The following is a 128,487-nucleotide window of genomic DNA, read 5'->3' on the forward strand; positions in this document are numbered from 1 at the left end:
AAACCGGTCAGTGTACGATACTGGTGCGACATAGACGGTGTCAGCTCGGACAACGTCGAGGCTATGGACGGAGTCAGGGTTTGTGACCGAAAGAGAAGTTCCGTCTTCTCCATTCTAGCCTTGCGACCTTTTGGTGTCATTAGGGCACATTTGGTGCAAGTAATGACATCATGCTCATGCCCTAAGCACATTACACAGATCGTGTGAGGGTCTGTAATGGACATTGTGCGAGCGCAGTTGGGGCACCGACGGAACCCCAACGCCATGGCCTCTCAAAAATTTAGCTGCAGTGCGGTAGACGGCCAGTAGGCCGCGAGGGCAGAACTCGACGGGAATCAACCGGAACCGGGTAAAAAACTTACCGGATGACCGTGGACGTGAAAAATCAACAGGGGGACCCCTGTGGGGTATTAATTTACGAAGAATAGTGAAGAAGTTCCGTGAGGAAAATTCCTGTCAGGAATCTCTTTAGAGCTCCTTAACCCGCGTCGCTACTGTTGCGTGGAAAAAAGAAGACTGAAGGGGGACCCCTGCTGGTTGCAGGGTTAGTACCATCCTTGGCATGCCCAGTAGGTGCCAGTCAAAGTTCTAGAAACTTTGACAAAAGTGTTTCATGATTGGGCTCCAATTTATTGCTCACCGTTATGATGGTTTTACCGAGATGACGGTATAAAAATAAACAAACCTCAAACCCATCCTGTGATGTCACCTATATGTGAGGACTGCCCATCCTGCTTGTCCTGTGAGAATGCGGGTTCCCACACGTAGAGGATAATTCACTGATTCACACACGCTGCCTCACACACACACACACACACACACACACTAAATCTCACACAAACACATGCTGACACACAAAAGCTCACTCTCACACAAACATGTAAGAGAGCCTCTTTAACATACGCTTTTGAACTCCCATTTCACCTCCCCTTCCCCCTTTCACTCACTTCCTTTCTTTCTCCTCATTCATACTGCCTTTCCTTCCCTTACATATCTATCCCCAGAGCTGGAGTATGACCACGGCCATAGGCGCCACTAACAAAAAGGTGCCATAGCACCGCCGCCATGAGGGGCCTCAGTAAGTGGAAAAGCAGCACGGCCCGCCAGCCATGCTGATGATTCTGGTGGAGCCACGCTGCTTTTCGAGTCATAGGCATCAGAATCGGGGTGCAGCCAAAAACAGAAGAAGCCTCATTGGTAGCATTGGGACAATGCATGATTTCCTGAATGCTGCTCGCCCCCGCGGGGTGCTATTGTGATCCCCTCAGTCACCTCCTTGCGAATGGAAGGATCGTGGCCTTGCAGCGCGGGCTGCTTCCTCCACCTGATGACGTCATTCAGGCACCGGCAGACGGGAGGGAGGAAGCAGCCCGCGCTGCAAGGCCACGATCCTTCCATTCTTCAGGAGCAGGGAGGTGAATGAAGGGATCGCGGTAGTACCCCGTGGGGGTGAGCAGCATTCAGGAAATCATGCACCTGCCACCTTCAGTGAGTGAGGGGTGGGAGGGGAAAGGAGGCTGGGGAGCAAGACTGCTGGGAAGTGGAGGTCTGGGATGGGAAGGCTTGTGAGCAAGACTGCTGGGGAGAGGGGTTTCTGGGATGAGAGACGCATCTGGAAAGCACAACTGAGGAGGAATGGAGGGGCTGGGTGGGGAGAGGGGGCTGGGGATTATGATTCCTGGGGAGTGGGATGTCTTGTGGAGGAGAGGGGGCCAAGAATGCTGGGGAGTGGGGGGAAGGGGAGCAAAATTGTGTGGGAGCATGTGTGTGGGAGAGAGAGAGAGAGAGAGCGAGCATGTGTGTGGGAGATTGACCCCACTTCCTCTCTGCCTGCTAATCCATGACAATTTTAGGGTTTCTGGAAATCAAACGTTCCCAGATATGGATAACTGGTGATTTTTTAAAAATCCTTATTACTTCTTATTGTTGGGTGTTATTCGATGTGTTATTTAAAATATTTTATTGATGTTTGGAAAATGTTTATGTGAGTTTTTAATTATTGAATGCTATTCTATACATTAGTTTTGAATTATTCTTTTTATTTGTATGGTTTTACTAATTTTCTTTTATGAGAAATGGTAATGCTTCTGTTTTTTCATTGTTGCAGTTCATATAGAATTTGGCTTGTTGCAGTTTCCAGTTCAGATTTTGGCTGTACATTTCTATTTTATTGTCTTTTTATTCTATATTTGAGGGTCTATCTGTGTTTTGTATTTGTGACTGAGTAAAGTATTCCTACTTTGTATGTAGAGATCTATAGCAGCTTGGCTTGTTCTGTTTTCATAATAGGGGGTTTATTGGTGTATTAGGCCTGGTGTAATATTTGCAGTGTTAACTTTCATAGATAGAGTTGTTTCTCTTTGAGTGCTGATAGTTAGTGTTGTTTTGATACAGAAAGTTTATTGTATTGTAATTCTGGGGGTTTTTTTTGTGGCTCTCTGAGGGTCATACTCATGCCCAAGATGCATTACAGTAGGCCTAATATCATATGAATTCCAAGTACTACAATTCAGAATCCCCACCTACAACACAAGTATCTCCACACACTCAATAGCCATTCATGGCTCTTGCAATCAATCTCACAACCATGTATCCTCCACAAAGGCACTCACATTTCTGCATGCTCGTCCAGCATTCAGACACACACCATGTTAAGCCTACCAAAAATCACGAAGGATAACAAGTAAAAACAAAATACATCTTTTACTGCATGGCAACTATCCAAAAACATTTTTAAAACTGTAAACTGGATAGGACCTATACATCATAACCAATCTAATATAAGTAATATGATGATCTCATTTTTACAAACTTATCAATAGAGGTCCATTTTAAATGATGATCAACTGGCGAGAGAATTTCCCAGCATATGTTGCCCTGTTAAAGGAAACTGTTAAGGTAATTAGTCCCTATCTGCCGACATCTTATTTGTTGCTAAGTAATAGTTTCATAATTCATGCCTTGATCTTGAGAAGACACTGCGCCATATATTCAGCTTCTACATTGTTAGCAACCAGCAACTTTAACCTCTGAACAGTATGCCACTGTTTCTAGTCCAGGATGGCTATATTTAACTGGCTTAATGTGCATAAGCAGAACCATAATGGAACTCAAGCTACATCAATCCTTTATCATACCAAAACATGTTAGGGTAGTCACTCTAATCGTTTTTCTTATCACAAACAGAAAAAAGAAAGTAATACCAAATTAAAAAAAAAATACAAAATTAAATTTAAAATGTAAGCAGTTGTTCTAATTAGTTCTCTTTCCTATTTGCCTGAGGGCAGCTTCAATTTCTTCCATGACTGGAAGAGTCCCTGTGTATTCGTTGGTTTCTATAGCTTCTAACTGCTTTTGGTACTCAGTTGGCAAGCAGTTTTGTTTTGCTCCCATACAGATGACCTGCAACAGAAACAAGGATGCATGACAATGTACATTCACTATTAATTTGGCCTCAATTTTTAATAGGCAATTTCAAAGCTAAGACAGTTCCAGTGCTTGCCAACCGAAGAGGCATGAAGGTTACTCTTGTGTTGGGAAGCAGTTGGTCTGGAGGGATTTAGGAGTCCTGTAGTCCCAGGGAAGAAGGCGCACTCTGATCGCTCTATCTTTTTTCTATTATATTTTAAAAGACCTACTTTTTTTTAATGTGTTTGTGATAGTTTGACAGACTATATAATGCTTTATTTTACCTTAACAGCTTAGCAAAACTGTATTGTGTCTAACCAGAATATCCCTCAGTTTGTGTTCCTCTTGCATTAATTTCACTGACAGGACAATTATATAATAACCATTACTGATAATACACTTCTGTGATCATTTGGAGTGGGAGTCCTCCTAATTACCTTACTAGCAGAATTACACATTCTATACACATGCCCATATCTCTGCAAAAAAAATTACATAGTATTATACAGAAAAGTTCCTTTTCTGCAATTCAATGAGAAGAAAAACAGGGGCCTTGAGCTGCTGGCTGGCAGTACAATTGCTTGTTTACTTGGACAAAAACTGATTGGTTGGCAAGACTATTGCTCTCTTCTCCAGCACCTCCTGCTCAAGGCCTAACAGGAAGGGGCAGAACAGCAAACACAGCGAGGACCCTCCCAAAGCTTTCTAGTGTATCCCTAACAATTTATACACATTCCCAGAGTCTCCGTATGAAATCTGGAAAGTTCCCAAGTATGGTCATTAGTATCTTTAGGGATTGCAGTACCTTAAGGATCACAAGGGAGGCGTCAGGTCACGTGCCAGCAGCCATTTTTTATGGTGATGGAGGTTTTTGTTTGCACCTTATGACACTATGTGTCTGCTCCAGCCTCAGCTCTTCCTCTCCTGTCCCAACAAGAGGGGAGGAAGTGAGGTTGGAGCAAGCACAATGTGGAGAGAAACAGAAGGGGAGAGGCTGGAGAAAGGGGCAGAGCAACTGTCTGCTCCAGCTTCATCTCCTCCCTTCCTGTGTGAATAGGCAGCAGGTGGGAAGAAATAGGAGGGAAAGAGCTGGAGCAAACACAGCTAAACACCCAGGGTGGCCACAACTCAAAAGTTCCTAGATATGCTAATGCCAGAGAATCACGATGTAACTAAAGAGAAATTAAAATTGAGGTGGCTTCCCTTACAGCGCAATTCTATTTATGCCAAAAGAGTGGATGAACTGGACTTCTTTTTAGAAGATACTGTAACACCTGCTGTAGGACAAAGTCAAAAGCAATGCTGAACTAAAAAAAAAGACACCTTGAAGATGAAAATAGGTCTTGGAGAAAGTCTAAAAACTTTAGGGATTCTAGAGTGAATGATAATTCAATAACATTTAAGACATTTCTGTCAGAGCAACTAGAAATAGTTTATGAAGGCTTTTGAGATTAACACAAGTGTCCTTCCATATCACCAGCAACAAAAACTACTTACAGCCAATGGCGATTCCTATCTTAAATACTCTCAAGTTATTGGATACAGGGACTTGCATCATGGAATGGAAAGAAAATTAGAGAGATTTTTGCAAAAAGTCATAGTACAGAGAAGGAAGAGGATTTGGCAATGCTGCAACAGTTACTCCTGGGGGAATTCTGTGCAAAAAAATTTAAAATTCTGTACACAAAGTCTTAAAATTCTACAAACTTCTGCATATTTTACATTGGTCTAAGTTATACAATTTACATGACAATCTTTAAGTAATTAAATTTTAAATTAATACAGAAAAAAGTTATTACTTAAAGATGCAAAATTGTAAATATTTTGAGCAGAATTTCCCTAGAAATTCACTGTAACTGTCCCTTCCATTCGTTCTCCCTACTTCCCTGGCCACTTTACCATCTCAGGCCCCAACTCCTCCACTAGCCAGCATCTCTTCCCTCCACCTCTATGCTCAACCCCTTCCACTCTATCGCCACTCCCAGAGTTTGACCCCGTTCTCAGCACTACCTCTCACACAGGCTCCCTCTGTCCCTCCTCTCTCACACATGCTCCCTGACTCTAATACACACACACACACACTCTCATATAGGCTCCCTCATTCTCTCGCACACACACACATCCCCTCATACAGGGTCACTCTCTCTCTCTTGCATACACACCCACACTAGCTCCCTTTCTCTCTCACGCATACACCCTCAACAGGCTATCTATGGGGCCGATGCAATAATTTTCGCGGAAAGCGGGCGCTGACTTTTCAGTGCCCGCTTTCCTAATGCACACATGGTGCCCGCAATATGTAAATTAGGGGGTCCAGCTAGGAAGGAGGCGCTAGGTTCGCTTGTGCGACCTTAGCGCCTCCTTGCTAACGCACCTCGCCATGGCTGCCGGTTATGAAGTCCAACGCCAGTAAACTCGGCCTCGGTTTTCATAACCTGCCTGTCTCCAGACGAGTTTACCGGCGGTCTGCTGAGTTATTTTTTATTTTATTTTAAAAAAGAAGTACAGAAAAGCAGTTTTTTTTCTGCTTTTCTGTACTTCTTTTACCTGCGCTCAGCTATTACCGCCTGCTCTGAGACGCACATTTATCTTTTTGCATGCGGCGTGAATGAGTAATAGGCTCATTCACATGCATTTGCAAGTGATGAGCGCTATTCATTCACTCCACATCCAACGCGGGTTAAATAGGCGCTAATCCCCCTATTGCATTAGGGAGTGGATTAGCGCCTACTTAACCCGCGTCGGAGTGTAGGTTATACAGTGTGCTCAGCTGAGCGCACCGTATTGCATCGGCCCCTATGTCTCTCTCTCATGCACCCCTTCCCACAGGCTCTCTCTCACACATACATAATCCCTTCACACAGGCTAGCACCCCTACATACTCAAGATCCCTTTTTCATATTCACCAGCTCCTAATCTCACACACATACACTCTCCTTCACAATCTCCTCATATAGGCTCCCTCTCCCTGACACCCACACTCAAGCACCCCCCCCCTGCTCTCTCAACCTCTACTCTCTCTCACACCCTGCCCCTGCTTACCCTCCCTGGTCTCTCTACACCCCCTGCTCTCCCATACCCTTCTGCTCACCCTACTGCTCTCTCTCTCACCACCTCCGCTCTCTCTCTCTCTCACCCCACTGCTCTTGCTCACACCCCTCCTCCGCTCTCCCCCTCCCACACACACCCTTCCCCTCCTTCCCGACCACCTCTCCTCCCCCTCCCACACACCCCTTCCACTCTCTCCCACACACCTCTCTACACACATTCACTCTCACTGGGGCTTTCATCTTTGCTGCGAACAGTGCGCGCTCCGTTCGCAGCATGCCAGGGTCTCCTCTACAATTTAGTGCGCAGAATTTGGCAATTCTGTGCTGGGGGCGAATTCTGCACAAATTCTGTGCTCCGCAGTAGTGCAGAATTCCCCCAGGACTAAACAGTGCGTTTGGTTAAGATGTATTACAATGCATAAGGTTCCGGGTATAATAGTTACATGCCAAAGAAAATGGAAATCATGCTACCATGAACAAAAGTGGAAGTAGTGGAGCAGCTGTCTAGTGGTTGGAGCAGCAGGCTGGGAACTAGGGAACCTGATGACATTCCTTGTGACCTTGGGCAAGTCACTTCACCTTCCAGGGTCTCAGGTACAAAAACTCAGATTGCAAGCTCTCTGGGGACAGGGAAATACCTACAATACTTTAATGTAATCTGCTCTGAGGTGGCTAACTGATCTTGAAAGGTAGAATAAATTATAAAAAAAAAAAATAGTAATGCTGATAATTGCTACAAAGTGCTGACGTTAGCAAAACAGCAAACAGAAATCTGAGAACAATTACAGTTCTGCTTGTGTACAGACACAAGGCTATTTTTCTATTCTAGAGAAATTACAATGAAGGCACATAACAGTTCCATGGGAAAATTTGTAGAAACTGTGTGCAGCATGCCGGTATGTGACCTGTAACAGAGATGCAAGCTGCTGAAGTGGGTAATCGGCATTATTGTCATCCTGCAAGGCAAAGCCTGGGCTCCGACTGATCTGAGAGAACTACAGGAAGCTGCTTAGCCAGCTGCCAGCTCCTGGAGAATAAGTCCTATTATATTATTTGCAAGATAATGAGCATAGTTACTTTCTGTGTACATTCCTCCAAGATCCCAAGTGAATTTCAGTATAAATATATATTATAAACCGATTGGAATTGTGATTGCAGTGATTATAATAAAACAGTCTATTTGGGTGACTTTCTGGTCTCCAATAATTATTTGGATTTATTACCAATTATTTCCTATTCTCCTAATAATGCAAAAGTAATTAAGAAATCTGAAAGTAAGTTGTGGGATTGGTCTATCCAATGAGGATGAAAGTCTCTATAAATAATAAGCTCAACACATTTGACGATTAGTTTCTTACTGAATCCCACTGTGTAATAAAAATGGCTGGGCTAAATACTGGAATGTAAACACAGAGGACTAGGCAAATTATAATGCCAAATAACAATTGTATAATAAACTTTATTCAAAAATACATAACATATTTTATAAGGACCTCTATGTGCTGAAAACACCACAATTAAAACCATAAATGACGCATCACTCTCAACATCACAATCATACCATTCAATCCATATATATCCCCAATTACCCCTAAAAATCAGTATACTGCAATACTTATAACTTACCCAAACCACCCAATATTAACATGTCCAGCATGTGACATACAATGCATCACTATAATAAGACTCTGTAATATATTCCATCAGGTAAAAACCTATAATGATTTAACCACACACATAATTTTATACATATCACATATAAATCTATACCACCCCTAATGGGTGGCATAAACATCTATATCACCCCTTCTACCCGTTCTAGACCTCTCATGATTTTAAACACCTCTATCATATCCCCCCTCAGTCGTCTCTTCTCCAAGCTGAAAAGTCCTAACCTCTTTAGTCTTTCCTCATAGGGGAGTTGTTCCATTCCCCTTATCATTTTGGTAGCTCTTCTCTGTACCTTCTCCATCGCAATTATATCTTTTTTGAGATGCGGCGACCAGAATTGTACACAGTATTCAAGGTGCGGTCTCACCATGGAGCGATACAGAGGCATTATGACATTTTCCGTTTTATTCACCATTCCTTTTCTAATAATTCCCAACATTCTGTTTGCTTTTTTGACTGCCGCAGCACACTGTACCGATGATTTCAATGTGTTATCCACTATGACACCTAGATCTCTTTCTTGGGTTGTAGCACCTAATATAGAACCCAACATTGTGTAATTATAGCATGGGTTATTTTTCCCTATATGCATCACCTTGCACTTATCCACATTAAATTTCATCTGCCATTTGGATGCCCAATTTTCCAGTCTCACAAGGTCTTCCTGCAATTTATCACAATCCGCTTGTGATTTAACTACGCTGAACAATTTTGTGTCATCTGCAAATTTGATTATCTCACTCGTCGTATTTCTTTCCAGATCATTTATAAATATATTGAACAGTAAGGGTCCCAATACAGATCCCTGAGGCACTCCACTGTCCACTCCCTTCCACTGAGAAAATTGCCCATTTAATCCTACTCTCTGTTTCCTGTCTTTTAGCCAGTTTGCAATCCACGAAAGGACTTCGCCACCTATCCCATGACTTTTTACTTTTCCTAGAAGCCTCTCATGAGGAACTTTGTCAAACGCCTTCTGAAAATCCAAGTATACTATATCTACCCGGTTCACCTTTATCCACATGTTTATTAACTCCTTCAAAAAAGTGAAGCAGATTTGTGAGGCAAGACTTGCCCTGGGTAAAGCCATGCTGACTTTGTTCCATTAAACCATGTCTTTCTATATGTTCTGTGATTTTGATGTTTAGAACACTTTCCACTATTTTTCCTGGCACTGAAGTCAGGCTAACCGGTCTGTAGTTTCCCGGATCGCCCCTGGAGCCCTTTTTAAATATTGGGGTTACATTTGCTATCCTCCAGTCTACAGGTACAATGGATGATTTTAATGATAAGTTACAAATTTTTACTAATAGGTCTGAAATTTCATTTTTTAGTTCCTTCAGAACTCTGGGGTGTATACCATCCGGTCCGGGTGATTTACTACTCTTCAGTTTGTCAATCAGGCCCACCACATCCTCTAGGTTCACCGTGATTTGATTCAGTCCATCTGAATCATTACCCATGAAAACCTTCTCCATTACGGGTACCTCCCCAACATCCTACAATATCAAGGCTTATTTGTTAAGGGTAATAACCGCCATACCATCAAGTTACTGCATGCACTCTTTTCTTCATTTCCATCCTTTAGCCTTTAGGGTTCCACATTATTTATCCCATGCCCTTTTGAATTCCTTCACTGTTTTGGTTTTTACCACCTCCTCTGGAAAGGCATTTCAGGCATCCACCACCCTCTCTATGAAGAAATATTTTCTGACGTTGGTTCTGAGGCGTCCTCCTTGGAGTTTCATTTCATGACCCTTAGTTCTACTGATTTCTTTCCAATGGAAAAGGTTTGATGTTTGCACATCATTAAAACCTTTTAGGTATCTGAAGGTCTGTATCATATGACCCCTGCGCCTCCTCTCTTCCAGGGTATACATATTCATATCCTTCAGTCTGTCCTCATAGGTTTTCTGATACTGGCCCCCACACCATTTTGGTAGCCCTTCACTGGACTGCCTCCATCCTGTCTTCTTTCCCTTTTGAAATAAGGGCTCCAGAACTGAACAGTGTGACCCACCTGAGGCCTCACCAAGGACCTGTACAAGGGCATCACCACCACCTTTTTCTTACTGGTTGTTCCTCTCTCTATGCAGCCCAGCATTCTTCTAGCTTTAGCTATCGCCTTGTCACATTGCATTGCCATTTTCAGATCACAAGAAACTATCACCCCAAGATCCTGCTCTTGGTCCATGCACATCCGCCTCGCCCCCATCTCATACCGCTCTTTTGGATTACCATGTCCCAAATGCATGACTGCACTTCTTGGCATTGAATCCCAGCTGCCAAATCTTAGACCACTCTTCAAGCCTTTGTAAATCTCTTTTCATTCTCTACTCCTTCTAGCATGTCCACTTTACCTTCGATCCCTTTCACAATGTTGCTCACAAAGATATTGAACAGAACTGGCCCCAATACTGATCTCTGTGGCACTCCACTTAATATGGCTCTCTCTTCAGAGTAGGTTCCAGTTATCATTACACGCTGTCTCCTATCAGTCAACCAGTTTGTGATCCACTCCACCACCTTGGCGCTCACTCCGAAGCTTCTCATTTTGTTCACAAGCCTCCTATGTGGGACGGTATCAAAAGCTTTGCTGAAATCCAAATAGATGACATTGAGCGCTCTCTTGATCCAATTCCCTGGTCACCCAATCAAAACAATCAATTAGATTTGTCTGACAGGACCTTCCTCTGGTGAATCCATGCTACCTCAGGTCCAGCAACTTATCGGATTGTAAATAGTTCAGTATCCTTTCAGCAATGTCTCCATTAATTTTCCCACCACCGAAGTGAGGCTAAACAGCTTGTAGTTTCCGGCCTTCTCTTTGCTACCACTCTTATGAAGTGGGACCACCACCGCTCTTCTCCAATCTTGTGGCACCACTCCCGTTTCCAGGAGTTGCCAAATCATGGGCCATTACTCATCAAAAGACAAAAGGACGCTTGTTGGTTATTGCAATACCTATCTAATTGGCTAATGAAATGATGGGAGTAAAATATGTGCTATATTTGTGCACATTTCTTAATGTGCTTGCTAAAAAAGCAAATAGTATGCAAATGTATCTGAAAGTAAAAAAGCACAAAAAATAAATAGCACGTGTAAATCATGATCAATGTGCACAAAATAAGTTAGGAGCATAACCATGATTTCTGCTCCTAAATGCTGCAGGCAGAAAACATGCATAAATCAAGCTTTTTTTTTTTTTTTTTACACATTTGAAGCCTGAAGTACAGGACACTGGCACCACAAACTCCAGGTTCAGTCCCATAGATTAACACTAGTCTTATAAACTGTTGCGTCCGTCGGCTGAGACGGCTTCAACCCTTGTGCCTTACCTTTTTCTCAGCTCCCTCTGCTAGCCTTGGGAAGATGGCTACCGCCGCGTCTGCAAGCCGCGCTCTCCAGCGTCCCTGGAACGGCTATGGCGTTGCCTCCCGCCATGTTTCTCCCAAGGGTCTCCCAGGGTGCGCGCGCTACCCACGTCTTTATTCCAGCTATGGCGCGAACCTCGGGGGCGCCCCCCTCAAGTGACGTCACGCCATCCGGGTATATAGCCTGTACTTGTTTGCTAGCTCATTGAGTTAGCAAGGATTGGATTCGTCCGGTCTAAGCTACTATGCCACTTCCGAACTGCCGCTGGAAGCTCTCTCTCTCTGCCCTTCGGGGTATTCTCTAACCTGGGTACCCGCTCGGGGGTCCTCTGCTTTATTTCAGGTGCCTTACTGGGATCAAGTACTCACTTCTTGAGGGACTGCTTTCCCTGCCTCGGTGCCAGTACCATCTACTTCTGCCTGGTGGAATCGCCAACCTACAACTACCATCTAGTGAGTAATCTAACTCTCAGTCTGTCTCATCTACAGCATTGCCTTGCTGGGAAACCTACACCGGAATTCCCCTATACCAATGGGTGAGACGGGTCCCCTCTGCCGAGGGTCCCGAAACTGCTTCCTCTGGGTCACTTCACTACTGCCACCACTGGTGGTACACATCAAGCTGTATAATAAAATATCTAATTCTGTGTTTGTGCATCCTGAGTCTAGCCTAGTACTGTGGTTCCCCATGGGGCCCCTCCCCGTGGGCGTGGTCATCTGCCACAGTACCCAAGAATCCACCCAAACACTGCTAAACCATAACATAAACTTAACATTATCTCTGACCAGAAGTTAAATTTCCAGCATTAAGAAAATATGAATTAAGCCTACACACTTCTCTGCATTGGAGAGTAGTAGCTAATGCCTTGAGTAACATGGAATTTGCATGGAAGAGCACTAAGCTGTGCACATTTTCACTCAGGTCTATGTGCACATTTTTTGTGCACAAAATTCCTTGTTACATCAGGAGTAAAGTTTTATACATAAAAATGTGCACAGAACCCGGGACTGATGTGTGCACAGACTAGCACCCCTTATTATATTGGGGCCTAAAAATAGTTTATTAGACCCAAAATTGGCCTTCTAGGTTCTGTGATAGCATTTATTCATCTTGTTGGTCATGGCCACAGTTAATGCCACCCTTTGTTTAAGGAAATACATGTTCTCCCCACCCACCTCAGGATCCAGTAGGCACACTAATAATAGCAAAGAAAAAGAAAGCCCATGTTACAATATCTGGGATAGCAGTAGATAATCAGAACTACTAACAACGTCAAAATAAAGGAAACAGTGCTGATCAGCAATGAGTATTACAAAGAATACTAATACAGGAATATAAACATAAAGGGAAAAGCCAACATCCCACTAAAATACATTAGCTGCAAACAGCCACCCCCCTAAAACATTGTTCAATCACGGGTTCGCATCCAGCCAATGAAAGAACCCCACGTGGCCTAAAAAGGTTTAAGACGATTATGTCATACTGCTGTAAGACGAGCTAGATGGTAATAACCATGTAGGCAATTAATCATCCAGGACAATGGTGGGTTAAGAGCTTGCTTCCAAAAGGTCGCTAGCTCACGATGAATCGCAAGAAACACTTGCTGGGAAAAGTGCGGAAAAAGGTTTGTTCAGATTGGACAGAGGAAGATTAAGGAGAGCATGACCCGGCTCCACATTAACAGGAACTTGTATAACCTGTATCAACCATTCAATAACATGTGCCCATAAAGAGGCCACCTTCTTGCACGGCCACTATGTGTGGAAAAAAGTCCCAGTACTCCCACACTTTCCCCAACATGTGTTTGACACAGTGCGGAATGAGCGGTGTATACGAACAGGTGTCAAGTACTAACGATAGAGCAGTTTAAAGCAATCTTCTTGCAAAGAGGCTGATATAGAGCATTTACCTGCTGATAAAAAGACCAAAATCCCACTCCTCAAAAGTCAGAGGATGACCCAAATCTTTGTCCCAGTCCTTCAGCTGTTTAAAATGTTCAATAAGACAACCATTGAAAAGGGTATAAATCTTAGGAATTAGGTCCCGTAAGGTATCAGCATGTAGGCAATAGTTTTTGAATAAAATCTGGTCAGACGGGGAATATTAACTCATAGAGAGAAAAACAAAATGCTTCATTTGTGCATATGCTAAAAAATCCACATTTCCCAACCCATATAAATCTCATAAAGCAGTTAGAGACAAAAAGTTCCCCTGACTAAATAAATGCTCAATGCTGGGAATACCCATAGTCTGCCATGAGGCAAAGGTCTTAGCCAAAAATCCACATGGAATAGCTGTATTATGAAAAAGCTGAGTTAATGGTGAATAGGAGCCCTTACCAACCAGAACAAATTGCCATTGATACCATACTCTGAATGTTTCTTGCAGTGTAGATGGGAGACAGAAAGGAGTTCTCCAAGAAGATTTAGGTTGCCATGTCATAGCGGATAACGGCATAATGCCGACTATGGCCTGCTCTAACAAAACCCATTGTTTTTCATTTTTTGTCTTATGGAGGTCAAATACAGCCTGCAACTGAGAGGCACAAAAGTACCAAGGTAAGTTAGAGACTCCAAGTCTTCCCCTCTGCTTGGTCTGATAAAGAGTCAGCCGAGCAACCAGAGGTGGGTATCTTCACCAAATAAAATCAAAAATCTTTTTTTGCCATGAGCATAATATTGGGGAAGAAAGAAAAATGGGAAGAATAGAGAAAAATAGAGAAAGTGTGGTAAAGTATTAATTCTGATTATGCGTCCCAACAAGAAAAAGTATCCCGAGACCATCTTTCCAAATGTATATAATTTGGAATATAATTATATAAGGTATATAATTCAGGGCAATACGTTGTAAAAGTGCTAGTCGTTATATGGTTGGGGATCGCTGCTTACATTCAATCCTTCACAATACGGTGCCCGTTGATCAGCAGGATGGGCGGCATTAACGTGTTTGCATTTCAGACAAGATAAGTCTCACAGAGATTTTGATTTATGATTCATTGGATCAATGTTTGAACTTTTAATGGTGAAGGTATATTCAGCAAGTAAAATAAAAAAAAAACAAAAAGTTGACAATTAAAATTGACCTATGATTAAAAATAAGGCAGAGCAATGAAGTGAATCTTTATTGTACAATGAAGCCTATTATGATGGTCAATTGAGAAAAGCGTCTTAAAGAATTAGTAATTGGGGGAGTTAGTTGGTATTGTGAAGGATATAATTCAGGGCATACAGGTCTGATACCCGAGGGCCAATGTAACTCCCCAGATACTTGAGAGTTTTCCTAGCCCATTTAAATGGAAAAAGCCATTTAAGGGGTTTTTTTTTTTTTTAATTATTTATTTCTCATATTCAATAATACAAACATATAAATCAAGTTTGCATTGGAAATACATGGATTGGTATTCAACTATAAATTATAGAAAAAACAAATTTTTATCCTAAACCAATAAACAAGGATCTGCAGCTAGAAACCAATACCATTAGTACTAAACAAAATTGAGAGCTGTTGCACGATGATAAGAAAACTAAAGGGAGAATATCTCATAAATTCTACGTAGTAGGGGCATTACACATAGATCCTGCTATTTCTTTTCTTATTGACTAGACAAAGGGGATGATGTTGAGAGTCTCCTCTGATCTAAAAAGTCTTTTAACTGTTCGGGTACAAAGAAGATAAATATATCATTTTGTTTTTTAATCAAAAACTTACAAGGAAACCGCAATGTATATGAAAAACCCAAGGCAATTACCTCTTGGCGTAAAGCCAAGAAGGCTTTCTCCTTAATTGTGTAGAATACGCCAAATCTGGGAATATCTTAATTGGTTTGCCCATATAATTGACTGGATATTTTTGAAAGTAATTCTTCATTATTTGGTTAATATCTTTAATAGAGGAAAAAACTACCAATAAGGTTCCCCAATCAATAATCTGAGCACTTCACTCAAGAAAATTGGTGAGGTCCCCTTGAAACATCAAATCAGATCTATCATTTACATTCCTAGACTTAGGTAGAAAATAACAATTCGATACCATTGAGAATTCACCAGAAACAATGCCAAGTATATCAGATAGAAATTTTTTCAGAGTGACTGAAGGTAACTCCCCAATCACTCTAGGGAAATTCAGAAATCTTAGGTTATAACGTTTGGCACTGTTCTCAAGTGATTCCAGTCTCCTAGTAATTATTTCCCTATCTTTAGCTACCACTGCATGAAATTCCTGATTCTTCTTTTGAGACTCTTCTTTTATCCTGTCAACTGAATCCTTAATTTGTTTCTGAATATGCAATTGCTCTTGTTGATTCCCAGCGGTTAACGCATCTACTTTCCCTTCTAACCCCTTAATATTAGACATCATTCCCGCCATCATATCCCACAAAATATCTAGTGTAACCACTGCTGGACGGGTGGGTATTCCTGGATTTATACCATGTGTTAGATCAGTGGTTCTCAACCTTTTTTCTGTCGGGACACACCTGACAGATGGTTCTCACATGCGTGACACACTGACCCATGATCGTCACAGGGCTAGATGTAAATGTACAGTTTGCATCCACGGGAACCCCCCTGATCCACAATAATGGATGTAAAGCAGAATTATGACATTCCCCATTCAACTCACTCTACAAAAAAGATATTCTGGTTCTGGTGTCATCTCAGTAACAGCAACTCAAACTCCTTCTACTTTCAGGCTCAATAGCCCTACTTATGAAAAGACAGCAGTTTACCACCAATGCGTGTCCTCTTGAGAAAACGCAACAAATAAGACTGTTAAAACACTTACATGCTAGTAAAATATCTCTGTAACAGACACAGAACCGACCTAACATACTCCCAGGATCTGTAGTAATGCACATAAACTAATCCACACACAGTTACACCTGTATTATGGAATACACTCAAACAGGAGCAACCCTATCTATGAAAAGGCAACACTACAAATATTAAATCAGGCCCTAAAAACCAATACACCTCTTATTAGGAAAACAGAACTAGCAAGCAGCTATAGATCCCCACACAGAAATAATTGTAAAACTATACTAATAAGCAGAATAAATGTTTCACAACAACTATGAACAGAATAACATCCAACAATTAAAAACTCATAAAAACTATTAAAAATTCTCCAAACACCAATAAAATATTTCAAAAAAAGCAGACACATCACATAATATTAAATAATTAAAATAGCAGTCAATCAAGAAAAATAAACTTAAAAAGCCACCTTTACTTACCCCCTCCAGCAGCTCTCCTACTCCTCTTCCATGCAGGCTGTAGCACACACCAGAAGCAGCAGTAGTGGCTAAGCTCTATACTCATGGTCCTCTTCCTTAGGGCCCATGTCTCTCTCTCTCACACACACACACACACACCAGTCATGCCCCCATGACCAGTTTCTGTCTCTCACACACCAATCATCTCCCAGTCTTTGACAAACACACCAGTCACCTTCCTGAACAGTTTCTCTCATGCCATACACACACACACAGGCTTCCCACTCCCGTGTTCCACTTACATATATGGGCTTCTCACTCTCATAATCACTTTCTCTTTCTCACATACACTCACCAGTCTCTCACTCCCATGCTTGTTCTCTCCACATGCACAGGCTTCTCATTCCCATAATCACTTTCTTTCTCTCCCACATACACACACACCAGTCACCTGATCTCTCTCATGCATACACACACACAGGCTTCCCACTCCCATGTTCTCTTTCAGATATACAGGCTTCTCACTCCCATGCTGTATCTCACACACTCCCAGCTTTCTCACTCCCATGCTCACTCTTCACATGCACAGGCTTCTTATTCCCATAATCACTTTCTTTCTCTCTCTCACATACACACAAACACACACCAGTCACCTGATCTCTCTCATGCATATACACACACACATAGGCTTCCCACTCTCATGTTCTCTTTCAGATATACAGGCTTCTCACTCCCATGCCCACTCTTCACCTGCACAGGCTTCTCATTCCCATAATCACTTTCTCTGTTACACACACACACACCCAGTCTCTCTCTCATTTCCATGCTCGCTCTCCACGTGCACAGGCTTCTCATTCCCTGAATCACATTCTCTCTCTCACATTCACATACACACCAGTCACACCGTCACCTTACCAACCAGTCTCTCTCATATACATGCACACACACAGGCTTCCCACTCCCATGCTCTCTCTCACATAATCAGGCTTCTCACTCCCATGCTTTCTTTCACATACACCCCCACAACACCAGGCTTCTTACTCCCATGCTTTCTCACATACCCAGATTTCTCACTTCCATGCTTTTTCTCTCTCTCTCTCTCTCTCACACACACATCCCTGACTGTCTCACACTCTCACATACACATCAGTCATCTCCTTGAGCAGTCACTTTCATTGCCTCTCACATATACACATACATCAGCTCTCTGACCAGTTTCTCTCAATCACACACATACTCTCGTTCAAATACATTCTCTCACTTACACACAGGCTGGCTGGCTGTTTCTCTCTCTTTCTGTCACTCACTTCCTCCCCCCCACCCCCTGAGCACAAACGGTAGCTGCTCCTCCTCCTCCAGCCCCCGCAGGCCAAGAAGGAAGAATTCCATCGATCGCGGGAGGCTCATGCTGCTCTCTCCTTTCCCTTCCGCTTTCTCCCCCCCAGAGCAGGAAGATCAGCTGCCTCTCCTGCTGCCACCGGACTCCTGCTATCTTCGGGCGTCGGGCCGTATGGTCCGCCGAACTTCCTGTCGGGGGGGGGGGTAGCGGAAGCGCAGCGCACAACGTCCGCTTCCTCCCTCCCCCCCCCCCAAAGCAGGAAGATCGGCGGACCATACAGCCCGACGCCCGAAGATAGCAGGAGGCCGGTGGCAGCAGGAGAGGCAGCTGATCTTCCTGCTCTGGGGGAGAAAGCAGAAGCTGCGCGCGGCGCTTCCGCTCCCCCCCCCGAATAGGAAGACCGGTTGGCCATACGGCCGCAGCAGCGCTTCCCCATGTGTGCCGTGATGGCGCGCGAGGCGTGGGTTCTCTTGCGGCACGGCCTTTCTTCTTCCCACGCACCACTTCCTGTTCCGGGTCCGGAGGGGAATGCAGGCGCGGGAAGAAGAAAAGGGCAGCCGCGGATGCCACAGCTTTTTTTTTTTTTGCACCGCTGCCGTTCCTGCTGGGCTTGAACGTGCTGATAGCCCGGCGGCAACGGCAGCAGGGAAGAACGAGCAGCGGGAGGGACCGGGAGCCACGCGACACACCTGCCGGTGCTTGGCGACACACTAGTGTGTCGCGACGCACCGGTTGAGAACCGCTGTGTTAGATGATCAATGTTCCCAACATTTTTATTTATTTATTTATTTTTTTTATACCGATCTTCCTACATTAGATGCAAATCAAACCGGTTTACAAAGAACAAAAACTTGCCTGACGGCATTACATGGAACAATGAAACATTTAATCAACTTTAAGTAACAGTCAAAGAGAGGAAAAACTAAGTATACAATTTAATTACATAGTAATCATGTGGGCTTAATAACTCCAGATCCCCTTCACCTTTCTCTGGAGTTGCCCCCATGGAATTAGGTGCTCTTTCTTCAACTAGATCATTATTGCGGGATATTACATCTCCCGCTTTTGGCCTAGTTGCGATGGTCTCAAATGAAGCTCCCTCAGGACTTATCTCACCCAGTCTTTGAGCAGGTGGTATTCCGGTGTTCGGGCTTAGTGAAGCCTTGTCTGCCGGCTCAATCAGTCCTCCCTGACTGATTGGCACATCAGATTCCTTAGTCTCCACTTCTTTTAAAGCAGGGAAGAGCATAAACCTACTGATTTCCTGTTGTATCGGTGATGGTAGTGGATGTGAGGGAAATACCCTCACCTTCCCTTTCTGTTTAGAAGGCATTACCCACTCTGGAAACACTATGCAGGATAATCTGCCGTTTTTGCCCAGTCTATGCTGCCAACAAAATCCGCGTGCAACAGATGATCAGGCAGAGAGAAATGTAAATAAATCTCAAAGTTAAAAGAACACAGTACCTTAATGAACCAGGGTCCATCAAACAAAGGAAACTGCAGACAAATCCAGACGAATCCGGGCGAAGCCGGGCTAAGCCGGTACTCTATGTGAGAGATTTCTCCATTCCCCTCAGCTGATCCCTTCTCATTCCGCAGTGATTGCTCACTCAGACCCCTCTTACCTCTCCAAAATGATACCCTTTGGGCTGTCTGCTCTATGCTCACTCCCCTTTCCTTCCTATTCCCTGCATGCTGACTGGGAAGGGAGGGGCTGGGTCAGGAAGCAGAGAGCTGTTCTCTGCCAAATTAGATGCAGCACAGCTGGAAGGCAGTAAATCTTCAGCCAGCCTGCTGCCACCCCAGAATTTTGCCACTCTAGGTACAGGCCTAGATAAATCCTGGCCTGCCACTACTGGGAATGTTAATACATTTCTTGATTAGTTTTTGGGAGCTAAGTTAGTTTAATAATAAAAAAAAAAAGGTTATCACCTTACATACATTTGTTTGACATTTATTTCTGCACATTCAAATGCACAAATAGAGCAAAATACTGCTTACATCACCACTAGAATACAATTAGGAAATGCTAGTTTCATTCATCAAATATGAAGTAAAACTGAAAAGAGAAGCTCACCCGTTTATACTGTGGTGATGGCAGCCCACAAACAGTATCCTTCATTTCATAAGACCGGCAGGCCAGTTCTTGTCCTTTTTGAGTGCGAACAATAATCTCTATAGGAACATACAAGCCACACTCAACACCTTCTTGTCTAGAAAGGAATGATATAAAGTCCTTTCAGTAACTTAAGGCTACTTAGAAGAAGAGATGAAGAGCATTTATGATATACAATGTGACCTACTGTACTAGAATATCAATATATACCAAAACTGGTTCTCCTGAGGAAATTGCAAGGAATAAGAACAAATGGTCATAATAAAAGCAAGATGGATTACTTGTAACACGTGTTTTCCGAAGATGGCAGGTTAATCAACCAGATAAGTGGGTGATGGTATTTGATGGCACTACCATTCGATGGTGTCGGGGAGTTCTAGAAAAACTTTTTCCAGACTTTTCTGCACATGTGTGGGACTTCCCATGTACTCACCACCTCATGAGGACCCTTCCTCATTCCTATAATATAGCTTAGACAATTCTGTAATAATGAGGCAGGGAGAGGGAGGAATGTTGTGTAGTCAGTTATCCTGATGTTCTCAAAGAACAGCTATTATAAATAATCAACACAGGGCTACCATCGCCTAAAAGGTCCCTGTGGCCCAACATGGCACCCCCTAGAATGACTCAAAAAATCACCGGGGGGGGGGGGTGGATTATTAGAAACCCCCCCCCCCCCCGTTCATCCCAGGGCTGCAAATCTATACAGCCCCACCAAAAAAAAAAATTAATTAAGTTATCATGCAATAATGCCACCCCTCCTCCCCAGGTCACCAAGCTCCTTGGTTATCCAAAACTCCCTGCAAATAGTTACCCCTCCCTTTCTTCGTTGTCATCACGCCGCAACTTATTATTATTATTTGGCAGGACTGCCTCACTTGCAAGCCCCAGGGTGGGGTGGAGGGTCTAATAAGATCCCCCCTGTTGATTTTTGAGTAAATCTAGGGGATGCCATGGTGGGCCACAGGGCCCTTTAAATCTACTGTGGGAGCATCGAGACCTGCATTAGGGTGTCTGTGCTCCTGTGGTAGATTAATGATTTCTAAAAAGGTGTAGATAAAAATAACGTGGCTCACAAATTTCAAATTTACATAGAATTAGGTATGCATGAGCTGCTTTGCACGGATTTGCAAAATTCATGCATGCAAATGCCATGCAACGCAGCTCACTGTAATAGGGGTGAGTTTCTGGCCCAAAAATTGCAAAATATATACAGTGTTTATCACGCGATACACGCTGTTTAACGTGCATCATAGCCCTATCATGGCTTGGTAAATCTTTTCCTAAGTTTGTACCTGAGGCAATGGAAAGTGAAGTGACTTGCCCAAGGTCAGAAGGTGTGGCAGTGGGATTTAAACCCTGGCTTTCCTGATTTGTAGCCCACATCCCTTTCAGAGACTTTGGAGAGAAGACTGTGCCTGGCATCCTGGGTATGATCACAATACACAAAAAAACAGCAGATCACCTCTATGAATATAAACAATATTAAAGAAAGAAGTGTACACTAAATCTTTGTTACAAAATATACTAATGTATGAATCTGGCATCAGAGTAGTTTAAATGTGAAACAATCTCCTTGTCTCTTGCCCACAATGGGCTTCAAGCAGTTCAGAGATATTGCATAGTTGAAATCATGTACCAGACACACTTTTTATAATTTTATAATGTGCAATAAATGTAATGGTGCAAAACTAAATTAAAGAACTAATAAACTTAGCTCATTAAGATACAAAGTTATCAAACACCATGCCACTCTTTTTATGTTGTCACAAGCCGTTAAGCCCGTTAAAACGGGCTACATTACATTTTGTTTTCAGTCCATTTTCTAACACAGCACCCTTCTACACTTTTTCTCCCTCTCTCCCCCTTCCCCTCGTTCACTCCTCCCCTTTCCTCCACTCAGTCTTACTCACCCTCTGTCTCCCACTGCCTTCTTCCCCTCACTCTCACCTCCCTCCCCTTCCCTCAGTCACTCCCACCTCTCTCCCCTTCCCTCAGTCACTCCCCACCCTCTCTCAATCCCATCCCCTCCCCCTCAGCCCTCCTCCACTCCCTTTTTCTCTGCTCCACAACTTCTTACCCTTCCACTTACTCACATCCCTGTCTCTCACCTCTCCCTCATTCTCCCTCTCCCCCTTCCACTTACTCACATCCCTGTCTCTCACCTCTCCCTCATTCTCCCTCTCCCTCTCCCCCTTCCACTTACTCACATCCCTGTCTCTCACCTCTCCCTCATTCTCCCTCTCCCCTCACTCTTCCCCACCCCCTACCTCCCTCCCACACACTCACCCACCTCCTCCCTCCCTCTCACTCAGTCCCTCCCTCCCTCTCTCACTCAGTCCCTCCCTCCCAGTCCCTCCCCCCCTCTCTCTCACTCAGTCCCTCCCTCCCAGTCCCTCCCCCTCACTCAGTCCCTCCCTCCCAGTCCCTCCCCCTCACTCAATCCCTCCCTCCCTCCCTCTCACTCAGTCCCTCCCTCTCACTCCCTCTCTCCGTCCCTCCCACTCCCTCCCTCCCTCTCAGTCCGTCCCTCCCTCTCTCTCTCTCCTCCCTCCCTCGCTACTGGCCGCTGCCGCCGCCCGCTGCTATCTGCTGCCGCTACCGCCGCCGCCCACCGCCGCCGCCATGTTTTTTTTTTCCTTACGCTGCCTAAGACAGACGTGCTCGCCCGCACATGCGCAGTAGAGCTGCTCTCTACTGCGCATTTGCGGCACGTCGGTCAACCTTCATTTATTAGGTTGATACTTCGATTTGCTTAGACCCGACATGTGAATTTGAAAATATACTTTAAGAGCATATTGGTTTGCAATAAACATACTGTTCGGAATAATTTGTGTAAGTGCTATTTGTAACCCACTCAAATCTGCTGACTTTTTAAGGAGTCGAATACTTTTCCAAGCCACTGTATGTATATGTATATATATATATATATATATATTTCCGTCAGAGAACCCTAAAATAGGGTAACACCACTAATGTTTTAAGTGACTTGAAAGATGATTAATGTTGTGAGTTTTATTACACAATGGCAAAGAATATAAAAACATATTTAGCATTTGCCCTAGTCAATCTTTCCTCATTCACACCGCTTCTAAACTCTCTGTATTGTTATGCATTTATAACTTGTATAGATGGCGACATAAAACATTGACAAAATATATACAAAGTGATTGTAATGGTTATTGCTGCCTCCGCAGGATCTCCTTTTGAGTATCTCCAAGGCAGAGAAGCACAAATCTTCAAAGCCATGTCCTATCTCAAAACAGTGTCCTATCAGGGGTTTGGCATCTTTTCCTTCCAAAGGCAACTGCAATGTTCAATAATTCTGGTGTTTTGCCTTCATAAAATAACTCATACACGATATCACCTCGAATATTAAAGCTTAATAATATAAAACTATCATGGACGGGAGGAGGTTGGTTAGTGATTAAAATCATAAACCCTGCTGGATGCAGTGATACAATGAAATTATACGAAACCTTCCTCTTTTCTCCTTAAAAATGATTCCTTGATTTTTCAATTAATTTTTTCATGTTTAATTTAGATAAATACATATAAAATTTGCGTAGACACATTCGTCACATGAAATTGTTTAGATGCAATAGAACAGTTAAGCTTTAATATTCGAGGTGATATCGTGTGTGAGTGATATCAATATTATATCCCTCAGAGAACATAATCAGTGCATCGTTCATTTGGTATTTCATAAAATAACTGGCAAGGCACCAAATAACTCCTATGGTGTTATATGAATATACAAATGTTTGTGTGAGGGTGTAGGAATGTGTTTTGGAGGGGAAGAGGAGGTGAATGGGGCCAGGTGGATGAAAATATGTAGAGGTACATGTGGCTTTGAAGGCAATGTTATATTTTATTGCCCAAGAAAGGGGAACACGTCATCACTGAAAGATTGTGGGCACACTGCCATATGACCAGTGGTGCAGCGCCGCTGAGTGTAACCAGGGGAGAGGGTGCACGGCGGCGAACGTGTCACTGGGGGGGGGGGGGAGGGTTCGAGCGCGGGAAGCTGAGGGATGCAGCGACTTGAATTGCTGCGTCCCTATTGGTCGGGTTTCCTCAGCCTGTCGGTGACGTGGTGATTCGAGGCAAACGGTCCCGGCAGGCTGAGGAGAAGGCTGTGTCGGCTCATCGTCCCTCCCACCCACCTTTTATAAAGGCAAGTGTGTGCGGAGGGTGGGGGCTATAGGGTAAAGTTGTCACATTGTGGGGCAGAAAACCCGAGCCCAAACTGTGTTTGTTTATAAGGCATTATTCCTTATGCCTTACCGCTGGGACGTGGCGGTTGAGGTGGATAAGGATGAAGATGTGGATCGTGGGGGGGATGTATATATATATATATATATATATATATATATATTTTTTTTTTTTTTTTTTATTTATTTATTTATTTTTTTTTAATTATTTTATTTTAAATCTTTTCTATACCGTCGTTAAGGTGGGTACCATCACAACGGTTTACAATAAGGCATATAAAAGTAATGATACTAAAATCTGTCAGTTTACATAGGTGCCATAAGGTTTGGTAACATAGTTTGTAATCAATGCTAATTGATGAATGTGATAATTCATGTCCAGGTCTCTTTCTATCAGTTTTGAGTATAACACTAGTTTTATAATTGTAACTTTTCCTTAGTGATGAGCTATCTATTAAAATCTACACATTTATTGATTACTGTAGTGTGTGTTGGGTGTTCAATTGTTCGTACCTTGCACTGCCCTGGCTTCTATTCTCCCCTTTCTTTTTGAAAAGCTTGTTTGAAGAGCCAGGTTTTTAAATGTTTTCTAAAGGCTTTGCTGTCTCTTTGTAATCTTAACTCCAAGGGCATGGAGTTCCATAGTATGGGTCCTGCAAATGATAGCGCCCTCTCTCTTACTTGTGTTAGTCTTGCTGTTTTGACTGAAGGAATAGTTAGGAGTGCTTTGTTGGCTGACCTTAGGTTTCTGTTGGGGATGTGTAGGCGAAGGGCTGTATTAAGCCAGTCTGTGTTTTCGTTATGTATTAGTTTATGTATGGTGCATAGTGTTTTGTATTGTATTTTTATTTTATTTATTTATTTATTTATTTATTTAGAGTTTTTATATACCAGCAATCATGAAAACATATCTTGCTGGTTTACATCGAACAGGAGTGCATTATAAACAAAAACTAGAACTGTGGTGTCCGAAAGTACAGTTACATTTAACAAGGGTAGCCGAACTTGGAGAAGGAAGAAGAGAGGAGAGAAAAGAGATGGTTAAACAATATACAATTTAAATATAGTATACAGAATAAATGTTATATACAAGAGGAGTGGTGTTTTAGGAGTCATTGGAATGTGTCATTGGGTTGTGTCCGGAAATGCTTGTTTGAATAACCAAGTCTTAAGTTTTTTCCTAAAAGTTGGGAGGCAGGGCTCCTGTCTGAGGTCTGTAGGAATGGAATTCCACAAAAGAGGGCCAGCTGTGGAGGTGGCGCGATCTCTTATGGTGATGTGTCTGGTCGTTTTCGCTGGGGGAACTTGGAGGGAGCCTCTATAAGCATCTCTAGTAGGTCTGGTAGAATTATGTGTTTGGAGAGGGAATTGAAGATCGAGAGTGGTAAGTTGATGTATAGTTTTGTAGGTGATGGTTATGGCTTTGTACATGATGCGGAAGTAGACTGGTAACCAGTGAAGCTCTTTCAGGACAGGGGATATGTGGTCTCTTTTCCTTGCGCCTGTCAAGATTCGGGCTGCTGAATTTTGAACCATCTGTAGGGGTTTGGAGTATGATGATGGTAGACCTAGCAATAGGGAATTGCAATAGTCTAGTTTCGAAAAAATGACTGCTTGGATGATCGTTCTGAAGTCTTGAGCGTGGAAAAGAGGTCTTATCCTTTTCAGGACCTGAAGTTTATAGAAGCAGTCTTTGGTTGTTTTGTTGATGTGTGCCTTGAAGTTTAGCCGGTTGTCTATTATTACTCCTAGGTCTCTAGCTTGTGTGGTAGGCAGATTGGTAGGAAGAGAACTGTTGGAGGTGTTGTTCTCAGGAGAGATGAGTAGGATTTCAGTCTTAGAGGAATTTAAGATGAGGTGTAGGCTGTTGAGTAGTTTGATTTTTTTGTGGCATGATTCCCAGTAGTCAAGAGTATTAGAGTATGTGTCTTTGATAGGGATGATGATTTGAATATCATCTGCGTATAGGAAAAACTTTAGATTGAGGTCGGTGAGAAGTTGGCAGAGAGGAAGAAGGTAAATATTGAATAGAGTCGGAGATAAAGACGAACCTTGTGGGACTCCTATGGCAGAGTTGAATCTTGAGGATTCCTTGTTTTGGAGTTTAACTTTGTAACCTCTATTGTTGAGAAAGGTTTTAAACCAGGAAAGGACGGTGCCGCTGATTCCTATGGATGACAACTGGTTAAGGAGGATAGCGTGGTTGACCGTGTCGAACGCTGCGGACAGGTCCAGCAAGATCCTTTGTTCTATATATATATATATATATATATATATATGTGTGTGTGTTAAATGGTTAATGTATTGTACGGGCTCGGGTTAGTTAATTAATTAATAAACTGCGGCCTTTTATAACGCCAAAAGTTGTTGTTGTCTTTGTTAGTGGTGGGGGAGAGGAGCCAAGTGCAGATCTCGACTACCTGAGTTATTGCCATGGGCAAGGTGTCCTAACTGTTTTGATGTTTCTTCTATGTATTTCACTGTTTTTGGTTCAAGCATGAATTATCTGATCTTTGATGTTGCATCCTTTTTTTGAGAGCACCACAATTTTATGTTGTGTAAATGGAAACCCAGGTAACAGCGGTTCAAAACTGACAACAAAAAGATTGGCTGTATTGGATGCTATTATAGCAACCATTGCAGTTCTCTTGCTAATAAAGCATTTTTTAACATGAAAAAATTATGTGTCATGGTGATTAAAACCACATAAAACAGGAAGTAGGAATGTTAGTGTTTTTACATCTAATCATCATCATCCAGTATAAGGAATTCAACAGGTATCAGTTTTGGAGGGCCTAAAAGAGAGTCACTTGAAGGTGTCATTTTATTGACTATAGACTGAGTTCCTATTACACAAATATTCCCTAAGATGGAGCTTTGAGGGTGATCAGAGAAGCTTTGTTATGTAGAGCCACATCTTCTAGGATCTGACCCCCAACTCTGAGGAAATCTTAAGAGCAGGAAGGTTCCCTGCTCCAGGACCTAAGCATCAATCTTAGCATCAAGACCAAGAAAAAACAGCCGGGGAGCCCATGTATCACAGTAGTCACTGCAGCTCCATGTCTTTCATCAATACCTCCAGTACCGGTGGAGTTTCACTGGACATTTGCCTGGTAGTGAAGTTGTCCTGAACTTTCAGTCTTCATAGCCTGATGGCCCTCGGTGACATCTAAGTAGATGCCATAATGAGGGACATCATGCTCTAGGCTCAAGCAATAGATACAGACATCACAATATTTTATTTTTATTCTGCTTTTCAGTACTTCAAAGTGGATTACCTTCAGGTGCTGTAGGTATTTTCCTATCCCCAGAGGGCTCACAGACTAAGGGGGTCATTTTCTAAGCCTATCGCATGCGATAGCTTGCCGGGGGCGGAGTCGGACGCGGCGGTATCTTCACTGGTGGCGATAAGGAAGTTACATTATCACTGCCAGTAGCGCACCCAATAGCGCCACCTTTCACGGTGGCGCTATTGGGTGTGAAAGCCGGCAGCGATAACACCGCAGTGGTGCGATCGCTGCCGGCTTTCACAGGCCTGCCCCCCCTTCACCTCCCCCGCCCCCCGCTACCGCTGGATTCACCATTCTCCGCAAGAATGGAAAATCCAAGCCTAAGTTTGTACCTGAGGCAATGGAGGGTAAAGTGACTTGCCCAAGGTCACAAGGAGCAGCAGTGGGATTTCGTAGTTAGTAATGGACAACTTTAAGTTTCCTCAGGGGCAACGTTTGAAGCTACTGGTCTTCTTTTCAAACATAACATGGAAAACAATTAATGCAAAACTAAAATATTTTTGGGACGATAAGGGCTGACCAAGCCACAGAGGAAAAAAAATAAAAAAAATTGGGGGCCTCGCAATTGTATTGAAAATGAATCAAAACTTAAAAGGGGTTGAAAAAAGATTAAGGAAACCACCAGAGTAAGGGAGATGAAAAACAGACTGAGGAAGCAAATCACAAAGCATTTTCCCCTCATTCTACTGCAGAATAGACTGCATCTGTTGCTGTGAATGAGAAATACTAAGGCGGCCCTATGAGCTGGTGTATAAGACTAGAAGAGCCTGGAAAGATTTTTCTAGACTTCTACAAGACAGTCTGTGTCATCACCGTCAGATCACAGTATTTGCTTGTGTGGCTGATGTGTCCTGCCTGTCCTTGGAGAAATAATGATAAATGGACAACAGTCATATTCTATACAGAGACAACAGTCTCAAAAGCCCCTGATTCTTTGTAGGTTGTGATATTATGCTGACCCAATAAAAGGTATTCTCTTTCAAGACGCCATAAGTCCCCTTCTTCAAAAGTGACTGAGAAGCTCATTTACTAAACCATGTTTACACCCTAACATGCATCAATGGTAACACAAACCACTTCACCCCTCCACCCCCAATAGTGCACATAATTTTTTTAATGAGCTATGCTGCATGCAAACACATGTGGAGCTTAATATTAAAATTCGTTAACAAATTGCATTAACACCGCTTAGAATGTTTGTTCATATAGGCTGAATGAAAAAAACTGTAAATAAATAATTTTGTTTTAGCTACAGCTCTTGAGGGGTAGTTAACATTTGGCAATGGCATCAGCAGACTAATGTACTCGCTAATGTCTCTGCCGGGTCATCCATCCCCCTCTTTCCCATGTGTTTAAGGAGCCCGCAGCAACTCCCACCCCTCTTCCTCTGGGGAATAAATGCAAGTTTGCTTACCATAAACGGTGTTTCCGTAGATAGCAGGATGAATTAGCCATGCTGTCATGGAAACTGTCAATCAGGCCCGGGAGGCGGAGCTTCCAAAGCGATGTCAGAGCTTTGCTCTGAGGCTGCGCGTGGTTTTCCACGCTCGGATCAACTCTCCTCCGTCTGTGATAAAGCAAGCGTGGTCGTACCATAACGACGGTCGACTGTGCAGGAAGGTGGGAGGGTCAGCATGGCCAATTCATCCTGCTATCTACGGAAACACCGTTTATGGTAAGCAAACTTGCTTTTTCCCGTCGATAGCAGGGCTGAATTAGCCATGCTGTCATGGGAGTCCGAAGCTCCCTGACTCGCTGCACTGAATTGTGTCAGTTCATGTAGTGGGTGCGGCATGTTGGCAATTATGTGCCAGTCGACCTCTCAGATGACTTCTTCAAGGACTGTAATAATGTTCGTCCCAACTTGGCATCATCCGCCGTCTGCAGGTCTAAGCAGTAATGGGAAGTGAATGTGTGAAGAGATGCCCACGTAGCGACTTTACAAATGTCCAGGGGTAGAACGTGTTTTAAGTGAGCCAATGAAGCTACCACCGCCCTGGTTTGATGAGCGGTGGGAAGCGAAGGTAACTTGACTGCCATTTGTCATAGCAGAAGAGTATACATTGAGTAATCCAGCTAGAGATAGTCCGCTTCACCACTAGAAGCCCAGGAGCATTTGGATTGAAAGAGACAAACAGTTGTGAAACTCTGTTAGGTGAGTGGGTTCGTTGCTTACAGTAAGCCAACACTCTCTTGCAGTCCAATGTGTGCAGGAGTTTTTCTCGTTCGTTCTGATGGGGTTTTGGACTGAACATAGGTAGTTCTATGGATTGGTTCAGATGAAATTGGGATACCACCTTTGGCAGAAAGGTGGGATGGGTTCGAAGGAGTACTTTATCATGATAGAACTGTAGATTTGGAGTATAATGTACCAAGGCTTGTAACTCGCTAACTCGGTGAGCTGACGTGACTGCAACTAAGAAAACTACTTTCCAAGTCAAGTATTTGAGATGCGCCGCTTCCATTGGTTCAAATGGGGGATAGCATCAATTATTCGAGGACCAGGTTGTGGTTCCATGGTATGGGGGGGTTTAGTGACTGGAGGGTGAAGGTAAGTGAGCCCCCGGAGGAATCGCGAAACCATAGGATGAGAGATTGGTTGTCCTTCATGGAGCCGGTGGAAGGCAGCTATGGCACTAAGGTGGACCTGGACGGAAGCCGTGACAAGGCTCGCTACGTACAATGTATGTAGATATGTCAGGAGTATGTCCGCGGTGCATGTGAACGGGTCTGCTCCCTTTGATGTGCACCATGCTGCATAGCGTTTCCATTTGAGCTGATAGTTGCGTCTCGTGGATGGTTTTCTGGAGGCCAAAATTATGTTTTGTACAGAAACAGAAAATCCCTGGTTCAGCGAGAAGGAGCCGCTCAACCTCCATGCCGTCAGATGTAAGGAGGCGTGGAGGGGTGCAGGAGGGAGCCTTCCTCTTGTGACAGGAGGTCTTCCTGATTTGGTAATCAAAAGGGTTCCACTGTCGAAAGCCGGAGGAGGTGTGTGTACCACGGTTGGCGTGGCCACGCTGGTACCACTAGTATTAATTGTGCTCCGTCTTGCATGCACTTTTGTAGCGTTTTGGTAATGAGAGGAATGGGAGGAAATGCATACATTAGGGTTTCCGTCCATGGAATTAGAAAGGCATCCTAGGTAGTCCGTTACGGACTTGGCCAGAGCGAGCAGAAACGAGTTGCCTTTTGGTTGGATTCCGTGGTGAAGAGCTCTATCGTCGGTGTTCCCCATCTCCGGAAGATCTCTTCTGCTATGACTGGGTTGAGAGACCACTCGTGGGGGTGAAATACTCTGCTCAATTTGTCTGCTCTGGTGTTGGAGATGCCCGGTAGGTAGGTAGGTAGCTTGCAACTGAAGTGAGTGTCGGCTGGCCCATAGCAGAATGGTGAGGGCTTCCCTGCAGAGGACCCATGAGCCCGAGCCGCCTTGTTTGTTGATGTAAAACATGGCTACCTGGTTGCCCATGTAGACCATTACCCGATGCCCCCGAAGGTGGGAGACAAACGTCTGTAACACGTAGCGTATCGCTCGAAGTTCTAGGAGGTTGATTTGATACGATTGTTTCTGGTGTGTCATAAGAACATAAGAAATTGCCATGCTGGGTCAGACCAAGGGTCCATCAAGCCCAGCATCCTGTTTCCAATAGAGGCCAAAACCAGCCCACAAGAACCTGGCAATTACCCAAACACTAAGAAGAACCCATGCTACTGATGCAATTAATAGCAGTGGCTATTCCCTAAGTATAATTGATTAATAGCCATTAATGGACTTCTCCTCCAAGAACTTACCAAACCTTTTTTGAACCCAGCTACATTAACTGCACTAACCACCTCCTCTGGCAACAAATTCCAGAGCTTTATTGTGCGTTGAGTGAAAAAGAATTTTCTCCGATTAGTCTTAAATGTGTTACTTGCTAACTTCAGGGAATGCCCCCCTAGTCCTTCTATTATTCGAAAGTGTAAATAACCGAGTCACATCTACTCATTCAAGACCTCTCATGATCTTAAAGACCTCTATCATATCTCCCCTCAGCCGTCTCTTCTCCAAGCTGAACAGCCCTAACCTCTTTAGCCTTTCCTCATAGGAGAGCTGTTCCATCCCCTTTATCATTTTGGTTGCCCTTCTCTGTACCTTCTCCATCGCAACTATATCTTTTTTGAGATGCGGCGACCAGAATTGTACACAGTATTCAAGGTGCGGTCTCACCATGGAGCGATACAGAGGCATTATGACATTTTCCGTTCTATTAACCATTCCCTTCCTAATAATTCCTAACATTCTATTTGCTTTTTTGACTGCTGCAGCACACTGAGCCGACAATTTTAAAGTATTATCCACTATGATGCCTAGATCTTTTTCCTGGGTGGTTCCTGGGTGGAACCTAACATCGTGTGGTTTCCCGCGCTCAGATCAACTCTCCTCAGTCTGTTTTATCCACGCGCGGGATCGCACGCGGCGCTCCAGACCTCCTCAGTTTGTCAAAAAAATAAAAGAATAAAAAGACGATGAAGGACAGGAAGGACCCTCGTCCCTCAGGCTTTAAACCTTGCGCCTGTGGTAAGGTAATGTCCCGGACGGATGGACATGACAAGTGTTATCAGTGTCTGGGCCCAGACCACCCGATAGCCACCTGCTCCCACATACCCCTCAATCCCTTCCGCCGGGAGGGTCTGGATTGGATGCCTCAACACTATTTAGCCCAGCCATTTTAAGACACATTGGGATCAATTTGAGGAAGCAGTTGAAAAGTAAGGATGTCTGATATTTAGAACTTCACCCACATGGAGTTTCATTTAGAAGAGATACCTCATTGTGCACTCCTTGCCAAAGGGTCCGTCTCCTAATTTAAGCAGAGATCGATTTTTAAGCCCGATACCCTTTCGGGGCAAATGGGCTCTCTACGGGGGACCAAAGACCTGTGAGCCTATTCCAAACCCTAGGTAGGCAAGCACCAGTGATGGATCCTGCTGCGAGCGACAGTGAAGGCAGGAGATGTATCCAGTTTAACTGTAAGAAGTATTTTTTTGGACTTGAGTAGAGTGGGGAGGTTTTTGAATCTCCCTTCCCCACTGGGATTCCAGAGCTGAGAACTAGCCTGATCCCACTGACTTTTTCCTAAGAGAAGTCCCCCAGAAATATCAATAAACTGAGGATGGAAGAACTGGATTGGGATATCCCAACTGGATCTCCACACAAACACCAAGGGAACAGGACAGGCTGGGTGTCTGAGGAAGATGACGACCAAAGGTAGGATTTTTGCAGTAAAGTTGGAGATCCCTCCACTAGGATTCCCAGATAGCCATTGGGAGAGTTAGCACATTAAATATCACCATGTGTTCTATTCAGAGGTATGATCAAAGGACACCTACTGACAGAGGAAAATCATTAATGTACCATCAGTCAGATGTGAATTCACACTTCTGGACAATGGACTTTAATTTATGATTGCCAATCAGTAAACTTTAATATCCAGAGCCCGGTCCTGTCTATGCATTACAGCCTCTCACCTCATGAGAAGCACCTACAATACACACACACACACTGGGAGCAGCATAACATTATCTGGGCCACAAGGAAGAGCTCACCCCCATAAAAAGAATCCCCACCAGGGATTAAGAGTTGAGCATGGGATGGAATTTGTTAGCCGGTGCAGCTCCTGAAGATAAATAAATCAGTTTGTGTGCCTTTGGTACTAAATACCCCGCTAAGGGTTACATTTAGCTAGAATAAGAAACCCCTTCACCATATTCCATTTTGTTCAGTCATTGAAATATATGCACATTTCTCTAGTTCTTAAGATTTAAACTTGTTCCTAGCAATGAACCCAAAGAACATTTTTTTTTAAAACTGCACTCTTATGTTATTGTCTATGTATCAGCGTACACATTGACAATTACCGTATATCATAAATGCTCTCCTTTAAACCAGAAAAAAAAAAGGCTTTGTTCCTCATAAGAAACATGGCCTTTAAATTCTTGCTGTTTTTAGATTGTTATAAGGTCCTTAACGTATGTCACCTACTTATCCAGAGTACTTAAACAGTTCTTGTTCATTTGCCAAACTACTCCCCACACTTCATCTCCAGGACTCGGAACAATGGTAGCTGAACAACCTTGCCAGCAGGAACTAGTTTGCCCTTGAGGAGAGCCAAAAGCAAGTTTAAAATCCTGCAAATTAAACCAGAAAGATATAAATAAATAAATGGCATGCACACTTAAGTAGATCTTAAGTCAATCTCAAATATCTCAAGGAGTTAAAAGTGGTAGGAGGAACGCAGTTTCAAGAAAACAGAAAAGGATGGTCACTACTATTTTTTTAGGCACAGACTGCAAAAAAAAAACCCCAAAAAACAAAAAAAAGCAACCCCAGAAGCCAAAACATCCCATGTATCGATGCTGGGAGCCACGAGTAATGCGTGAGCCCCGCTGCGCCTAGCATGCCCCCATCCCACAAACGGATTAGACCAAAATGAATTAAGTAGAATAAAAGGCCGCAGCTTTATTTATAACACCATAAAGTCATCACTTTGAAACCTGGACCAGTTAAAAGGTACAAATGACTGGGACCACCATGCCCCCCTTGCCACCCGCCACAGACCCAAGCAAGGCAGCAACTTGAACCCCAATGGCCCTCCGTGGTTCCAAGCGAAGGAGCCCTGCTTCCCGGGCACGGCACCCACCGTTCCAGTAGCGAGCCTTTTACAACAACCATCCTGGCTGACTTACTTCAGTGGAACAGCTTCAAGCAGATTTTTGAAAACTCCCCACTGGCCCGGGTACCCGCCAACACCCCAAAGCTGCGACATTCAACTTCAGCCATTACATGGATCATAAAAGTCGTCTGTCTAACTTCACCCATTAACTAAGGCATGCAGTAACTGTGTACAACATACAGATACAGCTGACTAACCAGAGCATGCTCTTCCACGTGAGACTGCAGAAGAACAGAAAAAAATGACACATGCACCTGCTTAGGACGCATGACTATCAAGACACCCTGGCGCCTCCCCCCCCCCCACCCCAATTCTAGAACTCCCCCCATGTCTATTTGTTAATGAACCAGGCCTCTTAGGGTTTGGAAACCCCAATTGCTAGGGTGGGTGGGCGGGAAACGCTTTCCATTTCAAAAAGGACTATGAGAGGGGCTTTAAGGAGAGCTTCGATGTCATCAAGGGTCAACGCCACTTACACAGCTCGTCATTTTTTTTTTTTTTTTTGTAATCAGACATAACTGAAGGATAACATCAATACAAAATACGCCATGCAAAGCAATAAAAATTTGGAATGGTATATATGGCAAAAGTATGTCTTATTAAAACGCTATTCTTAAAACTCACACCCAATTTACACAAGAACATATACTCTGTTACTTATCCACCAACGTTTCTCCTCAAAACACCAACTGCTCCTCAAATCCCTCCCACCCAACCTGACAGAGCTTAAATCATCCTTAGTCTGTAAGAACATAACAACAAAAGAACATAAGATTGCTATATTGGGTCAGACCAAAGGTCCATCAAGCCCAGTATCCTGTTTCTAACAGTGGCCAATCTGGGTCACAAGCACCTGGCAGGATCCCAAAGGGTAGATAGATTCCATGCTGCTTATCCCAGGGATTAGCAGTGGATTTCCCCATGTCCACCTTAATAATGGTTTACGGACCTGTCCTCCAGGAACTTGTCCAAGCCTTGATCAACTTTTTTAAACACAACTACACTAACAAGTTTCACCACATCCTCTGGCAACGAATTCCAGAGCTTAATTATGCCTTGAGTAAAAAATATTTCTTTTATAAATTTTAAATGTACAACTTAGGAACTTCATGCTGTGTCCCCCCAGTCTTTGTACTTTTTGAAAGAGTAAGCAACCGATTAACATTTACTCTTTCCATTCCACTCGTTTTATAGATCAATCAAGTCTGTTTTATGGACTCTAGGACAAAGCTAATCCCTGAAGTATTTAAAGCTGATTAACACTCTGAAAAGCAAAAAATGCATCCCATATTCTATGAAAGGAACCCGATTTACCCTTCATGCATGAAACAAAGTCTTCGAAGGAGAGAGTGACAGATATTATCTAAACACACAAACCCCCACTCACACCACCTGTGTATTCCAGTACACAACTCTGTAAACAACAACAAATCCAAACCAATGTACTGGTATATATTAAGCAGCACCTTATTACCAGTAAATTTTTGATAGACCTTCTAATCACGAGGAGGTATAAATCAATCCGTCTCGTTTCTCATAAGAGGTCTCATTACTTTAATTTTCAATCTCATCTCTTTTTGCTTTTTCAAATGTATCTATAAAAACAGTTTGCGGGTTGAAATTCAGCTCGCGTCCAGAAAAGGATATGCACGTATTACACCGCGTCATTTGATGATTCTTTTCGTTGAATTGGATTCTATTCTCCAGCGTTTCCCCTGAAGCAGGACTTCGGTCCGAAACATGGCCATGTCGGGACGTTTGGGACCTATTCATCGTGACAAGGATAAAATTCCTCATTGTGGATAAGTATAAATATCATTGTGATAAGTATAAATATCATTGTTTGGAATCACCAGTTGGGAGTTTCCCCATGAATTTTTGTCGGGACTGTTTTTATAGATACATTTGAAAAAGCAAAAAGAGATGAGATTGAAAATTAAAGTAATGAGACCTCTTATGAGAAACGAGACGGATTGATTTATACCTCCTCGTGATTAGAAGGTCTAACAAAAATTTACCGGTAATAAGGTGCTGCTTAATATATACCAGTACATTGGTTTGGATTTGTTGTTGTTTACAGATATTATCTAAAGCCATTTTCTTAACAAGGCTGCTCCCAACACTTTGGGTTTGGTTTCCTTCCCCACCCCCCCCCCCCAACCCAGTAGTTTCCTTCTGATCCTTTGTGCTTGCAGCTCAAACAGAACCAGGGCTGGGATCTGGGGCCATGAGCCTTCCTTCCCAAGTATCCAGGGATATCCCCCATTTTATATCCCCTTCTATCAGTGACCATGCTCAACTGGGGCCCATGCTCCTTCCCTGCAATCATGGGTCCTAAACCCAGCCATTAGATGTCACCAATGCACGACTATCTGTCTCTTCCTTCCTCCCCCCTCCAAGGGCTGTAAATGCATCCCCAACTGAATCAAGGGAGTGGAAGATCAAACCCAGGTTTTTCCACACGGTGGTGTGCATTACTGCCACTGAGCCATCACAGTAGTCCCAGTTTTTAAGAATTATCCTCTGCAGTGAATGGGGAAAATATACAATTTTATCTAAATGTTTTTTTTATTTTATTTATTTCTCTCTCCCCTTCCCCATCTAGCTTTTCTTTCTTTTCCTTCCTTCTTGTACAGTACTGTGACTCCAACACCCAGCCCCAATTTTTGGTGCTTGGATATTTTCCAGCCCTTTATAATAGTCCAGACACATTTTTTGAAGATAGCTTCTTGCACCTCACCACCATTGATGCTTGAAGCATTTTACAGAACACATAACTTACAGTTTCAGTGATGAGCCAACAGCCTAGGAATAAGCATCATACTCTATAACTTCAGAGAGGTAGGGGAGATAGAGGGGTTATATTATATTAGGTTATATTAGGTTATATTATATATATATTAGGTTATATTATATTAGGTTATATTATATTAAATGTTGTTATTGAGCGTTACATTTAGCCCAGTGTGCAAGGGTAACTTTGCAAAGAATGAACAAATGTGACTCCACAGACCCAAAAAATGAACCACTGAGCCCTTCAAGTTATTAAATGTCATTCACCTGAAGTAACAGGTTACAGAGACCTCTGGACAGATATGAAATAGGGTACACACATTCCTGGGAACTCTGACCTGGAGTTCTAAGGGTCTAGTTATAACTAGGAATTTGTTTTATTAGAAGTATGGGACAGATTTGTTATTAGGCATCTTAAATAGATACTGAAAGATGAAATGCTTAAATCTTTTTCAAATTTACAAGAGGCATTTGGCCTGCAAGAGGCAAGAATTTGAGATATTTGCATGTTAGGAGTTGCTTGCAGGGTAACAGTTCTTGAGGATATTTTTTTAGTTGATTGGACTTTGATAAATGTCCATGTGTGTGTGTGTGTATGTGGTTTAAATCTTAAAAGATTATCTCCATAAATCTAATCTTGATATGTTAAATGTAAATTGGGAGAAAGTTAAAAACTGGTTCACATGAGGAAAGCTGGAAAAATGTTTTGACTTTTCGGTATGGATGTCATGGAAAGTGATTCTAGGCTAATTACATAAATAATACTGTATAGATCATCTTATAGGAACAAGGAAGAAGGCTTTTTCACATCTGGACCCTAGCATGTGGAACTCTGCTTCAAGGGAACTGCAGGCATTAAATGATTTTCAGTCTTTTTGTAAGTTTTGTAAAGCTTGATTATCTACATCTGCTTTTCATAACCAATTTATAGTTCTTTGGGGTTTTTAGTTAGCTCACCTGTGTATAATTTATTTGATTGTTATAGATGATTTATTTTGCTTTGCTGCTGTATGTTATTGTACTTTGTTTATTTAATTTTATGCCTTGTTAATTTTATGTTATATGTACTATGTGCACCTGGAGCCATTCTAGGAAGAGGCAGTTTATTTATTTAAAAACATGTGTATGGCGCATTATCAAAAAATTCAGTGCGGCTTACAACATTCATAAAGCAAATAAAACAATTTATAAATTGAAGGTGATAAGGTGAAATTTAAACTTACTGGTTAATTTTCTTTCCTTGAGTCCAGACAGACCAGTCCAGACAAATGGGAATACACTCACTCACCTCTAGGTAGAGGCAGAGAACTTCTTCCTTCTGTTTCAAACATCAGCCTATATATTCTGGGATAGCAGGGTGCACCATCAGTAGCCTATTGCCCTAGCTCCCTTTCCCTGTATTACTGTGCTTTGTTCCTCCTTTATTCACTACCTTTATCTACGAGAGTTAAAAAAGGCAAAATCATAAGAAAAGAGAAAGAAAATAAGCTCACATACTTATCCAGTTTGCAAACAAGTTCTTCTGTTCTTCCTTTTCTAGTATCCCACTTGATTCTTTCACTGTGAATAAAGGGCAAACTTACATTACATCTACATTTTTTTTCCAATTTGCTGCTGAGAACTTCAGCGGTGAGAGGAAAACCTCTTTCCCCATTCCTTAATTCCATTTTTCTCCCTTTCCATTTTCCACAGTAAGAGAGACAGGGAAAAATACAAGAAATAGAATTCTCCCTATTAGTTATCTCATATGGGGAGGGCTCTGGAGTGGTCTGTCAGGATCATGGAAAGCAAATTAACTGGTAAGTTTAACTTTCACCTTCCTTTTCATCCTGTAGACCAGTCCAGACAAATGGGAACTGCCCAAGCAGTGCCTATCCTGTGTGGGATAAGGCCTCAATGGCCCTTAAAACCTTTCTACCAAAGGCTTCCTACTCATTTGCTTACAGGTCTAGCCTATAATACTTTACAAATGAATGTAAAGAGGACCATGTAGCTGCTCTGCAAATATCCTGTGAAGACACTAGCTTACGTTCTGCCCATGACATGGCCTGGGATCTTGTTGAATGGGCCTTTAATTTGGATGGCACTTGTCTGCCTTCCTCAATGTAGGCTACTATAATCCCTTCCTTGATCAATCTTGCAATGGATACTTTGGATGCCTCATGGCCCTTTCTTAATCATTTGTAATTTTAAGATATTACAACAGAACTCTCCTGACATCTAATAGATGCAGGCTTTTCTTCATTCCAACACACTCTGATCTCCTGAATGCCGGAAGTGATATTTCCTGTTTGATATGGAACGACACTGCCTTAGTAAGAAAGGCTGGGGCTATGCAGATTATGACCCTATCCTCATAGAATGTGAAGTAGGGATCCCTATATGATAGTGCCTGGAGTTCTGAAATCCTTCTGACTAGGCAAATTGCCACCAAAAACACTGTCTTCAATTTCAAGTCCTTTACCAATGTTTCTCTCAGGGATTCAAAAGGTGTTTTTGTTAAGGTCCTCAATACCAGGTTAAGGTCCTAAGCAGGCACTACCTGCTGAATCAGAGACGCACATATTTTACTGCCCTAAGGAAACAAGTCATATCCAAATGGGCATCTAATGAAGTCCTTTCCACTTGGCCTTTAAAGCACATTAATGCTTCTAAATGTACTGCCAATTTAATGCCAAACCCTAATCCAGGCCTTCCTGTAGGAAGTCTACTCACACCTCTAACTCAAATGAAGCAACACCTTTCTCCCTGCATCATGTCTCAAACAGCTTCCAGACCCCACCATATGCCAAGGACAAATTGCTTTCTTGCTCTTAAAAGGGTCCAGATTATTGCATCTGAGTAGCCTCTGTTTCTCCTTTCATTAGCCAAATTGTAAGATAATAAGGAACATAAGAAAATGCCATACTGGGTCAGACCAAGGGTCCATCAAGCCCAGCATTCTGTTTCCAACAGTGGCCAATCCAGGCCATAAGAACCTGGCAAAAACTAAGTCTATTCCATGTTACCATTGCTAATGGCAGTGGCTATTCTCTAAGTGAACTTAATAGCAGGTAATGGACTTCTCCTCCAAGAACTTATCCAATCCTTTTTTAAACACAGCTATACTAACTGCACTAACCACATCCTCTGGCAACAAATTCCAGAGTTTAATTGTGCGTTGAGTAAAAAAGAACTTTCTCCGATTAGTTTTAAATGTGCCCCATGCTAACTTCATGGAGTGCCCCCTAGTCTTTCTACTATCCGAAAGAGTAAATAACCGATTCACATCTACCATTCTAGACCTCTCATGATTTTAAACATCTCTATCATATCCCCCCTCAGTCGTCTCTTCTCCAAGCTGAAAAGACCTAACCTCTTTAGTCTTTCCTCATAGGGGAGTTGTTCCATTCCCCTTATCATTTTGGTAGCCCTTTTCTGTACCTTCTCCATCGCAATTATATCTTTTTTGAGATGTGGCGACCAGAATTGTACACAGTATTCAAGGTGCGGTCTCACCATGGAGCGATACAGAGGTATTATGACATTTTCAGTTTTATTCACCATTCCCTTTCTAATAATTCCCAACATTCTGTTTGCTTTTTTGACTGCCGCAGCACACTGAACCGACGATTTCAATGTGTTATCCACTATGACACCTAGATCTCTTTCTTGGGTTGTAGCACCTAATATGGAACCCAACATTGTGTAATTATAGCATGGGTTATTTTTCCCTATATGCATCACCTTGCACTTATCCACATTAAATTTCATCTGCCATTTGGATGCCCAATTTTCCAGTCTCACAAGGTCTTCCTGCAATTTATCACAATCTGCTTGTGATTTAACTACTCTGAACAATTTTGTGTCATCTGCAAATTTGATTATCTCACTTGGATCTTTCATCACTGTTGGACGCCTAGTGGAGAAGACCTCTGATGTCTGCTAGCCTGAGCGGCCTTTTCCTGCTCAGTCTCACCAGGTCTATATATCAGAGGTGTCTAAGGCAGTCTGGCTCTACCAGAATGACCCAGCTATTGTGGTCCATTATCCTGTGGAGTGTCCTTGCAATCACTGACCAAGGAAAGAACAAGTAAAGTAATTCATCCATCGGCCATGGCTATATCAGCGCAGCTATCCCTTCTGAACCTTTTTCTCAGGTTCAGCCAAAAGTTTTCTCGCCTTGGTGTTCTGATGAGTCGCCATCAGATCCTAGTGTAGCTTCCTCCAGGTCTCTACTATCCTCGCAAACACCTTCCTGTACAGTTCCCACTCTTCTGGATCCAGCTGTTCCAACTGAAGTAGTCTGTCTGCCTAATTTTCTGTTCCTGCTATATGACTTGCTATCAGCCCTTTTAGGTGGACTTCTGTCCACTCATCAGGCTTCTGTCTCCTTCTCTATCTGTGGGCTCCGAGTACACCCTTGCCAGAACACATATGCTACCACTCTGGGGAGAAAACTGTCGAGTGCCAGCCTGATCACTCTCATCTCTAATTGATTTATCATCCAGGTTTCCCTTGCCGACCACTTGCCCTGCACTACTTGCCCTTTGCAATGGGTTCCCCAGTCCAGCAGGCTGACATTGGTCATCAATGTCACCCACTTTGGCAGATCTAGGCTTATTCCTGCAAACAAACTGACTGCTCAACCACTAAGGCTCTTCCTGGTCTCTGCTTGTAGAGTCTCCCTTGTAACTTTGATGATGTGGGGACTACTAATGCCTTTTGCGAAGAACGCATGCAGGCGACCAGATCTATGCATGCAGCCATTGATCCTAGTACTTGCAGGTTGGCCCTCACCTTGGGCTTCCTGCTTGCTACAACTACACCTGCAGCTTTAAGATCTTCCTAACTTCGTATTGAATTGTGGCCTCAGATACATCATGGAGTGTGAAGGCTGTAAAACTCTTGGACTTGTTCACTACCTACCCCAATGCCTCCAAGAGCTGTCTCATTCTCAAGGTGGACTGCTCATTCTCTAGTCTTACCAGCCAGTCATCCAAACAGGAGTGGATCAGAATCCCTTCCTTCCTTATCGCTGCTGTCACTATTACCATAATTTTGGTAAAGGTGCAAGCACCATGGCCAGACCAAAATGCATGGTCTTGAATTGATAGTAGTCACCGAGGACTGTGAACCTCAGATACTTCTGGTGCGCTTCCCTGATGAGAATATGCAGATATGCTTCTACTAACTGTAGAGAAGACAGGAACTTCTTACTGCCCCTATCACTGACCTCAATATTTCCATCCTGAAATGGGGTACCCTGAGGTATCTGTTCATCCCTTTTTAGGTCTAATACCAGGTGAAACATGCCTTCTTTCATTGGAACTACAAAGCAAAGTGAATAATATCCCCTTCCTATCCTAGGCTCGGGGACGAATACCAATGCTTCCAGGTAGAGAAGATTCTCTACTGTTGACTGAATGGCTCTTTTCTTTATTTGGGATCTGCATGGGGACATTAGATAGTTGTAGGGAATAGAATCAGGGAATAGCCCTGATGAATAATCTCTAGGACCCATCCGTCCTTTGTTACTATGGGTCCACCTTGTTAGAAAGTGAAGAGTGGTCCTGGAAAACTTCATTTAGAACTTCAGAGAATTCCTGCACCTTGGAAGGCTCTCTTTCTGCTTCCTTTCTGGCTACCCCAAAAAAATCACCCTAACTTGGATCCTCCCCTCTTGTGGGTATGAACTCCTAGCTCAGGGCTTCCCAAATCTGTCCTGAGGACCCCAAAGCCATTTGGGTTTTCAGGACATCCATAATGATTATGGATGAGATACATTTTCATATACTGAGTCTCCATGATATGCAGGGGAAGCCCTGTCCTAGCTGGATTATATTGCTTTGGGTCTTTGAGGCGACGCTTAAAGGATCTTGCTACTCTTGGCCTTGGTCTTCTGGCAATCCAAGGTTTAGAATCTCCTAGGTTCTTTACCAATTTTTCTAGATTTTCCCTAAATAACAATCTTAAAAGAATCTTAGAGGGTTAATCAGCTGGCCACTATTTTAGCCACAGAAACCTTCTTGCCATAACCACTGCAGCTACTTGCTTGGATGAGGTCCTAATTAGATCATCCAAAGCATCTGTCACAAATGCTGTCTCCAACTCTACCCTGGTGTTATGGCCATGCTGGCCGATTTGGGGATACCTCCAATCAGGGGGAAGCAGGAACCAGGGGCAGGCAGGGCAGGCATGTGGTCTTCTGGAGTCTTGTCATAAATACTGCAGCTACTTGCTTGGATGAGGTCCTAATTAGGTCATAGTAAGCATCTGCTACAAATGCGGTCTCTTCAACTCTACCCTGGTTTTATGGCTATTCTGGCCAATTTGGGGATATCTCAAGCAAGGGGGAGCAGAAACCAGGGGCAGGCAGGTCAGGCTTGTGGACTTCTGAAGGGGTCAGGAGCAGACAGGACCAGCATAGATCTTTTGCCTGACCAGCCATCTTCCCTTCAGGTTGAGTCTTCTGGTGCTAGTGCCTGGCAGATCTTCTGGAGGGTGGTGCACCAGGTCAGGAACAAGGTACTCACAGGATCAAGGAGTGCACTGGCAAGACAGGGAGGACAAGGAAAGAACAAAGATAGGGCAAAACCGAAACAGTATGCAGGAAAAGGAATATATTTTTATTTATTTATTTAAAAACTTTTATATACCGGTATTAGTATGCATACATCATACCGGTTTACAATGTAACTTTAAAGGTAGAAATTACAATGAACAGGGAGGGCGAACAAGGAGGAGTATACAAAGAGCAGGAGGTGGAGGAATTAAAGCAATAAATAAAAACTGCAACGGACTATTTACAGGAATATACAAGGCGTAGGCAAGATACTTGCAGAAGTCGGTGTACTTAATCAGGGTAGGCTTGTCGGAAGAGCCATGTTTTAAGTTTTTTTCTGAACTTGGCGTAACATGGCTCTAGCCTGAGAGTGGTAGGGAGGGTGTTCCATTGTTTAGGGCCTGCAATGGATAGTGCACGGTCCCTAGTAGAGGAGAGGTGGGCTTTTTTCAAAGGGGGAATGGAGAGGGTGCCTTTGTTGACAGTGCGAGTGGGTCGTTCAGTGCGTATAGGACGAAAGGGTTCATCCAACCAATTGGAATTGTGCGAGTGGATGGACTTGTGCACTATGGTTAGAATTTTGAAGAGAATTCGGGATGCGATGGGGAGCCAGTGGAGTTCTTTGAGTATTGGGGTAATGTGATCAGCTTTCCTTGAGTTGGTGATGACCCTGGCGATGGCATTCTGGAGCATTTGTAAGGGCTTGGTGGTGGAGGAGGGTAGGCCAAGGAAGAGGGCATTACAGTAGTCCAGCTTTGAGGAAAGGGTGGCTTGGACGACGGTGCGGAAGTCATGATAGTGGAGGAGGGGTCTGAGTTTCTTCAGGATGTGAAGCTTGAAGAAACCTTCTTTGAGGATGGAGTTGATCTGTTTTTTGAGATTGAGTTGTTGATCTATGATAACCCCAAGGTCTCTTACTGTGGGTTGGGGTGTTATGACGTTGAAAGCTGGATCGTTGGAGATCGGTGGTTTGGGAGGGAGGTGAGGAGAGATAAGGAGCAGCTCTGTTTTGGAGGAGCGCTATATATATATGTATAATATATGTATATGTATAATATATGTATATGTATAATATACAGGTGCGCTAGGCTGCCAGGAGACTTAGGACACAGGAAGGATGCATGGTGGGCCACTGGGTGATCCATGAGGAACAGGAACACAGTTAGGATACACACAGATAAGGGAGGCTATATAAAGGTCTAGACAGGGCAGGTCAAGAATCAGAATATATGCAGATAATATAGGCCCAAACAAGACCAGGACAAGACAAGGAGCACAGACAAGAGACAAGATAAGGCAGGGCAGACAGGCTAGAAGGCCTATACAGGGTAGGAATTATACACAGAACAAGGGCAAAGTTAAACAGGCAAAAGCTCCAAGAACAAGGGCAAGGTTATACAGGCAAGAGCACAAGAAAAAATGGCCAAAGGCAAAGAGGAGACTCCACACTGAGGCAGAGAATATACTGTGAGGGAGGTTCTTATAGGACTGGGTTTGCTATGTCATGCAGCCTTCAAGATAGCAGCTAGAGTGGGTTCGAGCATGGCCCATTGAGGGACCCTGCTGGTAGTGGTGGGGAGGCCATCTAGCAGCCAGATTCATGAAACCTAGCAGTTTCCACATCTGTATCCATGTCTTCTCCATCTTTATCTACATGCTCTTGCTTTAGTCACTTCACTATTACTCTAGCTATGTATCCATCACATATCGCTGCCTGAAGAGATAGGCTGGTTAACTCAAAGAATCTCTTTAGGACAGACTGTCTTCCGGTCCTGTGCATCCTGAGGGCTGCAACTCCTTCTACTGGACTCATGTTTTTTCTCATCACTGCTGTGACTGAAGTATCCACTTTCAGAACTTTAAATGGTACAATTAGATCTTACCTGCTAATTAGCTTTCCTTGAGTTCTGACAGATCAGTAAACCTGTGGGATTTTCCCTCCCACCAGAAGATGGGGGGCAGAGTATGAAAGCTTCCTTTCCGATATCATCCCTACATAGGCTGGCCCAGCAGGAGGAAGTCAGTAGTCTTTTGTCAAAGCATGCCTGTAACTCTTATACCCTCTCCTTTTTTTTTGTAATCTAAGGAGACTTATCAGCTCGTCACCCAGCCTGCTCCTTAGTCTGACTCATCCTTCTCCAAGGTGTGTGCTCCCCCTGGTACCTTGGAATGCTAGTTCCATACTTCTTGCAATACAGTAAACCAGAAACGTAGAAGAAACATAAAAGAAATAAAGGAAAAAAATGAAGAAAGCAGAAAAACCACCTGCCTTCACATTATGCTGTGCTTCCTAGCTCTATGTATATATTTTTTTCTCTTTTGGGTGGGATCTAGACTGGTCTGTCAGGACTCGAAGAAAGCTAATTAGTAGGTAAGATCTAACTGTACCTTCCTCTTTGTCCTACCAGACCAGTAAATCTATGGGATGTATGTACATAAACTGTACTCATCCCGGGTGGGATCCCTAATGCTATCTCTAGATCCCCTGTATGAAATTTAATTTCCTCTCTTTCATGGAGGTGCAATCTATAATGTTTCATGAAAGTGTGTATGGATGCCCAGATGGCCGCCCTACAAATATACCTGGGCATGACTACTCTGTATTCTGCCCAAGATGTTGCTTATGCTCTTGTAGAATGCGCCCTCCGCCCTTTTGGAACTGGCTTGTTTTTCATTAAATAGGCCACTGCTCTCATCTCTCTAATCCATCTTGTGATCAAGGCCTTGGACGCTGCATCTCCATTTCTGGGGCCTGAGAACAGGACAAATAATCTGTCTGACTTTCTGAAGTCACTGGTCACTTCCAGGTATCTCAGCAGGATTCTACAGACATCCAGGAATCTCAAATCTTTGCATTTCCCTACCCACTCAGCCTTCCTAAACCCCGGTAGAGAGATAGCCTAACTGAAATGAAATTCTGATACGACTGGGGAGAAAGGTCGGTACTGGTCTGATTGTCACCTTTTCTTTTGAAAAAGATAGGTACGGATCCCTGCAAGACAGTGCTTGTAACTTAGAGATCCTGCTTCCTGAGCAGACAGCTACCAACATTGCTGTTTTTAGTGTTAGATACTTCAGGGAAGCTTCTTTAATGGGCTCAAATGGCACATTGGCTAACGCTTTTAACACCAAATTCAAGTCCCAAGGTGGCACTATGACCTTCCGAGGTGGTCCCACTTACTTTGCTCTTCTGAGAAAACACACCACATCTGGGTGAGCTGCTACAGAAATCCCTCTACATGGCCTTCTGAAGCATGAGATTGCCACCACTTGTACCCTCAATGTATTAACTTCTAGCCTCTTGTCTAGCCCTTCCTTAAAAACTACAGGATTGATGCCACCTCTGACTTCCTCGGAGACGTTTTATCTTTGCACCACATTAAAAAAATCCTCCAGATGCGACTATATGTGAAGGAAGTGGTTCTCTTCCTGGCCCTTAGTAGCCTACAGATTACCTGGCTTGAGTACCCTCTTCTGCTAAACCTCCTCCTTTCAATAGCCAGGTCAAAGAGAGAATTTTTCAGAATTCCCCATGATTATTGGGCTATGCTTGAGAAGCGCTGTTACTCTTCTGAATGTGATTGGTTCCGCCATTTTCAGTCTTACCAGGTTTGCATATCAGGGTCACCTTGGCTAGTCTGGTGCTACTAGCACCACCCATCCTGGATATTTTGAGATTCTCCTGATCATCTTGCCTATCATCGGCCAAGGAGGAAGTATGTATACCATCTGATCTGTCATCAAGGGTTGGGATAGCACATCCACCCCCCTGGATCCCTGTTCTTTCTTTCAGCTGAAGAGCCAACTGGCCTCTGTGTTGCCAACAGGTCCCATTGTGGAGTCCCCCATGACCTTATGTGTGCAAACACTTCTTCTGCCAGCTCCCATTCTCATGGGTCTAGATTCTGCCGACTGAGGATGTCTTCCTGTAGACTGTCCACTCCTGATGTGTGAACTGCAGAGATGTCCAAGAAATGTCCTTCTGCTATTTTCATAATCAAGGCTGATTATTGCTAGGGCTGCACTCTTTGTGCCCCCTTGGTTGTTTAGATAAGCCACTGCCATGGCGTTGTCCAGAGTGGACATGGATGCTTTGTTCTCCGAGACTGAAAATTGCCTAGGGCCAGCATGATTGCTGTTAACTCCAAGACATTTTTGGAGCTTAGGGTCTCTTGATGCAGCCAGGCTTTCTGAGCTACCTGACCCTGACCAGTGTGCTCCCCACCCCTGACGACTTACATCCATGGTCACCATCATCCATTATGGGGATCTAGAGGTCAGATTTCTGGAGTCTAGCCACCACTGCAGATTCTGCTTGCTTCTGGGCATTAACTGGACCTTCTTGTGGTACTGTTGGCTCTGCAGGGACTAGCTGTGTAACAGCTGCACCTGAAGGGGATGCATATGGACTCTTACCCATGGTACTATCCCAATCACTGTTGCCATGGAGCCCATGACCTGAAAATGCCTCCTCACATATAGGTGTGGGATTTGCAACAAAGTTTTTATCTGTTCCTGCAATTTCCCTATCCTTTTGTCTGTTAGGCATACTTTCCCCGTTTTCATATTGAAGAATAACCCCAGATACACAAGTGTCTGGGATGATCGGAACTGGCTCTTTGTCTTGTTATGACCCAACTTATCTTCTCTAGGACTTGAATCATTCTCACTGTTGCATGCAGTCCTTTCCTGGGGGGAGCCAGCTCTTCTCAGCCAATCGTTCAGACAGGGGTGTACCTTGACACCTTCCTTTCTTGGGAAGGCTACCACTTCTACCATCACCTTTGTAAAGGTCTTTGGCACTGTTGCCAGCCCGAAGGAGAGTGCCACTGGTAGTGCAGGCCGGCTATTTCAAAGTGCAGGTAGTGCTGAAAATCCTTCCTGATGGGCATGTGGAAATATGCCTCTGACAAACCCAAGGAGGCAAGAAACTCCCATCTCCTTACTACTGCTGCTAGCAACTCCATATAAAAGTGGGGCACCACCAGTGCTTTGTTTAGCACAAGGAAATAAATGGAATACACTCCGGTGCCCTCCTGACTGGCAGGTACTGGTATAATGGCTTGTAACTGGACTAATCTGTCCAGAGTTAACCAGACAGCCTCTCTTCTGTTTGCCTTGTACAAGGAGGAAATAAAACAATCTTTTATTGGAAATGTTAAGGCTGGGTGATACCTCTACGTATAATATCCAAGACCCATTGGTCATCTGTCACCTTGGCCCACTCCTGATAGAAGTTCTGTAATCTGCCCCCTTCTTGGGGGACCGTGGAGAGGGCCTTCTTCCCATCATAGCATGCCTTTAGCACTGAGGGGGGCTTGGGTATTCCCTTCCTTTGGAAATCGTCTATTCCCCCAAAAGGGCTGTGGATCTGCCTAACTGGACAGGAATTTTGACGTCTACCACCCCTTTGTCTGTAGTCCCTGGGCCATTGTTTCTAGGTGCCCCCCCTCCCCCCAGCAAATCCTCTAGGTCTCTTCCAGCTACCTTTGGGGCTTCGTTCCCCCCCAATCTTTGACCACCTTCTCTAGCTTCTCCCCAAAGAGTAACTTCACTTTAAAGGGTAGCTTTTCTAGCTTGGTCTTGGATGCCAGGCCTGCTGCCCAGTTTTTCAGCCAAAAGAGCCATTTTGCATAAGAACATAAGAACATAAGAAATTGCCATGCTGGGTCAGACCAAGGGTCCATCAAGCCCAGCATCCTGTTTCCAACAGAGGCCAAAACCAGGCCACAAGAACCTGGCAATTACCCAAACACTAAGAAGATCCCATGCTACTGATGCAATTAATAGCGGTGGCTATTCCCTAAGTAAACTTGATTAATAGCCGTTAATGGACTTCTTCTCCAAGAACTTATCCAAACCTTTTTTGAACCCAGCTACACTAACTGCACTAACCACATCCTCTGGCAATAAATTCCAGAGCTTTATTGTGCGTTGAGTGAAAAAGAATTTTCTCCAATTAATCTTAAATGTGCTACTTTCTAACTTCATGGAATGCCCCCTAGTCCTTCTATTATTCGAAAGTGTAAATAATCGAGTCACATCTACTCGTTCAAGACCTCTCATGATCTTAAAGACCTCTATCATATCCCCCCTCAGCCGTCTCTTCTCCAAGCTGTTCTCTCTGACCTCTGCCAGCTTGGTTGAAACTCTTACGAGGTCGTACATAGTATCCGCCACAAAGGCTGCCGTAGTCTGCACTATTCCCTGAGGTATCTGCATCCTCAGGTCCCTGTGCCTCCTGTTGAGACCAGATTAGAAGGGCCCTGGCCACATACCACCCACAGATAGCCACCTGAGGGGCCAGAGCTAACAGCAAAAAGCCCTTCTTTAGCAGTGTCTCTACTTTCTTCTCTTAGGGGTCTTTAAGGGCTGCTCCTCCTCCTACTGGTATTGTAGTTTTCTCTACTACTGCTGAGATAGCTGCGTCTACTTTGGGCAGATTTAAAAATCTATCCTTGTCCTGCTGTTCTATAAGATACAGCCTTTGCATAGTCCTACGGCTTCTAAGTTTAGACTTTGGAATCTCCCATTCTGCTGTCAGCATGTCCTGGATTGCTGAATGGCTGGGAAAGGCTTTGGATGGTTTTCTTATCCCCATGGGAATGGACTTGCCTTTCAATTTTGTCTTAGGCAGTTCTTCCTTTAAACTCAGCATCTGCGAGACCTTTGAAATCAGAGCACCCAGTTCTTCTGCTTTGAACAGGTGAACTGCTAAGTCTTTAATCTCACCTTCCTTCTCAAACGCAGCTTTTTTCCTGAGAGGAAAATACTTCTTCCTCTGGTCCTCTATATTAGGCCTCCAATTCTCCCAGGCTGACTGTGGCTTGGGTCTCTCCCCCAGGACTGTTGCCATGCCCTGCTTCTCTTTCAACTGGCAATAAGCCTGGTACATGGCTAAAATAAAATCTGAGGAGAATTCTGAGGCTTCTTCCTCTGGGGATCCTGAATGCTAATGCTGCCCCCACTCTCTGACGCCACAGAGCAATGCCTAAAGCTTCCCAATGCTGGCTCTAGTAGAGCTGGAAATGACTCATTTGCCGCACCATGCTGCTCGATTACTCCAGCACTGTCTCCTTCCTCTGCTGGGACCTGCTTCTCATCATCGCAATTACAGCACAAGGCCCCGGCAGCACTAGGCACACTCTGGGCCCCACACCTCACACACTTCCTCCTCTTGTCCATACCTGGGGTGGGCTATGGATGCTTCGGGCTGGACTGCTTCTCCACTTACTTTTTTTTTTTTTGTACTCATGGTTACAATGCTCTTTCTGGGAAACCAGAAGAATGCACTATCTGGTTGCCCTGGGAAGGGAATATCAGACTTATGGAGGCTGTCGTCTTGAGGGACTCCCCACCTTGACGCTGGCTCCAATAGAAAGTGACCTTCCTGAAGGCTGTTGCCCTGGAACTACTCCTCCACTGCTGGACCAGCGATGCCTGTGCCCCTCACCATCTGCTGGAGGCAGAAACTACTGACTTCCCTCTGTTGGGCCAGCCTATGTAGGGATGGCATCAGAAAGAAGCTTTCACACTCTGCCCTCATCTGCTGGTGGGAGGGAGAATTCCACAGGTTTACTTGTCTTGCAGGATGAAGAGGAGAAATTGTTCTATCTCCTTTTGCTTCAGTGGATATAATCTCCCCATTGCATTCCTACCCCTCAGGGCTGTATGTCTGGGGCTTCTCATTCTGCCATGATCATTTCCTTAATGGCTAAATGAAGGGGAAAAGCTTTGACTGGTTTCTTAATACCCATGAGGATTTTTAGCTTCCTCTTCCTAGGTTAAGTCTAATGACTGTTCCATTTCTGTTATAAGTGCAGCCTCCTTTCTAAAAATCCTAGCTGTAATATTTTTGCCTTCTAGCAAGTCATCATCTCCCTGTGAAACCTCCCCAAAGCCCTGAGAATTTTTCAAGACCTCCGTGCTGTGTCTCTGAGGACTGTAGGCCAAGAAGAAGAGAGGCTTGGCAAAAAATTTGTGGAACGGATTATTTCTTTCCCCAGTCGGGGTGTTTTAGCCTTTGCCTCCTTTCCCTGGGGATGATCTAAGATCTCTGTTTTCAATTGCTGCCTTAACTTTTATCTCTTTGTATGTCTTGTGCATCAGGATGATGAACTCTGGAGAAATCAGTTTCCTCCTCACTATTTCCTAGATTCTGGGTCCCCAATTTCATTGCCTGCCTGAATTGGGCCTATCTTGCATTTAGTATCAGCATCACTGCCCCATTCCAGATCCTTTCTCTGGCCGCCAACCCGAGACTTCCCACTTTATGAGTGATGGCTCCTCCCAGAATTACGTGCCTTTCACATCTATTCTGCCACTCCAAACTCTCACCTCTGCCACTCCCTTTCGTACTTGCTTCTCTCCAGAGGTGTCGGGTGGCACCTACACACAAAAGCCCGCTATTGAGCTCTGCTTGCAGTTCCAACAGATGAGGCATTTCCTGCCTCTCTCCACCATGGCTCTGTGGAGGGGTGGCACTTCTCTCACGGCATTGCTTCCCTCCCTACTGTGCAGGCAATGAATAAAGTCCTGCCAGGTCCAAATGGAACTGGACTTCGAAAGGGAAGAACAGCTTTATTTGTGGCTCCTTCGCCACTAGCTCTTTTTCTTTTTGCTATCCCAGTGTCACCTCTACCACAGCTGGAGGCAGAGAACTACTGATGGTGCACCTTGCTACCCCAGAATATATAGGCTAACATTAGAAAAAAAAAGTCCTCTGTCTCCACCTAAAGGCCGATTCAGTAAAAGTCGTGGGAGAGCAGACAAGCGCCCGCTCTCCCGGCACGCGCACAGGCCATTCTCCTGTGCGCGCAATTCAGTATTTAAATGAGGGCCCACCGTAAAAAGAGGCGCTAGGGACACTAGCGCGTCCCTAGCGCCTCTTTTTGGACATGAGCGGCGGCTGTCAGCGAGTTTGACAGCCGATGCTCAATTATGCCGGCGTTGGTTCTCAAACCCGCTGACAGCCACGGGTTTGGAAACCAGACGCCGGCAAAATTGAGCATCCGGTTTTCAACCCACGAGCCGCGGGCCGATTTTAAATTTTTTTTTTTAAATTATTTTTTACTTTGGGACCTCCGACTTAATATCGCCATGATATTAAGTCAGAGGGTGTTCAGAAAAGCAGTTTTTACTGCTTTTCTGTACACTTTCCCAGTGCCGGCAGAAATTAACGCCTACCTTTGGGTAGGCGCTAATTTCTGAAAGTAAAATGTGTGGCTTGGCTGCACATTTTACTTAGTGAATCGCGCGGGAATAACTAATAGGGCCATCAACATGCATTTGTATGTTGCGGGCGCTATTAGTTACGGGGGGGTTGGACGCGCGTTTTCGATGCGCTATTACCCCTTACTGAATAAGGGGTAAAGCTAGCGCATCAAAAACGCGTGTCCAAACATGGGTTAACAGTGCGCTCCACTGGAGCGCACCGTACTGTATCGGCCTGCTAGTGAGCAGCGAGCGTCTTCCATTTGTCTGGATGAAAAGGAAATAAAATGTAATGAGATTAACCATGCCTTCTTAGGGGAAGAATATAGTAGAAGTATATTACCATTGCCTGACCAGGATGATGGAACAGACTGAAATGGTAATAGATTAGAGGGGCTAATAAAATTGGAAAGGCAATAATAATGGGGGATTTCAATTACCAAAGAATTTCAATCCAGTTTGTTAAAGAACAAAGGTTATTTATTGCTTCAATATGGTGAACAGTTAGGCCGCAGTTATGCTGAGCAGTTAGGCCACATAGAACAAAGATGGATATTTCTTCTTGACACAGTTACTCCTAAAGGTCTCAATCGGGAAATAGAGTGGTTTCTGTTCACCTAATCATGACTAAGTGTGTAATGTCTGTCTGAGTGACTGCTAGGTGCGCTCCAGGAACGGGAACCAACTGGATTGGCTCCCCTGAACCATGTGATCTGTTCACCTGTAGTTGGCGCCTTTCTGCTGGGTTTAAATACCTGTCAGTTTTTAGGGGAACTGCGCTCCCTGCCAGATGTGAATGTATTCTTTAGTCAGGTATGTTGAACCCATATATAACATATAACATATATATATAACCATATATAACATATAACACGACAAAGGGGCATGCCCCTTTGTCTCGCCCCTTCGTCGCAGCCCCGAGTCTACATCTTGTTCTTTGGTCCGATTCTATAATTACATACCATCTTTATCTGCCCACCGTCCAGCTCATACAACATAACATCAGCACCAACAAATCAAAGCACAAACATCACTCAATAACGGCTTTAATCTTCAAGCCCCAGCTACTTCCAAAAGATCTGACATACTAAACCACATACAGACAGTGGCACCCGAGACTCCAAGCCTCAGATCTGCACAATCCAAAACCAACTGCACAACGATAGCTCGCGGAATTTTACCAGACTTGCCAGCAGACTCCTCAGAGGAACTTTAAACATCTCATTACTCGTCCACCCAATACCACCAGGTCTGCTTCCGCTTAACATTCGCCCATCACTCTCCGGACTGCACTCGCCCATCACTCTCCGGACTGCACTCGCCCATCACTCTCCGGACTGCACTCGCACATCACTCTCCGGACTGCACTCGCCCATCACTCTCCGGACTGCTCTCGCCCATCACTCTCCGGACTGCACTCGCCCATCACTCTCCGGACTGCACTCGCCCAACATACGTCCTTCATACATACAGCACTCTTCTAACATTATCCATCCAGCACTCTTCAAACCACATTCGTCCAGCACTCTTCAGACAGCATTCACCTAGCACTCCTTTCCGACCATAAAGATTCCTACAGTCCTCCACTTCAGCCACTTTCATCCCAACATGCACCCCCTCTCAATTCCCATCATCCTCAATCCCAAATGGAGAACACCAAAGCCCCCTTCCCCCCCACATCACAATCGTCAACAGAGGCTCAGGCCCATTTTGCTGACACCAGCCACTCAATTCCTTGGACTAACTCTATTCTCACTCACATTGATTAATGCGCAATCGATCGCTAAGAAAAGTCATATATTCAACGACTACCTATCCGATACAAAACCTGACATCTGTGCTATCACAGAAACCTGGTTAAAACCTTCCGACACAGCGCTAATCAATCAACTACCCATACAGGATTACGATGTTCTCTCTATTCCCAGACCCAAAAAAAGAGGAGGTGGACTTCTCCTCGCAGCCAAAAAAACACTGGGTCTGACTTTGCAGACTTCCAATAACATATCAAAGATTGAATTTGCCCTATTCAACTCAAAACATCTGACGATCGGCCTAATCTATGCTCCCCCCGGAATACTGGAAGCTGACCCATCCCCCATCATAGAACTTACACCAAAACACCTAAATTCCAGAAAACCTACCATCCTCATGGGAGATTTTAATCTGCACGTAGATATTCAACCTCATTCTACCAACTGTAAAACTCTTCTCTCCTCTCTCAACAATATGGGTTTCAGACAAATAGTGACTGAACCAACACACAAAGCAGGCCATACACTGGACCTTATCTTCATAAATGAAGGTATCACAACCCACACCACTCCAACTTGCACTCCAATACCTTGGTCAGACCATAGAATTATATCATCGGTTTTAAAAATTAAAGATCTTCCACCACAATCCATACTACCTATAACTATATCACTTAGGAAACAGTGCTCTGGAGACCAACTCAGTGAACACTTGGCCAAGGAACTTGAGCACCTTGACCTATCCGACATAAACTCAGCAACTTCATCATGGACCAACATCACTAAAAAGGTTGCAGATCAAATTTGCCCCATGACAATTAAATCTATAAATCCAAATAAAGACAACAGGAGACCCTGGTTCACACCAGAGCTAAAAAATCATAAACACGAACTGAGATGCAAGGAACAAAATTGGCGAAAAAACCCATCTTCAACCACCCTCCTCACTTACAAATCATGCCTTAACTCTTACAGAAACAACATCAACACAACAAAGAGACTATTCTTCTCCAAAAAAATCCACCACCTCATTTTTGATTCAAGAGCTCTTTTCTCCTATGTATCAACCCTCACAAAAGCCCTGGCACCCATCATTCCAGACGATCAAGCACTCAATAAAGCAAACGAACTGGCAGATTTCTTCGACAACAAAATCACCTCACTCCTAGCCCCCCTCAAGGGACCATCTACACATCCAAAACACGTAATCAACCTAACCCCTCAATCTTCAAGTTCACCCCGCTCAACAAACACCACTCTCAACCACTCAACAACCACCACTCCCAACAGATCAACAACCATCGCACCCAAATGTCAATCAACACAACACTTCACTAACAGTGCTCAACACTTTTGAGCTCACATCCACTCTAGAAATAGAGAACATTCTCAAGAAGATAAAACCATCCTCCCATCCATCAGACCATATTCCATCCAACAAACTGAGTCTTATCACCAACACCATAGCCAAACCTTTAGCAGACATTATTAACTGCTCTTTCAACCAAGGACATGTCCCGAACCAACTCAAGTTAGCCATGCTCAAGCCGCTCCTCAAAAAACCCAACTTACCCACCTCAGACCCAGCTAACTTTAGACCCATAGCAAACCTCCCTTTGATTGCCAAAGTTATGGAGAAAGTTGTTAACAAACAACTTACAGAATATCTTGACGAGAACAATATCCTCACCTCAAACCAATTTGGCTTTCGTAAGACTATGAATACCGAATCATTATTAACATCATTATCAGACACTATCATTTTCAACCTAGAAAAGGGCCAACCTTGCCTCCTCGCTCTCCTGGATCTCTCATCAGCGTTTGATACTGTTAACCACTCATGCCTCTTGCAACGCCTAATAGACATCGGTATTACAGGAGTAGCTTTTAACTGGTTCAAATCGTTTTTGGAGAACAGATCATACAAGGTCAAGATAAATAACAAAGAGTCCCACACCATCGAATCCAAAAGGGGGGTACCACAAGGATCATCCCTCTCCCCGACCCTTTTCAATATTTATCTGCTCCCACTCTGTCAACTTCTTACTAACCTTAAGCTAAGACATTACCTATACGCGGATGATATTCAAATCCTCATCCCTATAGAAGATTCCCTACACAAAGCCATATCATTCTGGAATAAATGTCTGTTAGCTATCAACAATCTACTCACCAGCATCAACTTGGTTCTAAACAAAAACAAAACTGAAATCCTCATCATAGCACCGGAAAACTATACCCCCTCCCCATTTTCTACCACTAACCAACATCCGGACACCACAGGGCTCTCCACCACGCAACAAGTTAGAGACCTGGGAGTCATCTTAGACAGCAAACTCTGCCTCAACAAATTCGTCAACAACACAACAAAAGAATGTTTCTTTAAACTTCAAACATTAAAGAAACTCAAACCTCTCCTCCTTTACAGAGACTTCCGCATGGTCTTACAAGCCATCATACTCCCAAAGCTGGATTACTGTAACTCCCTCCTCCTAGGCCTACCAGCATGCACCATCAAACCACTTCAGATGGTCCTGAACGCCTCTGCAAGAATTCTATCAAATGCCAAAAAAAGAGATCATATCACCCCAATTCTCCACCATCTCCACTGGCTTCCGATTAAATACAGGATCCAGTTCAAATCTTTAATGATGATACATAAGGCCTTACACAACATCGCACCTCTCAACCTAACATTTCAAATTCAATTTCACACATCCGTGAAACCAACCAGAAGCGCCTATCAAAACAGACTAATCACACAACCGGCGAAATCCATTTTGAGGAAACGTGCATTATCCACAGCTGGCCCATCACTTTGGAACTCGCTCCCTCCAGACTTTCTTTTGGAAACATGCCACTCTACATTTAAAAAGAAACTTAAGACTTGGCTGTTCAAACAAGCTTTCCCCTAGAGCCAAGAACACGAAGAAAAGTCTTTTCAAGCCCACAACGATTTATTCAGATCTATTATTTTATTCCTTTCAATCAGAAATTTACACATGCTGACTTCATACATACTACATACATTTACTCATATTGACTTCATATTTTTCCATGTTATTCATTGATTTATTAACTGCTTGTTTATTAACGGTTAAATATCATACACTATTTGCTTACTTCAATTAATTTATGCAATGTATAAACTTGCTTACTTAGATTTGTTCTATGTAAAAACTTCTTTTTTTATGTTCTATGTTCTATGTAAACCGCTATATTTTAGCAATAGTTACTGTTCTTTGTAAACCGGGGTGATATGTATACTATACAGGAACCTCCGGTATATAAATTATTTAAATAAATAAATAAATAAATATACTTTTGTTAATCTATATGCTCGGCACTAAGTCCATTATTGTGTCCTGATTCATATGTATATGTTTCTTACAGTTTATTCTTTGAATTCCTTTGTGCTCCCTCCCGATGCAGCCCGAGGCGAAACACGGGACCGTGTCGGGGGACGCCTTTAAGATGTTCGCTTTATAAGTCAGTGGAGTTGCCATATTGAAGCAATAAATAACCTTTGTTCTTTAACAAACTGGATTGAAATTCTTTGGGATTGAACATTCTCTCTGCACTTTTTGCTTGGATGATATTGGTTTAAGTGCAGCAGTGCTCTGTTGTGTTCTTGGATTTCAATTACCCCAATACTGATTTGGTGAATGTATCAGGGCATGCAAGGGACATGCCATAAATGATTAATTCATGGAGCAGCTGGTCCTGGAATCAATGGGGGTGGGGTGGGAGAACTACTTTAGATCTAGTTCTCCGTGAAATGCAGGACCTGGTGCAAGAGGTAATTGTGATGGGACCACTAGGCAATAGTGATCATAATATTCTCCCTCCCGTGATTACATCAAATTTGCATTAAATAAAATACTGCTTTAGCATTCAACTTTAAAAAGGGAGACTGATACAATGAGGAAATTAGTTGAAAGAAACCAAAAGGCCGCCCAGCTCGTTCAACCCAAAATCCAACCCCGCAAATTTTAATTGGTGCTGGAGCACTACCACCAAGCCTGCCTCTCAGCCACTTGTCACTTATAGTGGCGGCATCCCTTCTGGCATCAGTGCAACTTCATAAAGACAATTTGAAGGGCCTCCAAGCTTCCCATTTCTCGTTGAAGACCCTGGGGCAGCAAGTCCTGCCTCCTCCATCTACAATCAGTTTCCTTGGGGGCATAACCAGTTGCTCAGAGGCTCCTCAATGAATTTACTTTTTGAAGATGTTGATGCTACTGGGTCGGGACATCCCAGCTCTAGGTAACAAGTTGCTCAGAGGTAAGGGGAAGGACTAGAAAGGGACAATCTGGGGTCCTTCACTCTTCTATTTCTGATGACTAACAGAAAGTAGGATTGGTGTCATCCCTCACACTACACCCTCAGATTATTTTTTTTTGGGGGGGAAGAATAAGAACCCTCCCATTGTCTAAGGGTATCCAAAATGTAAACCCAGCCCATCAACCCGCCAGCATGTTCAAAACTCCCAGGCAGCATTTCTTGTAGGCAGATTTGGTTCATGGAGAGATCAGCTTACAAGACTGCTGCTGGCCAGCACAAACAGAAAGGGGCAGCATGGGCTTCCCCCTGCTTCTCTCTGCCACCGCAATCACATGCAGCAGGTGCATGCCAAGTGGGCATGGGGAGCAATATCCATATCTGGGAACTCTCCGGATTTAGCTCAGAGACTATATATACACCACAGTAAGAGCACACTTTCAACTCAGGATGGGTGGGTTGGGCAGGGTTTCAATGGTCTGCCTGATGAATTGATGATTAATATTAAAAATTGATACTGATTATACTGATTGAATAATAGTGAATTGAATAATAGAGATGAATTGGTGATTAAAACAATGATTATGAAAATATGAATGATAATTAATGATGGTGATAAATGTGTGTGTGCCCCCCCCCCCCCCCGATCTTGAGAAATCTCAAGGTGAGCAGGATGCAAAACTTCCAAGGTATGGTAATATTGTCTCTCATCTCCCACCTCCCATTACACCCATGTTAAATAATAAATAAATAAATACTAGCTACTCTTTATTTGTAGGTGTTTAAAGAGCAGTTGCAGCTCAGACATAAGCCCCCTAATTACTTTTCCTAGAGTCTCAACAGATCAAGCTCCCCCATCTCCCCATAAGAGTTGCGAGGGGCTCCCCTTGGAGTGGGTCTCACCTGCAGGCAGGCGGTGCTGCAGAAATCCGGAGCCTCGTTTCTGAGCTGGATGCGCTCCCGGAGCAGGTTACTGCCATAAGCAAAATAGAAGAAACAGTTGTCCCTAGGAGGTATCGCTGCCTGTGCCATCACTCCAGGCAAAAAATAATCCTGGAGTGCTCTCTAGTGCTGGAAAAACCCCTGGAGTCACAGAGGTAACGAACGAATTAAGAGATTTGTTGTTTGTTATGTATATATAAAGTTGTTCACTTCCTGCTTGTAAGCTAGTTGGATGTCACAGAAGGACTACAAGCCCCTATAATCCTGTAGTCTTGTTGTTATTGGCCCTTTATGGTCACATGTTTCCAGCCCCATTGATTCTGGGTACTTCCTACTGGCTCAGATTCTGGTTCATGCCTGTCGTGCCTGGAGGCTTTCAGAGTGCATGTGTGCTTCTGGGAGAAAGAAGCAAACAGCTTTTATCTCTCCTGTTCCCTGAAAAGTTATTTGTTTTTTGATTATGTTCCCTGAAAAGTTATTTCTTTTTTTATCAGACATATACAATTGTAACCAGAGGTTAAATTAAAGAAGGGGGAGGGGGTAACAATTTTAAAATATATATATATTTACTTACCTAGATCCTGGAGACCTTTGGAGAGGGAGAGCTGATTGGTGCTGTCATAGGCAATGCTGGAAACTGTTGGTGTACCATATCCATGGTAACCCAAGTGCTTCATGCTTAGCTGACAGGTCAGTTGTGACAGGATCTAGTAAGTGAGAGGGCAGAAGCTGTCATACCTGATCTCTGTTCTGAGATTGCCCTATGGTGCCAGTAAAACACCAAGTCAAGCACAGAGAACACAGGGACACCATTATATGAGAGAGAGAGAGAGAATGATTGTGAGTGATTTAGTGAGTGTGAATAGGGATTTAAACCAAAGGTAAGGTTTAGGCTCAGGTAAGGACAGTTAATTTCTAAATGATGACTGACCTGCATGAATAGATGCCAATCTTTATAGAATTGAGATTGAGTGAAACATATCACATTCGCTAAGCTCCCATTCTCACTAGGGTGAAACATGTAACCCTGATTTAAAAAAATGACAGCTAAGGCTGAAAGGAATATTTTTTTTCTCCTGGTAAAGAACAAATACATACATATTAAATAAGGGAAAAAATTCTCTGATGAGAAACACTTTTTTCAGATGATTAATTCCTTAGCCCAGATAAACAGAGAATCCAAATTGATTTCTGATGGCAATTGTGAGGTAGAGTTTTTGTAGCGTAGTGGTTATCACATTCAACTCCTATGTGAAAGTTCTTTGGTTCAAAACCAGCCACAGTATAGGGATCCCTGATAATATGCAGGAGGATGTGTATACAGAGTATTCTGATGAGGATTTGGGATTCTCCCCTCTGGCTAAGGAGAAAATTCCTCTGGGTTTAGAGCCGCATAGACCTCTGCTCCATTTTTTTTCTTTCCCCTCCTCTTATAGATGCAATTCAAGATTTGCTTGCCCTTGTATGGAGCACTTCAGAAACAAGCCTTAAAGGGGGGGGGGGAGAGAAGGGGCATACTTTGGCGGCCTGTACTCCTTGGTTCCAGTACTGAGATAAACATTACGTTTTCCGAAGGGTTGGTCTGTGTCTAAGCAGACTAGCTTTCAAATAGGAGAAGTGGCAATTCGAAAAGATGCTCAAGATATAGGAGCCTGAGTGAGAGGGTCAAGTAGCGGAGCGCTGTTGCAACCTGGACTGCCTTTTTAGTTGATTTGGACGGTGTCTGCTCTGCGAAAGCAGCTAGGTGTCAGCTGTGGTTGCAAAATTGGTTGGCAGATTCAATTTCTAAATCCAATCTCACGAGATTACTCATTAAGGGTTCTCTTTTATTTGAACGTGAGTTAGAGACCATGTTACATAGATGAGCGGAATCCCAGGTCCTTCGTTTGTAAGAAGATGTGTTATAATCTGGTATGGTTGTGGACCCTGGATCGTAGTGAGAGCTGACTCCACCCAAAGGGAGGTGCCCTGTGGGGACTCACTATGATAGCCGTGGCCTCAGCTGAGATGGACACAGATGTAAGAGACTTTATTATGCTGGAAACGTGGGTAGTACCCACAGCGTGAAGAGAAACTACAGTCCAGAGTAGTAAGGCTGCTCAATGATGATATCCCAATGTAGCATGGAGGGAATCAAACAGATGGCAGCTTGAGACAGATGAATTTGGTACTGAGCCATACCTTGTCTCCTGGTTGGAATTGAGGTACTGCTCTGTGATGAGGGTCATAACATTTCTTGGCCCGTTGTCCTGCCTTCTGCAAAAGGCCTTTGGTTTGTTCTCAGAGATGATGTTCTTCAGCTTAAGCCTGGGCTGCTGGAGATGGAACTGACAAGGGTATTGGTAGCGGAGGTAATGGCTAACGGCCATACACTTTCTGGAATGGGTTTGATCCAGTAACGGCAGATGGGTGCGAATTCAGGGCGAACTCGGCCCAGGGGAGCAACTCTGCCTAGTCGCTTTGTCTGCAGTTCATGTAGGAGCAGAGGAATTATTTAAGCGTACAGTTCGTTCTTTTGGTTTGACCATTTGATTGTGGATGGTATGCTGATGTCAGGAATTATTAGAATTATTAGAAAGGGAATGGTGAATAAAACGGAAAATGTCATAATGCCTCTGTATCGCTCCATGGTGAGACCGCACCTTGAATACTGTGTACAATTCTGGTCGCCGCATCTCAAAAAAGATATAATTGCGATGGAGAAGGTACAGAGAAGGGCTACCAAAATGATAAGGGGAATGGAACAGCTCCCCTATGAGGAAAGACTAAAGAGGTTAGGACTTTTCAGCTTGGAGAAGAGATGGCTGAGGGGGGATATGATAGAGATGTTTAAAATCATGAGAGGTCTAGAATGGGTAGATGTGAATCGGTTATTTACTCTTTCGGATAGTAGAAAGACTAGGGGGCACTCCATGAAGTTAGCATGGGGCACATTTAAAACTAATCGAAGAAAGTTCTTTTTTACTCAACGCACAATTAAACTCTGGAATTTGTTGCCAGAGGATGTGGTTAGTGCAGTTAGTATAGCTGTGTTTTAAAAAAGGATTGGATAAGTTCTTCGAGGAGAAGTCCATTACCTGCTATTAAATTCACTTAGATAATAGCCACTGTCATTAGCAATGGTAACATGGAATAGACTTAGAGGTAGATCTTTAAAAAGTAGGTGCACGCGTACTTTTGTTGCGCAACCGGCGCGAACAAAAGTACGCCGGATTTTATAAGATACGCGCGTATCTTATAAAATCCGGGGTCGGCGTGCGCAAGGCTGCGTAAAATCGGCAGCCTGCGCGCGCCGAGCCGCGCAGCCTGCCTCCATTCCCTCCAAGGCCGCTCTGAAATCGGAGCGGCCTTGGAGGGAACTTTCCTTCCGCGTCCCCCCACTTCCCCTCCCTTCCCCTACCTAACCCACCCCCCGGCCCTACCTAAATCCCCCCCTACCTTTGTTGGGCAAGTTACGCCTGCTTGAAGCAGGCGCAACTTGCGCGCGCTGCCTCGCATCCCCCGGCACAGGCCACAGTGCCGGGGGACTCGGGACCGCCCTCCCGGCCCGCCCCCGAACCCGTCACCACGCCCTCGGACCCGCCCCATACCGCCCCCTGACCCCGGACATGCCCCCGGACACGCCCCCTCCCGCCCCTTTTACGAAGCCCTGGGACTTGCGCGTGTCCCGGGGCTTTACGCATGCCGGCGGCCTATGCAAAATAGGCACGCCGGCGCGCGAGTGTCCTGCGCGCGTAAATCCGGAATAAAACACTGTTGGAGTTTAGACAAGGTGTCTTCATTGGAGATTCAGTACCTGGTTCAGCTGACTGATTAGCAGTGCGTGTGTGCTTTGAGATCAGAACAGTAAAACGGAAGGCAAAAAGTAATCATGAAGTCTAAAAGGATTCAGGAGGGTTACAGCACCAAAAAAATAATTCAATTAAAGATTGTATTTGTGAATATAACTGAGAACTATGAGGGCTTATTAAAAACAGACTTTTCTTTTCATCCTACAGACTAGTTCACACCTGTGAGATTCCCCTACATACCAGTAGGTGGAAGCAGAGAACTATTTTCACATTTCTTTATTATTCATACTATATATTCTGGGATAACTGGGTGGTTCCTCAGTAGTTCTTTGCCTCCAGCTAGTCTGGGTAGTAGTCTGGGTAGCTGGAACCATTAAAAAAAAAAAATTTTCAGAGGGACAGGACTGTAGGAGAGTTAGCAGAGAGAGTCAGAACTTCCAGGCCTCTGGGCCTCACCTCTCTGCAAAAAGAAAAAAAAGAGAGATCCCCTTGGCAAGTCCTCAAGAAGCCATGGTCTGCATAGGGCAGTTCTGGGAGGGAAGAGGTACGCTTACAGGGAACGGATGGCAAACGAGCAGAGCAGCGGAGTCCTTTCCTCCCCCTTCAGTGGCATGAAACATTGCCGAAAGGGGCTAGAAATGCACACAATGAGGAGACAGAGATCCATTGTGGGCTCTTTCTGCCTCTGTTGTGATGGTCTTGAGTCTCCAGAAAGCAAACAACTACAGAAAGGAGGGGAGGAGGGGAGGGGCGGGCTGCAGGCAGATGCACCACCAACGCCAGCTGAGAGGGAACCATGGGAAGTGTTAGTTCGGGCAGGGTGCTTGTCAAGGGGGTATGCAGCCAAGGTGCAGGCAGTAGGGTTGCCAACTTTCCACAGGCTGGGACTGGCACTCGAGGACTGAGGGAGTGCCCCTACCCTCTCCCTCCTTTGCCTGTTCTTGAAGACAGTGGTGCTGAGCTGGACAGCAGGGCAGGCAGCAAGTCCCAACCCAACCCCCATGTGACCTGGTGGTGGTCTTGGTGGTTTGCGGGGCCTTTGTGAATGTGGAGACAGTGATGGTGCATGGTGGTGCTGAGCCAGACAGCAGCAGCAGACTCCCACCTGGTGATGATGGCAGCAGGGTGAGCAGGTCCCGCTGAGTCCCACACACAGCACAGCAGCAGCAGGACTTTAGCAGCAGTTCCCATGGTGCACTGTACACTGCATGCAGGATGCAGCTCAGCAGTATCAGGCACAGAGATGACAGTGTCGACAGCTGAGCCAGTTCGACTGAGTTGGCAGCCAAGCAACCTAGCAGCAGATGCACAAAGTACCACATTGCATGACAGCAGCAGCAAGATTGAGAAGCCTGAGACTTACAGCGGCACCAGCAGCAGAAAAGTGAAACAAAAATGGCAAGCACGTGAAATGCTAGGTTTTTACACTTGCTTGCAGGGGAAATTACATCTTGATGTAACTTCCATTCAGGCCATTACAGTAAAATTTGAGGGAGAGCGGGCGTAGATTTGTGCGCGGAACCCGGCACGCACAAATCTACAGCCGATTTTATAACATGCGTGCAGCCGCATACATGTTATAAAATCCGGGGTCAGCGCATGCTAGGGGGTGCACACTTGTGCACCTTGCGCGCGCTGAGCCCTGGGGAGCCCCGATGGCTTTCCTTGGCGCCCGATCCCCTGGCACGGCCACTGTGCTGGAGGCCTCGGTCCCACCCCCGCCCCACCCACTCCACGCCCCTTTTTTCAAGCCCCGGGACATACACGCATCCTGGGGCTTGTGCGCATCGCCGGGCCTATGCAAAATAGGCTCAGCACGCGCAGGAGCGGGTTTAAAAGATTATGTGTGTAACCCTTTTAAAATCCGCCCCTTAGTGTCTTGTCCTTTAAAGAATGTCTCCTGTTTGGAGAGGAGCTAGATACCTTAAGGAAGAGCCTGGCAGACACAAAGCTTCAGAGGCTTCCAGAAGAAGCCTCTGTTCAACATCTTTGTGAGCGACATTGCTGAAGGGATAGAAGGTAAAGTTTGTCTATTTGCAGATGATAATAAATTCTGCTGGCTACAGATGTTAGTAATTAATATCAATAAAATGTCTCATGAGATTGTGAATGACATATGAATTATTATTCATGATATTCAAATTTTGTAGAGATTATAAGACCAGTGACTGGACCAATTGGCCATAAGAAGTTTTTGTTGTTACAGATCTCCTGCCAATACTGAGGTCTTATCTCTACAAAATTTGAATATCATGAATAATAATTCATATGTCATTCACAATCTCATGAGACATATTTTATTGATATTAATTACTAACATCTGTAGCCAACAATCATTTACATAGTTAGTTGATTTTGTTCCTTGATTGTATACTAGCTATATCCCTTATTCTTGTTGATAATAAGATCTGCAACAGAGTGGACATGCTGGAAGCAGTACAGGGAATGAGTCGGGATTTAAGGAAGCTGGAAGAGTGGTCAAAGATATGGAGCTTGGATTCAATGCCAAGAAATGCAGTCTTGCATCTGGGGTGTGGTAATCCGAAAGAACTGTATGTGTTGGGGGTGAAGGGCTGATGTGCATGGAGCAGGAGAGAGACCTTGCGGTGATAGTATCTAACGACCTGAAGTCGATGAAGCAGTGTGAAATGGTGATAGCCAAAGCCAGAAGAATGCTGGGCTGCATAGAGAGAGTAATATCTAGTAAGAAAAGGGAAGTGATAATCTGCTTGTACAGGTCCTTGGTGAGGCCTCACCTGGAGTACTATGTTCATTTCTGGAGACCGTATCTCAAAGGAGACAGAGACAGGATGGAGGCGGTCCAGAGAAGGGCGACCAAAATGGTGGGTGGTCTCTAGCGAATGACTTATGAGGAGAGGTTGAAGAACCTGGATATGTATACCCTGGAGAAGAGGAGGAGCAGGGGTGATATGAATCAGACCTTCAGATACATGAAAGGTTTTAATGATTCATGGTCATCAACAAACCTTTTCCATTGGAAACAATTTAGTAGAACTAGGGGTCACAATTTGAAACTCCAGGGAGGAAGACTTAGAACCAATGTCAGGAAATATTTCTTCACTGAGAGAGTGGTGAATGCTTGGAATGCCCTTCCGGAGGAAGTGGTGAAGACTAAAACTGTGAAGGATTTCAAAGGGCATGGGATAAACACTGTGGATCCATAAAAGGCTAGATGATGGGAATAAATAAAAAAAGCTTAACCTGCACAGAGTGGCAGTTACTAACCTTAAGAGAAACATGGGGTAACCTTGCCGGAGCGGCAGTTACTACCTTGGGAAGCTTATGTAGTATGTTAAGATAGGTCTAGGGTGGCAACAAGGCTATTCAGATTAAAAAATAAGGAATTTAGAGGATTTAGGCAGGCAAGGGTGATAGGCAACCAGGGATTTAGACCTCAACAGAGAAAGCCATTTCGGGCAGCCCAGGGTTGGGTCAAAGATGAGGCCCTCAGAGCTCCCAGGGATTTAAGGGGGCTAAGTGATGGTTTGGAGACCTGCTTCAAGATTCCACCAGTGGGCGGTCATCTAATACTGTTTTTCAAGGAGTGAGTCCAAGTCACCAGGGACAGGTGAGTCCTGGAGGTGATCCGTCTAGGGTATGCCCTGGAGTTGGCCACCCTAGTACCAGAATTGTCTCTAATGTCACCACATAGGTCTCAAGAGAAGAGAAGGCAATCATAAACTATAGACAAGCTGGTTTCAGTGCCAGTCTCAGAGAGGGGGTCAAGTTGCTACTCCCTATATTTTGTAGTGCCCAAAAAAGGAAGGGATATTTTGCCCAGTGCTAGATTTGATGAGAGTAAACAAAGCTCTCAAAGTTTGAAGGTTCAGGATGGAAACACTGAGGTCAGTCATGGGGGCAGTCAGGAAGGGAGAATTCCTGACTACTCTGGACCAGGCAGAAGCTTATTTGAACATCTCCATCAGAGAAATGCTTTGGAAATATTTGAGATTTGCTGTGCTGGGGGACCATTATCAGTTCAAAGCACTGCCATTTGGTCTAGCTACAGTGCCAAGGACCTTCTCAAAAGTGATGATAGTAATGGCAGCAGCCCTAAGGAGGGAAAGGATTCCAGTGCACCCATATTTAGAAGACTGGCTGATCAGAGCCAGGTCAGAAGAGGAGAGCAGCAACTTCACAAGGAGAGTGAGGGTGCTACTTGAGGCATTAGAATGGGTGGTGAATGAGCCAAGAGCAATCTACAGCCATCCCAATGGTTAGCCTATCTAGGGGCCCTGTTGGACACCAAGTAGGGAAAGGCTTTCTTGATGCAATAAAGAACAGACAATCTAAGATACCAGGTGAGGAATCTTGCAGCAGCCAAAAAGCCCAGAGTGAGGGAATCTCAGTCCTCAGACATGGATGACATCATCCGGTGGATCCTGGCATAGAAAACTTATATCAAAGTTTCTCAAACTTTGACTGATCATCACTAAGCTTGCCTGTATGCAACAGCAATCTCCAGCTTGTTCTTATCAAAAGAAACAAATAGCTGAGTGGATTTTCTATGGGCCTCAATGCGCTCCAGATATAAGGCCAAGGCTCTCTGGTAGTCAAAACTGTGTAGGACTTGTTCAACTTGGTGAGAATGAGGTCTGGGGAAAAATGTTGGAAGGACGATTGACTGGTTAAGATAGAATTCCAACATCACCTTAGGCAGGAACTTAGGGTGATCTTGTGTGCACACTTTATGAAAAAACTTAGTGTAGGGTGGAAAGTCACTAATGCCTGAAGTTTACTGACACCGTGCACAGAAGTAACTGTCACTAAAAATACAACCTTCCAGGTCAAGTATTTCAGATTGCAGGAATGCATTGGTTCAAAGGGAATTTTCATCAGCTAAGAAGAGAAGCACGTTGAGGTCCCAGAACACAGCAGAAGGTCTGATGGGAGGTGTCAAATGAAGCAGACCCCATATGAAACTTACAATCAAAGGCTGTACATAGATGGGCTTACCTTCTACATGGTGATAATAAGCACCATTGCACAAAGATGAACTCTAACCGAGCTGGACTTAAGACCAGCTTCTGAATGGTCTAGAAGGTTTTTGTGTGGAGCAGAAGGGATCTAAGACTTTGTGTTCACACTACACAGCAAACCTTGTCCACTTCAGTCTATAGGACTTCCTAGTGGAAGGCTTTCTGGAAGCCAAGAGGACCCGAGACATCTCCTCTGAAAGATCAAGTGGTTGCAGAATCAACCTCTCAATGTCCAAGCAGTGAGCGAGAAGGACTGGAGGTTGGGATAGTGCAACCTGCCCTGAGCCTGAGGATGAGATCTGGGGAAAACTCCAATCTGCTCAGTTCCTGAATGGACATCTCCTGAAGGAGTGGAAACCAGAGCTGTCCCAGGTAATAGGGAGTTATGAGGATCATAGCCCCCCTGTCCTCCCTGAGCTTCAACAAAGTTTTTGCTACTAGTGGAGATAGAGGATATGTGTACAGAGGTCCCTGGTCCCAATGAAGGGTGAAAGCATCCCAGGCCAGTTTGCTGTGCACCCTGTCCCAAGGAGCCACAAACAGATCCACTTCTGGGGTACCTACTGCATTCTCTGGGGGTAATTTCTGCACACTTGTGACAGCCCCAGATGTCATGCAATACCCCAAGCAGAGGCCACATCTGTCATGGGGATCCTGCATTGGGGATATCGCTGGAACATGGGCGTCATAGCATTTGTAAAACAAAAGGGACGCAAAATTGAACTCAATGGCAGTAGGTAGTCGATATCTAGCAGGCACTGATGGCACTGCCACCCGGAAGGGAACAGACTACAAAAGGAAACTTAGAGAAAACGTTGAAAAACCTACCTAGGGATATTACTCCGGAAGCCTAAGGGACCCTGCACCGATGGAGCAATGAAGACATGGGAAACAGCAAATTCAGAAACATTTTCCACATAACCCACAACAGTGAGACTCTAACCAGGACCACATGGTTCTGTGGAAAAAGAAAGACAGAGAGACCTTGCATGGACATGTGGTATAATGCATGACGTGGGCATTCTCAGTGAGCCTCAATCAAAGTTCTAGAAACTTTAACATATGCTTTCCATGCTGGACTCCATCAGATGATGTCTCCCATGTGGGAGGACTGCCATCCTTAGAGAATAGTGCCTTACTTAGAGTCCATGTGCCATCAAACATATTATACTTCGCTGGAAAAGGCTGGCTTGAGATTCCCTCATTTAGGTTGGTTCACCTGGTAGAGGCAAGGCATTCTCCTTCTGAAACACTCTCCCAGAACAACTGTGGCTAATGACAGATACAAACTAGTTTAGGACAGCTTTTAAAACAGTTCTCTTCCAGAGGGAATATAGGGAAGGGACCTCATGATGACAACTGTCTGTCTTAAATTTGATGCGGAATGTCTGTCTATATATTTAAACCTCATGTTTATTCCATCTTAATGTTTGTTTTAGTTCTGGCTTTATATTTGTTTTTATATACGCATTTGTTTTACTATCTTATTTGGGGAGGGGGTGTAATTTATTATATATGTTCTGTTTGTAATATGCTATGAACGTTTTGATTTAAGAGGAATATAAATGCTGAAATAAGGTAAAAGTAATAATGTAAAGGAATATGGAACAGTTATGTACCATGTCAAATAATACAAGGACAAGGGGACACTTTCATAATAATTCCTAATATTCTACTTGCTATTTTGACCACCACTGCACACTAAGTTGAGGATTTCAATATATTGTCTTTGTTTCCTATCATTCAACCAGTTACCAATCCACAATAGGGCATTGCCTTCTATCCCAAGATTTTTTAATTTCCTCAGGAATTTCTCATAAGGGGGTAAATTTTAAGACATACACGCGGGTGTACATGTGCGCGTGCTACCTGGCGCACACATGTACGCCCTATTTTATAACGTACACGCGAAGGCGCGTGCACGTTATAACATCAGAGGTCAGCGCACACAAGGGGGTGCACATTAGTGCATCTTGCGCGTGCCGATGCCCGCAGCCTTCCCCCTATTCTAACCGTCCCACCCCTTCCCCTAACCTTTCCTGCCCTAGCCCTATTCTAAACACCCCCCCCCCCCCCGACCTCTGTCTTACTTTTTGTGCGTGCCGGCAGGCTGCCGGCACGCGATCCTCCAACACAACAGCACTTAAATGCGTCCCTGGGCTTTACACGCATCACCAAGCCTTTATAAAATAGGCCCGGCACGTGTAACTCCCTCTACACACGTAAATCCACTGGATTTACACACATAGAGGTTTTAAAATCCGGCCCAAGGGGTTTTATCAAATGCTTTCTGAAAATCCAAGTACACTTTATCAACCAATTCATCCTTATCCACAGCAGAACCTTATCCACGCTTCGATGGCAGGAGGAGGAGGAGGAAGAGTAATTGTATTCAGATGACAATCAACATGGGCCCTGACTTTTATAGTCTGGGGTACTGATATGCAGACAAAGGAAAAAGCACCGGACTGCTTCTACAGCCAAGTCCATAAGCAAAGCACCTCAAGCAGCACTGTCTGAATAAAAAAAACCCAAAAAACTCAGCACCCATTAAAAATGTTGCTAGCAGTAAATTTTTTATGGGTTAACATAAAGCTTGGGGATAACCACAGGGAGTGGCAGTTGCTACCCTTAAGAGAAACATGGGGGTAAACTGCTCAGTGCAGCAGATACTACCAAAAGAAGCTTGCTGGGCAGATTGGATGAACCATTTGGTCTTTTTGCTGTTATTACTGTTACTATATTATTTACACCTTCAAAGAATTCTAGCATATTAATAAGACATAAGTTTCCTTTGGTAATAAATTCATGCTTGCTTTTCCCCATTAAATCCTGCTTATCCTTATACTTATCAATTTGACAGGAGCTATTGGAAGACAGGGATGATACAAGTATTCTAATGATAGCAACAAAAACAGGGAAAATAGGAGTCCAATGACCCGCATGACCTTTGCTTTCATGGATAATAGGGCAGCTAATTATCAGGACAGTTTTGATTTGTTGTAAATATTTCTAGAAAGACCGATAGAGAGCAAATATTTTCAATCACATTATGAAATGCAGTATTGTGACTCCACTAATTATAGTTTGCAGAGGTGTTCCTTCTCTTTTGACTGTGTGTGCTGTCATTTGGTGAGCAACTAAAGAGTCAAAACATCAAAGAGGTAATTTAAGTAGCTTGCCTAGTTGCAAAGTATGTGCACACTTTAGTATGTGTGTACCTTGTAGTGAATTTTCAAAGGGAAACCACCTAGACAGTTTCTGTTTGAACAATCCCCACCTTAAGGATACATGCATATAAAGGGCCTGTGTACTTTCATTTATGCGGTTGGAGGAACAGGGCAAAATGGCACACACATATACATATTTTTTAAATTTAATGTTTATTGAAGTTTGTACGTAAAGAACAAGCAAGCGAACAAACAATGCCACAGTCAGTAGCGAGATACCTGAAAGCCATAAACAGCCATATAAACGTTCCCCAACAGGTATGAGTTATGTATCACTCACTGACCTAAAAACCACAACCAAGGCACATGTAGATTTGAAGGTGCAAGAGTATGGATGCTGTGTGATGCAGTCAAGGAAGTGGACCCTTGAGGCTGCAGCATGGTTGGCGCCACCTAGTGAGCGAACTCACTAGGCCCACACCAGCAGCTGGCAGAGAAGCCCGAAGGCGGGACTGGCTGGAGCTTCACCTATACCAGTCGCCTCCCCCACAGGTTGAGCTCTTGGGTTCTGGCAGCCAGAAGGACTTAGGTGAGTCTCTGAGGCTAAGCTGAATGAGAGTCCAATCTGGGCAAGAGTTGTGGCAGACAGCAAACAGCAGAATGGGTAACAGGCCAGAGGTTGAGGCAGGCAACAGATAGCAGAATGGGTAACAGGCTAGCGATCAGGGCAGGCAGCAAACAGTGGAAGGTCAGGGGCCAGGATAGATTCAGGATCCAGGTAGTCAGTCCAAGACAAACATGACAGACAAGGCAGAGAAGGCCAACAGGACAAGCAAGGAAGGGAAACAAGCAGGGTCAGGAACAAGGGCAGACATGCAAGGAACCAGATAAGGAACAGAGCATGAGGAAGGAAGGGCAGCAAATGGAAACAAAGCAGGAACACAGAACAAGGCAAGAACAAGATAAGGATAGCAACACGCACTGGAATGCAAGGACACCAGGAAGCCTGTCACTGAGGCACTAGCTGGTTGCAAAAAACTTTCTTATATACTCCTGGAGGATGTGATCATCAGCCAGCATCACAGAAAGTTCCGGCTAGGCGACCTATAACTGCAGACCAGAGTTGTTGGAAGTTCTATCCCAGGTTCTTGGAACAGCATGCTGCCGGAGGCTATGCTGGAGTCACTTTGGATCTGAGGTGAGGGGCTTAACAGTACCCCTCTTCCAAAGCTCCCCCCCCCCAAGTCTTCTGGGCCTGGTCTTCAAGGGGAATCTGCGGTGGAATTCTGCCACCAGCTGGGGAGCCTGAAGATTGGAGGCAGGTTGCCATGAGTTCTCCTCCTCCACATGAGATAACCTGTGATAACTTTTCTGTTTGAGGGTAACCTGCACGGAGTGCCAGTTATAATTCTAAACAGAAGGCACGGGGATAACTAGCATGGAGCAGCAGTTATAACCCTGAAAAAAGGTAATGGTGTAACCTGCATGGAACAGCACTTACAAACCAAAAAAGAAGGAGAGGAAGTCACCACTATGGAGTGGCAGCTACAACCCTAACACTTTGCTTTTGAAAGAGCAAGTAACCTATTTACATTTACCCATTTTATTTCACTCATGATTTTATAGACCTCTATCATATCCCCCCCTCTGCTGTCTCTTCTTCAAGCTGAACAGCCCTAACCAATTTAGCCTTTCCTCATAGGGGAGCTGTTCCATCCCCTTTATCATTTTCATCACCCTTCTCTGTACCTTTTCCAGTATCTTTTGTGAGATGCAGCACCTAGAACTGCACACAGTATTCTAGGTGTGGCCTCACCATGGAGTAAGACAGAGGCATTATGACATTTGCATTTTATTCTCCATTCCTTTCCTAATAATTCCTAACATTCTGTTTGCCTTTTTGACCTCCACCACACACTGAACCAAGGATTTCAAAGTGTTGTCCACTATGATGCCCAAGTCCTTTTCCTGGATAGTAACTCCTAATATGGAACCTAACTTTGTGTAACCAAGGTGCATCATTTTCCATTGTCCATTTATTTATTTAAAATATTTCTGACCCGTTCATATCAAATTACATTAAATTTCATCTGCCAATTAAATGCTCGATCTTCCAGTCTTGCAAGGTCCTCCTGCAATTTTTCAAAATCCACTTGTGATTTAACAACTCAGAATAATTTTGAGTCATTGACAAATTTCATCACTTCATTCATTGTTATCCATTTATATTAAATGCATTAATACTGTGTAGTTGTTCAGCTTGCAATGAGTTCAGCTTCTAAATATATATGTTTGTGCGCAGAGTAATTTTATTCCACAGCCAAAGAGGTATATTGTGTCAGGTAATTAGTGGGGATGTGCAGCTTTGTTTTTCATTTCATTTCAATTAGTGCACATTAAAATTAATGAAACAAACAAAAAAAGTGGGAAAAAACGAAATGAACATTTTTTTGACTGCACACCCCTAGTAATTAGTAGCCAAGCAGGGTAATGTACAAATACATTTTGGAAAAAGTTCTACATTTTTTTTCTGAATTCTTTGAAAAACTGTGACTTGGTTTGGTTGCTTGAGGTTTTATCCTAAGATTCCTAACTAATTCCTTCAAGGCAATATTTTAAGAGTATGTGTGGTGAACATAATTAGATTTGATAAGGTAAGTTGTTCCTCTTTTAGCCATGAATTTCTTTTTCCAAGGAGGAAGCATTTTGTCATTGAGTTTTGAGATAAAGAGAATGTGAAAAGCAAAAGAGCAGGGATCCATTACTATATAACCTAATCACATGCACATTTAAGAAGAGAATACTGAAATTGGTCAGACATTGATTCTTTGTTCTATTTGTGGTAGAAGTTAGAGGCTGCAATGAAATAAAAGAAAAGAAAGGAAGAAAAACTAAATAGCTTAATGTTATTATAATCGAGCCTGCACAAGAAAATGCCTTGATATAGCAAATAATTTTCAAACTGTGATCTAAGATCACCCTAGCACATAAAATGTATTTGTAAGCCACCCTCCCACTAAAGGGGTCATTTTCCAAAGGTATCGCATGGAAAAGGGACTTTTCCCGTGCGATATCTAAATTGGGGCGGAGTCTGCACTGGAAGGGGAGGAGTTGGGGTGGTCTCAGGGAGGGCTCCACGACGACTTCGCTGATGGCGAAAGGTAGAACACCTTATCGCTGCCAGCAGTGCGCCCAATAGCACCACCTTCCGCAGGCCCGCCCCCCGCTTCACCCCTCCCCTCGCCCCCCAGTACCGCACAATTCATAAAGGCCTGCGATCTTAGAAAATCCAGGCCTAAGTGTCCTCATCTTGCAAAAAAATGTTAAAGCAGTTCCTCTAAAATTACCACTCATTAATTCAATTTGCCGTAACTGACATTGTGTTAACACTTCCATTAATGCAAAAACGTAACACTGCTTCTGGAGGTGTAGTTCCTTTTTTTCTTTAAAGGGGAGAAGAATGTCTCTGCAGTGTTTTAGTTAATGTAAAACCTGCTTTTCATGCACAATGTACTAAAGGCTTTACTCCTTTTAATGCATCATGCATCAATTAATACTATTAATTGAGGCCAATATTCAAAGCCATTTAATTAGATAACTCTCAGGTTGTTCTGCTAAATGATGTTTTGAATGCTCTCTGTATTTATCTGGCTAACGTTTAGCTGGATAAGTCATTATCTGGCTAAGATTTAATCAAATAAGTTGTGAGTGTTCCTGGACGGGTATAGCTAGTTAAGTAGAGATGGCGTGTTACCAAAAAAAGGTGGTGTGAAGCCCTAGTAGCCCGAATCCACACCTTGCACTGAATGTTTGAAAAGGTGACCTGCTGGTCCGCTCTCCACCTCTTTCACCCCCCACTCTAACCCCTCCAGGTATTAATCTAAAATAAAAATATTCGGGTTTGGCCTTGGCCTTCCTCCATCCCCCTACCCTCTTCCCAGTTAGGGATTTTATAAAATGAAGGCCCCTCCCTGCTCGTTGCCACCCTGACCAGCCCACTCTGCCGGTACCTTGAAATCTCTGATCTTCAGCCTGCACCACGGTACATTGCTACCATGACCTGGGGCTGGTGCTTCTAACATTACTATGTGATCAAGCAAGTGAGGGTGGTCCAGCTAGGCTGGGCAGAGTCTCTGGAGCAAGGGGCAGGCTAAAATGGACTGAGGTACATGGAGGTAAGGAACACTGGAATAGGGTGTGGGTATGCATGGAAGTGGGTGCAGGTAAGTGTGAAGCTAGAGAACTGGAACTGGGTGCAGGTATGGGTGTAACCAGAACACAGGAACAGAATGTTAGTAAGTGTGGTTCTAGATGTGGGTAAGTGTGGTACTGGATGCAAGTAAGTGAGAAACTGGAGGAAGGGAACTGGAACAAGGAAAACAGTCTATGACAAGACAGGACATACTAGGACAAGGACTACATCTAAATCGGGGAACACAAAACACAGAATGCCCAAAGGCAACAAGACAAGAGAAGCCCCAAGGGAAAGTAGGGGCAAGCAGACAGAGCAAGAGGTCTAGCCTCAAGAGGGAGACCAGGAAGATTCAGGATGGGCAAGGGAACAAGAAGCCTAGGATAAGCCACTAGGCAAGGAGGGAATCAGAAGGGCCGAAGACCACAGAGCAAGGCAAGAAGGGAACGAGAAGGCCCACAGGCTACAGAGCAAAGCAAGAGGGAAACCAGAAGGCCCATAGGCCACAGAGCAAGACAAGTAGGAAACCCAAAGGCCCATAGGCCACAGAGCAAGGCAAGAAATGGGCGGCTAGAGCAAGGAGCCCAAAGGAACTAAATGCTGAAGCATTGAGGCATGGGCTAGGCAGGGTTAAATACTGGAGTCTGGACATAGGGCAGGTAGGCAAGGAAAGCTGGGCCAGAAGATTTGCTGAAAGCAAGTGCCTCTTGCAGGGTGAGGCTTCCTTGACTCCCTTTGGGGTGGCACGACAGGCTTGGGCCTCTCCAGGGGCCACACACCAGGCTTGGGCCTGTCCATGGGTATTGTGGCTGGAACTGAATAGGTGCCCCTTTCAGAATGGAGAATGGATAGGTTGCAAGCAGGAGCTTGCTGCTGGTAGAACTAGCTGAGTGCAGGTGCCTCCTGCTAGTCGTGAGGATTGTGTGCAAGCTTCTCCTGCTGGGGCAGTAGACAGAGTGCCAGGACCTGTTGCTGAAAGAACTGGCTGGGTGCAGGCACCTCCTGCTGGTCGTGGTGGCAGAGCACAAGCATCTGTAGGCTGTAGAATTAACCGGGTGCAGGTGCCTCCTGCGGGTCATGGTAGCAGTGTGCAGGCATCTCCTGCTGGATGAGCTGGTGGAGAAGGAGTATTTCTTCCACACAAGGCTGGAGATCTGTGTTGTGGAGAGAGAGCAAAGAGTGTCTTTCAGTAAACCCAGATTGGCTGAAACAGTAGAGATTGAAGCTTTCTGCTGTAAGACATCTGGACAGAGCTACCCTTTTAAGGAAGATTTGGAAAGCATCACAAAGGTTTTTTCCTTATACTTGGGCTGCATCTGAGGTCTGGAATCAATGGGGGACCCATCAGAGAAAGAAGAGGCAATGGTATCTGGATCTGGAGTCAGTGCAGTGAGACTGGAGTCAGTTTCAAAGCCTTGCTGATTCTGAAGGGAGGTAAAGCAAACCAGTTTTAAAATGGTACATGCAGTCTTTTTACATACCTGGGCAGATCTCCACCTGGCACATATTGTCCAATTCGGAGAGAATTATGGCTGTAAGCCAGATGGAATTTGCTGCTTGCTCCAAAACACCTGGTGAGGGGAAAGGCTCACAGATTGGTTTAATTAACTCCCTGGGAGCTATAATCTCTGTTGACAGAGACAAAACTAAAGTACTCAGAGTAGTCTTTTCAGGTAAGCTTTTCCCCGACAATACTTGTCTTAGCTGGGAATTTTTCTGTGGATTTTACGGTCTTAGTTGCAGAGTTTAAAATTGTTATGTTTGGCAGTTCACAAGACTGCCCCGCAAGCTGCTGACTCACTCGCACCACTGACTGATATTGCCAGAGGCCTCCTGTTGCAGCAGAACACTGTGGACACACATTGCCAACTGCCGCCGCCAGGCCACCACCTTCCTTTAAGCGCATGCATGTGCGCACATAATATAGACCCCACAGCAGAAACGCTGAGTGGTGCCTCCTGATGACAGCAGCCCGACTGGGCTATTTAAGCAAGGGCCTGCACCATTACTTTGCCTCATCAATGGGTCTCCTGCTTGCAAGTACATGTTGCTTGTGTGTTCCTAGTTTCTGTTGCTTTGCATTTCTGATTCCAGCCTTGGTTATGACCAAATATATTAAAGAGAACTTGGACAGAGGCTTCATTTTCCTTTCTTCCTCACCTGCAGGGGCTGGATTCTTTTTCATAGGGAAGTAGGATGGATTGTTACATCCCTGAATTGATTATTGTGGCCTTAATTCTATTACCAAGAAGAATTGCTATCCACTTCTCTTGATCTCTGAGCTCTTTGATTGCCTTTGGGGTGTGCAAATATTTACCAAACTGGATCTTTGTGGGGCATACAACTTGATCAAAATCTGAGAGGGTGATGAGTGGAAGATTGTTTTTAACAACTGTGACAGACACCATGAATACCTAGTGATGCCCTTTGGGTTGTGCAATGCTCCTGCATTCTTCCAATTTATGGTAAACAAGATCTTCCTGCTCTACTCCCATGTGGTAGTTAACCTGGATGATATTCTAGTTTTCTTGAAATCTTTGGCAGAGCACAGATATCATGTGAAATAGTTTCTCCAGAGACTGTGAGCACCATCTCTACGTCAAGTTAGAGAAGTGTACCTTCAGACAGGAAGCACTACCTTTCGTGAGATATATTATCTCTCATCAAGGCCTTCGTATGGGCCCAGATAAATTAAAAGCCATATTGGCGTGTCCTCATCCCTTGGGTCTTAAGGCACTGCAGTGCTTCCTGGGGGGGGGGGGGTGTCACAATTTATCCATGATTGCTCTTCTCTGGTGGCACCACCCACAGCTCTAACTAAATAGGACTCGGACACCAAGAACTGGATCATAGATGCTATCCAAGCTTTTGAACATCTCAAAGAGGAGTTCACTCTTGATCTGTGCGTACACCACCCAGATCCATCCAAACCATTCAACCTGGAGGTAGATGCGTCTATCCTCAGGGAAGGTACTATCCTCCTACAGCATAACCATAATGGTACACTTGTGAGCTGTTCCTACCTTTCAAAGAAATTCTCTCTAGCAGAGAAGAATTATGCCTTTGGATCTTGTGAGCTGCTAGCAGTCAAGCTAGCCTTGGAAGAATGGCGACACCTGGTGGAAGAAGCCAAACACCCAGTAACTATTTATATGGATCACAAGAACCTAGAGCATCTAGCGCAAGCACAGAGACTGAACCCCCAGCAAGCCCACTGGTCATTGTTTTTTAATCAGTTTGATTTAGAGTTAAGGTAACGTGCCGCTGAAAAGAACCAGTGAACCGATGCCCTCTCACGTTCCTTAGATATTGAGAGCTCTCTGGAGTCCCCATGGCATATCTTCAACTCTGTGAAGGTTGTGGTTGCTGCCACCTTTACAGTTCCTCCTGGGAAGACTGTGGTTCCCTGGCATCACAACAGAAGGTTCATCAGTGGGATCATGTCTCCTGCTTGGCAGGGTACCCAGGTATCACATAAATCTTGGAATTAATCATCCAACACTACTGGTGGCATTAGTTGAAGACCAACGTGAAGCATTACATCTTGCCCTTCATGTGCCATGAATAAGAGTGTGTGAGTACGAGCTTGGGGTTTGTTATAGCTGCTGCAAGCCCCCAAGGAACCCTGGACCCATTTGGCCACTGACTTTGTCATTGACCTTCCCCTCTCTGGCAGCAACACCACCATCTGGGTGGTAGTGGATAGATTTTCTAAGACTCATTTCATACCCCTTCCAGGTCTCCCATCCTCACCTGAATAGGTTAAATTCTTTGTCCAACACATCTTCTGTCTGCATGGGCTGTTTCTTCACATCCTCTCAGACCGGGGAGTTCAGTTCACAGTCTGCTACTGGAAAGGTTTGTGCAGGTTAAGTTTGGAATTACATTGGATTTCACCTCAGTATACCACCCCCGAGCAATGGACAAACCAAGCAGGTAGATCAGAGTCTCAAGGCTTTTCTAATGAGTCTACATGAACCAACAGCAGGATAAATGGGACTCCCTCATCCCATGGGTCAAATTCTCCAGGTGAACAGTTCCACAGGATCATCATCCTTCAACATCATGGTCAGATGCCATGCTTGTACACCCAGACCTGTTCCGATCTCTGACCCTTGCCCAATAGCTAACCTGGTGGGACAGGAACTTCAAAAACTGTGGCAAAAGACACACCATTTCCTAGAGTAAGCGGCAGAGCATTTAAAGAAACACGCTAACAAGAAACACTGCCCAGCACCTCAACTTCTCTGGGAAGCTTGGTTTGGCTCAGCAGTAAAAATCAACGGTTGAAGATGCTATCTCAGAAGTTAGCACCATGATTCATGGGTCCATTCCCCATTGAACAACAAGTGGGCCCTGTGGCTTACAAGCTGAAATTACCGGCATGTTTACATGTTCACAATGTTTTCTATGTCTTACTGTTGAAACCTATTCTCTCTTGGCCGGGAAGATCGCCCCTCCAGACCACCAAAGTTACCTCAGAAGGGAACACTCCCTTGTGTTCCCTGCAGCACGTGTTTCAACATTTGTCAAAAGCATGTCAAACTGACCCTTCAGAGGTATATCATGTGATCCGGTGCCTGGCAGAACTCAGTCAAAAAATCTCCAACATAAATTTCACATTTTTCTAAGTTAACTAACTAACTAAGTAGTGGAGAGCATACCCCAGACCAGGAGTGAGCAAACACAGCTGCAGGCCCCCTTCCTTTCAAGCAATCAGTTGCTACCCTTCCTTCCTCCAGTTTGGTTGCATCTCTCATATTATGTATACAGTGAATATATCCTGGATTCCTGGTCTAGTATTAAAGTCTTTTGCCAACCAATCAGCTCTTGAACCAGTTGCCAAGTAATGAGACGACCATATTGCCATCCAATGTCAGATACACTCACACATGCTCTTTCAGATACTCACTTTGTATCTGAAAGTGTGTGTGTGGGTGTCTTTTTATCTGGCATAGAAAGACACCCACCCACACACAAACAATCTCTCTATGTGAAACAGAAAAAACACATCTACACACTGAGAGTGAGTGTGTGGGTGCCTTTGTATCAGAAAGACACCCCACCCACAATTTAATATTATGCATTTATAACAATAGATTTTACATAAAAAAGGACATTCAAAGTACATTTATGAGTAAAAATATCATTATAAATTATACATTATATTATTTACATGCACTGCTATAGTGCCAACCAGAAAATCCTGCAAAACAGAAATAAATAAAACTTGCATTAGGCCTATTATATCATGTTGGGTGTGAGTTTAGCTCTCACACTTTTGGGTAAACTGAATTACAATCACAATATAGTAAACCTCCTATACTAAAAAGGCACTAAATGCCTACCTATGTAAAGGCAACACTGCAAATATTATACCAGGTCCTAAAACACCAATTCACCACCTATTTGGAAAAGAGAATAAGCCAGGCTATTATAAATCCCTACATAGAAACGCCATGCTAAGCAGAATATGTCACCTTGGGCACACATACAAAACACTGATAGACCCTCACTAAATTCAGAAGAAAGAGACCAGAAAATATAAACAGAAATGTGCAAACAAAAACTTAACTGGAAACTTCAACAAGTCATTGCTGCAGTGCAGCAATGGAAAAACAAAAACATCATCATTCCTTATAAAACATCAAACAATGAAATCAAGAAATATAAATTATCAGTAATAGTGAAATCATAATAATAAAAAGAATAAATATTTCAAAACAGCTGATAAATAGAACATCCAATAATGTTGTATTCTGGTGGTTTAGTGTGCCCATGGGCCTCAGCCTGACCCAGACCTTCCAGGCCGAGCCAAGGGTTGACGGTGGCTCCGCATGGCTGACGGTCTACCCTCTGCCAGGCCGGCAAGCTCCCATGGCCAACATCCGAGGATGTTGGAAGTTGAATGGTCCTCCGACCATTCCGAGCCCTTTCGGACCTGCTGCGAGCAGCATGGAGCAGCAGGCCTGGCCCGAGGTTGAGGGCAGACGGACCTTGACACAAAGACAAGAAGACTGATGCAACAGCATCACATGGCACGAAGACTTGGGTTGATGTGACCGCATCACATGGCACGAAGACTTGGGTTGAAGACATGACACCAGGACTATGAAGACGTGACACCAGGATCGATGCAACGGCATCGCAAACGAGACTTGACACCAAGGCTGATGCGAAGACATCACGGACCAGTGGTCGATGTGACAGCATCCCGGACCAGGGTCGATGCTACGACATCAGAAACAAGACGCTGAAGGGCAGACACAACGAGGAACTTGGAATCCAGACGAGACAAGAAGCAAGGAAGGCGGACATTGGCACTGTCTCTCAGGGCGCCCTACTCAGGCCACCCACGGAACTGAGTCGCAGACCACCCTGTCCCACTGCGCGCCCTACACAGCCCTTGCAGACTGGTCACGGACCACAAGGAGAACGGGACAGCGCAGGAACAAACAACCAGGACATGACGGCTCAGGAGCACAGGACAACCGTCCACCAGCAGGCTAGTCGACTCAGGAGTACTTCATCTGAGAGACCCCCAGCCTACCGGACCAGAAGGCTCGAGAGCGAAGACGAGGCGTAGGAATGAACATCAAGGAAGGCAGGAACACCAGGACGTAGAAGATCAAGACACCAGGACACCTGGACGAGGACCTCAGGCATGAAGACATGACATGGCATGACGAGAAGACATCACGATGAGGAGCTCGACAAGACAAGAAGACATTACAAAGGCTCTGGCAGGCAGGGGCCTCCAGAGCGAAGTCACCACGATGCAAGGCACTGGACAACTGACGGAGCAGCCCTTTATAGGGCTGGTACAGGAAACAGTCACCAAGGTGGGGCCAAGACACTTCCTGTGTCTGGCCCTTTAAATGTTGAAGGAAGACGCGGCCGCGCGCCTAGGACAGAGCAGGAAGCTGTGCAGGACCATGGCCAGCGGCCTGCACAGCGTCTGTGCGTCAGACGCAGGCAGGGCCTGAGGAGCAGGCCCTGACGTCGGCAGCGGCTCCAGCCGCTGCAGGGAGCCCCAGGGGCGGCTCCAGCCACCAGATGGCACCGGGGCTTGTGGCCTAGCACCGCGAAGATGGAGGAAGCGTCGGGGGCGATCCCAGCCCCGAGGGAGACCGCGGCTCCGACCGCGGAGGACAACAGGAAGACACAGGCGGCCTCTGGGCCGCATAAGGAACTTTAGGCCGCGGCTCTGGCCGCGTGGGAGGGCCGACGGCGGCGTCCTGCTGCGCCGGCGAAGAGAGAGCATGTAGGTGAGTGTGCCTGCTTGTGGGGGGACCCGCGGGCAGTGTTCATAACAAATAATTAAAAACAAATATATTTTTTTAAATTTCGCCAAACACCAACAAAATATTTGAAAACAACAGACACATCAAGTAACTCCCAATAATTAAAAACAATAGCAATTCAAACTGCCTCGCTTTATATACTTGGGAACCTTTAACTTCCAGTCATTCTGAGATTGCTGTGGATTAGTGGAGGTACAGAGGTGCACAAACTTTCTTCTCCCTTACTTACAGTCTCTGACATTCACATGGTCCCTAGGGGTCTCTGACACACACACGCTCTGGAATTTGTTGCCAGAGGATGTGGTTAGTGCAGTTAGTGTAGCTGGGTTAAAAAAGGATTGGATAAGTTCTTGGAGGAGAAGTCCATTACCTGCTATTAATTAAGTTGACTTAGAAAATAGCCACTGCCATTACTAGCAATGGTAACATGGAATAAACTTAGTTTTTGGATACTTTGTTACGAGCGCGCGCGGGCGCGGTCGTCTCGGGCGGGTGGTGAGCCCTTGGGCCACGGCAGGACCCCAGGAGGAGCCCAAGGCCACACCGTGGGAGGTGAGCTGAGCAGGCATGGTGAGCCAGGCAGGCAGGAACAGAAGCAGGGAGTCCGGCCCTCAGCCGGACCGGCATGCCCATGGTAGCCAACACGGGGAAGTTGACTAATGAACGGTCCTCCGACTGTTCCCGGCCCTTTCGGACCTGCCGCAGGGAACGGCAATGGGCAGCAGGCCGGACAGAGGCGAGGGCAGACAGAGTCCTTAAACAGAAGACATCAAACGGGGCAGAAGCAGGCTGAAGCAAGACGGAGACATCAGGTCAAGGGCTGAAGCGAGACACAGGAAAGGCCCAGGCGAGCAGGAACTCCGATGCTGGGATACTCACATCCGAAGCCCCCTCGGCTGGCAGAAGCTCAAGAGCCCGTGGGACGAATCCCTCCTGTTGGCCACTCCAGGGCCCAACAGGACAGAAGGCTCAGGAACCAGGTCAAGGCAGAGACAGGTAGACATCCGGACAAGGGCTGAAGCAGACACTGAAGACAAGGCTGGACGGGAACATTGCACTGTCCATCAGGGCGCCCTACTCAGCCCGCCCGTGGGACTGAGTCGCGGACCACCCTGTCCCAGACGCGCCCTACACAGCCTAGGAAGGCTGGTCACGGACCACGCTGAGAAGGAGGGTGCGGGGAAGACCCAGGCGCACAGGAACTCCGATGCTGGGATACTCACATCCGAAGCCCTTTCGGCTGGCAGGAACAGGAGCAGACAACAGGCACACGTCAAGGCAGACATCAGGAAACATGGAGGACCTGGACCGGCAAGGTTACAGACAACTGTAATGCACAATCCGAAGCCGAAGACAAGCAGGAGTCGGAGTCACGGCAGGCTGAAGACAAGCAGGAGTCGGAGTCACGGACCGGAGTCAAGGCAGGCTGACGACAAGCAGGAGTCGGAGTCACGGAGGACCTGGATCGGGAGAGGCCACAGGCAACTGTGTAACCCAGTCCGAAGGCAGGCTGAAGACAAGCAGGAGTCTGAGTCACGGAGGACCTGGATCGGGAGAGGCCACAGGCAACTGTGTAACCCAATCCGAAGGCCGAAGACAAGCAGGAGTCGGAGTCACGGACCGGAGTCAAGGCAGGCTGACGACAAGCAGGAGTCGGAGTCACGGACCGGAGTCAAGGCAGGCTGACGACAAGCAGGAGTCGGAGTCACGGAGGACCTGGATCGGGAGAGGCCACAGGCAACTGTGTAACCCAATCCGAAGGCCGAAGACAAGCAGGAGTCGGAGTCACGGACCGGAGTCAAGGCAGGCTGAAGACAAGCAGGAGTCGGAGTCACGGACCGGAGTCAAGGCAGGCTGACGACAAGCAGGAGTCGGAGTCACGGAGGACCTGGATCGGGAGAGGCCACAGGCAACTGTGTAACCCAGTCCGAAGGCAGGCTGAAGACAAGCAGGAGTCGGAGTCACGGACCGGAGTCAAGGCAGGCTGACGACAAGCAGGAGTCATAGTCACGGAGGACCTGGATCGGGAGAGGCCACAGGCAACTGTGTAACCCAATCCGAAGGCCGAAGACAAGCAGGAGTCGGAGTCACAGACCGGAGTCAAGGCAGGCTGAAGACAAACAGGAGTTGGAGTCACGGACCGGAGTCAAGGCAGGCTGAAGACAAGCAGGAGTCGGAGTCACGGACCGGAGTCAAGGCAGGCTGAAGACAAGCAGGAGTCGGAGTCACGGACCGGAGTCAAGGCAGGCTGAAGACAAGCAGGAGTCAGAGTCACGGACCGGAGTCAAGGCAGGCTGCCGACAAGCAGGAGTCGGAGCCACGGAGGACCTGGATCGGGAGAGGCCACAGACAACTGTGTAACCCAATCCGAAGGCACGGTGCAAGTGAACAGACAGTCCTTAAGTACTGGAGGTAGAAGGCAACTCCCTGGGAGGAGCTTGCCAGGACCGCCCACCGCTGGTCCTATAACTAGGGTAGAGAGCTGCGGGCCAGCCCCTAGAGAAACGGGCGTGGCTGGAAGCAGGAAGTCCAAACGCTGAGGCTTGCAAGCCACAGGCATGCCTCAGGAGCAGCTAGGCCGCTCAGGCCCTGGAGCAAGTCCTGGATGATGCGCAGGCGAGGCCCTGGCTTCAGAGCGGCCTCTGGAGGAAGGTAAGAGACCTCCTGCAGCGCAGCAGCAGGGGGGATCGCAACATACTTGCCAGGTTCTTATGGCCTGGATTGGCCACTGTTGGAAGCAGGATGCTGGGCTTGATGGCCCCTTGGTCTGACCCAGTATGGCGTGTTCTTATGTTTCCGCATGCTGACACACATACCCAGGTGAAACACTCACACATGCTCCCTCACACATACTTACACACACATGCTTTCATCGCACATGCTGGTGCACATGCACACACACGCGCACCCTCATGTACACTGATGCTGACACATATGCTCCCTCTCACACACACCTTCTCCCATGCACACACATACATACTCTCACTCACTCTCCCCCTTTGCTGTCTCTAAATATATAAAAACATTTTTATTTACATTGGTGCTCAGGAGGAATCTAGGCAGGCCCACCTGATGATGGTCCTGGTATGGAAAGAAGTGGAAAGGAAGGCCCCGATGCAGGGAGGGAGTTGGGGAAAGTTATGTTTTCCCATGGCCCAAATGTAAGGTTGGCCGTCCCGCTCAGCTCAGAGATCAAGGAGAGGCTTCCTGCAGCTGAGATGTAGACAGGAGTTGGGCTGATGTGAAGGGAGGCATTGGGAGCACTTCCTGCCACCGCGGTGATGAGGGGAGGAGGGGATCAGTTGCATACTACATCAGTGATGCCACAGGATTAAAAAAAGGCAAGACCATGTAGCTGTGGCGGGAGGAGGGGGGAACAGAGGTGCAGACCCACGGAGCCGCAGGTCCAGCTGCACAAAAACAAAGGTAAAGAACTGAGCAGAGAGCCTCAGGGGAGGCTCCCATCCTACCAAAAGAACTACTGCAGGGCCTGACCTTGGTCGCAGCGGCTCTGCAGTCATGGGGCGGCTGCGATCAACACCAGTCACGTGACTGACTTGACCGGCGCATGCCCAAATCCCCGATAGAACAATCTCCCCGCATCCCCTTTATCATCTTGGTTGGCCTTCTCCTTACCTTTTCTAATTCTGCTATATCCTTTTTGAGATGTGGTGACCAGAACTGCACGCAAATACTCAAGATGAGGTCGCACCATGGAGCGATACCAAGGCATTATGATATTCACTTTTATTCTCCATTCCTTTCCTAATAATTCCCTAGCATTCTATTTGCTTTCTTGGCTGCTGCTGCACACTGAGCAGAAGATTTCAACATATTAACAATGCCACCTAGATCCTTTTCCTGAATGGCGACTCGGATGTAGCTATAATTTGGCTTACTCTTCCCTAAGTGCATCCCTTTGCACTTGTCCACATTAAATTTCATTTGCTATTTGCATGCCCAGTTTCCCAGTGTTGCAATGTCCTCTTGAAATTTCTCACAATCCTCTTGTTATTTAACAACTTTGAATAATTTGGGGTCATCGGCAAATCTGATCATCACACTTGTTCCCATTTCCAGGTCATTTATAAATATATTAAAAAGCAGTGGTCCCAGAACAGATCCCTGGGGTATTCCCCTATTCACCTTTTTCCATTGGGAAAATTTACCATTTAGTCCTATTCTCTGTTTTCTATCATTTAACCTATTGGCAATCCACAATAGGATTCTGCCCCCCATCCCATGACTTTTTAATTTCCTAAGAAGTCTGTCGTGAGGGACTTTATCAAATGCTTTCTGGAAATCTAGATGCACTATATCAGCTGGATCACCTTTATCCACATGTTTATTTATGCCCTCAAAAAAATGTAGCAAATTTGTGAGGCAAGACTTCCCTTCACTAACATGATGCTTTGTCCCATTAAACTATGCTTATTTATATGTTCAGCAGTTTTGTTCTTTATGATAGTCTACCATTTTGCCTGGCACAGACATCAGACTGAGTGGTCTGTAGTTTCCTGGATCACCCCTTGATCCCTTTTTAAAAATTGGCATAACATCGGTAGCCCGCCAGTCTTCAGGTACCATAGATAATGTTACTGATAGTTTACAAATTTCTAATAGCAGGTCCAAATTTCATTTCTCAGTTCTTTCAGCACTCAATGCTCTTACTGTCCCCCCACATCAGAAGTGAAAAGTTGACTTGAGGTAGCAAGTGGATCGCATCCCACTAGCCAGCAGAGTAAAGCATGTGTGCAGCATTTCAGCCGGCAGTCACCACAATCATTTTTAAAACTCATGGGCCGACTGGCCACACTATTTTCACAAGCTTAGTATAGCCAGTCAGCCCATGAGTTTTTATGTTTAAACAATTTTTATTAATGTTTGCAAGAAGAAGAAATACAATACAACTACCAGAGGGGAGTGATTCCTGCACCCCTCAGGACAGCGATAACCAAACGTGTCTAACCCCTCCACCCCCCCTCCCCCCTTCCCGAGGGTAACCTAACAACACACAGTTACATTTGAGTTACTCCTTGAAAGAATACAAAGAAACAAGGGGAAACACAGAATGGTATGTTCTTAATCATTAAGCACATAACTCCGCGCACGATGCGGGAGAGACTGGATGTAAAGCTGCCAATTGACTAGAAATCTTCGCCTTTGAATCAGAGAAGTCCGAGCTGCCAAGCCTTCCATGGTCATCATAAAATGAAAGCCGTTCCTCCAAGCCCAGAAGGATGGGTTATCCGTTGAACGCCAACCGGAAAGAAGTATCTTCTTACCTACAAGACAAGCCTTATGTAATAACATTCGCGAGCCAGGATCTCGAAGTCGGACCGGGGATTCACAACCAAAGAGCATCCAGTGTGGCGTCACCGGGAAGGCCACATCTATCAGGTCAGCCATATAGTCCCCCACCTTTTGCCAAAACCGCTGAACTGGAGGACAGGACCAAAAAGCGTGGGACAGAGTGCAGGAGGTCTTGCCACATCGTTGGCAGCCCTTGGAAAACTCTGCACTAAAGTAACATGCCACGTTTGGCGAACAGCCCATGAGTTTTTAAAATGCTTACAGTGACTGCCGGCTGAAATGCTGCACATGTACTTCATGCTACTGGCTGATGGGATTGGGTCTGTCCTCCAGATTTTCACTTCTGAATTGTGCCAGGGAGCTGGTGTGGAAGATTGCATCAGGAGAGATAGGGAGGAGTGAGCCTTGAGGCGGGGGGAGGGAAGAGCATTGAAGTGCAGCGGCACCTCAGGGACATTGCCATGGCACGCTGGTTGAGAACCACTGGAGGAGAGGAGTGCACCAGCTGTAACAAAGCACGCCTGCAACCCCCAAGAAGGTGCTGTGCTGAATCTGATTTGTTTCTGCTTACATATACTGTAAGCAAGTGGCTCCTAGGGTCTGTGTGGATTTTTAGTTCCGTTTTTTAGAGAGGAGTTTTTCCTTAGATTTCTTAACTTTTTTCTGTGCAAAGGCTCAAATCCTTTGCTTAGAAGTTTTTGATAAGTAGCCAGAGAACTTATAGCTCACTTCCAGTGGTTGTGAAGTTTCTTCAGTGATTTTTTTTTTAAGTTAATTATCTAATGAGGATTTTGCTTTAGGAGGAAGTTTTCATCCATCCTTCCTGCCTATCGTCCTGGGAGGAGAAGGAACAGGAATTCTTATGAGATCTTGGTATTCCTCAGTCAGAGGGATTCCACACCCAACCGGCATAAACCCAAGAACTGAAGAAAGAGTGGACACCTTTCCAGTGTCCAGTGCTTGAGAGGAGAAAATACCCTTTTGGTAAACAGGGTTTCAGAAGAGTAAGTGAGAGAAATCAAGATCAATTGTTTGGATCCCAGGTATTTGGAATGAGGGACTAAATTGGGGGTGGAGGACTCCCTAAAACCATGATTATCCAATGATCCTTTGACTACGGGGGGGGGGGGGAAGAATATCTCTTCCATGGCCTGGAGTGCTAGGGGTGACTTAGGGTCTCTCTCTTTAGCCCTGGGGAGTGGTGTCTCTCTTCCTTCATGCGTGTGCAGTATTAAGTCCAATAAACTTGTGGAGTCACTTGGTAAGTGTCCAAAAAGAATATCTTTACTGTTGGGCAATCAAAATGTAGATGGCAGTAAAACAAAATCCTCTGCACCACAATGTCTCTCTCTGTTTCCTACAGTCTTTCTCCTCCGTGCACGAATCTCTGAACCAGAGCCAGCGAAATTTCAACCCTCCCGGCCGGGACAAGTGGAGCTCCCAGTGAGCAGTGCCTTCTTTAGCTGGGTGGAAAACCACTTCCAACTCTGGTAAAAATGTTAAAACTGTTGTATCTCTTTGTCGGGGGCTTTGCTATTTCCCCAAGGCCATAAAAGTATTTTTTCTTCAGGGCTACTCTCACCATTCTTCCCCTTCTCTCTGAAACTCCCAGGGAGTAAGCTCTTTTGTGGGGAGGAAAGGAAATCCTTTGTGGCCCAGTTGGAGTGTCTCTCCTGAAGTGTGTGTGTGTACCTCATAACTGCAGTATTCTCCTCAGGGACAAACAGGTGCGATTGAGACTGGGTGATCAAATAAAGTTTACTAATTATTTCCAAAACGTCAATCACTGTCCCACAAACTTTCCACAAATGAAACTGTACCTTCGAACAATTTACATTGTCTCTCCGCTGGGGTGCTTGTGTCAATCCCTCTGGCTCCTGGGAGAGAGCTTGCCACTGTCTCCTCATCTGTGCAGACAGCCCAATGAGTTGGGGAATCCTATGGGAAGCACCACGCCACAAAAAGATCCTACCTGATTCCAATGTTCAGTCTTTTGCCCACAGCCTGTGTCCCGATCCCTTTGGGGTGGAGATCTGATTGGGAGTCTCCAGATCTTGATGTTTCAATCCCATTCTCTCCTGCCTCTCTGTGTGACTTCTCTGGGAGAAAAGCCTGATGTTCCAGTCTTGACTAGCATTTTCTATCTCCTTCCTCCAAGTTGTGAAGAGGGGTGGGAAACAATCTTCACACTAACAAAAAGGGGGAAAATCCAAATGTGTCTGTCCAAAATATCTCACGCTGGGTAGTGCTGTCACTGGTCTTGCTTCCTCTAGGGAGTAGAAGGGTAGCTCACAGGTCTCCAGCCCCTTCTCTCTGGATTGGGTGGGTTGCCCCTCTCCAAAGGGTACAGGGTGTTCCCCAGAAGAAGAAAAGCTAATCCAAAAGCTGACCAAACTCTACAAAAACCTCTCGCTCTTCAAAAAGAAGACAGACCCTCTCAGACAGGATATGTACTGATGAGGAATCTCCTCCGAATGCAAGAAGAATACCAGGTTGGGTTAATGGGCCCAACTCAGCAGGGGAAAAGGAAAAACAGCTCCTTACTCTTCAAGAAACAACTCAAAATGGCCACACTCTTCCTACCTTTAACTCCATCTTAGGCCTTTGGGATAGCCAATCATAGTCAGCTCTTTGGAGAGACTGAAAGACAATGGAAAATCCCACTGTTGTTACTAGTCCTGATGGTAAAGGTCCTAAGGTCATCTAGTGGCAAATCAAAGGGTCAGCCACACTGTCCATTGCACAGAGAGGCAAATTCTCTCTCTCCTCACGGGTGAAGATGCCAAATGGGTATACTCAGTGACCGTTACTTTACTCTCTTTCACAGTTAGGTGATCTTTTTGTTTTCTCTCTGGTTTCTCTGATCTCTTTTTTCCTTCTTATTAGACCACAGATGGGAGGTATCCCCTAGAATCAGGCAGCTCATCCTGCTCCAATGCAGGAAGGAAGAGGCAGCCAAAAACTTCTTCTGGATCTTGAACTCAGGTCCTTTCCCTTTTCAACAAATCTTAACATCGGAGTTCCTCCTAGCAGCAGGTCACCACTTCCACCGTCCTCATCAAGGGTATGGAAGGGCAGGTCTTCCCTAACCTGAGCAGCCCCAGACATAGGACTACCCGTGCCCTGAGCCCAGGTGGTACAAGGCTCTCGCAAGACTCCTACCAAGAAAATGTGTAAAAACTCAAAACTTTATCCCAGAGGGAAAATCCCAACCAGCTAGTGAGTGGTCTGGAAGGAAAACCCTCCCGACCCTGATCGGGATCCCCAGGCAGTTTGGGCCTAGCTCCTCTGATTGGGCCTGAAAGATCAGCACAGTAAAAGCTCCTCACTACCTCCAAACTGCTAGCAAACCATAAGGGACTGCCTCCGGACTTTCTGGAGAGGGCTGCTTAAAAACTCTGTCAAGGGGACAGCCATTCCAGACCCCTCAAATGGAAGGGCTGTATTTGAATAGTAACCTCCCCCTATTCACTAACCTATTCTGTTCTTAATGAGGGTTCACCCAGGTCTTAATGGTAACAGAACCAGATGTCTGTTACATCCATATTTAAACTCTGATATTTAATGCCCAGAGCCAGTAGGTTATCCTCCCTCTTCCCCCCACCCCCATCCCCAAAGAATCCTGTAAGTCTGGTGCCATATAGATTGTATATAACCCAGGTAGTTGTAAATGAAGACTCATGGTCCTGCAGCCCAACAGAGACCAGTTCCAGTTGACCTGGAAGACCTTAGGAACGTAAGGAAACTGCCAGGCTAAAAGACTGATTTACTATAAAGAAGCAAACAGCAGCAGGCACAACGCCATTCTTTAGCTGATCTAAAGTACTTCGAGTGGGGTGGAAATTAATAAATATCAAGGTCTGAAAATAGTTTTTCTTTTGCTACCAGTATATATAATACTCATTTTCTGAAAGATGAAAGCACCTCAGATGGAATTTCCATGGCTTAATTGTTTCCGGTGCTTTCAGACTAATGGGTATATAAGTGCAGCGTCTGCTACTAAATATACACTCCCCCAAAAGGTCCTGCAGATGCTCTGAGCACCATAACTCAGTTTACATTTTTGAGTCCTGAGTATATAGCTGCAGCATAAACAGGAAATATGTTTACATAAATCCTAACTGCCGAGATGCTCTTAATATCTCCTTCAAATATTGCCATCTCTAGGAAGCAAAACTACTGTAAAATTCAAATCTTTATATATTTTTATGGTTTCATAAGTGCACAAACACAGTTCAAAATATGTATTTCTATATAATAATTACATTACCAAAGAATTTCCACGTACAGGAAGTCCTCAAACTTAAGACACAATTGGTTCCTGACAACTGTGTCTTAAGTCAAAACATTGTAAACTGAAACCGAATGTCTCCGAAGAACACTTATAAATGGATGATTTATTCCAGCACCAGGCTTCAGCACTGAAATATCTTGGACTTTAATAATATACAATATGGTGAAAAGCATAGACAAATTTTGAGGCATTACTTTTTTTTTTGTCTGAAGCTGGATAAGGTTGTCCGTTTAGAAACGGAACTCTGAATCGTAACTTGAAATGCCTTAGGTTGAGGACTGCTATATTGTATATATGTTCTATAGTTGACAGCATATCCGTTTTTGCATCTGCATCAGAACCAAATTGGAATAGCTATTTATGGAAGACTTGTGACTTTAACCCTCGCCTAATTTTTTTAAGTTGATTATGGATATATTTATTATTCTGTAGTTGTTTTTGTTATGACTTGTAGGTGTGTAGGCCCTGGGCCGAGGTGAGAGATGGTACTGCCCACAGGGAGGAGCCCCGTGAGCCTAACCGTCGGGAGGCGTGGTCTCAGTGGACATCAGACACAGCTGTGGAATAGAGTCTTTATTATAAAAGTAGAAAAGGCACAGCTTGCGGAGTGGGGGGTGCAGGAGGAGGAGATAAGGTCTGAGAAGGGGTAATCCCAGAGCGAATGCCTCAGACGTGAATATCCGGTAATGGTCCACAGAGCGGGGTACACCGAAGAAGTCTCTCCGAAGTGATGATGCGGTAGTGGCCTGCAGCGCAGGGTACACTGAGGGATTCCTCACTCAGAGATGATGTCATGGCCTGGGTACGGGTACACCGGCGAGGGACCTGTAGCGATGACATGGCAATGACCCTTCAGCGCAGGGTACACCGAGGCGGTTCCTCACTAGAGCTGGCACGTAGTGGCCCGAGGTATGGGGTACATCAGAGAGGATCTCACAATAAAGCTGGTTCAGAAGTAGTCCGTGGAGTCAAGGTACTCACAGAGTGATAGTTCCAGGAGAAGTCCCGGGGAACGAGAACAGACCTCAGTTCAAGGTAGAAGGCCCTCCGAGGAGCGGATAGCCAGAGACGAGGAAGGGCCCCCGAGGAGTGGGTACCCAGAGCGTCTCACGCCGAAGTGCAGGAACTGGAACAGGAAGTCCGTACGAGAGAAGTGGATTCAGCAATGAGGGAACTCCTTGTTAACTCGTTGATAGGCAGGACCAGGCAGCTTAAGTACAGCAGAGTGTAGACGTCATCCGGAGGGGACGCCCCAGAGGTTCCCGCCATGACATGCTTAATACTGGCCCATGCGCACGCGCATGCGCCTAAGTGACCCCATGAGGAAGATGGCAGTTGGCAGCGCCCACGCTGTCCTGAGAACGCCAGGGAGGTTGGTGGTAGCTGGCAGAGGCCGCAACTTTCCCCAAAAATGTCAGGGCTGCATAAAAAGAGGTGAGCATTAGTGGTCGCAGCCGTCTGCGTCCAACAGGCGTAACAATTTTTATATTTTTTCAAAATCTTGTTCTAAAAATGATGCCCCAATGTAAAATCCCCCCCCCCCCGAAGTTGCCCTGTAGTAAAAAAATAAAATCCCCTCCCCTTTGAATAAAATATCCTCCCCAGTACAAACATTCCCAGACATTCAAACCCCCCAGGATCCCCTTCCATAGAATGGAATACCTGGTGTCTAGTGACCCCCAGTCTCCAGACCCCCCTTAGGTTAAAGGAAGTCCCTGGTAGCCTAGTGACTCACCTCCCACCCCTGGACCATATACCTTTAAAAGACATCCCTGGTATCTAGTAGCAGCCTGGAGTACCCTCTAGGTTCCTGGTCAGTCAATGCCATTTTCCAAAATGGCATCGATTGGCCTTTGCCCCTATCATGTATTTTACATACATTAATCACTTATCTCAGCTTAGTAAATACACTTAGTTGCAAATACATAGTTTTTAGAAAATAATTTTTTGTCAATACTTTTTATTTTAACTTTTCAACTGTTACAACAACCATGACTTCACAGATCATAGGATCATTTGGGTACAACTGTGTCAGTGTAGTAGTTATACATCTGCAGCCAACTAGTACGTTCAAATTGATTCCCACACCCAGCTAAGGCTCCTCAAACCCACTTACTCTTTTGACATGAGGGCCATCAATGCTGTCCACCCCTGGTAATCTCTAGGAATCATGCAGAAGAAGAAGAAAGGGGCCTATGTGACTCTCTTGGTCCAGTACGACCAGTAAGGTGTCGATATCTTGTCACACAAGAATACATTCTGCCTAATCAGGAAGGTAAGCTTCTCTATCAGAGCTATTTCATGGACCTGCTTGTGCCAATAGGCAACTGTAAGGATAGATTTCCATAAAGTGGCTATCGTGAATCTGTCTGCATGGATCAATTGGTCTGCCAACATCTGTTTCGACATGCTTAAGCTATAGACACCCCTTTTCCCCAGTAGACATAGCATTGGCGTAAATATGATGCCCACTCCCATGATGCTACGTATCTCTATCTTGACCTGCTTCCAGAACTCCTCCATAAAAGGGCACTGCCACCACATATGGACATATGTGCCCCTTAACCCATATCCTCTCAGCATGTTGTTGGTGATAGAAAATAATTTTTTTTGTTTGAAATATTTTTATGGATGTTTTCAACTATAATAAGTACAATATAATGAGTGATCAACATACAAGTATGATTCCATAAAGTTTCAACTCCCTTTTCCCTTCCACCTATCCCCAACCCCTGTTTTCCATCCAAAGTACAGAATCCAGAATTCTCAGTTTATGCATTATTCATATAATATGCATTTCAGATGATAAAAATAATGAATGATAAGTGAACTATATAGGTTTAACATACAGCATGTAAGACCATCAAGAGAACAGGAACAGTGGTTTAATCCTCCTTATATATAGCAACTTACTACCTTATTTCCTAAATTCAACCTGCAGTGAATTTATATATGGAGACCAAACTTGTTGAACCCTTTCCTTGTACTCTTGCAGAACCTTCTCTAACCAACATTGTCTCTAACAGATAAACATCCATAAGTGAAACCTTCCACATCTCTAATGAAGGGCTTAATGGATTCAATCAGTTACATAATATAAGGCACAAGGAAACCAAGCATCCTTTAATCAACAACATAAGAACATAAGAACATGCCATACTCGGTAAGACCAAGGGTCCATCAAGCCCAGCATCCTGTTTCCAACAGAGGCCAAATCAGGCCACAAGAATCTGGCAAGTACCCAAACACCAAGAAGATCCCATGCTACTGATGCAATTAATAGCAGTGGCTATTCCCTAAGTAAACTTGATTAATAGCAGTTAATGGAATTCTCCTCCAAGAACTTATCCAAACCTTTTTTGAACCTAGCTACACTAACTGCACTAACCACATCCTCTGGTAACAAATTCCAAAGCTTAATTGTGCGTTGAGTGAAAAAGAATTTTCTACGATTAGTCTTAAATGTGCTACTTGCTAACTTCGTATAATAGTTTATATCTTGTGGTGCATATTCAAATCTGAAGAGTTATTCACATAACCCAGCAGACAGAAAACTGCTGATCAGATCCCTCTTGAGACTTGAATTAATTCAAAGAAAACTTTCATAGATTTCCAAAACTTTTTTATGACACCACATTCCCACAGACAGTGGATAAAGGATGCCGATGGACATGCACATTTTGGACAACATCCAGATGTAGCTATTTTTGCTGCAACAGCTTTGCTGGGCCAGAAGATGATTCTGTGCAATATCTTAAAATGTATTTACCACAAAGTTACACATTTCAAAGCCCATCTATTTAAAAGATCACAATCTAGAATATCCTCTTCCATTAATGTGATCTCCAAATCTTGAGTCCACTTCTCTGCTAGTGTACGATAGATATCATAGTTGCGTGTCTCATGCATAAATTTGTACTTCTTAGATATAGATACTTTTATTTTTGCCATTAAATGCAATAATTGCTGAAATGCACCATTGACAATATTCCCTGCTCAGAAAATAATTTTAATGTATATCTTGTCCTCACTGCTTATTTATTTATTTATTTATTTATTTATTTATTTATTTATTTATTTATAAACTTTTATATACTGACATTTGTGGGAACATTACACCGGTTTACAGATAACTAAAAAAAGAATAGAAAATACAATGAACAGGGAAAATTATCACCGGCCATCCATTGCTCCTACCATTTGACAAATGCCGGCCAATGGCGCCAACAGCCCCTGTCACATGGTAAGGGCAAAGGGCCATCGGCACTATTTTGATTAGTGGCAGCCGATGGCCCGAGAAGGGGAGATCGCTCCCGGGACCCCGCTGGACCACTAGGGACTTTCGGTAAGTCTTGGAGGGGGAGGGTTCAGGCAAGTCTTTGGGGGTCGGGAGGGTGGGGGGTTCAATTAATTACATTTGAAGTGTTGGGGTGGATTTGGGTTTTTTTTTTTTAAATGCCCTTTCTCCCCCCCCCCCCGCCGCCCCCCGAAATACAATAAGAAAACCTCACAAAATTTGTGGGGTTTCTTATTTTTTTCATCGCCCCCCCCCCCCCCAAGATCATCTCTCTTTCCTATTTCGTTGCAAATGAATGCATATCCCTAGATGACAGCAGTATTGAAGGAAATTGAGAGATGCTGTTGTTAGACATTGCTCCATGGAACAATGTGGTTGGAGATGGATCTTCTCTCCTGAGTCATCCCTTGCAATCTCTGGTAAGAACGGTTGAAATCTCTTTAGACACTTTATAATCTGTTTTGGTGCAGGTGGACTTTGCTATAACTAACTGTGCCTCTGACATTGGTTTGTTGGTGAAATAATTTTCTGAACTCCAAGAAGTCCACTCACAAAGGCTCCAAGGGTTCGAGTTAAAGATGGCTAATGTGGAAAAACAAGAGCAAGATATCCAGTGTTAACGCTGCATTAATACAAGATAAAAACTCTATTCATAAGAAAATCGAACAGCTTGAGAATCAATTTTTCAAGGCATTTGAACTTGCGCTTTTTAAGCTTTCCTAGATTACCAGGGATTCCAGTGAAAGAAACTTTGAAGAAATACTTTACTGAAGTTCTAGGATTGCCCGATGAAACCTGTCCACTTATTAGTAAACTTTATTTTTTGTCCTCTTATAGAAGAGAGGGGAAGGGCCAGCCCTTGGTATCTGATTCACCATTGGGTGTGTCTGCTATTTTAGAGAGCTCCATTGAAGAGGATGAAGACAGAGAGGACTCTTTTGGTTTCTTTTGTTTTTTAGCAAGATGTAAATATGATTTTGAAATTTTATTTCCACAAAGCTCATGCTCTCTTTTATAGGAAACATATCTGGATTTATCCAGATGTTGTTAAATCTACACAGGAGATAATGAAACTATTCCTTGTTATGTGCCAGGAAGTTTTGTCTTTGGGAGCTATCTTTTTGCTTAGATACCCGTGTAAATGTGTTGCCACTTATGCTGGTAACTGTTATAATTCTTTTTTCATGACCAATTACACTTTTTCTTAGATCAAAAGAAATCTCTAACTTCAGTGCAGTGCCTGCAGTAGGCATTTAAAGTATTAAGAACCTCGTCAGGAGTTAAGATGGCCACCGATTGAGGCAGACGTTTAGAGGGAGCTCTCCGTTCCGCTTGAAATTACTTCGAATTTCCTATAGTGAATATGCCTCACACCAAGCGGAAAGCTAAGTTAAGGGAGATGTTGACATTATCACCCTTACCATTGTCAGCACAGCCACGGATTTCTGCCTTCTTTTCGTCAGCATCTGCGATGACGCCAGCAGAGCAGACTCAGAGCGGGAGTCTGCTCTGCTGGCCGAGGTGATATCGCTGAGCCACGGCGCTCCTAATACCCCCTCTCCACCTCAGCGTTTGTCGTTTGTGGAAGCCAGAGTTGAAGGTATGACTGCCAATATTACTGAAGGAATATCAGAAAGTAAAATTGACTTTGCTCAGGCAGGGCCTTCTTCCCCTAGGCCAACAGGGGACTCTGGTAGAATTCCTACCCTGATTTCAGAAGGGCTGAGTGGTGGAATACCGGCTGTGGGGGGAATGGGAGAACCAAAATGCTGGAGAGGCAGATTTTGGTTCCAAATCCATCTGAGATAACCCTAAGTTCTCTTTGGACAGCAATAAAATCGCTGGAAAAAGCGATTGTTAATCTAACTCAAATTACTGAGGAGTCAAAATACTGTGCAGTCAAATAAGAACAATATGGGATATTTAGAAGCTCGGACAGTAAAAATAGAAGAAATGCAGCAAAGATTTATAAGAATTGAGATATTAAATGAGAAAAGATTGGAAATCATTGAGAACTCTCAAAAATATCTAAATCTCCGGGCTATAAATTTTCCACAGATGAAAATGATACCACCAAAAGATATGTTTATGGAGTATTTAGTCCAAAAAAATGCCTCAGGAAGCTCTGCCTGTGCTTTCTAAAGCTTATTACCTCCCCTCAAGAGGTTCTGCGGCGACTTCTATGGTGGAAGTGGTGGAATCATTAAATTTGACCGAAATTCTAGAGACAACTTTAGAAACAGTGATATCTATAAGGTCAAATCTATATGTATCATTTGTATTTCCTGCCGACCGTGACACAGTTTTGCGTTTACATCTTAGACACCGTCTGGAAATGTTTCATGGAGAAAAAATCTGGATTTATCCAGATTTGGTGAGAGCCACGCAGGAGAGGAGAAAGAAATTTCTTGCATTTAAAACAGAAGCGGAAGCTATGGGGGCCAGATATTTGCTTAAGTTTCCATGTAAATGTGAGATTAGGTATTCTAATCATAAATATGTTTTTCTTGAAGTGCCCCAACTCCGAATGTTTTTGGATTCTCACTGCCCAGAGACCACAGTACCTGGATAGGAGAATTAGAATGTAAACAGATGTAGCCTCTCGTAATGATGATAATAATTGGATCCAAGTGTTCCTATATTTCCTTATTTACCACTTTATTTCTATTAACTCTCCCCCGTTTTCCTGATAATACAGATACGGGCGGATTTTAAAAGCCCTGCTCGCGTAAATCCGCCTGGATTTACGCGAGCAGGGCAGCCTGCTCGCGTAAATCCATTTTGGGCAGCCTGCGCGTAAATCGATTTTGGGCAGCCTGCGCGGCTCAGCGCGCGCAGGCTGCCCAAAATCGGCAGCGTTGCACGCACCGATCCAGGATTTTATAAGATACGTGCGGCTATGCGCGTATCTTATAAAATCCTGCGTACTTTTGTTTGCGCCTGCTGCACGAACAAAAGTACGCGATCGCGCTTTTCTAAAAAATCTACCCCATAATGTTTAAATTTCTTTAATAATTTAAAATATGTATTGTTATGGATTACAATTATATCTGTATGCAATTATCATTTCTTGTATAATACTTGAAAATGCATGAATAAATAAATAAATAAAGAAAGAAATAAAGAACCTCATTCATGTAGCAAGTTAAGCTTTGTTTCCCTTTACAGATATTTTTGCTTTTGCTCCCTTAGGTGCTGATTTTAAAAGCCTTACATGCGTAAATCCAGAGGATTTACATGCATGGGGGGGTTACACATGCCGGGCCTATTTTATAAAGGCCCGGCGATGCGCGTAAAGCCCCGCGACGCATCTACTAAAGGGGCAGTCCGGGGGCAGCGAGTGGGCGGGATTGGGCAGTCTGGGGGCGGGGCCAGAGGCTCCCAGCACAGCGGCCATTTGCGGCTGTGCCGGGGATCACGTGCTGACAGTTGGCCAGCGCAAGCAACTTAAGTTTTAGAAAAAAAGAAACAATAAGGGAAAGGTTGGGGGAGGTAAGGGAAGGGAAGTGGGGTGGGGGGTAGGGAAGTTTCTTCTGAGGCCGCTCCAATTTCAGAGCGGCCTGGGAGGGAATGGGGGAAGGCAGCGCGGCCTGGCGCGGGCTCGGCTTGCACCCCCTTGTGCGCACCGACCCCCGATTTTATAACATGCGCGTGCCTGCGCGCACATGTTATAAAATCGGGCGCACATGTGTGCACACCGGGTAGCGCGCGCACATTTGCTCCCGTGCACAGGTCTTAAAATCTACCCCTTAATGCCTGTATTCTATTCCTACCTTCTAATATTGTGGGCTATGACTATACATTTCATTTTTCTTTTTTTCTTCTCTATAAGCATTTCTATTGTAAAAATACTTCCTCTTGTTTAGCCTTTGCTTTGTCATTTGAATATGGTTTTGTAATGTTAAATTCATATATACATGATTTACACATTGAGGTCGGTATATTTTAAAACAAGCATGCATAATTGAAACCACCAGTTTGCTGATGTTTCCACCAGTTAACCCAGTACTTCTCCAGGTCATTGAGACCCTACTAGTTCTTCTCCCAGAACTCCTACCCAACTAAAAGCAAACATTGGAGAAGCCTGATATCAATTGCACTACATAGTTAGCAGGTGTAAAATTGTGCGAATAAGTTGCCTAATGTTCATTGTTATTAATGTTAAATGTATTTGACAAAGGTAACTTTTTTCCTGTATCTCCTGTTTTAATGTAAACCGGTATGATTTGTATATTATACAAGAATGTCGGTATATAAAAAATAAATAAATAATAAATAATGTATTCATGTAAATCTCGTATAATAAAATAGCAACTCATGCATGTTCCTCTTGGCCTTGCCCTGAAACAACCCTATATTACACCTTTTTTTTTTTTTGCTAAGGCAAATGTGCGTGCAAAACTGAAAATACATGCATATTTTGAAGTTTATAAAATAATATGTATGCGCATATATGCTAATTTTATGCACATAACTCACCCCAAACTGTTTACAAGCTGCTCCACCGCAGCAATTGGAGTGTACATGGTTTTAATTGTCTATGTTTAGTAGAGTGGGTTCCACTTCAACATTTCATTTCACAGATTTCAGCCAGTTGCTCCTCCTTGAAACCTTTTCTTCTAATTTGGATTTAACTTGGAGCTTTAAGATCATGGTTTTCTTTTAAATAGACAAATCATTGATAGACCTTAAACTTCAAAACTGTAGTCGTCATACATAAATTGCAACATTCAGATGTTCCCTGTATATTGGCAAATAAACTAGTTCCATATACTCCAATAAGAGCACTGCGGTCATTAGATAAACATCTTCCAGTTATCCCATCTCCTCGTGCTCTTAAGATACAAACAATGAGGGCTTGTGCTTTTTCTTGTGTGGCCCTTATAATGTGGAACAATCTTCCTAATGATCCAAGATCTAAAGGTTTTTAGAAAAAATTGAAAGCTTGTTTTTTTTATAGAAGCTTTTACATAAGTATTTCATTTTTAATGTTTTATAGTTTTAATGTAATCAATTTGAGTTATGTGATTTGTATTGTTTATAATATGATTGGGTATGCCCAGTCAAAGAATGGTGCAGTAATCATCAATCGTGAAGTAGCAAAACCTGACTGGCTTAAGTGTGTTCTGAGGACTGGGTTGAGAACCACTCCTCTACTGTTCGCTTTTCTTTCTTAAAAGGAACTAACCACCAGAAAATCCTTCTGTTGCAGAAGGGTCTCATTCTCTCTATAAATTATGCTTACAGTGGGAGGATTCCTTTTACTTACTGGTTCAATTATCCTCATTGACTGAAAAATGGAGTGGAAGAGAAGCCTAGTAGAGGGAAGGCCATCTCCTGTCCTCAAGAGCCTCAAACAGGCCAGGTTTTCAGGATATTCACAATAAATATGCATGAGATAGAGCTGCATGCACCTCCTCTGTTGTATTCAAATCTATCTCAGGCATATCCATTATGGATATCTTGAAGAGTTAGTCTGTTTGTGACATTTGAAGACTGGAGTTGGCCTCCTCTGGCCTAGTGGTTAGCAAAGCAGACTGAGAAGAGGTAAGTCATAGTTCAAATCCTGCTTTTTCCACCGATATAGGGGCAAATTTTACAATCTATGCACGGGCGTAGATTTGTTCACGCAACCCGGCGAGAACAATTCTACGCCCGATTTTATAACATGCGTGTGCTGCCACGTGCATGTTATAAAATCCAGGGTCAGCGAGCGCAAGGGTGTGCACAATTGTGCAACTTGCGCGTGCCGAGCCGCGCAGCCTGCCTCCGTTCCCTCCAAGGCCGCTCCGAAATCGGAGCGGCCTCGGAGGGAACTTTCCTACCACCTTCCCCCACCTTCCCCTCCCTTCCCCTATCTACCCAGCCCCCAGCCCTACCTAAATCCCCCCCCTACCTTTATTTGAGAATTTACGCCTGCTTCTGGGCAGGCGTAACTTGTGCGTGCCAGCCAGCGTGGTCCCCCGGCACGGCAGCTGTTCCAGAGGCCTCGGCCCTGCCCCCGTCCCCGCCCCCAGAACGCCCCTTTTTCGAAGCCCCAGGACATATGCACGTCCCGGGGCTTGTGCGCGCCACCGAGCCTATGCAACATGGGCTCAGTATGCGCAGGGGAAGGTTGGGGCAGCTTTTCGGGGGTTACACGCGTATCCCTTTGAAAATCTGCCCCATAGTTTGTGACCTTGGGCAATTCATTGCACCTTCAATTGTCTCATATTCTCTGCAATTAAAGCAACTTCTCTTAGTAACCCAAGGTGCTCTTCAAAGTGATGGCACAAAGATAGTAATTCAAACCCAAGTTAGTTGTGTTAGGGATGTGGACCTTTTTGCGGTGGTGTAGTTGACACTGCCAGATGAGCAAGGAGTCCTTTCGGCCCACACTGACTGCTAACAGATGTACCCCAATTGGGACTGGCTGGAGCTTCGCCTGTACCAACCATCATCCCCACAAGTTGAACCCTTGGGATCTAATGGCTAGCAGGTCTTAGAAGGGTCCCCGGGGTAATGGCAGGAGAGAGAGTCCAAGTGAGGGCTGGGTAAGGCAGCAGACAGTGGAATCCAGTAGACAAACCAAAGGACGGGGTAGGCAGCAGACAACAGAATCCAGTAGACAAGTCAAAGGTCAAGGCAAGCAACAGACAAGCGCCAGTTAAATCCAAGGCAAGGGGTCAGATCCAGGAGGCAATCAGAATGATCAAAGAACAAAATGGGGTCAAACCAAGAAGACAAGCCAAGGAAGTCAGGAAGAGAATAGGGCAAGAACAGAGCCAAAACAGAGCCCAGAGGACCAGGCAGGGAGGACAAACCAGGACTCAAAAGCAATGCGGGAAGGAACACAAGCAAGGAACTCAAGGACACAGTGTAGGGAGAAGCAACACGCACCGAGGAGATGCTTACTCAGGGGACTTATAGCCGAGGTGACTTCTGCTCCTAGGAAGGAGCCTTTTGTAAAGGAGAGGCCCATTAAGAGGCGGGCCATCGACGAGCACACACTCACCTAGGAAAGCTTGAGGGGAATGGTGACTGGTAGTGTCTCCAGTTGTGCTGAGCAGCGTTCATAAAGAGAAACTATATGCAGCAGGTCTGGCAGCTTCAGTGGGGAGAGAGGCAGCTACTGGGACGGTCCCGCGAGCCACCAAACATAACAAGTTGAATGCTAATGTTATACTGCACAGTGACTGGGTGATTAATGCTGGTTATGCTTTCTATACCTTTGTAACTTGATTTTTTTTTTTTTGTTGCTTTGCCTATCTTGCTTTGCTTTTGGATATTCTTGTCACTGTGCCCATGGATTTGCCCTTATCATAGTGCATGGGGGTGTACATGTCACTGTTGGTGCTGCTGTCTCTCAAAACCTTTGTAATTTACTCTTTAGCTGTATGAGGAGCTCCAAAGGGGGACCTATCCTTGCCTCGGTCAAGGGGCTCCCTGCCTCTCCCCCACCTACAGCCAAGAGCTAGTAATGCAGCCTTGGATGAAAAAAGTTTTCCCACCTCTGCTCTAAGATAGAGAACCCAGGATGGATCGTGGTTGTTTGTGTGCATGGCAGGTGGTTACAACTTCATACAATTGTCCTTGCTTCTGGCCTCATCAAGTCAGCTAGCTCATTACCCACTTTTTAAAAACCTTCAGCCCAACATTGATTTCAAGAGAATTGCCTGAGCATCATTAGTGGAATTCCCAAATTATCTGCAACTGTCAACAAGTAAAGAACGGAAGGTAGGGTGCCGGTGATACCGATGGGAGTCCCCGAGGAAGAGAGCGAGGAGGTCCCCAGGAGAAGGCGTCCCTCAGTCCGGACCTGCGTCCGCCCCCAGCACAGCGCGGCTTCGACGGTGGCTCGCACCAGTCGCTCCCCAATGATGCAGTCAGAGCGACAGGGCAGGAGGGGGTTGCTTCCGGAGCAGAGCTTGAGGCTGAGAGTCCCCTGGTCGTTGGAGAGGGGAATACCCGTGGCGACGAAGTGGAGACTGGCTCCCCGCGAGAACTGCAGGGGAAGGAGAGAGTGGAGAGACCCCTGGCTGGAGAGCTGGAGCCAACATCCTCAGGACTGCGGGGTGAACCTCTGCGCGTTCCAGCTATTTGGGACTTGGTGGTTGGATTTGGGTCCTCCTTAAATAGACTGGAAAACAAAATAGATTCTACAATATTCAACAAAAGTTGCTTGGAGTGCAAGAACAGACTAATGCTGTTTCCATAAAGGTTGGGGAGGCTGAAAACAAAATTCAGTCTCTACAAACCTTAAATGCTACAATCATTAAGGATCAGATAGCATGTTCAAGATGTTTAGAGATATTGGAAAACAATATTAGACATCTGAATGTAAGGATATTAAATTTTCCCAAAATGGCTGGGGAGATACCATTTATTACACTGAAAAGATTCCTTGCAGAAGCTCTTGAAATTTCTCAAGATAATATTCCTTCTATTAACACCTGTTACTTTTTAAAGAGAGTTTCTGTTATGGGTATTGTTCCCAATACAATCCAGCTAACTTAATTAGTTTCTTAGAAAACTCCAGCTTGGAAGTATTGGAAAGAAACTTTAGTGGTATTGTTTATTAATACACAGGATAATACACAGGATATAAATAACATAATGAGAAGTTTCTTTAGGAAATTTCCGGTACAATTCTACAGGCAACCAATTAGAATGTACCCTGACTTGGCTCCTGTCACAAAGACAAGGAGAAAAGAATTCTTAACATTACGTCAAAATGTGACCACGCTAGGCTTTTCTTTTCAGCTTCAATATCCTTGCAGATGTCTTTTGAAAAGAGGTGAAGAGATATTTGTTTTCCATCCAGTAGATCAGCCTCGCCAATTCGTTGAGGCCCGCATGCCTTCTACCTCATCCCCTATACCTCAAAATGGGAATAGGTCGTAAAGAAAATATATAGCTGGCTGTGTACTATGCAAATGCCCTTACATTTATCTATGTTTCCTATGTTTTCTCCTTTTGAAATTGCTGTCCCTTGACTGATCTTTTTCCATAATGATATATATTCAATTGTTAAAGGTACAAATTGAGATTTATTTTCTTTTTATTATGATTTCCATTGGTAAAATATTGAATCTTTGTATGAAGTAATACTTATTGAATAATATGATTATATATTGAAAGTACTTTTCATTCAATTTGTAAACTTGAAAATGATAAATAAAGAATTAAAAAAAAAGAAGGGAAGGTACTCAAAGGAGGGGAAAGCTGTTGAGTGCTAATATGTCACTTACAGAAATACAGAAATAACTTTTCTTGAAAAATTATATGGAGATGGTAGCCTCTGGGAAGTACATTAACACTTTTGATTTCTCTGAAACAAGTTACACACGTGTAGCCCATTGAATTAATATTAATATGATTTCATGGTGGGAATGCTTTGTTAGATTGAATCACCTTGGTATTACATTAAAGATATGGATGGAAAGACTATTTTGTTGTCTTTTATTTCTGTTTGTTAGGATTTAGTATGTGGGCCCTGGGCCGAAGTGAGAGATGGTACCGCCCACAGGGAGAAGCCCCGTGAGCCTCACCATCGGGAGGCGAGGTCTCAGTGACTTCAGACACAGTAACAGTCTACAGTCTTTATTAAAGAAATAGAAGCACTACCCGTGGAGGGGGGGTACCAGAGAGGAGATCTCACAGACCCAGAAACACAGGGTCGGTGGAATGAGGGATACCCAGAGGGAATACCTCCATAGAGTTGGTAATGGTCCGCAGAGTGGGGTACACTGAAGGGTCTTCGGTAGAGATGGTAGTGGCCCACGGAGCGAGGTACACCAATGAGGCCTTGGTAGAGATGGTAATGGTCTGCAGAGCAGAGTACACCGGGAGGGTCCTCAGTAGAGATGATAGCAGTCCGCAGAGCAGGGTACGCAGATGAGGTCCTTGGTAGAGATCGTAATGACCCGTGGAGCTGGGTACACCGGTGAGGATCCTCAGTAAAGGTGATAGTAGTCTGCAGAGTGGGGAAAGCCAATGAAGTCCGCAGTAGAGTAGGTAAAGGCCCGCAGAGTGGGACACGCCCAAGGGAGACCTCCGTAAAGATGGTAGTGGTCCGCAGAGTGGGGTACACCAGAGAGGTCCTTGGTAGAACAGGAAGTGATCTGCAGGCGGGATACTCACAAAGAGAGTAGCGATGGTTCCAGGTAAGCCCCGGGGAATGGGGCAGGCAGGATCCCAGGCGTCAGGCTCTCCGAGGAGTGGATAGCTGAAGACAAGAGAGGGTCCCCAAGGAGCGGGTACCCGAGACATCTACGCCAGGAAGCAGGAACTGGAATGCAGGTCCTCTGAGAGCGAGGCGGATTTAGCAAGGATGGGTTTCTTTGCCAAGTCATCCGTAAGCAGGGCTAGTTGGGTTAAATATCCTGAAGGGGTGATGTCATCCAGAGAGGACGCCCCCGAGGTTCCTGCCATGACGTGCTTAAGACTGGCCCATGTGTGCGCACGCGCCTAAAGGATCCCGATGGCAAGATGGCGGTCGGCAGAGTCCGTGCCACCCCGGGAGGCCTGGGAGCGGTAGGCAGGTTGTTGGCAGCTGGTGGAGGCTGCCAGACTACCCCATGGAGTCAGGGAAGAGTAAAGAGAGGTAAGCAATAGCGGTCGCAGCCATCTGCGACCAATGGGTGTAACATTGTTATGTTACATATATTTTTATATTTGTTGCATTTGTGATAGTTGTATTTTTGATTGAATATGCTTTCATTTTTCTATATTTTTATTATTGTAATCCACTTTGAGCATTGAGAAATGATATGACAGAATAGAAATAAATGATGATGATATAACGTGCTTCCCTCTTGTCTTATGGGATAGGGAAAATGTTGCGTCGGTGGACTCTTCAGCCGAAGCGAAGTCAGTGCCATCTACAGGGCAGGGCCTGTAGGTCCCCGCTGTTGGCAGGTGGAAATTGGCAGGTTCAGAGGCTTAACAGGAACTTCACCACTACCAGCCCTCTTTCCCGTCAGGTTGAGCCCTTGGGTACTGGGGCCGGCTGGACTTAGGTGCAAGCCTCTGAAAAGCGTGGTATCCCAAGAAAGGAGCAGGCTAAGAGGAGGTCCAAACAGGCAGAAGTTGGGGCAGGCAGCAGAACAGCGAACATGAAGATGAACCGTAGTCAGGGCAGGCAGCAGCACAAGTGAAGCTGAGTGGAGGTCCAAGGTCAGCCAGAAGTCAGTCCAGGAAGAAGACGAGTCCATGCAAGACAAGGTCCAAACCAAAGAATCAGTCCTGGGAGAAGGGAACTGAAGACAAGGGAGCAGGAACACTAGGAGAGGACCAGAAGAGAAACTCAGGAACCAGGAACGCAGAACACAACCAGAACACTCGCAGGAGTGGAGACCAGTTGCTGAAGCATCAGAATCAGGTTCAGGCTGGCTTGAAAAAGGAGGACTGATGACATCAGTGGGAGGCGTGTTGTAGAGGGTTCCCACCGCAGGTCCCTTTAAGTATTGGTAGCTGCACGCACCCACCTAGGGACATCTGCTCAGTTGAGCAGTGTCCCCTGTGTGGCACAGACAGCGTTGCGCAGCGGCCTGCTGCGTTTTGGTCCGGGAAGGCGTCTTGCTGACGATTCTTGGCATGGGAGGCGGGATGGCTGGCAGCGGGGATAGCCTGTGGCTGGCTGCACGTAACAGAAATATTTACAGTACCTGAATGTAATCTGCTTTGAAGTGCTGAAAAGTGGACTATAATAAATAAATACATAAATAAATGGACGATAATTATCATTCTAGTGTTTCAGTTTGGAGCTTGATTTAAGTATCTAGTCTATTTCTTGATTTTATTAAGTCATTCTGGGTTGCAACCATTTTCTTCTTTTACACATAGGCACTGCAGTTATCACTATTTATTTCCTATGGGCCTTGATTGACGAGAACCCTTATTCATTGTTTATAGACTGTAGGGTGAATTGTTCTACTCTCTCCAAACACTTGAGCTAAGTGCAATTATTTTCAAAGCATTAAAGATATTAAGTACTTGATGTGGAGACATTATCTAAAACTGCAGCAAAGCATGTAGACACAAGCTGTAAAAGGGCTGTAATTAAGAATGATTACACAGGCATTTTATCTGATGTCTAGGATTGGAATTTTAGGCTAAGAAAGGAGCCCCTGGTCTAGCTACCAGCACTTTCTCTTGGGGAAGCACATAATCCCTCTTGATACTACATCTTAAAAACACTACCACAGTAAGTGACTATCACAAATATCCTGCTGCTCAGGCCAATAAGTAAAACACTTTTCTCCTTGCTGATGTGTTTGTGTGGGGCCTGTGCAGCAGAGTTCAGCCTTGACCCAGTGCAGACTTGGGCTGCTGTGTTCACGGAGACAGGGCAGAGAGTGGGGAGCACGTGACCATCGGTCAGGGATTGGGGGGAGGGGGGGGGGCTAGGAGAGGAGAGGGTGGCTTGTTTGACCAGACCATGGGAGAGAGCTTGTGAAGGGATGGGAATTGGGGGGGGTGGCTGTGGAAATGATTGACAGTGGTATAGTGGTGAGGTGGGTTAAACAGGGTATAACATGAGAAGAAGACTGGAAGTCAGTGAAAGGGCAAATGAGCAAGGAGGTGTGTGTGCGGTGTGAACGGAGAGAACGGAAAGGTTTCCTACACTCCTTCAGAAACAAAAAGGGGTTAAATTAGGCCAAGTTTGAAACCTGTGAGCAGTTGTGCTGCTCATCAAGGCTTCAACCTTAGTTACTGTCCATTTGCACATCTTTTCATAGTTCAATTATCATTAAAAAAAAAATCCATCTAAAATGGAAGTATATCTTACCTTCACTCACCTGGTGTTTGCCTTTAAAAGGGCTGGGTATTCTGGTTACAACTGTTAAGGAGTTTCCATAGGAATTTTAAATATCAGTAGGGAAATGGGTAGGGGGGGGGGGGGGCGTGATTAATAAGGGAAGGGAGGCAGAGACAGAGAAGGGGCTGAATTCTCCTTTTCAAATCCCTATGTATCCTTTCTACATCTCCCTTTCCAGTCCTTCCCCTCCTCCCTAATAAGGCTCTTTATCTCTGGAAGCTCTTAGCTATTGTTCCGTCTGTCTTCCAAATCAAGTGCACAATCATACTATTCCTGTTGGTGTTGGCTGTACATGCAGGTCACTTGGGTGTGACTGGTGCGAGGGAGTCACATGACCATCTTCCCCCAGCTTAGCCTGCTGTGCTGTGTGTACCCAATTCATGCTGGCACATCTAGCTGAGTCAGGCACAGGGAGCTTGACTGCACTTCCTGCTGAGTTCTTGGCCCATCTTGCAGGAGACTTGTGCTGCCATGCAGGGCAGTGGATTTGATATAGGAGATTACTGCAAGATGCCAAAGGCTTGAGATATACATTAAAGTGGCAGAATTTGAGAGTGGACCATGCTTCCAGATGAAGGGTGAGGTTCTACTTTCCCGCAGGGGGAACAATAAAGGTGGCGAGGACATAGAGGGCAACTCCATTTCTGCCTCAACAGAGTTTAATAGTTTCAGTCAGCAGCTAGAAATGATACTTGATATATAATTCTTTTGTTTTAGTCAGTCTGGGAGTCTCTCAGAAGGTCCAAATTTGGATTATCTTCACTTCTGAACCTTGAATATAACCAATATGCATGTTCTAGAGCAGAGGCGCACAGTTACCTACTATGCAGGCATTTCTAGCACACGGATTTTATGCAAATTTTCAAAGAGAAACAGTACAGGTTGGTTCCATTTGAAAATGAACAGCCACAAAGTACACATGTTAAAAGAGGCCACATATTTTGTACCTGTTATTTGTACCGGGGACAAAGTAGCATGTAAAGTTAAAACACACTTGAATGCACACTAATTTCCTCCCCCGAATTAAACACACCCATAGGAATTCCTCTTTTGAATTCAGCTAAAGGCACTCACACCATGGAACCTGTGCACACTTTTAACCACATTTCAGGAAGGGAATTTTCAGTAGGGATGTGAATCATTTTTTGACTATTTAAAATATCGTCCGATATTTTTTAAATCGTCAATAATCGTTAAGAGTGCGATACAATAGAAATTCCCCCGATTTATCGTGAAAAAATCGTTAATCGGGTTAGTGTCCACTAACGGGAGTTATTTGGGGGGAGGACGGGAAAACCGGCACAACAAAACAACCCCTAAACCCACCCCGACCCTTTAAAACTAATCCCTTACCTTCCCCCCCCAAAAAAACTTTTTACATGTACCTGGTGGTCCAGTGGAAGCCCTGGGACCGATCTCCCGCTCTCGGGCCGTCGGCTGCCACTAATAAAAATGGCGCTGATGGCCCGATAAAAAAAAAATCCACCCCGACCCTTTAAAACTGACTTCTTAGCTTCCCCCACCCTCCCGAACCCCCCCCAAACTTTTTACAAATACCTCGTGATCTAGCAGAAGTCCCGGGAGCGATCTCCCGGTCTCGGGCCGTCGGCTGCGCTAAAAAAATGGCGCCAATGGCCCTTTGCCCTTACCATGTGACAGGGTATCTGTGCCATTGGCCGGCCCCTGTCACATGGTAGGAGCACTGGATGGCCGGCAGCAGCAGCAGCGACGGCAGTGGCGGTCTCTGGGCTGCGCTAAAGGTAAGAGACTGCTTGTGGGCCTATCCCGTAGGCAGCATCACAACATTATCTAATCCCCTTCCCACTCCTCCTTAACAGGAAGGATACTTGCATATGGCAAGAGCTCTGCATCAACAAGCCCTCTGACCTCTAACTGAACTCCAGAGAGTGGGAACCCTCCAGCAAACTCTTTAATGACCCTATGTAGGGTTACATGTACATATTTTCCACATACACTGCCAAGTTAAAAAAAATATGACTTCTGCCAAAGTAAATGCAAACGGAATGCTTATAAATTAACTCATCATCTCTGGCTTTGATAAATAAAGAACCATCACCTCCTCCAGAGGGCAGAGCAGCTGGGTTAGGATGACCACCTCCATCCGCCAAGTGCGGCAGAAGATGAACAATGCACATATTTTTCATTTTGTGTAGTGACTTCTGGATTTTTTTCATTTCATTTAGGCTTTATACTGTCTTCTTCCCCCCACAAATGGGACCCACAGTGGTTTGCAATTTCATAAAAATACAGCACATAAAACAAATACATTGATAAAAATGCCTATTATGGACTGCCCCTCCCTCCATTCTCACTAGAGGGTGGGTAAGCCCAAGTGAAAAGTTAACACACTCCCTCCCTCCCCGAAATCCTCGCATAAATACCAACAGATTCCCCAGGCTATCCCAAAACATCAGGACTCCAATTGTGGCTTCTCCCGGTTGCTCCTAGAGGGAGTGACCTGCCCTCGTGATGGGGTCTCCTCATGCAGGGCACCTGTGATGATGTTAGCGGGAGGACTCAGCCAGGGCTCATGTGACGGCTGGCCAAATTAGCACCCAACAGGCCAGAAAGCTCTAGCCAGGGATGAGAGGATGGAAATCTCCCCCCCCCCCGAGAGCTCCTCTGGTTCAGGCCAGATTTTGCACAACCACTGAGCCACAGATACAGAGCTACGGGCAGATGTATGAAACTATTGTTAAGGTTTCTACCAATAATGATTAAAATAATGATTTATTTTGTAATAATAAAAAAAAAAAGTAGGAATACCAATCATTAACAAGTGTAGATACATTTTGAATCATTTATACAGTGACGTGCACAAATGTAAACATTTATGTGCAGAGCAGTATCCCCTATTACTGGGTCTTTACTTTTATCAAATTGCTAAGTGTTCTCCAGTAATGATGCACTCACTAAACTTGGTCACTTGCCACAGTGCTTCCACGTTTGTCTCTGCTTCTTCAAAAGTAATGTATGGCTGAAGGCAGCAGATGCTGTCTACACAGGAAATTAACGATCATGTGTTGCTCCATAGCATTAAAGAATAATATGTGCAGTGCAGGAAATGAGCACTATCCGTGGACAGTGCATAGGCAATTTCTGTAGCATAGTAGTCTGAAAGTGCTTGTGCTGTTTCTCTTTACAGACCTCAAAAGCATTCCTTTTGGCTCTCTCTTCCTTCACACGTTTTGCTCTTCTGGCTCTCTTTCGTTCTGACTCTCCCTTATTACGTAAATTATTGTGGCCCCCTCTTCTAGTTTTGAGCTGTGAAAGCAAAGGTCCCATAGGGTCCCACAACCCCCAGGAGTCAGATTCTTCTGATGGGGGAAAGAATGTGCCAGGTGGTGCAGGAAATGTCTTTCCTTTCTCCTCTGGGTGTTCTAGGCCAGTGTGTATATGGTGGATCTGCATGCCAAATAAATAGGTTGGATGGGTGCTCCAAAACAAATTTTACAACTGCAAATCTTCTCTAATAAATATTTGGCAGTATATATATACACACTTGTTCTTGAGACAGCCTGTTATTATCTCAGTTCTCAAACTTCTCTTTATCTATGCAGGTGTCCCTTAGTTTTTGACCTCCAGGAAAATCTCATCCTCTTCTAGGGCAAGAGTAAGCATCCCAGATGGGCATGGGTGTCATAGATTTGGGAGGAATTTCCTTCACACTGGAGTTTATACAAAAATTAAACTTCAATTTATTACGAACCACCTGGTATTAGAACTGTTTTTTGTTTGGTTTGGTTTTTTTTTGCATTGTCATGTGGTAGTCGGTTTCCCAATTAATGATGTTATTTAAAATAGTTCATTAGTTGTTTAAATTATTACCAGATAAATCCACACTGTATAAAAATTAAGAGAATATTCTTCAGAGTTAAAGTTTTATTTTAAGCTGATTAAGCTGGTGGTAAAGTAATATGATGTAGCAATGTTAAAGTTAACTTTCTTAAAGCTTTGCAACAATTTTGTTACCTGAATTACAAGGTAAAGTGTTTGAAACAACAGATTAAGTTTCTTTAGAACAAACCATTAATACTAGGTTAAATATTTCTTTTCTTTCAAATATATGAAATATGGAAAAAAATGGTTTTTGTACTGAACATTTTAAAACTAGGTAAGTATTCTATCTCTCTTAATAAAAGTTATCTTAATTTGTTCTAAAAGTATTTACCTATCTTTGCTTTTAATTCCAAGAATTGATTCTTTGTGGAATTATTTTACCTTTCAGATGCAGCCATCTATTAAAGTCAGGATCTCTGAATTTCACCATAACGTAAGTATTATTCTTCTAAATGTTCCTTTAACCTTTTATTCTTTTCTATAAATCTTTTTCTTATGTGTTTCTTCAATTTCTTTCTCCTATCTTACTCTTGTGTCTGTTTCAATATTTGTGTTCCCCCTACACTTAGCTTTTCTCCTCTTAGCTGAAGATAGGGGTGGAGCTTGATTATGCTGCTAGCTGTCATTTGTTAAGGATACTCCAATGATGAGAAGCTTTAGATGCTTGCAGTTAGAAGCTGGCTAGTGTTGCTGGCTAGCGTAGACAGGATCCATTCTACTCTTGACCATTTCATCTGAATGGTAGTACCTACTGTCCTAACTCCAACCAAATTAAAAAGAGATGCTGTCTCCCTCATCTGAATGGTAGTACCTACTGTCCTAACTCCAACCAAATTAAAAAGAGATGCTGTCTCCCTCCACCAATCCATCTTCCTCCAACTAAAGTGTTGCTGTAGTGTGTGTCTTGAAGTCTTGTTGAACTCATAAAACTAGCTAACAAAAACAAAAAATTATGGGCCAGATTTTCAAAGGGGTACGCACGTAAGATACGCAAGAACCCCCCGAAAACCTGGCCCAAACTCCCCCAGTGCAGGCCGAGCCTATGTTGAGTAGGCTCGGCAGCACGCGCAAGCCCCGGGATGTGCGTAAGTCCCAGGACTTTCCTGGGGGAGCATTCCAGGGGGTGTGTCGGGGGGGGGGGGGGGGTTCCCGGGCGGCACGTCATCGGGGGCATTCTGGGAGGTGTGTCGGAGTGCGTGTCACGGCCGGCGCATCATTGGGGGCATTCCGGGGGCGTGGCAGCGGCCTCCGGACCAGCCCCCGGACCGGACCCTGACGTGCCGGTGGCCGGCCCAACGCGCACAAGTTACGCCTGCTTCGAGCAGGCGTAACTTGTAAAACAAAGGTAGGGGGCGTTTAGATAGGGCCGGGGAGGTGAGTTAGGTAGGGGAAGGGAGGGGAAGGTGGGGGGAGGCCGATTTCGGAGCGGCCTCAGAGGGAATGGAGGCAGGCTGCACGGCTCGGCGCACACAGGCTGCCAATTTTGGGCAACCTTGCATACGCCTACCCCGGATTTTAATGGATATGCGTGGCTACATGTGTATTTATTGAAATCCTGCGTACTCTTGTTTGCGCCTGGTGTGCAAACAAAAGTACGCGTGTGCGCAAATTTATAAAATCTATCCCTATTGGAACACCCTACCTAATTTCAGATGGGAAATAATCTTTCTATTTTACCCCTAGCAGAATGATGAGGCGCAAAAAATAAAAAAGGGGGGCGGCAGCAATAGTGAGCAGCCAGTCGTCTTGCAGCAGTTGTGGTTTCGCCCACCATTTATTTATTTATTTGTTTGAAATTTTTATATACCGACATTAGTATACAACATCATGCCGGTTTACAATAGCAACTGATAGATGGAAAGTACAATGGACAGGAGTGGGGGAAAAACTGGAGTAATAATGATGCAAATAGAGACCGAAAGAGCGGCGGAAAAAATAGGTCAACTCTGAAACTTAAGCAATCAAATACCAAGGGGGCTGGGTAGTAACGTAAATACAAGGGGAGTACAGGAGCTGTGGGAAATAGAATTAAGGTGAAAAAATTGAAAGGGGTAACAAAGATAGTGGGGCAGGGGTGTGCAAGTATCTACAGAAGGGGCTCATAAAGGAGGAGAATATGGGTGGGTCTAGGGTTGCAATAAGTGCAGTGCGCAGAGACTAGTCAGGGAAGGCTCGTCTAAAAAGCCAAGTCTTTAGTTTCTTTCTAAATTTGGAGGAGCAAGGTTCAAGTCGGAGCACTGTCGGGAGGGAATTCCAGTGTTTAGGACCAGCGATAGAGAAGGCACGATCTCTTGTGGTGGTGAGATGGGCCTTTTTGATTGAGGGTATTTGGAGGGTGCCTTTATTGATGGCCCTGGTGGGTCGGTCCGAGCGTGTGAGGTGGAGAGGTTCATTAAGCCAGTTGGAATTATGGCAGTATATGGATTTGTGAATTATAGATAGGGTTTTAAAGAGAATGCGTGATGGGATGGGGAGCCAATGAAGGTCTTTGAGTATGGGGGTGATATGGGCGGATTTTCGTGTGTTAGTGATGACCCTAGCTACTGAATTCTGGAGCCTTTGTAAGGGTTTTATAGTGGAGTGGGGGAGGCCAAGTAAAAGTGAGTTACAATAATCAAACTTGAAGGCGAGAGTGGTCTGGATGACGGTCCGGAAGTCATGATAGTGGAGGAGAGGTCTAAGTTTTTTTTAGGACATTAAGCTTATAGAAGCTCTCTTTGAGAACAGAATTGATGTATTTTTTTAGGTTTAGCTGCTGGTCCAGGAGTACCCTGAGGTCTCTAATATATAACTGGGAGGATAAGGCATTGAAGGCAGGGTCATTAGAGCCATGTGCAGCCAAGCTGCACTCTATCGCCTTTATACCACCATGGGGAAAAAGCATATTTATTTCCCATGGTGCTGCTGACGATAATGTGAAAAACATTATCACCTGCAGCGCTGCCAGGAGATAACTCCACCTAAACCCCTCCCACACTCCTCACCTTCCCCTAATTAGAATAATACTGCCACAATATCTCGTGCGGTGCTGGCACATTGCAGAATAAAGAATGACCCTATTAGGGTGGTATGTTATCTGACACATGGAATCTTCTATTTGGCAAGAAATTTTAGCAATGGTATCATTTGAATAAAGCAAAGCATCAATGTGTTCACTCAAATATAATTGTCTTCTATACACAGTCACACTTTTTCTGTATTATAGTTCACTTTCCCTATGAATTTTATTAACCCAATATCAATTATATTCTGATTTTTCTCAATATAATTATTATTTGGTCAGCAAATAACCAGGGTTCCTCTAATTTCCTATAGAGCAGTCTCTTAGATTAAACTTAGGTGGAACCAATTAGGTTTAACTTGTTTGACTTCTGGCACCGTTAGTCCTCTCTCAATATGGGTTACCGATATAGATCGTCTGAATATGGATTTGATAATTGCAGGATATATTCTATATTTTTGTATTTCTTTAAATCTGTCATTCATAATGAGAATGGTTTATACAGAGAGGAGCTGATTTATATACAGGATTGGTGCTAGCTTTTTTGCTGCCCTGTGTGAACAATGACTGTGCTCCCCCCCCCCCCCCCCCCCCCCCGGTTCATTCATTCTCTGTCCCGGGCCCACCAAAAGAAAGTCCAGCTCCCTTCAGTGATACAAACTTTAAAAACTGACACCTCCCGCCGTACCAACGGCTGGTGCAAGGGTATTAGGTGCCCCAGGCAAACCTTATACATTTGCACAATGCGCCCCTCACTTCCCTAATTTCTCTTAGCATTTCACTGTCAGTCTCACCATCTTGACCAGGTGGACAGTAGTATACCCCTATCACTATAGTCTTCCCCAGCACACAAGGGATTTCTACCCATAAAGATTCAATTTTGTATTTAGTCTCATGCAGGATGTTTATCCTGTTGAACTCTATGCCATCCCGGACTTAAAGCGCCACACCACCTCCCAGGTACTCATCTCTGTCATTGCGATATAATTTGTACCCCAGTATAGCACTTCTCCATTGGTTATCCACCTTCCACCATGTCTCTGAGATGCCAATTAAGTCTTTGTCATCATTCACTACTATACATTCTAATTCTCCCATCTTACTTCTTAGACTTCTGGCATTAGCATACAAAGTAACTAGAGATGTGAATCGTGTCCTCGATCGTCTTAACGATCGATTTCGGCTGGGAGGGGGAGGGAATCGTATCGTCGCCGTTTGGGTGTTTAGAGTATCGTTAAAATCGTTAAAATCGTGAACCGGCACACTAAAACCCCCTAAAACCCACCCCCGACCCTTTAAATTAAATCCCCCACCCTCCCCAAATGCCTTAAATTACCTGGGGGTCCAGCGGCACACTAAAACCCCCTAAAACCCACCCCCGGCACACTAAAACCCACCCCGACCCTTTAAATTAAATCCCCTACCCCAAATGCCTTAAATTACCTGGGGGTCCATAGCGCCGGTCCGTAGCTTAAATTACCCCCGGGTCCGTAGCTAAATCAGGGGAAGGGGGAGAGCAGGAAATCTGGCACACTAAATCGTGGTGTCTTCAGCCGGCACCATTTTGCAAAATGGCCGCCTCAAAATGGCGGCGGATATAGACCAATACGATTTGACACAGGAGGTCGTTCCGGACCCCCACTGGACTTTTGGCAAGTCTTGTGGGGGTCAGGAGGCCCCCCCAAGCTGGCCAAAAGTTCCTGGGGGTCCAGCGGGGGCCCTGGAGCGATCTCCTGCCGCGAATCGTTTCCGTACGGAAAATGGCGCCGGCAGGAGATCGACTGCAGGAGGTCGTTCAGCGACCCCCGCTGAATGACCTCCTGCAGTCGATCTCCTGCCGGCGCCATTTTCCATACGGAAAATGGCACCGGCAGGTGCCGGGGGTGGGTTTTAGGGGGTTTTAGTGTGCCGCTGGACCCCCAGGTAATTTAAGGCATTTGGGGGGGGGGGGTTCGGGAGGGTGAGGGATTTAATTTAAAGGGTCGGGGGTGGGTTTTAGGGGGTTTTAGTGTGCCGGTTTTCCTGCCCTCCCCCTTCCCCCGATTTACGATTTTTTGACGATAAATCGGGGGAATTGGTATTGTATCGTGGCCCTAACGATTTTTGACGATTTAAAATATATCAGACGATATTTTAAATCGTCAAAAAACGATTCACATCCCTAAAAGTAACATTTCAAAGAATGTTTTTGTTTGTATTTTCATTCTGCTTTTTAATTGATAGGGATAAGTTAGAATTTTTTGCTCAGGTGAGTTTTTAGTTACAGGCATTTGGACTACTTTTCTTATTATTCAAACCTCACTGTCAGGATGCCCTAATTCTAATGCATCATTAGTATCCTTTGAAGATACCTCTCTCCGAACCATGCATGCGCTGCTGAGCGACTGTCGGCTTTCCCCTTTGTTCTAGTTTAAAAGCTGCTCTCTCTCTTTTTTAAAGGTTAGCGCCAGCAGTCTGGTTCCACCCTGGTTAAGGTGGAGCCCATCCCTTCGGAAGAGACTCCCCCTTCCCCAAAAGGTTCCCCAGTCCCTTACAAAACTGAATCCCTCTTCCTTGCACCATCGTCTCATCCACGCGTTGAGACTCCAGATCTCTGCCTGCCTCTGGTTTTAGCCATAAACAAGTCTTTGGAGACGTTGGCAAGGGCTGTTTCTGTGGAATGTAGATGGTGAAAACCAGACTGGAGGAAATCAAGAATGGGTTGAAATGAAAGAAAGTCAAGACAGTGGTGATGAACATCACGTTCAAATAGTTTGGAAGCAAAAGAAAGGAGGGAAATGGGATGATAATTGGCAGGACAGGTAGGGGGCTCAGTGAGGGTTTTTGAGGAGTGGTGGAATCACAGCATGTTTGAAGACAGTAGGAACAGTAGCAGTGGAAAGTGATAGATCGAGGATGTGACAGTGAGGTTGAGAAATCTGAGAGACAACAGTTGGAGGAAAGGACTAGATTAAGGCAGTGACCATACTTGTGAGCAGGGAGCAGTAGAGCAGAGTTGGACATCAAATGAGGAGAATAAGGAAAGGAGTTTTGAGGCATAAGTGTCAGAGGAGTCATCAGCATGAAGGTTAGTTACCAAGAAAAAGGGAAGAGGAAGATGGATCAAGGAGGAAGGAAAGCCAGGAATTGACTTTATAAAGGGTCGATAAATGACAGCTACTCAGATACAGGTCGATCCAGTAAAGTCCGTGGGAGAGCGGACGAACGCCCGCTCTCCCGGCGCACGCACCGGCCCTTGGCCGGTGCGAGCGATCCAGTATGCAAATGAGCTGACGCGGTGCAAACGAGGAAAAGGAGGCGCTAGGAACACTAGCGCGTCCCTAGCGCCTCCTTTTGGCCTGGAGCGGCGGCTGTCAGCGGGTTTGACAGCCGACGCTCAATTTTGCCGGCGTCGGTTCTCGAGCCCGCTGACAGCCACGGGCTCGGAAACCGGACGCCGGCAAAATTGAGCGTCCGGTTTTCGGCCCGACAGCCGTGGGCCGAATTCAAAAATTTTTTTTTTTTTTTACTTTTTTTTACTTTTGGGGACCTCCGACTTAATATCGCTATGATATTAAGTCGGAGGGTGCACAGAAAAGCAGTTTTTACTGCTTTTCTGTGCACTTCCCTGGCGCCAGAAGAAATTAGCGCCGACCTTTGGGCGGCGCTAATTTCTTAGAGTAAAATGTGCGGCTTGGCTGCACATTTTACTTACTGGATCGCTCGGGAATACCTAATAGGGCCATCAACATGCATTTGCATGTTGATGGCCCTATTAGGTGCTGCGGGTGGGCCGCGTGTTTTCCTCCCCTTACTGAATAAGGGGTAAGGGAAAACACGCGTCCAGAGCAGGGTGACAGTGCGCTCCGACGGAGCACACTTTACTGGATCGACCTGATAGTGGGGTGAATAGGTGGATGGAGTGGGCTGCACAGGAAGAAAGAGTGGCAATGAGGTGGAAGAAGGGGGCTGCAACCCATAGGAAGGGGAGAGCAGCAGTCCAACACTACCACTGATGCCTACTGTGTGAGGTGAATGGGAGGAAAGAGAGCAGCAACTGAAGCAGCATCCTCCAGGGGAAAGCCAGGTCTCAGGCAAAGCAAAGAGACAAAAGTGTATGAGAGATAAAGAGGTCATGAATAAAGGCAAATTTGTAGAAAATAGAGTGATCATGCCACACGGAGCATGAGAAAGGAAGAGAAGAGGGAGAGAGAAGAGGAATAGTGATAAGACTGGAGGGGTAACGTTTGATATGCACCAATGGGGTGAAAATTGCCTTGGAGGGCCAGGATTGGGACTGATATCCCTGGCTGAGAATAGGAGGAGGAGGAGCAAGAGAATATGTAGAAGAGAGACAGAGGTGTGACGACAGCAATAAGGATGAGAGTGGAAATGGCAGGATGAGAGGAAGAAAACTTTGAAGTTCAAGAGCAGTAGACAGCGTGGATGACAGAATGATAGGTGAGATAAAGAATGTAAGGAATGGGGGAGAAGGATTTGGTGTTTTCCTGATGTTTTGGATTTTGGTGGTTTGCAGCAGGAAATAGGATTGGGACAGATCAGCAGCAGAAAAAGAAAATATAGTGGAACCCTAGTAATTAAAGAGAATTCCGCAACTTCACTAGTATCTATTGTATAGTTATAAAGTAGCATGCTTTATGATGCTAATAATGTGAGACATTGTATCTAATTTTCTCAAGGGATCTTTAGAGTAATTTTGTATTCAGTTTAAATACTTCCCTATTGTTAGCATATCAACATTTATAATTTTAACTTGTGTGCATATATATATATGAATAAAGATTTGTTGTAACACATTATTCTTACACTTGTATTGAAATTGCTTAACCCTATAAGTGCTTTTGTCCCAGTCTTTTTGGAGTGTATTTTTCATTTATGTATGTATGTATTCCACATTAATCCTTTTCACAGTGTGAAAAGAGCACACATGAAATACCAGTCAAAACTAAAAGGGAAAATGCATAACTGCTGATTTAACTGCTGGCTTAAAAAAAAAAATTCAACAGCGCTGATGGTTTAATTGTTCTTGCCTTCATATTGACGTTTTCTTCCCTCATGATGACATACAGGAGCTGAGTAGCACTTCATGTTACCAAAAGAAGCACTGGCACCTTTCCTGCCTCCGTAAGTACCAACATTTTATCTTGATTGGTTGAAGTAGGGATTAACTAACATTAGGGCTTTTTAAGTAGCTGATGTAGTTTACTATTACAAAGGTGTTGGAATTGTCTAAGAAAAGAGTCAACAAAAATATGAATGTATTCTTTTTAGCATATTTTATGAAAAAGTACTCATGTTTTCGGTTTGTCCATCTGTCCATACATCCAACTATAGTGTCTTCTGTATGTACTAGTTAAAGATAATGTATATTGTTGTATATAGTGCTTTTTGGAGTGTATAATTTATATATAGTGTATAAGGTTATCCACAGTATATAAATGTTATACACAGTCCCTTTTTGAGTGTATAATTTGCAGTATTACATATTATGTTCTTTGGTTGTTTTTCCATCGGGTACTGTTCCTATTCTCCTCTTCCTCTTTTTCCCCCTCTTCTCTCTTCCTAGCTGCTCCCCTCCCCCCACCCTGGTTTTTTGTATTTTCTTCCTTCAGTTATATTATAAACCGGCATGATGTACCCACGAATGTCGGTATATAAAAGCTAATAAATAAATAAAAAACTATGGTGGGCATGTAAACAAACAGAAGTGCTAGAGATGCTGACAGAGGAAACAGTGTGGCTGGTGGGGTTCCCAAGCCTTGTCAACTAAGGATGAAGCGGATGTGGAGACAGCAGCTAAGTTGAACATAGAAGGAGGGAGGGAAAGGGGAATGCAGGGGGAGAGGGTGAAGGAAGAATGGGGAAGAGTGCAGAGGAGAGAGTTTGAGTGGAAAGAGGAGAGAATATGGGGAGTACAAAGGGTTTGAGAATATGTGATCAGAGGAAGCACAGGGTTGGGGAGGGTGTGAGAGAGAATAAAAGGGTTAAATACTGCACAATAGCCCCAACACACATTCAAACCCCCTACCCACCCACCCATTCATTTCCCCCACACTCCCCACACCGTACACCCTGGAGCAATTTTGACACACACATGCAAGTTATGGAGTCATAAAGGCTCTCTAAAGGTGCCGTACAATTCTAGATGTGTTTCTTATTGTCAAATGATAATATCTTCTTAATTCTTGCTCTGCCAGGTCCAAGCAACTAGCTTTCTGCTGGTCCAGAATGGCAATCAACCACTGCTAATCCACAACCGTGGGGGTAAATACAATTATACACCACTCAAAACCCACACATAGCCAACTCTTATATTTTTTAAGTTAAATTTTAATTGTGTTTGTTAAAATTCACCTATGTGAACTCACACCCAGAAACAATTAATTCCTAACATAATCTTTATATAAAATTTTTAGGTGTATGGTGATGCTTCATAAACCACCAAGAGCACTTAACATTTAGTGCCTTGCTTGCAATTTCTTGTTTAATCATGAGCACCACCGTCCACCCTCCACTATTTTTATTTTCAAAATTTTTTAATATATATAGTTTTTATATGATTTTTGCAGAAATTAATTTTGTTTTCATTTTTTTATATTTTTAAAAAATTGAGTGTGAAAACACTGTATGTCGAACAAAGAATGCCAGGTCGCCAATATGTTAAACTGGAGCATAAGACAACACTTATCTCAACGCTTGAAATTCTCAAAGTTCCTCCGTGGCGGCACTTGCCCCAACAAGGCCCAGTTTCGAATGCTCTTCATCAGGGGAAGCCACTCAACGCTGCACGTTGCGATTCCTTATCAACCGTTCTTTCATCTGTTCTTTAAAGTCTGTACAGAGCTTGCCTTAGCGCTGCTCCTCCACGCTCTTCTTTTCAAAAAATGGCGGACCCGCTCTCCCTTGTTCGGCATCCCGGTTTAAAGGGACTCCATCATGTGACACCCAACATGGCTGCAATGCGATGCCCCTCCCCCCCAGAAACAAACAAAGGTTCAGAGGAGAGACAACCAGTCAATCTGGTCATTTAACCCAATGGGCACTTCAGTTTTTAATTTAAATATCCAATATTGTTCTCTTCGGTTCAACATTGTTCCCACATCATCCCATGCCAACTTCTTTATGATTTGTTCAATGATAGTCCACTTCAAATCCTCAAAATGATAGCCATGTTCCGTGCAATGATTGACTAATGGTGCTGTTATCACTCTGTTGTTTATACGGGACCTATGCTCCATTAATCGTACCTTTATAGGTCTACTTGTACGTCCTATATACACTTTAGAACATTTGCAAATTATAGCATAAATCACATTTTTTGATGAACAATTAGTCACCACTCTGTGTTTAACAGTGTAGCCTGTGTTGATATCAGTCCAACTGTTCCCTTCAATGGTGTTAATACACACTGAACAGGTCCCGCATTGTTTGTGTTCTCCCCTTTCATTAAACACCTGTCTGTCACTAGTCAAACTGGCTCTAACTAGTTTATCCCTTATGTTGGAACCCCGACTTGTTGCAAACAGAGGTAACCCCTCAAAAATCTTGTGGAGACCCAAAACATGCCAGTGTCTTTTCACAGAGTTGATTAATGCCATCGTAGATGTACTCTGCTGTAGTACAAAAACTAAATGTTCCTGAGATCCTCGTTGCCGATAGGAAAGGAGCTGCACTTGGATGCTCCAGCATGCTCCAGCATGGCTGAACGCGGTCTTACCCTCTGCCAGGCCTGCAAGCTCCCAGAGCCAATATGTGATGTTGGTAGGGAAATGGTCCTCCGACTGTTCCGAGCCCTTTCGGACCTGCCGCTTGATCGGCATTGGAGCAGCAGGCCTGGCCTGAGGTCTTGACACATAGACAGGACTATGACTGATGCGACAGCATCTCAACAAAGACACTTGGGCTGATGCAGACGGCATCACTGACAAAGACACTTGGGCATTGCGGACATGATGAGGAACTTGACATCCAAACCGGGCAAGACAAAAGGCAGGAGGACATTGGCACTGTCTCTCAGGGCGCCCTACACAGCCCACCTTCACAGGCGGACCCAATGGGCTGGTCACGGACCACCCTGTCCCTCTACTGAGAACAGGACTAGCGCGGGGCAGGTCCAGGCAAAGAGGAACTCCAATGTCGAAGCCGGTGTCATCCGAAGCTTCCCCCATGGCTGGCGGGAACAGAGGCTCAGGAGCACAGGAACCAGAGTCCACTGCCAGCATCTCAAAGACGAAGTCGCGTCACCGGGAGACCCACGGCCGGCAGTACGGAAGGCTCAAGAGCACCAGATGAAGACACAGGGAAGAACATCCTGGCAGGCGGACACATCAGGGATATGGAAGATCATGGCGGAACATCCGGACATGGTCAGGGACCTCAGGCAGACATCAAGACACGAAGACGTGGTAAAAAGGCAGACGAGACGAGGAGTTCCACGAAGAACGGAAGACCTTACAAAGCTCTGGCAGACAGGAGCCTCCAGAGGGAACTCATGCTGATGCAAGGCAAAAACAGACTGAAGCTGAAGTCCTTTTATAGGGCTGCAGACCGGCGACTCCCTGGGAGGAGTTTGGCAGGCCCACACCTAGCTGGCCCTATAACTACAGAGAAGTGCTGCGGGCCGGCCCCTAGGGAAGGGCGTGGCTCAAACCAGAAAGTCCATGCAAACACAAGCAACCTCAGGCAGGCCCCACGGACATCGAGGCCTCCCAGGCCCTGGAGCAAATCCTGGACAGTTCGCAGGCGAGGCCCTGGCTTGGAGCGGCCTCCAAGAAGAGATAAGGAGCCTCCCGTAGCCCAGCTACAGGTGGGTTCATAACATTCTGTATCCATCTCCTGCACATAATTTTGCTAAATCTTTGCTATGAGACATCAGTTGTGCTTTTTCTCACCTGTGTTGCAGATGGAAGACATTCTGTTTGTAAAGAGGTGCCTGTATTTGTACCTAATTAATTGTTGCTTGATAAACTTGCCTTGAAAATCTCAGGCACATGCCTATGGTTTGTTTTTTTTTATTCCCTGGGGCTAGCATCAAGTATCATCTTAGCATCCAAGTATCCAAGTTCACTGTTACCATGAATACCTATAAGGCCTTGTCTATGAAAACATCTTTAGACGTAGCCATCACAAAAGCAGTGGTATGGTCATAATTAAAGAGATTACTTCTCTTCCAAACAATATAAAATTTAAAATGTTTAGTTGTGTTGGAGGGGAGAGGAGGAGGGAAAGGTAGTCAGCAATTAGGCCAACAGTGGGAATGAATGGGGTTTAGGAACAGGAAGATTTGTTCACAACTTACTATTATATTAGAGCCAAAGGATGCTTTGAGGCAAGAACATGAATACAAAGAACTGAACTGTTATAAAAGCCATCTTTAATGAAAGAAAAGTCAAAGTCAGTGTAGGAAGCTCACAATGCATCAGGCTTGCACAGAATAGAAGTCCCTCCATAACTCACATTTCACACAGTGCTTCTTCAGGTCATTGCAAAGTAAAAATACTGTACATGCTGTATCTAACCCTGTAATGGAGCACATAAAATGATAGAAAGAGGTTTCCCTATTAATTAAGGGTCATGTCTTCCCAAGTTATTTTGTGGGTTCTTAGCTTGGACATGCATAAGGTAAAGTGGACCCGTATAATGACAGAATGAGTAAGTATCCAACAGCCAGGCTCTTCTCTCTGACTGGATGGGGAGGATTCCCTTCATCTTCCTTCCACGAACACTGATGCCATGCATCATAGTCATGCTGGCCAAATACATTTAGAAGACACCATATTTCAGCTTTCAACAACTAACTTTAAATCTGGATGAACCAGTCAGCAACTATGTACATGGATGTGAAAAAAGATTACCTTGCTAATCACTGTATATCACTGAATATCACAGGCTTCCAAACAATCAGAGTAACATAAAACAGACTGGCTTTCAAGGAACATAATAGTTGTTACATCAGTCTACATCCGTCTCTTTTCTCAAACCTCTATGTTTTATGCTGGACCAACATCAGAGATAGTCTGAATTCTTAAATTCCTCTTACATAGTATCTCAACTCCAACTCTTTTTCAGGAAAGGTGTTCAACGTTTTGCATACCCATCTCAAAACTCACACCGAAAAGGGACATAATGAACTCCCATTTACAGGATTCACTCACAAATCCTCACTTCATGGACCTTCTCTCCAGAGTCCACTCCACCTTTCTCTCAGTGCAGGTTCCCCCGACTTCTGCACTCAAAGAACTCCCCGAGGCATTCCTTGACCGGGACTCACTCCAATTCCTCACTCCTGGCTCACTTCTTCAGGAGGAACAAAACACTTTTCTTTTCCCCACTCTGGCAAGCTCCCCTGGAGGAGGAGGAAACCTCTCACTCTTGGGCCTCGGGCTTCTCCCCTTGAGGGGAAGAAGCTCCTACAGGTTTCAGGATCCTGGGCCACCAGCCTGCAGGTTGGACTACTCCAGCAGGTCACAGCTCTGGAGGTCCCCATCACCCATCTTACTTCTGGAAGGGCATGGCAGAAAGGACAAAAACCTGCCAAAAGTTCCCACTCTTTAATTTTCCACTATACCAATCAGAGACCCCACAGCTTTAAGGGAACATACACACCATTTCCCCAAACATCATAAAAATACAATGCTCAAACCTTTAAAATGCCACCCAGTGGTCATTAACAGTACTGCAACAACAAGCCTGTCAAACATGATGACAACGGGTTTCCCCCAGCCAGAGCACAAAAAGAGTGCACCATATTTGGGGGTCTCCTTACATATATAAACTTTTTAGTTTATCACATTTTACAGAGAATTACAGATTTTGTCCCAGTATATCTTATTGTGTGGCAGGAGGAGAGCTCTTCGCTGCAAAGGAGTCACCTGTTGCTTATTGTGGAGTGTGATATTCAGTAAAGTTGGGGAAAAAAGCACTACTGGTAAAGCCACAGGATTACACGCTAAAAAGAAGAATATCTAAAGAGGTATAAATATAGCTATTTTCAATTTTAGTTTTTGCACAGTTGTTTTAGGGATTTATCAAAGTTTATTTTAAAATTACAAGTATAGGTGAACAGTCTGAAATATACTTTTAACATTTGCTCTGAACTAAATTAGAGCTATCAAGAAGGGAAAATTAAATTGTTGGTTACTTTATTTTGTTTTAATTCTGATGCACAAAGACTAAAACCAAGGAAAACTGCAACAGGACAAAGTGGACACCCACTGACAGTGCCCATGAACGAATGCACAATACATGCACTCTGAGTAATAGAGACATTTTTTTTTTTAGCTCATTATATTCGTTTTCAGATCTTTTTTATTTATTTTCATTTCACTGGCTTTTTTTCTTCCCGCCCGCCCACTTTTTTTTTTATTTGTTTCAGAAAATAGTGCACGCTATTTCAGGGGCATTTGTTTTAGGATAAAATGAATTGCACCAAATGCCCAATTTGGTTTGGATTATCATTCATTTTAAAACAAATGCATGTCCACAGAAAGCAATGGGGCCCCCACTGGTGTCAGCTGAAGGTTTGGGCTTTTCATTTAT

The 128,487-nt window shown here is 44.6% G+C and overlaps 1 protein-coding gene across 2 annotated transcripts; it reads right to left on the reverse strand.

Annotated features, from left to right (window-relative positions):
* Positions 1 to 2,688: 2,688 nt before the first annotated feature.
* On the reverse strand, positions 2,689 to 60,152 carry GGCT (gamma-glutamylcyclotransferase). 2 transcript variants are annotated; one of them, XR_003854564.1, is made up of 5 exons: positions 59,886 to 60,152; positions 33,707 to 33,852; positions 21,470 to 21,600; positions 20,136 to 20,271; positions 3,361 to 3,402 (listed from the first exon to the last, which is right to left on the reverse strand). XR_003854564.1 is itself a non-coding variant. In XM_029589367.1 (4 exons), exons 1-4 carry the CDS (start codon positions 60,012 to 60,014, stop codon positions 3,253 to 3,255), a joined length of 561 nt encoding a protein of 186 aa, XP_029445227.1. In that variant the 5' UTR covers positions 60,015 to 60,152; the 3' UTR covers positions 2,689 to 3,252. The 2 variants fall into 2 exon arrangements, 1 of the variants encoding a protein (XP_029445227.1); XM_029589367.1 differs by lacking the exon at positions 21,470 to 21,600 and having other exon boundaries at positions 2,689 to 3,402.
* Between the last annotated feature and the right edge of the window lie 68,335 nt (positions 60,153 to 128,487).

This window comes from Rhinatrema bivittatum, chromosome 2, assembly GCF_901001135.1.
Source record: "Rhinatrema bivittatum chromosome 2, aRhiBiv1.1, whole genome shotgun sequence".
In the NCBI taxonomy this organism is placed as follows: Eukaryota; Metazoa; Chordata; class Amphibia; order Gymnophiona; family Rhinatrematidae; genus Rhinatrema; species Rhinatrema bivittatum.

What these genes read in the sequence shown, in the direction of transcription:
- GGCT (XM_029589367.1), bottom strand. Translation starts at nt 60,014, where the DNA reads ATGGCACAGGCAGCGATACCTCCTAGGGACAACTGTTTCTTCTATTTT. An exon ending in TGTTTAAGTACTCTGGATAA is followed by an intron (nt 20,272 to 33,706) that starts GTAGGTGACATA and finishes ATTCCTTTCTAG; the next exon opens with ACAAGAAGGTGTTGAGTGTG. An exon ending in CATCACCACAGTATAAACGG is followed by an intron (nt 3,403 to 20,135) that starts GTGAGCTTCTCT and finishes TTTCTGTTGCAG; the next exon opens with GTCATCTGTATGGGAGCAAA.